Source organism: Lepidochelys kempii, chromosome 2, assembly GCF_965140265.1.
Source record: "Lepidochelys kempii isolate rLepKem1 chromosome 2, rLepKem1.hap2, whole genome shotgun sequence".
Taxonomy (NCBI): Eukaryota; Metazoa; Chordata; order Testudines; family Cheloniidae; genus Lepidochelys; species Lepidochelys kempii.
This window is the reverse complement of record NC_133257.1, coordinates 207814866-207951043: the sequence shown is the minus strand read 5'-3', so window position 1 is coordinate 207951043 and position 136178 is coordinate 207814866. Positions and strand designations below refer to the sequence as shown.

Sequence of the window (136178 nt, the reverse complement as noted above, 5' to 3'; positions counted from 1 at the left end):
CCAACAAAAGCTTATGCCCAAATAAATCTGTTAGTCTTTAAGGTGCCACGGGACTCCATGTTGTTTTTGTGGGTCCTCCTAGTTCCTTGGGGCTTGCAAGTACTGCAAAAGACTGAACTTTGGAGTGAGAAGCTATTAGATAGGAAAGGTAGCTATTAATAAGTAAAGGTCCTAGTTTGTGTTTTATGGTTTTGTTTTATAGTTGTTTTCCAAGCACTCAGACTTGTTTCTATCTGAATGTCTACTCTTTCTTAAATTTCATTTTGTTTTACTATAATTGAACTCAAGTGCTGTGTGGGATACAGGACCTGGGGGCTAAGATGAAACTGTAAACTGGAGGATACTATTCCTTTGGGAACAGAGGATCTGGGACTTCTAAGGGATATCCAGTAATCAGGGGCTTGATACCACAGGGGAACACTTTTAAGGGATTAGGGGGCTAGGGCGCATCTGTTGTCACCCTGCAAGGAAAAGACAGACAGGGCTTGTATAGTCCAGAGGAGAGTGCTTCCTTGAGTGGCTGACAGGCTAATTGTTTTAGGGAGCTAACATCTAGTGGGCACAGGCAAGATTCCCTCCTCACCTGCTGGAGGCAGGTGCCAACAAGGTGACTCTCAGTCCTGGGTGCCCCGAGAAGTGTATACGGGTTCCCAAGGGACAGATTAGTAATTGCACATGCTCATCTGCAGGCTATCCTGGAGGATGTTACCCTGAGGTGTGTCTCCAAGAGGCAGAAAAGGATCCTGTTAAAGAAGGCAGTGGGCAAACCAGGACGTATGCAGCCTTGCTATAACTGACATGAGTTAGCTGTCTCCCTGTAAAATCCTAGTGGAAACAAGACACAGTTGTTATTTTGAGGTAGCTAAGTGAGGTTGACACTGTAACCCTTATCCAGAGTTGACCTCACCTAGCTACATCAAGGTAAAAACTACCTGTGTCTTGTCTCTACTAGGATTTTAACACTGGCTCCAATAAAACAAAACAACCCCAGTAATTCTTCGGGCTGAGAATCCAATAGGTTTTGTCTACTCAAAAAAATTCCCACCAGCGCCCCCTCTGGTTTGGTTGCACTAATATTGGCATTGGTGGTTATCAGATGATTTTAAATGCCCCCAAACTGCCAGAGCCTTTTTATACTAAGGATTTAATTAGTGCTGCCAAATATTTTTTTTCCTAGAAGACCTAACGAAGACATGGCTGTAGAGTTTTGGGATTTGTAATCTGAGATAGGTAAATCAAACCAAATTTTGAAAGTGATGAATCAATGAACTGTCTGAAAGAATGGATAGCTAAGGAATATTTACACACCTAAAATATTCCTTGGCCTGAAAGTCTTTGGCCAGCTAAGACAATATCAAACAAACCTCTAAGCAAGTAATTTAGAGCAGACAAAGCAACAGTCTGTGTTATCGTAGCAATGCAAAGTACACCACCTCCTTTGATGTGACTCTTCATATCAGAGGATATCAGGCAATAGAATTCCTGGCTTTGTAATGATTCATGTGGTGATGAGATATTGCTGCACCTTAGGCAATTCGGCTCAGAAAGTTTAGTCCCATCACTACCAAAAAGAGGCAATAGTCCAGCATCACACATGCCCTAAACTGTTATTGCACTTATAAAATGGCCATGCAAACATTTACGTGAGGAAAAATCCTATTACATATTTTCATAAATGGTGTGTGGCCTTGTGCCATAAAAGCCAGAGGTTAAGTAAAAACTAATTATTAAAATTATTCTTTAAGAACTGTCCTAATTCTCTGCGATAGCCTCTGTGGGACAGGAGAATATGGAGTCATTCTCCTAAGATGTACGTGATACATGGACAGTACTGATAGCGCAGTTTATCTGACAATAGCAGGCTTGTGGCACTGTACTGTTTCTGATGCAGATGACCTGTTATGTAGCCAAGACCTCTGTGAAGGGAACTTGAAACGTGCTGCTGAGAGGATTCTAAAAAGAGGTAGTTCCCAATAACAACTTAGGGCATTTCAGCTTGCCTCCTCCTCCCTGCTAAAACAAGCCAGCTGAATCAGAATGCACTATTTTCAGGTTTCAGAGTAGCAGCCATGTTAGTCTGTATCCGCAAAAAGAACAGGAGTACTTGTGGCACCTATTCCCCTTCATACTTACCCCCTTGAGGTGTTAATATTGTAACTGAGGTGTTAATACCATCATTTAACTACAGCCATTTAAATGTTCATGTTAAATTCAGCAGCCAAAAAGCTTGTCTACATATACAAGTTGTAACACTTTAACTATATCTGTATAGGTAATGTGGTACAACTTCTGACGAAGTGAGCTGTAGCTCACGAAAGCTTATGCTCAAATAAATTTATTAGTCTCTAAGGTGCCACAAGTACTCCTGTTCTTTTTACGGATACAGACTAACACGGCTGCTACTCTGAAACTCCTCTAATGTGGAGGCAATTATATTGGTGTAGAAGGGTCTTATGTTTGTGTATATTCTGTCCATCAGGGAAAGAAAATAAACTGAACCAGTCCAAGGTACCTTTTTCTAGTAAAGCTCCATCCATATCTGGGGTTGTACCAGTGCAACTATTTGGGTAAAAACGTCACACCTGTAACTAAAATAGTTATAGCAGTACAAAAATTGAGTGTAGAAACAAACATGCTCCTCAGAGCAGGTGATCTGTTCTTATTTGTATTATAAATCATTATACACATGTAGGGTAAACACACCTTTACCCTAGTCTAAAGAACAATAGCCTGGACTGTGTGGGGAATATCCACTCTAGCTTTACAAACTTTGTTATGTACTCAAGTTACTTGACAATCCATTAAGTCAAGATAAAAACAATCGTATGGAGCTATGTATCAGTGGTTCTCAAATTTTCGTATTGGTGACCCCTTACACACCGCAAGCCTATGTGTGTGAACCCCCTTATAAATTAAAAACACTTTTTTTATATTTAACACTATTATAAATGCTGGAGGCACAGCAGGGTTTGGTGGTGAAGGCTGACAGCTTGCAACCCACCCCCCCCACGTAATAACCTCGTGACCCCTCCAGTTTGATATAATGAATAAACTAATAATAAAAATCAACATTAAGGGCACATTTAAAGGTGGTTTGCTTTATGCCCTCGCCCTATAATTTTGTTAGAATGGACTCTTCATCCTTGTGTTCCCTAAATCAGAAATGTTCTGTGTGCTGGTGTGGGAAAGGGACAGTTTCCCTGCCAATGCACCCATGGAATTGTTTTCCTTTTTACCAGGAGAACAACTGTACTCTTCTAAGTTGTGATGGATACCAGCCTTTTCCCCAATCCATGTAGTAATGCAGCCATTTTATCTGACAAACTTTGTTGAGGTTCTGCCCAATAGTTCCAGGCTCTGGCCTTCCCCCAAACTCCCCTCCATAACTGACATCTCTGCTTTCCTGGGTGCTCTCCCAGCTCCAGCATTTCCTGTCTCTCTGCCCTAATCACAGCTTCCCAAAGCAACCTGGTCAGTAAGCCTGCATGTTCTTCTCAATTCCACCCCTCCCAGGAAACACGCTCATCCCAGACTCAGTGTATCACTCAGCACCTTCCTCAACAAGTCTTCCTGTTTTCCTTTATCTCTCCTCAGAAAAACATTTTCCCCCTCCGTCTGTTCCCCACTATAGGCTCCCCCTGTGCTCTCTCCATAATAATCCTGTAGACTCTGACACCCAGCTGAGTTTTCTGTCCTGGGACAGTGAAAGCTTGTCTTAGCAACAGTAATTAGATAGGCACTAGTGAGGTGGCTAACATAGGGTGGTTAGAACTGCCATATTGGATGAGATCAGTTGTCCATCTAGCCCAATATCCTGTCTCTGGCAGTGGCCAGTTCCAGAGGAAAGTTCAAGAAACCCTGTAGTGGAAAATCAGAGTAACCTGCCATGTTGAAGAGATCTTCATTTAGAAATGCATCTGTAAAACAGATTTAAAAGCAGCTCTTTTTTGAAGGTTTGTAAGGTACGATTAATCACAAAATTCTGCAGATTGAGGGCAACATCTCAGCAGAAGTTTCTTCAAATTCCATTGGCTCCACTGCCTTAAAGGAAACAAAGGACAAATACATGTGGTAGCCTGGGCCTTTGGGCTCCCTGACAGACCACCAGACTGTTGGTGGCTTGTTCTTATTCTTTCTTACTCTTACTATCTCTGAAGACATCAGGACTGTGGTGTGAGACAAATGATGGACCACTCTGCCATATTATCTTCAAATCCCATGCATGTTTTCCTCTGCTGAGATGCCAGCTTATTGGAATGCCACTTTCAGTTGCTCCATGTGAAACTGTATCCTCAAGAAATCCTGTTGTTCAATGTTTTGTTTAGTAAGGGAATATGGACTGAGATCAGCAGTGGACCATATCTTTCCTAACACTCCCACCAAGAAGATGACCCATGAAGAGCGCAGTAGGGAATAGGCCTAGCTGCCTATTCTTCCTGTCCTTCGACTAGTGGATGTCTACTACACAGAACCAGAGGTAGGAGAACTAGGGAGGAAGGGGGACTGGGAGGTAGAGGAGAAGCCCCTGTCCTTTTTCTTGAACAAAAACAGCCAAAGCATTGATCTAAAGTTCTGCAAAATACAAACACAGAAACTATTTATTTGGGATGTAATAAGAAACTTCTGGATAAATTAAATAGCACCTAAACCACACAAATTTGATTAACAGACATTATTTTATATGATAATAGTCTGATTTGTTATTGTCACAAAAGTGAAAATTGAATTGAAGCATATATATTTTATCATTTTCACTTGCTGTTTGTTTACTTATGTTTGTGACTAATAGATAAGTAAGGCTGTAAGAAAATCACTGGCCACAATCTTGTTGTGGAAACCACAACTTTCAACACACACTGCAACTTTTTTGCAACAGCACTCACTGAAATTTGGCCCGAGTGCGCCTCCATCATAATGGAGAGGCAGCTGGGCCAAATTTTAGTAAGTGGTGTTGTGACCTATGCATGGGATGGGGACAGTGGTGGATGAGGAGGAAGACAGGGCCGGGGACCCATATGGGGTGAGACCTGACTCTCCAGGGAGCTCCTCAGAGGTGGCAGATAGCTAGGGCTAGAAGGGACTCAGTCCCATGCCAATCTGAGTTACCCTACTACCCCCACACACAGGCCAGCTTGGGAGGCAAAGCCCTGCCACTCGCAGCATCAGGGCCTGCTTGGCGCTGAGCCTCCTGGCTGCGCAGCAGCAAGACAAGGGAGAGTTACTAGAGCCTGGTGACCGGCAGCGAGATGAGTCTGCAGCACAATATGGTGCTGTGGACAGAGGCTGTCCTGAGTGAAGACAGCTCCCAGCAAGCCAGCCCTGTCCCTGGTGCAGCGGGCCAGCAATCCGTCCTTCCCAGGTGCTTTCAAGTGAAGTCTGGGGTTGGGGTCAGGGCCATGGAGTGAGTAAATGAGACAGATGGAGGAGAGGAGAGGGGGAATGACTGTGGATGAGGGAGCCAGGCACAGCCATAGCTAGCTGTGGCCACCGGTACCATCACATAGCTCCCTGTGGCTCCCAACCCCTCCACCCTGCTATAAACCCCCAACCCACCCCGTTCCCACAGCCCCACACAACCCCCAGCTCCTGTTTAAACCCATTCAACCCCCTGCTACCCCATCCCCAAATAAACACACCCAGTTGGAATTATTAATATTTGAAATTATTAATATGGGAAACCACCAAACACTAATGTAAAGGACTTATACAATTGTTCTAAATGTGCCTAAAAAGCCTAAACAATAAGCAATTTACTACATCCGAAAAGTAACAAAACATTCATAAGCATTTTATCAAGATACTTACACATGGGCTAATTCCAGGGGTGTTTAGATCCATATTGGCCCCAGTGTGATCAGGCAGATACTAGCAATGAAGCCTTTAAGAGTTTACTTTTTTACCCCCTTCAGCAAACAAGGTATGTCATTCTGACCTCATCTAAAAACCAATTTGAGTTCACCTTTATTTCCAGTCTTAATCCAGATAAGATTTACAACCTCCATTCTTCCCAAGGCCTTTCCTCCCCTCCTTCTTGCTGTTCGTTTTTCCATTGCAGGTGGGTTCACATCAGCTTTAACACTGGTGTGGGGGTTGGGAAGGTCCATGTTAGCACAGGCGCTGATTTTCCAATCAGCCGGGGGTGTGTGTGCACCCCTTCCCACCCCATTCCGCCCCCTCCCCCAAGCACACTACATCCTTGCTCCTCCCCTCTCCCCCCCCAGAGCTTCTTGCATACTGCAAAACAGCTAATCTCGGTGGGCAGGAGGCACGGGGAGGGAGGGGAAGGCACTGATCAGCAGGGCTGCCGGCAGGCGGAAGGCACTGGCTGGGGGGGAGCTGATATGGTGCTTCTAGTGGGTGCTCAGCACCCATCATTTTTTCCCCATAGGTGTTCCAGCCCCGAAGCACCCTCCTAGTTGGCGCCTATGCACGTTGGCTCATTTTGAGACCGGTTCTCTTTGTTTATTTAAAATCATCTGCAGTTACCCCTGTTGGTCAGAGGCCTTCTTTTTAGAAACTTCTCCTTATCTCATTAGTTATTCTTTGAACCAGATATCCTCCCTACTTTATTCCATCTGGCCTTCCACTTATTATTTTCAAGGCCTTCCTTCTACTTGCTAGTCAGGGCCTTTCTTTACAACACATATATATTTCCTTAACCAAACTTAAGCTAACTCTAATTCTTTAATTTCATATTTATCCTACACACCCCAACTCCCTCCCAGGCCTCAGATAAACCCAAACCATGGGCGGTGGGTGAACCATGGGTGCGGGGAGGGCTAGTCCCTGCCCCCGCTCGCCCGTTCCACCTGAGGCCCTGCTCCTCCCACCCCCCTTCCCCTGCCAAAGCCCAGAGAGTTCCCCCCCACGGCCACCAGGCCATCCCCCCCAGCCCTGGGCCACACGAGCGCCTCCAACCCTGGAGTGCCGTGTGGGTGGGTGATGCACCCCACCCCCTGAAAGAGCACGAGGCGGTGTTGCCCCAGTGCTACCCCAACTCCCAGTCTCAGCCCCAGCCCCACCCAGTAGGCTTCCCAGAAGAGGAGGCAGCCTGCCTGGGCTGGGGTGTGGGGCAACTAGTGGCCAGCAGGAGGGGGCCTTGGGGTGGAACATGGTCGGAGCCACGTGGAGCTGTTTGGGGAGGCACAGCCATCCCCAGCCTAAGCTACGTGCCGCCCATGTCCCAAACCCTCCTCCTGCCACAGTCTCCTGTTGCACAACCCTCCCAGTAAATGCCCCCAGTAAAACATCGCCGGGCCAAAACCCTCCCCCACCCCTTTTCTCCACTCCCCAAAGCCCCACATTCCCACCCCCAACCCTCCCCTGCTGCTGCCTACCATTTCTCTAAGCCCCATTCCCCAATAAAGGGAAGGCCACGGTGAATGGGGCTGGGCAGAGGCTGGGGCTTGTGCTTCCTGCTGGATGCAGGACTGGGATAGGGCAGCCCTGACAGTGCTAGAACTGCACAGGGCCTCCAGGGGTCTCTGAGGTGGGGCTGGCTCTAGGGCTTGCGGTCATGCCCCCCCACCCTGGGGACTGAAGGAATAGGGGAGCATCCAGTCCCTGTTGGAGGATTAAGGATGCTGCTGCCAACTCAACAGCCAGTCAGTTACAACATGAGTTTATGTTCTGCATCCTCCAAGCCACCAACACGCCTAAAAGTCCGGTGGAAGGAGGACCTGCACCTCCACACCACCTTTTATGGAACTGAATTGACCACACGGAACCCATCACTTTAACAAACTATGGCCACAACTTTTGAACCAAGAAATCTGTACAATTCAACTCAGTATTTATGTGTGTGGGTTTGTTAAAAGTGATGTGCAAAAACAAACAGAGAGAATATCATTGCTCGTCTTCCCTCTTTGCTGGAGGACTCTGTGGAGTACCTGAGAGCTGGAGTTGGAGCTTTCATAGCTCTCAGGGAAGGAGGTAGGGATGTTGAATCTTTCCTAAAGTGTTAGTCTGCTGTTTGAATTAAATGGGTGATCACAAAATTAAGTTTTCATTAAACAATTTTTCCTCTCTCCATTGCTCAGTTTCTTCTCTTCAGACTAGTGGTGTCATATTTCTACTAGTTATCAAGTCTTCCATGGAGTAATCCAAGAATAATAGGGTACATAAGATTGGAATTCCTAATGTAAAAAAACCAAGCAGATTTTAAAAACCAAAACAACCCCTTTTCATGCTCTTAAAAAAATAAGGCAAACAAAACAGACCACAAACACACAAACTCTTTTATTTCTAATGCAGGGCGCCTTTAAGACTGCAAGTTTGGGGTTACTGTTTAAACATACATGGTGTTTCACTTGAAAAAGTAATTTGAGTCAGGTGCATTTCTGTCATTAGAATTTCTAGTAACTGTGTATCTTAAAAAACTTGTTTGTCCTCTGTCCTATTCAAAACCCTCCCCCAGTCACAAACGCACACAAAGACAAAACAAGGCCAACAGCTTTATGCCTCCAGCAATTTTAGATACAAGATTATCTGTCAAAACAGTTCGATGGAATGAGTTATTTTGTGGTTATATTATCCAACTGCTTTCAGTTCCTTTCTTCTATTTTTGTATATTTCTGAAAATAGGATAAAAATATATATATGAGTCAGACACACGGAATAAACCGAATGTGTCCTGCTTGTTTCGTGCTTGTTTAAATGAAAACAAACAACGTGAATCACTATTCGCCAAATGCAAAGGGCAAAATTGTTGAGGGAAAGCGTTTTCAGCTATTGAACAATAATAAATATAAAGCATTTGACAAGGTTCCCTTTGAATTAAACAAACTGCTACATTCTTTTCTATTCAGATTCTTATACCATGGATGACCATATCTACAGGCCTTCCAGAAATGCATTAAGCAGTGTGACTATTATATTTTTTGAATTACAGTAGTGCCTAGGAGCCACAGTCTCAGACCAAGACCCTATTGTGCTAGGCACTGTACAAAAACAGAACAAAAGATTAATATTTGTCATGTATGATTCCCTCTTTCTCTCTTCAAGGGCAAGAGAGAGAGTTTTTTCATTTTGTTTTTATTTAATATGTATTATGCTGTGTGTGTTTGTTATTGAAGGCAAGGTCAAAGAAGTACAGCTTGCCCATATATGAACTGGTGCATATGAGATGGATCCTGTAAAGTGATCAACCAGGCACCAATGTGGCATTTTTCGGGTGCATGGGATCGACACTGATAGAACACAATTGAAGGGACAATTGGCAGTTCAGGCAAGGTATTAATGAGTCACAGAGTTGAAGGCTAGAAGGGACCACCAGATCATCAAGTCTGACCTCCACCAACACCACTCAGTGCCCACCCATCACACCTGACAACAGTGGCATTTCAACCACTGTGATACTTAGGGCTTTTCTACATGGGGAATATGACCGGCATAGTGATATCTTTGCCAATATTATTTTATTCCTGAATCAAAGTGACCTTTTCCAGAATAACTACTCTGAGTGGATGCAGTATTGGTGTAGCTGTGCTGGTCCCAGTATAGTAGAGACACAAGGTGGGTGAGGTAAAATATTTTATTGAACCAACTTCAGCTAGTGAAAGAGACAAGCTTTTGAGCTTACACAGAGCTCTTCTTCAGGTCACTCTGAGTAGAGTAATTACAATTATTCTGCTATAGTTTTGCTGGTCAGTTTCCCCATGTAGACAAGCCCTTCACACAGTGGGTTGGAAAAGGGGTGGTTAAAAACACCAACAGCTCGTCTACATCATTTCTATGACAGCTGGAGCTGCACTTGTGACAGAACGTCACAAAAATTTTGGTGTAGACACAGTTTTAGGCAGCTGTGTCTATGCAAAATCTGTCAGGTACAAAAAGTCTGACAAAAATAGTGATATCTGAAGAACAGTTGTTTCCTTTTTGCAAACTTTAAATATTGCTGTAAATATTCCCCATGCAAAACTTGTCCACAAACACAGTCGTCTTCTGCTTAACCCCAACTGAATTAATTTTCCCTCCTCCACCACTTCTATCCCTCCCTACAATCCATTAATTCCCCCTCTTCTTCCACTCTATTAGGCCTAAATCCATAAAGATATTTAAGCACCTACCTCACATTAATGGGAGTTAGGTGACTAAATACCATTGAGCATCTGGGCCTTAGTCCTTCCCCAGACCCTCAGTTTTTTTCCTCCAGCCCCCTCAGCCCTTCCCACCATTTCCCCCACGTGAATCCACATGGGCTAGGTGGGGCCCCTTACTTAGCAGCTGCAGGAGCTCCTTCTACTTTTGCAGTTTTGCTCCTGGCTCCCTTCCTTGGTACAGGTCAGTGGTTCCTACTCTGAGTTCTTCCCCGCAACATCCTCTGAGTCTCTCACTGGAGATCATGAAAGAGTTGAAGGCAGCCTGACTGGCTGGCAGGAGAAGGAAGGAATGCAGGTTGAGCCAATGGCCCCAACCCATCCACAGCTAACTAAAAGCCTGAGATGGTGGTGGCTGAAGAACAGAATATAAAGTTGGAGCCACCAGCCAAAAGCTGGAGATAGGCATGTGTGGTCTACACTGGCAAAAACAGGATGCATAATTCACCACCAGTGCAGGATAATAGCAATGGCAAAAGCAGTAGGGTCATGTGTGTTTACTGTAGATCCCTCGGAATCCATGAGGTTTGGAAGCAGAATGCTGTCCAAACCCTACCCTTCCTCCTCTTGTTGAGGAAACTCATCAAGGAGATCCTGGTGCAGTCTTCCACTCCATGAACACTGTACCCTCCATGGACCCTGTATTTTGTAATGAGGGAATGATTTGGCCCAGGTCCTTTTATAGCATAGGAGTATGAAAGAGCAAAATAGTCCTATAGGAAAGTTTGTATAGTTCACAAGTACATTCTGTAGCTCACTTCATACAGTCATCTGAGTCCTGATGTTTTCCAACCTCTGTTCCATCTGGAAAATGTCTGCAATCCCTATCCTTATAGCAAAATGTAGTGCACAGTTCCAATTCAAAATGATGTGCAAGAGAGACAGAATATAAAAATCTGAAACAGGAATAAAATAAATTACATTAAAAACAAGTAAATACTGAAAGTGGTACTTGAAGGACAATTGCTGCAAGTGAAAAATACTTTTCTTTAAGTGTCATAAGTTCTTCCTACGGGCATGGCTACACTTGCGAGTTAGAGTGCATTAAAGCAGCCCTGGGCGCCCTAACTCCCGACGCATCTGCACTGGCAAGGCACGTAGAACGCCCAGACTCCACGGCTGGAGCACTCCTGGTAATCCACCTCAACGAGAAGCATAACACTTGCTGAGCACCAGCTGGAGCGCCGCGGCGCCAGTGTGGACGCCCTAGTCTATTAATGCGCTCTGATCGGCCTCCAGAGGTGTCCCACAATGCCTGTTCTAGCCACTCTGGTCGTCACTTTGAACTCTACTGCCCTGCCCTCATGTGACCAACTGTCAGACCCGCCCTTTAAATTCTCTGGGAATTTTGAAAATCCCCTTCCTGTTTGCTCAGCCAGGCATGGAGTGCTGTCAGCGAATCTTTCCCGGTGACCATGCCTCCACACACCAGGCGATCCCCAGTATGGAGCAATGGCGAGGTGCTGGACCTCATCAGTGTTTGGGGGGAGGAAGCTGTCCAGTCCCAGCTGCGTTCCAGCTGTAGGAATTATGATACCTTCAGGCAGATACCAAGGGACATGATGGAAAGGGCCCATGACTGGGACGCACTGCAGTGCAGGGTTAAAGTGAAGGAGCTGCAGAATGCCTACCACAAAGCCCATGAGGCAAACTGCCGCTCCGGTGCTGCCCCCACGACCTGCCATTTCCACAAAGAGCTGGACGCAATACTTGGGGGCGACACCACCTCCACTCCGAGGACCACCATGGACATGTCAGAGCCCAGTTCAATAAGGCAGGAGGAGGAGGAGGAGGAGGGAGACAGCCCAGCCTCCCTAGATGCATGCAGCCAGGAGCTGTTCTCAAGCCAGGAGGAAGGTAGCCAGTCGCAGCAGATGGTGCGTGGGGAAGGACAAACACCAGAGGAGGTTCCCAGTAAGCGGCTTTTAGTTTGGGAAGGAAGTTGTTCAGTGTGGGCTCTTGGGGTAAGGAGAGTTAGGGCTGCATGTATGCCTAGATGCGGAATAGGGCATTGAGGTGCTCTCTCATATCACGGTAATCGGCTTCAGTGATCTCTTCAAAGGTCTCATGCAGAAGCTGGGAAATGAACTTGTGCAGGTTCCTTTCCAGAGCTACTGTGCTCCTTGTCCCAGTCAGGCTAACATGTCTGCGCCACTGTGTCATGAGGGGCGGGGGGACCACTGCTGCACACAGGCAAGCTGCATATGGGCCAGGGTGGAAGCCACTTTGTAGTAGAAGACCATCCCTTGCTTCCCAGGTCACCCTCAGCAGCGAGATATCTTCCAGGACAAACTCCTGTGGAAAATGTGGGGACAGTGTTCAGTATAGGGGCCCCCTGCAGCTGTTAGTTCTCCCCAAGGCACAGAACCCCAGAGGACAGTACAGCTGTGAAACAATCAGTCCCCCTTGCCCCTGTGCTTACTCACCATTTTGGGGATCCTGTGGGTTATGTGCACTCGCTTTGGGATGGGCAAATTCTGCTATTGTGTAGACTGTGCTTGTCTTTTAAGTAAGGGGGAATCATTGCTCTGGGGGCTGTGAACAATGCTGCCTCTGTTAAGTGTTGCATTTTGGCTTTACAGATGCAACTCTGAGATCTCAGCTGTCCTTGTTATCACCAGCTGAAAAACTCCAAAGAATTAGGAAGCGGCCACGTAGAAGCAAAGAGGACATGCTGCATGAAGTAATGCGGCAGTCCCTTAATGAAAATCAGAAAGCGCAGGAGTGGTGGGAGAGTGGAAAGAGGGTCCGCCAGCAGAATGCGGATCGCCGGCACCAAAGCACGGAGCAGCTGCAAAGCATTATGGAGCGCTGTAGAAATGCAGGCTGAGAACTACCATGCCCGCTGCCCCCCCCCAGCCCTTGTCCCAAAACTCTTTCCCTTGTGTCCCCATGTCACCTCCAACCCACTTTCTTATCGCCACCAGCTGCCTCCAATACCTGTAGTTTCACCACCCAGCCCTGCAAACTATGACCCTTACCCACTGCAACTCCCATCACTATGCATTTTAGCCAGCCTGAAGTGCAGCACTCATTGCACAGCACTCCAGACAGGAAGGCTGAGTATTATACCAGGACATACGCAAATCTGTGATTGAACCGTTCCCCACCCCACCCCCTGGCCCTTTCTGTTTCCCAAGCAGTTGTGTTTCTTTTCAATAAATGGATTTTTGGCTTTGAAAACATTCTTTATTATTGCATTAAGTTAAAGATACCTTAGCCCAGGAAAGCTACAGGCACTGCAAGTCAATGTAGCAAACACCGATTCCTACTAACATTGGAACCACTGCTTTTCACTCTTGTGCAGGGCAACAAACATTTCTGGTGATTTTCAGCCTCAAATTGCTCCCTCGAGGCATCCCTAATCCTTGCAGCCCCGTGCTGGGCCCCTCTAATAGCCCTGCTCTCTGGCTGTTCAAATTCAGCCTCCAGGTGTTGAACCTCCACGTTCCATGCCTAAGTGAACCTTTCACCCTTCCCTTCACAAATGTTATGGAGGGTACAGCACGCGGATATAACTGTGGGGATGTTGTCATTGGCCAGGTCCAGCTTCCCATACAGATAGTGCCAGTGGCCCTTTAAACAGCCAAAAGCACACTCCACAGTCATTTTGCACCGACTCAGCCTGTTGCTGAACCACTCCTTGCTGTTGTCAAGGCTCCCTGTGTAGGGTTTCATGAGCCACGGCATTAAAGGGTAAGCAGGGTCTCCAAGGATCACAATGGGCATTTCGACTTCCCCTATGGTGATCGTCTGGTCTGGGACAAAAATCGCAGCTTGCAGCTTCCTGAACAGGCCAGTGTTCTGAAAGATGCATGTGTCATGCACCTTTCCGGGACAGCCTGCGTTAATGTTAATGAAACGTCCACAGTGATCCACAAGCACCTGGAGAACCATAGAGAAATACCCTTCCAATTAACGTACTCAGAGGCTAAGTGGGCTGGTGCCAGAATTGGAATATGTGTCCCATCTATCGCCTCTCCGCAGTTAGGGAAACCCATTTATGCAAAGACAGCCACAATGTCATTCACGTTACCCAGAGTCATGGTTCTTCTGAGCAGCATGCAATTAATGGTCCTGCAAACTTGCGTCAACACGATTCCAGTGGTCGACTTTCCCACTCCAAACTGGTTAGTGACCGATTGGTAGCTGTCTGGAGTTGCCAGCTTCCAGATTGCAATAGCCACCCACTTCTCCACCATCAGGGCAACTCTCAATCTCATGTCCTTGCGCTGCAGGGTAGGGGCGAGCTCATCACACAGTCCCATGAAAGTGACTTTTCTCATCCGAAAGTTCTGCAGCCAGTGCTCGTCATCCCAGACTTGCACGACGATGTGCTCCCACCACTCATTTTCCGAGCCCAAAAGCAGCGTTCCACGGTGGTGAGCATGTCCATGAATGCCACAAGCAATCTCATGTCATATGCGTTATGCGAGTCGACATTGTCGTCGGACTCCTCACTGTCAGTTTGTAGCTTAAGGAGTAACTCGACTGCCAAACGTGACGTGCTGGCAAGACCCATCAGCATATTCCTCAGCACTTCGGGATCCATTCCTGCAGACTGAAAGGGAAGACAGCACACGCAGTACAAAAAATGTTGAAAGATGGTGCCAAATGTGGATGGAAGCACAGGGACTGCTGGGATGCGAAGTGATGCATCATGGGGCATTGGGACAGGACCCAGAATGTCCCACCGTCCCTGTCCATGACTGTTTTTTCCACCGAATGCATCCGATGAAGTAAGCTGTAGCTCACGAAAGCTTATGCTCAAATAAATTTGTTAGTCTCTAAGGTGCCCCAAGTACTCCTTTTCTTTTTGCGAATAAAGACTAACACGGCTGTTACTCTGAAACCCCTAGTGTGGATAAAGATATAGCAGTATATAGACGCTTTATACCAGTGTAGCTATTCTTGTATGGGAATGGGGGAATAACTATATTGATAAGTTACCTTTATACCAGTATATCTGCGTCCACATTAGTGTGTTTTCCAGTATAACTGTATCAGTTAAAAAAAAAAAATCACGCTGCCAACCAACATAGTTATACTAGTAAAACTTTTAAGTGTAGACCATGCCTTAGGCTATACCAGCAGAACTGCTTAGCAGAGATGCAGCTAATTCCAGGTTCATTTACCAGTATAGCTTTTACCAGTTCTCTGAATGAAATAAGCTAAACTGGCAAAAGACTTTTTTGCCAATATATCTGCATCAACCTCGGGCTTTTGCTGGCACAGCGATGCCGGTTAGGGGTGTGATTTTTTTCATACTTTTAACTGACATAGCTATGCCGACAGAACTTTTTAAGTGTAGACCAGGCCTGAATCACCAAACTGAAACTACCATTGCCAGAATAATCCACTGCAAGGGCAGAAAATGGGACCAAATGACTCACAGGTGGCCAGTGGGGGATTACCGGTCTCAAGGAGATTTCTGGTTTATTTAAGCCATATTCAAAAATTGACTTGAAACCTGAATTGTGCACATAGCTAGTGTACGTAACTCTGTGTCCCTGTCAGTGTTAGGGCTTATCTACACAGTGCTTTAGTCTGTACCAGAGGGGTGTAAATTTTAGTCCACATTAAGGTGTTGTGCACTAACTGACCCAGGTAGACTCTGCTATTGGCCTGCCCTAAAAATTCCCTAGTATGTGGCAAAGTTGGGAGCCTTCATGCAGACAAGGTGCAGATGAACATCAGTGCTTTTACCATCATATCATATAAACCTACACTGAGCAGGGTTACAGGATGCAGTGATTTAAAATCCCAGAAGTCACCTAGAACCCTGCCTAGTGTTCCCATCATTGCTAACACTGCATCAGCTTTAGCAATAACGGCAAATTTTTCAGAAAAAGAGACTGATGTAAACACAAGCTGGGTGTTGCACTGTTTACATCCACTGCAAGTCTTTGGGGCAGGGAGTATCTCTTGTTAGGGCCCAGATTCTCATACCTTTACTCATTCTGGATAGCATGTTGCTTCATAAGTAATCACAATTAAGTCACCTTTGTTCACATTTGTCCCTAAGGGTTTGCACAGTGCCTGACCTAATGGTACCTTGATCTGATTGAAACTTCTGCGTACTACTGTCATTCAAATTAATAATAACCATCTTCTTTCTATTGTCTGAGGCCACACAACATAGTTTCCCCCTAGAACTTGATTCAATTCAATGTCTTACAGGAAAGATCAGATCATATTTGATATAAGCACTAAGTAAGAAAACAAAGGATCCCAGGCCTCCCTATATTCAGAACTAAATTCACAACTCATCTCTTGCCTTCAGTGATGGAGTCTCTGTTGAGTTTGATAGACTTGCACAGAGAGTTGTTTAAAATGATACTAGGTCATGCACAACTAGTCACACTCTCTCATCCTTGTTGGCCATTTTGTCCACTGGAGCAAAAGGTTGTAATGAGTTGGCAGACAAAGATGCAGCACTTTTGTGCATTGCTAGTGAGACAATAAAGGCAATAGCAAGTAGAACGCATTGAAGGCCAAGGTGCCCACACCACATCCCAGTGCCTGGGCTGTGCAGCAGTGCCGAAGCTTGCTTGCTAACGCTACTGCAAACTGAAGCAGAATCACTAACAAGCCCACCAGCTTTTTTTCCCCTCTGTCCCCTGTGACTGGAGAGGTGTTAACGGACCACTTCACCTTGAATGGTCCCATGAGATATGCGCAGGGCCCTTCAATTTCAGTTTTTATTTTATTTAATTTTTCTTGGGAATTTATCGGTGTTTATTACTGCAAAAACAAAAACAGGTGAAAATCAGGGCAAAAAACTATTAATAATTTTCCTGGGTAAATATTGGGATTTATTTTAGTGGATGGAAAGATGGGGGGGGGAAGTGTTCAGTAGATTAATGCTTTGAATTCTGATCATCAATGTGGTTTGCTGCAGAACTAAAACAGAACTCAAAACACAAGGCCAATTCTGAGTTTAAAAAAACAAGATACCTCTAATCCCCAAATAAAACTTTTCATTTGAATAAACAGTTTATTGTGGTAGATTTAGAACTATTAGCCTATAACTATTTACATTTAATTGGGCCACACCATTTGCTGCGCATACACTCAACTTCATCCTTTTCTCCTATTTTTGTTTTTTTTTTAACTTTTGAATACTACCTTATGTTCTGAAATGTATTCTGATACAGATTTTTGTTTTCTTCCCATTTTAGTGTGTCAAATCTTTAAACTGTTATCTGCGAACAGCTTGAAATGTGTACGTGGTGGGTGTGAGATTCATCAGTACATTCAGATGCACACGCACTTCAGAGCTCGCATGCCTGCCTGTTTGTTTATTGTGTGCACCTTCTAGACTAATACATAGCCTTACTTCAACAGGCAGCTTTGCATATACACACAGACTAATGTATTACTGATATAGACGATATCTCATGCAATGTATTGTATTTTCTTAATAAAACAAGTTATTTTTGTATATTTGAATGATACAAAAGTAGGGTGAAAATCAGAAAAAAATGAATAATACCTTTTGTAAAACCCGGGGACTTTTTGGTAAAAATTGGTTTAAGCTGAAAACGAAGGGGCTTAGATATGTGCTAACTCCTTCTGCTAAACAACCTGTTCCACCTTGTATTTAGCTGTGACACTCAATTCAGGTTTCAAGTCAATTTTTTAATATGGCTTAAATAAACCAGAAATCTTAGAGACTCAAAACCTCTCTGATGTTAATAGCAACCCTCTGGGTTCCTCTGACAGCCCTAGCATCTGGCTGTTCAAACTGTGCAGCCAAGCGCTCTGCCTCAGTGCTCCACACCTGAGCAAACATTTCACTCTTAGATTCACACAGATTATGCAAAGTGCAGCATGCAGCTATGACCACGGGAATATTTTTATCCTTGGTAAGGTCTAGCCCGCCATTTAAACACCTCCAGCGAGCTTTCAAACGGCCAAAGGCACATTTGACTACCATGCGGCACCTGCTCAGCCTGTTGTTAAAATGCTCCTTGCTGCTGTCCAGGTGCCCTGTGTAAGGTTTCATGAGCCAGGGCTGTAAGGGGTAAGACCGGTCTCCCAGGATTACCATGGGCATTTCCACATCCCGCACTGTGAACTTGTGAACTGGTAAGAAAGTCCCCGCCTGCAGCTTTCTGTACAGGCCACTGTTCCTGAAGATGCATGCATCATGTGTCTTTCCAGACCAGCCTGCACTGATGTCCGTGAAACACCCCCGGTGATCCACAAGCACCTGCAACACTATGGAGAAGTATCCCTTCCTATTGATGTATTCAGAGGCAAGGTGGTCTGGCGCTAAAATTGGAATGTGTGTGCCATCAATCGCCCCGCCACAGTTAGGGAAACCCATCTCTGCAGAGCCATCCACTATTTCATGCACATTTCCCAGAGTCATGGTCCTATGCAGCAGGATGTGATTTATTGCTCTGCACACTGGGAGTAATACAGCCCCAACAGTGGACTTTCCTACTCCAAACTGATTTGCAACTGACCGGTAGCAGTCTGGATTCACCAGCTTCTACACAGTGATTGCAACATGCTTCTCTACCGGAAGGGCAGCTCTCAATCTGGTGTCCTTGTGCCGCAGGTTGGGGGATAGCTCAGCACGTAACTCTAGGAAACGTAACTCCAGGAAGGTTGCTTTATGCATCCTAAAGTTCTGTACCCATTGATCGTCATCCCACACCTGCATGACAATGTGATCCCACCAATCAGTGCTTGTTTCCCTAGCCCAAAAGCGACGGTCTACCATACTCAGCTGCTCTGTGAATGCACAAAGCACTGATAAGTTGCTGCCGTCCATATCACACTCGGGTGCCTGCGATTCATCTTCTGCTAACTTTGCGAGTAACTGTGCTGCCATGCGCGATGTCCTCACGACAGCTGACAGCTAACAGCACATAGGAGAGAAGTGCGGGATTCATCCTCTCTCACTGCAGATGCTGGCGCACACTACAAAAGAATGACAGTTGGAAAAACAGTGCGAAAGGAATCCAAAGACCTGTGGAGGGCTGGGACACAAAGCGGTGCATGATGGTACATTTTGCACATCCCAGGATGCGCCATGCTCCGTTTCCGCATTCCCACAACACCTAGTGACGGATGGTGCCGCCAGGCATTGTGGGATACATACCCATAGTCCATTGTTCTCACTGTCAACAAAGGTGCCCAGAATGTGGACACAATCTGTCGACAGAGGGAGAAAATGTAGACACACTTTGGTGACTTTGCTTTTGTCGATTTTTCCTTGGTGACATTAGTTTAATCAAAAAAACTTGCCAGTGTAGACAAGTCCCAAGTCCCTGGACTCTACACTATACGTCCCACCCCTTAGCTGATCACTGGCTTATGGGCCCATCTGAATTCCTTGCTTACTGCTCTTCCTTCATTTGCAGAAGTTGCTAGATTACAACATCTAGGGTAACAACTGGGGTAGATTCCTGAAATGTGGTTTTTGTGGCTTGCCTCTGCCTTTCTTCACTGACAGCTACTACTGTTGCCATCCTGAGTTCATAATGGATTCCTCCCCAAAATCTATTTTTAAATTAAAATGAGCTGGAGGTGTCTCTCTTAAATTCACTTTTCTTTTTTCTTAAATAAAAGACTTAAAAAACCCAGCTTTTCTTGAAGAGGGAATAAAGGGAAGTTTGATTTGCTGGACTCCTAGAAGAAAAGATGTTCTGCCTTGATACATTTGAGAGATTCAGAGTGCTAGTATGCCTGAGTGAAATCTCTACGTATGAAGGCATCTGCAGTCTTGGGTCATTTATTTTATATCTAAGATAGAAAGTCTTTTGTTCCTTAATTCTGTTTGTCACAACCTGACCTCGTACAGTCTGGTACACTGTATGGTCCCCAGTCTGTTGTGGTCCCATGTACTTCTAAGCCCCCAAATGGGCCTAACTCACCAGAAATAAAATATGTGACCTCTATCCCAGGGCACGTAACTGGCCATTTCACAACTATGTGCTTAGCAAAAGGCTAGCTGAATGGGATAAGCCTTGCATGCTGCACCTAAGGTGGCAAAACTCAGGCTCTAGAGGTTGTAAATTTCATGGAGGCAATAAATTCCACAGCTGAGAGTACCTGTCCCCAATCTGGGGTTCATCTGCCTTATTGCCCCCTTGAAAACGTTGAAGACAAGAAGCGGGATCCTGAAATGGGTGGTTAGGCAACCAGAGTGGAGTGCAGAATATCAAAGGTTTCAGAGTAACAGCCGTGTTAGTCTGTATTTGCAAAAAGAAAAGGAGGACTTGTGGCACCTTAGAGACTAACCAATTTATTTGAGCATGAGCTTTCGTGAGCTGTAAAGCTCATGCTCAAATAAATTGGTTAGTCTCTAAGGTGCCACAAGTACTCCTTTTCTTTTTGCAGAATATCAAAGGGATGTTTTAAAGAGAAGGTGGGTGAGGTAATATCTGTTAGTGGCCCAACTTCTGTTGGTGAGAGAGACAAGCTTTGGCTTGCAGAGAGCCCTTTAAGTTCCCAGAATATTTTATTACTGAACTTTGCTTTATGCTAAATCAGATCAGGTGACCAGATAGCAAGTGAGAAAAATCAGGACACTTTTTTGTTTTGTTTTTGTTTTTTGTTCAGAGGGAGGGGGGTATAGTTGCATGTCTAAACCAAAGCCCCTAATATCCGGATGTGGTGAGGTCATCCTCAGCCTGATTCACACAGGACACCCAGCCAGAGGCACCTGCTGTCATCCCCCCGCGGAAGCACAGCTGCAGCAGCCGCAGGATGGCGTGACTGACTGTGCAGCCGCAGACGCCGGCGCCCAGCAGACCCCATCCGCCTCCAGCGCGGACGAGTGTCCTCCTTCCCGCCTCCCCCAGCCACCCACGCGCCCTCCCAGCGGGTCCCGCCCGCCCGCCAAGCCGGCCCTGGCGGCAGCCGCAGCTCCTCCCGCGGCGGGACACGTGAGCGCCGAGTCCCCGCCCGTGGCTGGCTCGGACTAGGTGTGCGGCTGTGGCCGGGCTGCCGAGCCTGTGCCGACGCCGCGGCTGGGGAGCGCGGGAGCCGCCGCTGTTGGTGTGAGTAGGGCAGGCGCGGCTGCTGGCCGAGAGCGGGGCCCGGCTGGGGTTCGTTCCCGAGCGGCGGCTAGGAGCGGCCGCTCCGAGTGGACAGGACAAGCGGGGCACGCGGGGGCCCCAGCTGCGCTGTCCGGCGGGCGGGCGGCCGGGCTCCCTGGCCCCGCGGGGGAGGAGGACCGGGGGCGGGAGCGGCGGGGCGTCATGTCGCTCTCTGCTCTGCCCGGGCCGGCGCTTGGCGGCTCTGTCACCCTGCGGCGCTCGGGTGCCCGTGGGGAGGAGGCAGACGCACCGGGTAGCCTGAGTCTGGGGCTCCGCGCCAGCCGGGCATGGGGATGTTGGGGTGTGTGGAGACGGGGGATCCTCGTTCACAACCCTCTGGGTCCAAGGGAGCCGCCTTTGCTTTCGGGTGGCCTAGGAGGGGAGTCATTGGCTCCCCTGCTCAAGCGGGAGGGGCGGCCGGTGAGATTTAGCGCGTCCCCCCTCGACCAGCCCTTACTGTCTTGAGTTGTCTGGGAAGCGCCAAAAGGGATAATGAATTTCTTGATATGTGTTCGAGTGGATGTTAAGGCACCGCTGCCCCAACACTGCCGCTTAATGGGGACGGTCATAGGAGATGCCACGGGCTGTATAGTCTGGTATTCGCTCTTCGAGTCCATGCCTACCGTGGCAATTTTAGGTAGCTCTCCCCCTGTTGCAGTAGCAGTGGTGAGGGAAAACGTGTACCTTGGTTATTTGTATTCATACCACTAAGTCAGGTGAGGGGGGATCCCCTGAGCCCAGCTAGCCACGGGTCTAGGCTAGTACTCTCACCAGCAATACTAGTGCTAGTGTAATGAGTGGGAGATTTTAAGAAAATCTTAGTGCAGACCCAGTCTGGGCTATGGATTGGGGCAAATGATACAATAATTGTACTACAGGTACCATAGTTGCAACAGGATTTGGTCTTGTGCATGCAGGAAAACCAAACCGTACTGTAACACAATCAAGGCACTACTGTATAGTAGTAGTATAGATCAGTACATAGTGGTTATTGCCAGACCCAGTTCCTGCAGAATGGGCCGCTGGTTTGGGCGGGCTTACTGGAGTGAAGGGATGCAGTTTTTAATGAAATTTAGGTGAATGAATTAGATTTGAGCTATTGCCACCTTTGGGGACGCTGGCTATAGCAGTATGTGCCGAAGGGTGTGATTGTTATATGTACACTGGGGACTTTTTCCATTTGAGATCCCACATTTGGTATAAAACTATTACTGATTCCCTTTCAGAATATGCCTTTCTTGCAAATTTGTTAGCTATCACAGGACTTGCTTCTCCAGTATAGTATAAAGTACTAATTGGAGCAACAGAGAAATAATTTCTCCCTGTCCTAGGCTGTTAAGCAAAATTATATCACACAGAACACTGTTACTGTGATTTCATAGGGTTTTTTTCTTTGATAAACTGCTGCTGTTGACTATAAATAAGAAGTCCTGTACTATGCCCAGCATTATCTAATAAGGCTTTAATTCCACTGAGCTTTTCTAAAAACATTGTAAGTGGTATGTTCACGTCACCAAGGCACCAGATGGGTTTATAAAGCTTGAGCCTTATTCTGCTCTCTCATCCTTCAGTGTAAAGCAGTAAATAGTAAACTTAGAGCATAAGTGAGATCAGAATCAGGCCCCTTAAAATATAATAATAATAATTAGTGTAGTATCTGGAATCCCCACTTATGGACCAGAACCATTGTGCTAGGCACTGTACAAACAGAACAAAAAGACAGGTTTCAGAGTAACAGCCGTGTTAGTCTGTATTCGCAAAAAGAAAAGGAGGACTTGTGGCACCTTAGAGACTAACCAATTTATTTGAGCATAAGCTTTCGTGAGCTACAGCTCGCTTCCTCAGATGCATATCGTGGAAACTGCAGCAGGCTTTATATATACACAGATTTCAGAGGAACAGCCGTGTTAGTCTGTATTCGCAAAAAGAAAAGGAGTACTTGTGGCACCTTAGAGACTAACCAATTTATTTGAGCATGAGCTTTCGTGAGCTCATGCTCAAATAAATTGGTTAGTCTCTAAGGTGCCACAAGTACTCCTTTTCTTTTTGTATATACACAGAGAATATGAAACAATACCTCCTCCCACCCCACTGTCCTGCTGGTAATAGCTTATCTAAAGTGATCATCAGGTGGGCCATTTCCAGCACAAATCCAGGTTTTCTCACCTGCGAGAAACTGCTGAATTGGAATTCATTTGCAAATTGGATACTATTAATTTAGGCTTAAATAGAGACTGGGAGTGGCTAAGTCATTATGCAAGGTAGCCTGTTTCCTCTTGTTTTTTCCTAATCCCCCCCCCCCCCCAGATGTTCTGGTTTAACTTGGATTTAAACTTGAAGAGTGGTCAGTTTGGATGAGCTATTACCAGCAGGAGAGTGAGTTTGTGTGTGTATGGGGGTGGGGGGGGATGTGAGAAAACCTGGATTTGTGTAGGAAATAGCCCAACTTGATTGTCATGCACATTGTGTAAAGAGTTGTCACTTTGGATGGGCTATCACCAGCAGGAGAGTGAATTTGTGTGGGGGGGTGGAGGGTGAGAAAACCTGGATTTGTGCTGGAAATGGCCCACCTGATGATCACTTTAGATAAGCTATTACCAGCAGGACAGTGGGGTGGGAGGAGGTATTGTTTCATATTCTCTGTGTATATATAAAGCCTGCTGCAGTTTCCACGATATGCATCTGAGGAAGTGAGCTGTAGCTCACGAAAGCTTATGCTCTAATAAATTGGTTAGTCTCTAAGGTGCCACAAGTACTCCTTTTCTTTTTAGAACAAAAAGACAGTTCCTGGCTCAAAGAGCTCACAATCTAATGTAAGAGACATCTGATGGATAGACAGACAAATATATTCATTACTTACAACGTAACTTTTTAACTTCCCCTATATTTAATTTTGCCTCCACCCACACATTTCTGCTCTCTTCTTTCCCATCTTGATTTTTTTAAAACAGCCATGTTAGTTTTCACAAATTCATACAAAGTTGTTCACTTTTCTATCATTTTCTTATAAATCCAATACTGGACACTAGTATTAGTTTGTTTTAATATGGCATATAGTATATCCACAACTGTTCATAACACTGAAAATTCATTAAGAAATTCTACCAGCATTTTAATACATTTTGAATTTATATACCTAAATAAAAAATACAGCTGTATTACTTGAATGTATTTATACTAATTCTAGGTGAGTTCATAAGGAGAGGTCCAAAGTTCCAGATATGGCAGTTAATCGATAACCACCAGTGAAATTTTGCTTGTGTATTCTAAAATCCCCATTTTCTTCCTATTTGGCTGCAACATGAACTGCTAGAGTTAGAGATTAATGCTTTTATACTACCTGAAAGAAGTAGTTCCCAGCTTTCACATTATAAAGTTACAAGTATTACTTCCTAGATCTAGCTGTTTTGAGATTGTGATGGCTGAAATACTATCTTCTTTAAAGTGCACGTTTGACAAAGATAGTAATTAGAATTATGTGATTTTTAAGGTGCATTTTGCCCACAATCTGTTACCATCCCAATGGAAAAACATCACTTCTTTTTTGTCCTTGTGGTACATAAGCATAATATTTCAAGTCTGATCCCCTATAAACTTTCAGTTTTCTGGTTTCTCCTTGCTCCCGATTTTGTGATGTGGCTGGCTAAATATTATCTTTATCCTTCATGGTCTCTCTCAGGGCTTGTCGACACTTGAAAGTTGTTTCAGATTGTTTGTTTGTGTTAACTGATTAGGAACAAAAAGAAAAGGAGGACTTGTGGCACCTTAGAGACTAACCAATTTATTAGAGCATAAGCTTTCGTGAGCTACAGCTCACTTCTTCAGATGCATATCGTGGAAACTGCAGCAGGCTTTATATATACACAGAGAATATGAAACAATACCTATTCCCACCCCACTGTCCTGCTGGTAATAGCTTATCTAAAGTGATTTCCAGCACAAATCCAGGTTTTCTCACCCTCCACCCCCCCACACAAATTCACTCTCCTGCTGGTGATAGCCCATCCAAAGTGATAACTCTTTACACAATGTGCATGACAATTAAGCTGGGCTATTTCCTGCATAAATCCAGGTTCTCACATCCCCCCCACCCCCATACACACACAAACTCACTCTCCTGCTGGTAATAGCTCATACAAACTGACCACTCTTCAAGTTAAAATCCAAGTTAAACCAGAACATCGGGGGGGGGGGGGGTAGGAGCAGCTTGTCCTCACTGCTTTATGCCCATTAAAGCTGGTTGCTTTTTGAATCATCTTGTCCCTATGGTGCTGTGTTTTACTGAAATATGTGCACAGCATTCAGGGCAGAAATCCCATGGTGCAATGTTCTGCCGCTAGGCTCAATGCATTTGGGGATTTTTCTTGTGGCACGTAATAGGATACCTACTAGAAGCCACTGGAATTCTGGGACTTGGGGGTCAAATGAAAAAATTCCCATGATTCCTCTCCTTTTATCCTATTATTCATCTGGATTTTGGAAGCCAGTGCCATTGTCAGACTGCTGTCAGGCAGCATGCGGGGAGACATGGCTGAGTGCTGTGATCCTGATGGTAGTTAATACAAACTGGCAGATGCACATGTATTGGCAGTCATGCTTTGGGTAACTTGAGAGACAGCCATGGTGGTGCTGTGGCAATATGAGCACAGGAGGAGGATGAAATTGAGCAGTGACCTCTGTACAATCTTTTCTAGGAGCAAGGGCTTCTCTTAGTGAGCTGCCACTTCTGGACTCAGGCAACCAGCACTTCCTAGTGAGCAGGATAGTGCTGCAGACCTGGGAAGACTAGCAATGGTACTGGTACTTAAGGATGAGAAAGCCCACTCTACTAGAAATCTGTGCAGAGCTCACTCAATGCTATAGTAGTGGAACACATACATGACAGCTCCCTTCAGCATGGAGACGCATGTGGCTATTGCTGTCTGGAAGCTTGCCATCACGATTGCGAGTGGTCTTTCGTTAACCAGTTTGGTATTGGTAGATCAACTGTGGAGCTGTTGTCCTGGAGGTATGTGCGGCTATCAAGAAGTACCAGCTCCTTTTTATAACTTGTTTTAATGAAACTCCTCTTAATTCTATCCCTGATGACTTTCGTGTGGGACACCACAAACTCCTACATGTTTGTCATATCTCTTTTGTAATTTCTTGACATTTGGAAGAAAAGAAGGAAACATTTCTCTGGCTGGTTGATTTAAAAACAAAACAAAAAACCGCAACAACTTGTTAGAAGTTGATCAGAGGTGTGGAATGTTTTAAGTAATCCTGGCCCAAATGGAGAAGTTGACAGAGGGCAGGTGACTAATTCAATGTGGCATGTTTCTGCAATATATTGATATCACTTCCTCATATGTGATCTATAGCATGCATAGGCTCTTGGTTTTGGAATCAAGGAAAGGTGCTGCATCTGGATAATTTAAGATCAGGTGATCTTTTTCCTAGTTAAATATTCTGCTAAAACCTATTTAATCACAGGAAAATAACTCTGCAGCTTATTTTTTCTGATACTAAAAGTAAATGGGCCCAGATCCTCAAAGGTATTTAGGCACCTAACTTCCATAAAAACCAGTGGAAGTTAGGAGCCTGTATTTCTTTGAGGATCTGAGCCTAGGAGAAAACTGTAGCTGTATCCTACAGGAATTCCAGGCTCCAGACAAAATAAATCTTGATATTGAGTGTTAAATCCTGCTCATCTTACTCATTCACTCAAAAGGCCCTAATGAAGCCAAAGGGGCTATGTGTAAGAATTTAGCCCCAAATCTATCTGTCTAGGTATTTATATTGTCCAGTCAATATAATATCTAAATTCTGCCCACTATTTAAAAATAGAAACAATTAATCTCTCTTTCTCCTTTCCCAGCCTGTAAAAATAGATTGGTTAATGTATATGGTTTTGAAACATGTATTTGTTTGTGTGGGGGAAGAATTTATTGAAGCTGAGCTATATCAAGGAAATGAGTTTGGCATTTAGCTTTCGGAAATGGGTAGGCCTGTGGCCACTCCTGTCACTGAGTTAGATCTATTAATTAGGTGCATATCTCATATGAAAACCTTCCTCTGCTGGTCATCAGGATGAATGTTCCATTGAAACTAGTGTGGAGAGAGAAAGAGAGGAGGTAATTTGGTCAGCTATGAACAGTCCTAACTGAGGGCTCTGAACATCAAGACAGGATCTTGAACCAAATTCTGTATTCAATGGGAAATCATTGCAGAGAGTGGAGCATTGCAATGACTTATTAACAGTGACTTGTGATGCTAAGGAAACTGGCTGCTGCTTTTTATATGAGCTGGAGCTTTATTCTTATATATGAGATGAAGTGATCAAGCCAAATGGTAATGAATTCATGGATCTCTATGGGCAGCCTACATCCACTGGGATGGGACACAATCTTCTGTCCATTTGCAGATGGAAGCAGACACTGTTTACCCCCATGGCTATTAGGGCACCCATTGGCCCTAAGAATTGCAAAAAGATCCCAAACCCTGAAAACCAGTTTGACAATCCAAGGACAGATCAGGCCCTCATCAGTGAGGAATGTTACAGAAGAAGCAAGTTCTTTGAAGCCTTCTCCTCTTCTTACCAGCATTGTCTGAATCTTACCTGAGCTCAGCTTTAGCCAGTTGCTCTTCATCCAGGTCCTGATTTCTTCCTGACATAAAGATAACTGGAAGATGGCTTTTGTAGCAGGATTCAGTCCCAGAGCGCACCCCCTCAGGGCATGGTAAGGCACTACAGGCACCCTGCCTTCAATTCCCTCAGGTTTTTCCCCAATAATTCATTCGCAGTGTAGAATACTAAAACTACATGTTCCCTCTTGGGACCTAATTTGTTAAGTCCTTACATATTACAGTCCCCTTTGGCCCTTCTGAGCCATTATCCTTCCTTCTCTGGGCTTCCAGTTCACTCTTGTTCCAGGGCTTCAGGTCCCAGTTCCTCTGACCCTGGAGAGCTGACTGTCATGCTCCAGCTCCTGACCTCTCTGGGGAGTCTTTCCCACAGTTTCCTTGTACCCTGGTCTTTAGACTCTCAAACTTCTTACCCCTGGTTCAGGGGCTCCACAGCCCTCCTTCCTGTGGCTGGGCTGTGATTCAGTCAAGCTTCCTCATCCCACCAGCATCTGAGTTCTGATCCTGCTCCAAGAAGCTTCCCTTGGTCTCTGGACTCACGCTCTATTTCTCCTTGGTTCTGGGGCTGTACTGTAACTTATGGCTAGGGCCCTTTGTTTTCAGTTTTCAGTTTTCATTTTAATATTTCCTGGGAATTTATCAGTTCATTACCACAACAATAAAAACAGGTGAAAAGCAGTGCAAAAAAACTATTAATTTTTCTGAGTAAATATTGGGGTTTATCTTGATGAATGGAAAGATGGGGGGTAAAAGTATTCAGTAGCTTTGAATTCCATTCACCAATGTGGTTTGCTGCAGAACTAAAACAGAACTCAAAACACAATACCACCTCTGAGTTTAAGAAAACAATATATCTCTAATTTCCAAATAAAACTTTTCATTTGAATAAACCATTTACTTAGAACTATTAGCCCATAAATATTTAATAATTGGGCCGCACCATTTGCAGCGAATACACTCAACTTTATCCTTTTCTCCTGTTTTTGTTTTTTTAAAGCTTTTGAATACTTTCTTATGTTCTGAAACATATTCTGATACAGATTTTTGTTTTCCCATTTTAGTGTGTCAAATCTTTAAATTGTTATCTGTGAACAGCTTGAAATGTGTACATGTTGGGCATGTGAGTCATCGGCACATTCAGATGCACACACACTTCAGAGCTTGTGTACATACCTGTTTGTTTATAGTGTGTATCTTCTAAACCAATACATAGCCTTACTTCAACAGGCAGCTTTGCATAAAGACACAGACTAATGCGTGTGAGATACATGTATTACGATAATATAAGGTATTTATTTTCCTAATAAAGCAAGTTGGTTTTTTAAATATATTTGAATGATACAAAAGCAGGGTGAAAATCAGAAAAAACTGAATAATACTTTTTGTAAAACCCAGGAATTTTTCTGTAAAAATTGGTTTAAACTGAAAACAAAAGGGCTTACTTATGGCAGATATCCTCAGCCCACCAACATGCAGATGCTGGTTCCCATCCAGGAACCCTTTCCACAGGCCCTAACCCCATGCTTCTGCTTCTCTTCCGCAGCTCAGTACTGGGTTTTATCATGTCAAGAGGCATCTGATTAACACCTGGCCCCATTCCCAGCTTGGCTGCTGATCCCTAGAACACTGGTTTTCATAAAGAGGGCACATCATGGAACAGGGGTTGGCTGGCCCCCAGGCTCCATTGCTCATAAAGTGGACAGACCACCTTGTTACAGAGCTGTTTACATTTGCTGTAAAAGAGGTGCATTGTAGGGTACTGTCTGCATCCTGCTGGCACGTCAGACTCTCTCCCTCAGTAGCTTCAATGACTAGATATTAAATAGTAAGAGCAAGAGGATTGAACTTTGCAGGAGAGGGCTCATAACAACCCTATAGTCTTGGCCTGAAAGAAAGGACTTAAGCCATTTCAAATGAGTTTCTGTTTGCTCCTGCATCATCTTAGAGACAGGATTTATTTGTGTTCAGTGGCATACAATGCCACAGAGAGGTCTAGCAGGATGTGTGCTGGTGTATTTCCATTGTCTAAGAACAAACGAACACTGAAACATAAGGGTTCTGTACCATAAGATCTTCCATAAGATGTCTTGGGGAATTCTGAGTGTGAAATGAAAACATGTCTTGTGAGCATGATGATGATTTTTTCCTTGCTGTTGCCTTGTATCACGTGTCTTGAAGTGTCTGTCCTTTAGTATTTTGGGGGTTTTCTGGCTTAAGAAAATACTTTTTTTTTCCCTACCAGAGTGGACAGATGGAAGAGAAACACCCACTTTACTGGAATGTGAACAGTGTTTCATTTAGGGGAGAAACACTGTGACCTTTCCGTGTATGTGCAGCCAACAAATTATCGGAATCTTAATTCCAGCTTCCTGCTGCTCCTTTCCCTCAAGGTCCTAACTCCTAGCCAATTCTTTGTATACACACAATAATTATAATATAATTGGGTGTCTATTAATAAACTTGTCATTTTTAATCACTTGTGTAGTCGGAATGTAAGTTTTGGATTAGTCATAATTTTGGTATCTGTTGTAATGAGATCTTGGTCACGTTCTGGGAATGGGAATTTTTATTTCACCCAAGATGTTTTACTCAGACCGGGGGAGAAAGAGGTTCTAAAAATCCAGAATTAAAGGGTAAATTCAAAAGCTGAATGGAAGACAGTACTTTACAGGGGGAAGGGCAATAGCTAAGTAACATATGTAGGCATATGCCTTGTTGATAAAAGAGCATTTTGGCAGTGTCAACATGTCTAACGTGCCTATGACATCCCCACTCACAAGAATTTGCAACCGTGCACAAGTGTTCACAACTGCCATTGTGACTGAACTTGCTTTCAGCAAGGCTAAATTCTCTAACTTTGTCCACACTAGTGGTGTAGCTAGGAATGGAAATTTGGGTGGGTCCCAATTTGTGGTGGATAGGCAATGACCAAAGGTCTGATATCACAGCAGCCCGTAGCCTCTAGGGCAGGTAACCAGTCCCAAGCTTCCTCCTTTTTCCACCCAGGGTGACCTGAAGTACTCTCATCTTGGCTGCAGAGTGTCATCTTGCACAGCTCCTTGCACTTCCTTGCCTCCTTCAGATAGGGATGGGTCTAGCCTGCCTTGGTCTCCCTTCCCTGTATTCGCAAAAAGAAAAGGAGTACTTGTGGCACCTTAGAGACTAACAAATTTATTTGAGCATAAGCTTTCGTGAGCTACAGCTCACTGCATCCGATGAAGTGAGCTGTAGCTCACGAAAGCTTATGCTCAAATAAATTTGTTAGTCTCTAAGGTGCCACAAGTACTCCTTTTCTTTTTGCGAAAACAGACTAATACGGCTGCTACTCTGAAACCTTCCCTGTAGTGGCTTTGGGCACAGGCCAAAGCTGACCAGTGCCACCCACTGAGGAGGTACCTGTAGGAGGCTGGCTGGAACAGGTGGTGTTTGAGATTTACTAATTTGGGTTTAGCTTAAAGTTGATGCTTAAAATAAAGTAAAATAAGCCACTCAAACTGAAATAATGTTCACACAGGGGTTTGCACTTGTTTAAATAATTTTTAAAAACTGATTTAAACTAGTGAAGTTTATTGTATAGACGAGGCCCAATTTGCTACCTCTCCCAAACATACAGGAGTAAACTTGAGAACTCTGGAACAACGCAGGTATGAGATGTGCCCCCAGTTTGCAGGGAAGCTACTTGTCTGACGCCTTGGATGCTGTACTTTATTATTGATATTCAGAGGTGCCTAAAAGTATGCTAAGTGCTGTGCTAACAAATATAGGAAGGCATAGTCCAACTCAGTGAGCTTTCAGTCTAAAATGACAGACTGATGAACGGTGTAGGAAAGAGTTGGTACGTACCAGTAAAGTGGTCAAAGTAATGATTAGCCAAGTCTTCACATCTCTCTTTGTTCTTTTTAAAATTATAAGATATTCTCAACTAGCCTTTTACCGCCTCGTATTATTTAACTAATATCTCCTCGGAGGTCAAAGGGTATGTCTCACTGGGATCGGCAGTGTGACTGCCGCTCAGATAGGTATACCCTCAGCAGTTTTAATCTAGCTAGTTCAACTAAAAATAGCAATGAAGATGCAGCAGCATGTACCATATAAGCCTGCCCAGAACCCTGGTATGTCCATGCGTTACTAACCCATGCCAGGATCTGTGGTACTGTATCTTCATTGTTCTTTTAGCTGGGTGAAATTCTAAGGTCTGTGTCATACAGGAGCTCACAGTAGATCATTATAATGGTTCCTTCTGGCCTTAAAGCATAAGAATTGGTAAATTAAGTTTATCCTAGAAGCACAGCGACTTGAAGTAGAGCTGATCAAAATGCACAGAGAGCTGACTTCACTCACTAAACTCTTTTTCTTATCTTTCCTCATACTTTGTGGTGCAATTGTGTAAGCTGTTTGGGATTGGTCAGTCTCAGGGAAGTGTAGTGGATGCTGTCATTCAAGAGATGAGAACCTTTGCATTTATTATGGTTATTTTACTTTACAATATATATACCCTGTCTCCTCAGACCACTGATATTGGGCTGGCAGTTCTAGTTCTGGACTTCAGAGCAGGCGTCTCCTTTTCATTTTACTTCGTTGGTCTCAGGAAACAGACCAGATTGTAGCACACTTCCTACAGGTGACTAGACCCTGCTTCTCAAAAATACCAGTTTTGACACACCATGCAAAACAGAACAAGGAAGGTTGTTTAAAAAAAAAAAAAGATTATGTAACTCTTTGGAAAGGCAATTCAAAGTAGCAGAAATCTTAAATACAGAAAACATAAATTAGATGAGAAGTTTAAGAAATGATTGGAGCTAGGCCCGAGCTGGGACCTCAGATCACAAAGTATGCAAAAGGTTCAGAACGTTAAAAGGAGAAAGTGTGGAGGGGAAGGATGAGATGGTGGCAGCTTTTGCATGTGTGAGTCTATTTGAAAAAGTAGTGTTGCAGTAAGCATGCACTGTGTTCACTAGCTTCTGCTCTGCTCAATTAGCATTAAAAGGACAGCATTTGGTCCTCCCTTACAAGGAGGGTTGTTATTCTAGAGACATACTTTGAGAAAGTAATACTTTTCAGAATAGACTTAATTTACATTTATAATATGTAATAACTCCTTAGACATGCCCATATTGTTTCTGACATAGGTTCAAGATCTTCCTTCTAACCAAGGATTTTGGCCAAGGCTCCAGGATGCTGATAGGTCACGCCCACATCCCCTAATCTATTTGTGTAACTAACTGACTTCCTTTGAGGATCCAGGTCTCAGTCTCTATTTATCTGCATGGGATCCTTGCTGCTGCCTCTCTTTCCAACTATAAGTATAAGTGACAAAGTGTATAAGTGACAAAGCTCCAGTTTAGTTGTTTGTAACTGCATCATACAAAAATGTCTGCCTTAGGGTCTTATACTGCTGCCCATCACCCATAGCATTTGAGCACCTGATCTCTGTGTGTGTGTGTGTGTGTGTGTGTGTATATCTATATCTATATCTATAATTTATTTATGCATATTTGTATTTATAAGTGTATATATGCACATCTATGTATTTGTATTTTGTAACTGAATATAAATAATCAACACACGTTTGACTCCCTACACTAAACTTTTGATTTTACGTGGAAGATGCTCAGATACTGAAGCAATAGGTGCCAGGATAAAGCTGTAAGATAAGATTAAAAACAGCATTTTCTCTCAGGGTACAGAAAAGGGAATCACAAACATTTTCATAAGGCAAGAATACATATTAACAGAGAAATAGTCTTGTGAGCTACCAGCCCTTCTGTTTGTGGAGATCTCTCCTCTCATAGACCATTGTCTAATACCCTTCTGACAACTACAGCAATTGCTTACACAGAAAAGTAACTTTAGGAAATTTATTTAATGTAGTTAGTGGCTGTTGCAAACAAGTAGCAGAGCCCACATTATGTGACAATCCATCTCTCTGTGGACCAGTAGTACGTTCTGCATGGAGCACTGTTGGAGAGCTGGAGCTATAGAAGAAGAATTTTGAAGGCTTCCAGAATGACTGCAACAAACTCACATCCTTCCCCAGTGAATAGCCAGTTGTCATGATGAAAACTGACACACATCACAAAATCAGTCCCACCACCCATGCCTACCATCTCCAATAGTTGCCTAATAATTGGCATAGCTCTGGCCTTTTGAGTGTTCTCTAACCAAGATTAGACTGACGTAATGGGTAAGCAACCAGATGAAATAGCAGAAAGTGTATGAGATCCCTTGATGGAGCTTATGTCTGTTATCTGAGGACTCTACAATGGGAAGATGGGAGAAAAAGAAAATACATTGTAGGCTGTGTATGAATGTCTTGTTTTTTAAATTATGGCCATCTTGAAGCTTCTCAGAGGTTTGGAATGTGAGTCATTCTGCAGCTAGAGAGGGATTATTAGACAGAGTGCAGGTGACACAGTCAGACTTGCTTAATAAATTTCATTTGCAGAGTCATGTAATATCACCTGTCTGTCACTGCCACGTGCTGGTGTGTGTATAATTATTTTTTGGGGGAGGGCTGATGATGATCAAGTTTGATTAGTTAAATTAATGGCTCTTTGATTCCCAGGTTCCTGAGTAATGCATGACATTCTCCTAGATAAATGTTTTTTAGGTGATTTCAATTCATTTTCTGATAGAGCAGTTCTTGATAGCAAGGATGCTTGCCACATAGTAGAATGGTGAGCATGCTTGATTGGAAGTAGGCATCATGACGTTAAAGAGAAATCTTTGTATAAGATGAGCATTTCATCAGCCATTGAGCTGAAGTCCTGCATGAATGTGAGCAGTTTCACCTCGGCCTCTTGGCAGTGGCTGCTCAAAGTCCAGATTTCAGGAGGAACTCTGTAACTTGCTTCAGCATGCTTTACCAAAGGGCTGTTTTTGAAATTGTCCCTCATTGCTGGCTTATGGCCAGTGCTTAAATTGTAATGAAAGAGGTGCCGGGGCTCAAGCAATTTTTTTTACATTCATAACCAATGCAGCAAACCCAGAGGTGCTGGGGCTATGAACTGCCAAGCCTAGAGATGCTGGGGCTGAGCCCCAGCACAAATTAAACACTGGTTGTGGCTGCCGAAATCCTGCTGATAATATGGAGTCCCTTATGGAAAAGTGCCCAGTTTCGTTTGAAACTGTCCTTGTTTCCTTTTAATAGCCACGTCAACGAAGTGCTTTTGCTGCTGGTGTGGAAGACCATGACTGGAATGTGTATTGGCAACCTGAGGCACAAGGACAGCTGGTCCTCATGGATCTTTAATTTGGTTAAATTAATATCTGAATACTGCATAGAATTAAGATACATTTATTTTCCTTTGATTATTTCCTCATATTTTCAATGGGGCAGTGCTCTAGTAACCAAAGCTCCACTGCAGCTTGGCAGCAAAAGAAGGACAAGTTGATGCTGTGAATGCCAAACTGAGGTATGAGAGAGAAGCAGAGATCCTGTTTGGACAAACAGAAATGGACATGTCCATGGCCTAGAGTAATGGACAAAATCCTTTGTCTGTGGGAAGAACGATTCAGACCTAGGCACAAATGCCCCATATGTCTCTGTTAAAAATTTTAATACTAAGTTGTTTCCTTGTTTCAGGAAGTAACTTATTGTATGTTTTATGTAAGTAGTCTTGTGTCTTTTAACATATTAGTGATGGGGTCCATCTGCATCTATCCCAGCTGATTCGCTAAGGCCACGGGAATGATCCAAGATTTGGAAAACATGCCTTATAGTGAAAGTTTCAAGGAGCTCATTCTGTTCACCTTAACAAGGTAAAGAGGTGACTTGATCGTAGTCAATAAGTACCTTCCTATGGAAATTTGATAATAGAGGGCTCTTCAGTCTCGCAGACAAAGCTATAACAAGATCCAGTGGCTGAGAGTTGAAGCTAGACAAGTTCAGAGTAGAAATAAGGCAAAAAAATTTAAGTGAGGGATAATTAACTATTGGAACAACTCAGGAGGTTGTGATGGATTCTCCATCACTAGAAATTTTTAAATCAAGATTGGATGTTTTTCTAAAAGAGATGCTGTAGTTCAAACAGGAATTAATCCAGGGAAATCCTATGGACTATGTTAGGCAGGAGGTCAGACTATATGATTACAGTGGTCGCTTCTGATTTTATACTCTATGAAAGAATAGCTTGACTTCAGCTGGCAGCTTGAAGTGAGTATTTTCACAATCCCACTTGAGTGTCATAGGCTATAGCCAAAAGGGAACTAGCAACCCTACTTATTAATACACTGAGGGTCATATTCATTGCTGGTATAACACTGGTTGAAGTCAATAGCTTACACCAGAGCTGAATTGATTCAAAATTGTCTAGAGAGATCTGCATGTGGAGTAATGGAAGCACATGTGAATGAAACATAAGAGGAAGTGAAATTGAAACAGGAGAGCTTATTGTGATGTGAGGAGTTGCTGGTTAATGCAGTGTATTTCTTGTGTGTGTGTGAATTTTATGTTGAATATAGAGAGGCCAGTGACACTGGATCCCTGCAAGTGTAAGGAAGACTACAGTCCTGGCAGGGCAGGACCTAGCCAGAGGTGGAGGACAAGCCCCCATTTGGGGGAGGCTACCTGGCTGATGAATGACTCCTACCCAGGGACTGAGCCATTCAGCCTCAGAGTGGCCTCCTGCCACCCTAGCGGCGGTGGCTCCTTGCACTACTGGCCAGAGGTCTCTGCCCTGGAAGGAGCATCCTCAGCCTGCCTGGACCTTGTGCCTGCAGGGATCAGGTGTCACTGCAGGGAACTTTCTGCAGCCCTGCTGTCATGGGGGTCTCCGCTGTGCCCCACGACAACCACAACCTTCCTTGTACCTGCCGGCCTGGGTATTGCCAGCCTTGTTGCAGCACAGGGAGCACTCTGCAGCTCCGCACAGCTCCACTCACTCACCTTAGGGCAGCAGGATTGCGGAGGGCTCTCTGCATTGCCACAGGACCGGTGACAACCAATCCCTGAAGGCGTGTGTGTGGGGTGGGGGGTGAGGCTGAACTTGCTTGTTACCAATGGATATTTTTTGTTGTTGATTTCAGTGTGTCAGCTGAAACCCATGTTTGCTAATATCTATTGATTTATATCGAATCCTGCCTAGCCTAAATGTCTAGTACCTGTAAAAGGTGCCAGACTGGTAACATTGGAAACCAAAGCTCTTTAATAAACAGAAATAGTCCTGCTTTGGGCAGTGCCAAGTCATTTCCCACCTCTTCTCTCCATTGTGCTGCAAACTCTGTTATTCTGAAAGGACTACTCTAGGGGTGAGAGGGTAGTCCCAGTGCCACACCCTTTGCCTCTGCTGAAATTAGCAGTGGTGGCTACAGTGACCTGAACAGATACTACCAACTCACTTCACATAGGACAATTAGCTTCCACCTGTAGGTAAGCCTCTGTAAAAAGTGGAACTCATTCTTCCTGAAATGTCTTTTATACCCCTAATGTGGTCCTGAGATGATAGACAATAGTTCTGCAATAGGTACATATCCCAGTTCTATAAAAGATTTAATGGTGGTATGATCCATTTACTCCTTTATAGAAGTTCAAAAGTTTGTCTTTCACCAACAGAAGTTGGTCCAATAAGATATTACCTCACCCACCTTGTCTCACTTTATAGAATGTGCATTTTATAAATCTAATTACATTTAGATGTCTAAATTTTGAAAATACTTGGCCATTGAACAACTGTGTTCAATAACCGGGTAAGATATTGCTTCCCATTTCTTCTGATCTATTAACAGTGAGCTGGAAGAACATCCAGTGCATACCCCTGCCTGACATGTGGTCTTTGAGGATATGTTTATGCTGCAATTAAAAATCCAAGTGTAGACTCTTGGGTTGGAGCACAGGCTCTAGGGCTCTGCAAGGTGGGAGGCTCACAGAGCTCGGGGTGCAGCCCAATACTGAACATCTATACTGCAATTAAACAGCCCCTTAGCCTGAATCCCACGAGCCTGAGTCAGCTGGCATGAGCCAGCTGTGAGTGTTTAATTGCAGTGTCTACATACCCTTAGAAATAGCCCTGAGCCTGGGCCTTAAGCAAAAGCAATAGTCAGTCACTCCCAGAAGGAGGCCCTGGATGTCCTGTGTTCCGTGTATAGGACTTCTGACTCCTCACAAAAAATGTCCCAGTAACACAATCACCTGTGAAATAGCCAGCTCTATTATCCCTTTTTTATTTTAAAATTAAGCTCCTCCCCTCCTGTTTGCTCACTTTTTCTCTCAGTATCTGCATTTTCTTTACAAATCCCCATGGAAGATCCTTCATTCTGGAACATAGTAAATTCAGTGTGCATTTGAGTTTTATAGGTTATTTGGAATGGAATCCACATGAAGATAAAATTTAAACATTAGTTGTTCCCTCATCATGACTACAGTAAAATGGCAAGGATCATTTTATATTTGTAGAGATACTCAAAATAACTTGTCATCCTTGCAATTTTTCAAAGTCAGGGAGAAAGGAGAATACAGTGAGCGTTAAGTATTGTTAGAGATTTAATTATGATCTGTCACAGGGAACCCTAGAAGGAAAATTCTGTGAAATAACTACCAGAAAATGCGTATGAGGGCTTTGGTTGTATGTGGTAGATTTTGGTAGTGAATGGTCAACTGTTACCCAGGTCTGAAAACAAAATTACTCTTCCGTAGCAACAATTGAAGTTGGTTGTTTGGATATCTCTAAAGGAGCCAACATAAGATGGATGGATGTATATTGAATAGGGGATCAGTGTTTCTTGTTTACGGGAAGCATAACAAGAGGATTTGTGGAATGGACTAGAGGTTTGTGAATAATATCAGAACACTTAAAAGAACCAGCAGATGCCACCAAATAACAAAAGGCTGATCATACAATTGCCATATAATCGAATATAAATACAACCTAAGCTGTTGGGAGAGGTGAGAGATTTCTCTCTCCTTTATTCCATATTCTGCTGCCAGTGATTTAGAGGCTGCCAATCCCTGAGTGAGTTGCAGAACTTGAATAGGATGCTGGGGCAGAAAGCAATTGGTTCTTTTGATCATGTTTATTTGCTTTATTTGCTCAGGCCATCCCTGAGTACTCACACTGGCAATTTTTTGTGCCTATATAGTATTGCTTTAAGTTTGGCTATTAGTTAGGTTTGGGAGTGTAGGGAAATTGTTACTGTCAGCCTGTCCTGCAGTGGCTCAAGAGTGTATCAATCTCAGGGGAGACTGTTAAGAAGCAGAGTACAAACACCAAATTGGTTGAGAGTTCTGTGCTTAGATTTCACCAGCCAGTTATCAAGTGTAAACTCTTCAAGCACTGTAACAGCCTAACTCTGAAGTCAGACAGTCCTCTTGGGAACCTGATGTTTCTCACCATCTAAACAAGCTTGCCTTTGTGATAGATGGTCCCTTACACCAAAAATCACAACAGTATACTTCAAAGAGAAACTGCTGAGCTTCAGTTTATTTGCAAATTTGACACCATCAGCTCAGGATTAAACAAAGACTGTGAATGGCTAGCCAACTACAAAAGCAGTTTCTCCTCCCTTGGTGTTCACACCTCAACTGCTAGAAGAGGGCCTCATCCTCCCTGATTCCTTGCATATTTATATCTGCCTCTGGAAATTTCCACTACATGAATCCGACAAAGTGGGTATTCACCCATGAAAGCTTATGCTCCGATACGTCTTAGTATATAAGATGCCACAGGACTCTCTGCCGCTTTTACAGATCCAGACTAACACAGTTACCCTTCTGATACTTAACAATATTTAGGCTACATCCACTCCCAAAGGACCAGTCACTTATCTTAGGTGCAACTGACCTGGGGTCTCACACCAAAGACAACACTTGTAGTCAATCCTACAATAAACTATCTGAAGATGTATTAACTAGGAAAAGGAAATGAGTTATTTGTAGGGTTAAAGCAGGTAAACATACACACAAATGAGTTAGTTTTAAGTTTCAAAAGGTAATAGAAGCTTCTATAATAAGCAAGCTCTATATGTTCCCTGGGGCTAATCCAGACTTAACACTGGGGATCTCTTGTTTATGCCGAGAAAACCTTGCTCTCTGGAGTCCAAGCAGCATAGAGATGCTGTTCCTCCTTTCTAGGACTTTTTATTCCTTTCCCCCTTCTGCTTTGAGTTGCAAACTTAGCTGATGGGAGGAATTCACTTGCATGTCTCCTTTTCATGGAGGGGTGCGATGGGGGCGGAGTGCAATCAACAAAGTCTTTTGTTCTCTGATGTTCCACAGTAATTTATCTGGTGTTGATGGGCTTTCTCTGGCAGGACCTAACACAGGGGTGGGCAAACTTTTTGGCCCGAGGGCCACATCTGGGTATTGGTATGGAAATTGTATGGTGGGCCATCAATGCTCACAAAATTAACAATTCAGAGATAGTCAAACAAACTTTATTAAATAAAGATACATTCTAGTGTGAAAAAAACAAAAACCTTATTATAAATATACCATCGTAACAACGTATTACAATAATTAAACCAAACTTACCCCCTTTCCACGCCCTCTCTCTCTAGCCCGGATTTGTTGGGCATCAGCTTCCAGTCATTGGAACTCATTGAGATTCACCAGCCCCCTGCCCTCAGAAATCTCCTTCTCCTCCACGTAGGTTCTGACAGCCCATAACTTTGAAACAGCCACAGAGCACTCCCTGGCCAACTACTCTTTGTTTTATCCTCAATAATGGAAAATTAACACTACTAAAACATAAGCGTCACCTAAGCCAACAAGTAGCAGGCATGTGGGCTTGCATGTTCCAGGCTCTGACGGTGCATGAGGTGCGTCTGGGTTATGCAGCTGGAGTAACGTGTCCCCTCACGCCCATCATGCAGGTCCTGAACACGCTGGAGCGCTGGGCTCACGCAGCGGGGCAAGCCCCTGACCCCGTTCCCCGGCCGAAGCGAGGCAATGGAGCTTCAGGGCTGAATCCAAAGGTCTGATGGGCCGGAGTTTGCCTGCCCCTGACCTGACACCTTCTTTTGGATGCCAGCATTTCACAGTAGTTAGTATCTGTTTCCTGTCTGGTGATTTACGCAGTTTTAGAGGCTTACAAAGCAAATGCTCACACATTACCTTACAATATATAATACAGAGGTTATAAGTGAGATTAATGCATGCAACAACTTACAAACATTCAGTAAAAGCTAAACATGTTTTTATAATTCTTATACCCATTTTAACAATACTAACACACAGGTGAACCAGACTGATTCCAGCTATGTGTTTGTCAGTATTCAAGTGAGGCATGGGAACCTTGGCATAAGCTGGCACCTGGTTTGCCAGTGTCATAGCTATTCATCTAATAGCAAAACTTAGTTTTCAAGATAGTGATATTCCTGGGAATGTTCTATTGCAGGGGTCAGCAAACTTTTTGGTCCGAGGGCCATGTCTGGGTGGGGAAATTGCATGCAGGGCCATGAATGTAGGGCTGGGGCAAGGGTTTGGGGTGCTGGAGGGAGTGCAGGGTGTGGGAGTGGGTGCGGTGTGCAGAAAGGGGCTCAGGGCAAGGGATTGGGGCAGAGGAGGGTGCAGGGTGTACAAGGGGGCTCAGAAGGGGGTTGGGGTGCAGGAGGGGGTTCACAGTGTGGGAGGGGAGCCTCTGGGAAGGAGAAGATCCTGTGATCCTTGAAACACATGCAGCTGGTAGAGGAAAAAAAAAAGGGACAGTGGTATTTAAAAAGACACATTTTATAGAACAATGGGTACACTCGTTCACGGTAAACCTTGCTGTTAACGTTACATACACAGCACATGTGCTTTCGTTCCAAGGTCGCATTTTGCCTCCCCTCAGCGCGTGGCTAGCCCCTTCCCCCTCCCCGTGGCTAACAGCGGGGAACATTTCTGTTCAGCCACAGGCAAACAGCCCAGCAGGAATGGGCACCTCTGAATGTCCCCTTAAAAAAGCACCCTATTTCAACCAGGTGACCATGAATGATATCACTCTCCTGAGGATAACATAGAGAGATAAAGAATGGATATTGCTTGAATGCCAACAAACATACACTGCAATGCTTTGTTCTACAATGATTCCTGAGTACGTGCTACTGGCCTGGTGTGGTAAAGTGTCCTACCATGGTGGACAGAATAAGGCTGCCCTCCCCAGAAACCTTTTGCAAAGGCTTTGGGAGTACATCCAGGAGAGCCCCAAATGCCAGGGCAAATTAATCATTAAACATGCTTGCTTTTAAACCATGTATACTATTTTAAAAGGTTTCAGAGAAACAGCCGTGTTAGTCTGTATTCGCAAAAAGAAAAGGAGTACTTGTGGCACCTTAGAGACTAACCAATTTATTTGAGCATGAGCTTTCGTGAGCTACAGCTCACTTCATCAGATGCATGCCGTGGAAACTGCAGCAGACTTTATATATACACATATCTACACATACATACACATACATATCTAAGGTGCCACAAGTACTCCTTTTATTTTAAAAGGTACACTCACCAGAGGTCCCTTCTCCACCTGGCAGGTCCGGGAGGCAGCCTTGGGTGGGTTCGGGGGGTACTGGCTCCAGGTCTAGGGTGAGAAACAGTTCCTGGCTGTCAGGAAAACTGGTTTCTCCGCTTGCTTGCTGTGAGCTATCATCTTCCTCGTCCCCAAAACCTGCTTCTGTGTTGCCTCCATCTCCATTGAAGGAGTCAAACAACACGGCTGGGGTAGTGGTGGCTGAACCCCCTAAAATAGCATGCAGCTCATCATAGAAGCGGCATGTTTGGGGCTCTGACCCGGAGCGGCCGTTCGCCTCTCTGGTTTTCTGGTTGGCTTGCCTCAGCTCCTTAAGTTTCATGCGGCACTGCTTCGGGTCCCTGTTATGACCTCTGTCCTTCATGCCCTGGGAGATTTTGACAAATGTTTTGGCATTTTGAAAACTGGAACGGAGTTCTGATAGCACGGATTCCTCTCACCATACAGCGATCAGATCCCGTACCTCCCGTTCGGTCCATGCTGGAGCTCTTTTGTGATTCTGGGACTCCATCATTGTCACCTCTGCTGATGAGCTCTGCATGGTCACCTCTGCTGATGAGCTCTGGCCAGCATGGCAAGCTGCAGGTGACCATGCAAACAGGAAATTGAAATTCAAAAGTTTGCGGGCCTTTTCCTGTCTACCTGGCCAGTGCATCTGAGTTGAGAGTGCTGTCCAGAGCGGTCACAATAGAGCACTCTGGGATACCTTTTGGAGGCCAATACCGTCTAATTGTGTCCACAGTACCCCAAATTCGACCCGGCAAGGCCTATTTAAGCGCTAATCCCCTTGTCGGGGGTGGAGTAAGGAAAATAGATTTTAAGAGCTCTTTAAGTCGAAAAAAAGAGCTTCATCGTGTGGACAGGTGCAGGGTTAAATCGATTTAATGCTGCTAAATTCGACTTCAACTCCTAGTGTAGACCAGAGCTGAGAGAACTAGCAGCTTTCTGCTTTGTTTCTGTAGGCCATATCCGTCACAACTGTGGTTTTTTAAAACAGGATCTTGGCTTAAGCAAACATTTGAACTGTTGACTCCTGCACTCAGTGCTTCAGTGAGTCTTGCACTTGCTAGAAAACTGCAGTATATATCAAATGCCTTTATCGAATTACAGAAGAAGAAAAATCACTATCTTTTTCAAAATGTTTAAAATTTTATGAATGAAATCTTGGCCCCATTTAAGTCAAATCAATGTTGCTGTCTTGCTGGCATGACTATGTAATTTGTGAAATGGGAAATGCAATTTGCTATTTGAATGCAAGAAATTGTTAAAAATTGTTGCAAGTTTTAGTGTTTAAAGTTTCTAATACAAAAGGTCCCGTCATAATACTAGTAGTAATAGTAATTGCATTACAAAAGTTTGGAAGGCTTCTTCCTTTTCTCATGCATTCAAATGCCAAGAGCTTTGGCTGATTTCCAACTTTATAGGATTTTCCTTGTTTCCGACTACTTTTTTGGTTTATGCCAGGGTAGTCAACTATTTTTTGTCAAGGTCTAAATGTTTTGGTCAAGGTACAGTCAAGGTCCAGACTTCGGAGAAAATAATAATAAAAAAAAGTTAGTAAATAAAATGATTTCGGGGACTGTTCAAAAGCATCTGGCAGTCTGGATTTGGCTTGTGGTCCACCTGTAGACTACCTCTATGCTCAATAGATTTAGTGACGTACCAAGCATATATGACATACTTGCTCTTCATACAATTCCTGCTGTTAACTTATCTGAATTTTTCAATTAAAAAAAAATCAGCTGCCCCATAGAAATGGGATCCCACTGTAGCCCACGCTTGCTGGAGTGAGCAAGCAGTAATACCTCTCATTTTCTGCTGAACTTTCAGGTTAGCTTTATGGTAGGCTTACTGTAATAGACAGTAAGAGTCATGGAGTAGATACTTCATCATAAAGCAAATTTTTTTAAAATGGGATACTAGGTCTGATTCTGCACTAATTTATACTAGCGTATATGGAGTAACTCCCCTGAAGTCAAGGCAATTACATTGGTAAAAAACTGATGGAAGGGAAAGCAGAATCAGACCCTGGGTTTTTAAAGGCATTTGAATATTGCAATTATTTTTAATCAGTCTCTCTCTTATCTTTACAATTGCCAATAAAATATTATTGTTGAAAACTGAAATGGGGTCTGAGCTGCTTATCTGGGGATAGCCAGCATCTGACACAGAGTGAACAGTCTCTGGCCTCCCAAAAGGGATGAAGGAAGCAGATAGAATTGCCTGGGTACAAGTCCTGGGGAGGCAGAAAGGTGCAGCTTTTCTCCCCGATATACTGCTACAATAGGGTTGGTGAAGGTGGCAAATGGGCACATAGAGAGCCAGCTGGTTTGAAAGGTACTAGCCACAGATATAGTCAGTGTTAAAGTACAGGTGATGGAGGAGATGGCATTGCAGCTTCCTGGTCTTAGAAACAAATATTTGGCTTCATTCTAGTCCTCTCAGACTATTTATTGAAACCTGAGTTCAAACACTGGCTGCTGAAGACAGAAGTTCTCTCTAGAGATTCAGGTTTGTATGAATTGCTTGTGTAACCCAACTTGCACAAGCTTCTGGTCCCAGACTGTGGAACTGACTGCCACAGGAAGTAAGGCCCAATGCAAACCTTACTACCTTCTGGTCCACTTCCTCATCCTTGCCTTCACTAACGCATTTAACAGCCTGTACATATTTATACATATAAAAACCTAATCAAAATTACCAAAATGCTACATTGTGCACACAGCTTCCCCCATGAGGAGAGGATGAGAGAGAAAAATGAACCACGGATGTTAGTCCTGTTGCTTAATGCACTATTGAAAGTTGTTCAGATGCTGTGGTGATGAGGGTGGTGTCACCGTGCCTCAGTGGGTCACAGCTGAGAATACCAGATTCAGGTTAAACTGCTGAGAAATAAGGCAGACTCACCCGCAAACTGGTGGTTATTCTACCATTAGATATACCAAGCCAGAAACAGAAGTAAGCTTCTGTCTCACCACACTGGTTAACAAGAAGTCAAAAATGGAAAAGAAGCCCTAGAGGGATTTCACTTATGATTTCAACAATTTCCATCCCACCATCAACCTCAGCCTAGATCAATCCACATAAGCAGTCCATTTCCGGGACACTACTGTGCTAATAAGCGATGGTCACACAAACACCACTCTATACCGGAAACCTACTGACCACTATACTTACCTGCATGCCTCCAGCTTCCATCCAGAACACACCACACGATCCATTGTCTACAGCCAAGCTCTAAGATAAAACTGCATTTGCTCCTATCCCTCAGACAGAGACAAACACCTACAAGATCTCTATCAAGCATTCTTAAAACTACAATACCCACCTGCTGAAATGAAAAAACAAATTGACAGAGGCAGAAGAGTACCCAGAAGTCACCTACTACAGGACAGGCCCAACAAAGAAAATAGCAGAATGCCACTCGCCGTCACCTTCAGCCCCCAACTAAAACCTCTCCAGCGCATCATCAAAGATTTACAACTTATCCTGAAAAACGATCTGTCACTCTCACAGATCTTGGGAGACAGACCAGTCCTCGCTTACAGACAGCCCCCCAACCTGAAAAAAATACTCTCCAGCAACCACACGCCACACAACAAAAACACTAACCCAGGAACCTATCCTTGCAACAAAGCCCGATGCCAAATGTGTCCACGTATTTATTCAAGTGACACCATCATAGGACCTGTCAAGGTTCCTCCCCCACTCTGAACTCTAGGGTACAGATGTGGGGACCTGCATGAAAAACCTCCTAAGCTTATCTTTACCAGCTTAGGTCAAAACTTCCCCAAGGTACAAAATATTACCCCCGTTATCCTTGGACTGGCCGCTACCACCACCAAACTAATACTGGTTACTGGGGAAGAGCTGTTTGGACGCGTCCTTCCCCCCAAAATACTTCCCAAAACCTTGCACCCCACTTCCTGGACAAGGTTTGGTAAAAAGCCTCACCAATTTGCATAGGTGACCACAGACCCAAACCCTTGGATCTGAAAACAATGAAAAAGCATTCAGTGTTTTACAAGAAGACTTTTAATAAAAAATAGAAGTAAATAGAAATAAAGAAATCCCCCCTGTAAAATCAGGATGGTAGATATCTTACAGGGTAATTAGATTCAAAAACATAGAGAACCCCTCTAGGCAAAACCTTAAGTTACAAAAAAGATACACAGACAGAAATAGTTATTCTATTCAGCACAATTCTTTTCTCAGCCATTTAAAGAAATCATAATCTAACACATACCTAGCTAGATTACTTACTAAAAGTTCTAAGACTCCATTCCTGTTCTGTCCCCGGCCAAGACGACTACAGACCGACACAGACCCTTTGTTTCTCTCCCTCCTCCCAGCTTTTGAAAGTATCTTGTCTCCTCATTGGTCATTTTGGTCAGGTGCCAGCGAGGTTACCTTTAGCTTCTTAACCCTTTACAGGTGAGAGGAGCTTTCCCCTGGCCAGGAGGGATTTCAAAGGGGTTTACCCTTCCCTTTATATTTATGACAGGACCTAATCACAGCCACGCCATCAGGGGCTCGTTCACCTGCACATCTACCAATATGATATATGCCATCATGTGCCAGCAATGCCCCTCTGCCATGTACATTGGCCAAACTGGACAGTCTCTATGCAAAAGAATAAATGGACACAAATCTGACATCAGGAATCATAACATTCAAAAACCAATAGGAGAACACTTCAACCTCTCTGGCCACTCAGTAAAAGACTTAAGGGTGGCAATTTTGCAACAGAAAAGCTTCAATAACAGACTCGAGCAAGAAACTGCTAAGTTTGAATTAATATGCAAACTAGATACCATTAACTTGGGTTTGAATAGAGACTGGGAGTGGCTGGGTCATTACACATATTGAATCTATATCCCTATGTTAAGTATCCTCACACCTTGTCAACTGTCTAAATGGGTCATCTTGATTATCACTACAAAAGTTTTTTTTCCTCCCGCTGATAATAGCTTATCTTAATAAATTAGTATCTTACAGTTTGTATGGCAACTTCCACCTTATCTGAATGTGTGTGTGTGTGTGTGTATATATATACACACACGCACACTATATGTTCCATTCTATGCATCCGATGAAGTGAGCTGTAGCCCACAAAAGCTTATGTTCTAATAAATTTGTTCGTATCTAAGGTGCCACAAGTACTCCTGTTCTAAAAGCAGTCTCCTTAGGCATTCCAGCACTTATTTCACCACCCAGACACTAGATGATCACTTTAGATAAGCTATTATCAGCAGGACAGTGGGGTGGGAGGAGGTATTGTTTCATATTCTCTGTGTATATATAAAGCCTGCTGCAGTTTCCACGATATGCATCTGAGGAAGTGAGCTGTAGCTCACGAAAGCTTATGCTCTAATAAATTGGTTAGTCTCTAAGGTGCCACAAGTACTCCTTTTCTTTTTTAGACTTTAAATGGTTATTGAAAACCAGTTTAAACCAGTTCTTCTGATCTCAAGAGATCAGCCACATTGCCAAGTCAATATATAACTCAGATCTTACCCAATAATCATGCTGCTTCCAATCCTTTCATAACTAAAATCTAAAGGTTTAAGAGAAAAGAAGAGAGGTTAAAATGGTATACTCACACAATCATTCCTTTGGATCAGGTTTGTAGCAGTGGTGTTACAGACTGTTGGCTTGAAAAGTCTCTGGTAGCTTCCAAAAGATTGGAAGGTCTTCAGTCCATAGTCAGAGTGCTCCTTTTAGTTATATGTCCAGAGTATTAGAACAGGAAAGAGGCAACATGGAGATGTTCCAGGCGTCTTTTATATCCTCTGTCATGTGGATGGAATTTTACTATCTCAAACAAAGCTCATAGCCTAGTTTATGGAAAGATACTGGCACAAGATGGAGTCCAGGGTCACCTGATTATGTCACATGCCCTTACATGGCTTGCTGACTCACAGGTGCAGCCACTGGCCATTTGGAATCTACAGGAAGATCCATCTGGGCAGAATGAGTTTCTTCAATGGCCCATTGTGAGAGTTAATTGCCTTTTGATGGGCCATCAACACAAAGCTGTCTGTCTTCAATGTAGATTTTACCAGGAGGGTGTTAGCTCAGGAACAAACACATTTGGGATATAGATCTATAGCCAATATTTATAACTTCAGATAAAGTGGTGATACATGGATTTAAAGAAGATAATCATCTTTAATGAATCATAACTTTTCCATTGACTCCTTACATGATATACTTTGTACAAGTTTTGTTGTACTTGTCTAACTGGCAATATTAATGACATAAATGGTTATATTTCAATCATACAGCATCACAAGTGGTATAAGAACCTATATAATAGAACCTACTGACTTCACAAATAGAGCAGCTTGAAATACGTATTGTAAACATTTTCACAGAATTCCCCACTGCCACTCTTATTTTTGAAATTATTTTGTTCAACCCTAGTTCTCATCATAAATGATGGGGTCACCTCATCTTAATGATGTAATAAAATAATTTTTCCTCCAAACTGGTTTGGACATGTTGGTAATGGGTGAAACATGTTATCTTATGTCTGCTTTGAAGGACAACTTTCACCTTCAGAGTATCAAAACACAATATGCTAATCAGTTCCGCCCGCAGGCATGTTAATAAAACCTTTATGTTAAACAACATCATCATATACTATGTATATGCCATATGTTGCAGAAAAAGTATTTTTGGAATATTGTAGAGGTTTTTAAAATATATTGGGACTACATTTTTGTATCTCACTGCTGTGAATTCAACTATACGGACTTTCGGGGCAGGGAAAATAAAACTAAGGCCTTATTTACACAGAAATTGGAACTGAAATAACTAAATTTGTTGTAATTCACTTTTGCTATTTCAGTGAAGGCTTGAGTCTGGACACTCTTATTCCAAAATAAGGCCCTGACCCTGAAATGACTTACACTTATACTTAATCTTGCTATTATGAGTGATTGCATTGAAATCAATGGAACTACTCAGTGTAGTAAAGTTAAGTATGTGTGTAAGCAGGATCGGGACCTAAGAATGTCCACATACAGACTTGTACCTAAATAATTAGAGGTGTGAATTAGGTACAATTTAGTTATTTTGGTTCTAGTTTCCATATGGATAAGGTTCAATTTAATAAACGTGTAAGACTCTCTTCTAAAATTACTAGTAGTATATTTTCTAGATATAACGTGCAGTGACTGGAAAGTCTGATAGCTCAGGAGATTCCAGAGTGAGACGCAAGTGCTGTCCATATCCTTTGGAAGGTACCAATGATGTGGTGGTCTACCCTTTCTAATGGTATAAGCTCCTGTTTTTGGTCTTTAAGTATGTGAAATTGAAACTGAAACCTTTCACTGGTGCACAGATAAATATTGTCCATTGTGGGCTGTGGGTAATCCTGAGGGAGAAATAGCACTCTCTCTCAGGTAGATTTGGAAAGAAAAAGTTGTTTTGAAACTACTCAGAGATTTGGAATGTATTCCCGGAAGAGACTAGGTTAGTGGGTAGAGTGTAGGTGCAATGGTCAGAGGTGCATGCAACATTGTAGAGCCATATGCATTATAACTTAATTTTGGACATGGGCACCACTTCCACATAGGGGTTTGTGTGTAGCTATATAAACTGCATACAACCCAGTCTAGCTTTTCAGCGGTATTCATCTATCCTGAACACATTCACTAATTTTAGAGAAGAACTTAACACCCCCCCCACACACACACAACATAACTCTGACTCCATGAAATCTACCCACACCTAAAGCTTGTATTCTGGAAGGTCGCTCATAGTGTGCGAAGATTTTTCTTTACAACCATGTTCTAGACTAGGTTATCTATAGCATGTTTTAAGACATATTTATGAAAAAAATCCCTATATCAATCCTAATGCAGATGTTCTTTGTCTTATTCCCTAATGTATAATATGATTCCAAAAATAGTTCTGCACTCTAATTCATATCGGTGTGCTTCTTTATGATCCATATTGTGCCTATAGGTATGACCTTATGAATCATGAGAATGGATTATGTAATTTATAGCACAGTTTTATAATTTTGTGAGAAGCAGGGAAAGTCCCACATTACTTTTCATACTATCTGTTTTGCACAGTATTTATTAACATTTAATCTGTCTCAAAAAGTTACTCTAGTGATTTTATACTGTGGCTGGGGGGCAGGTGGGGAGGGAAGGACCCCTTTCTACCCTCCTTAGGGAAGCTGTGCTGGAATCCAGATAACAACAACCCTATGTCATGGTTCTTGCTGGCATGGTTCCAGTTTTAGTGTGGACAAGATCTTGGTAATATTCTGGTATAATTGGACTGAGCATATTATGTGATTCACCAAGTAAGGCTGTAGGCAGTTATGAAATAAGATATCACAATACATTTTGCAAAATGCTTTTCCAGTTCCTGTTTCAGAGCAGGGGGAGGGATAGCTCAGTGGTTTGAGCATTGGCCTGCTAAACCCAGGATTGTGAGTTCAATCTCTTAGGGGGGAAAAAAATTGGGAATTGTGCCTGCTTTGAGCAGGGGGTTGGACCAGATGATCTCCTGAGGTCCCTTCCAACTCTGATATTCTATGATTCTATGAATACTTATAAATTATTGTGCAAAGAAAGTTAATGGGTCAGGTAATCTACTTAATCCAGATCATCCTGGACACAGCAGAAGAGAGTGTCAGGAAGCCATTTGCAGCTCCTCGAGTTTCTGCTTGGCCCCAGCTCCAAGGTTGCAGTTTAGACCCCAGTTTTTGCTGTAGTTCCTCAAAGGACCATCTGTAGCTGGATGGAGTGTATCGTGTCCTCCACTCCCCCAACCCAGGCACACAGGACTGTGCAGAGGCTGCAGGGAGAAAGGCATAGGCAGCACCTACTCCATCTCTGTCTACAAAGGACTCCTGCGTGCCAGAGAAATGCCCATGAGGGAACTTGCACTGTGCCTCCACTCCATTTGTTGACGTTTTCCATCTGAAGTGTATAGTTTTAGGTAGGGGTTCAAGCCACTTGTTTATTCTCTCAGAGACCCCCTAGCTATAACCCTAGGCACCATATTATATAGAACCTGATCTGGCCTGTTCTCTTGTGGCAGAAGGATTACATAGCCCTATTTTACAGTAAGTTAAGGGCTAACTAGTTTTCCCATTTTGTTTTACAGGTTGATTTTTAGCTTCTGTTTTGAGGATGACCCCAAAACATGAAAAACAGGTATGTGACTTTAACGATAATAAATAAATGCCAAGTTTGATGGTGAGTATTGATAGAATTTTACTGTACAAAGCCGTGTAGACTGGAGCTTGGAAGATCATAGGGGCAAGCTAACTTGTTGGGTAACCATTAGAGCAGTGGTGTGCAAACTTTTCCAGTTGTGCCCCCACTCCGCCCCACCATCAACGGAATCTGTCTGTGTCCCCCCTCCATTACTACACAACCAAGGCTTCCTCAGCAGTAGAGCCTGGGCTGAAGGCAGAGCTGGGAATGGGGGAGAAGCTGGGCCTAGAGATGGAGTTGGTCTGGGGCAGAGAGGGAATGAAGGCAGAGCTGGGTTGGGGGTGGAATGGGTCAGGGGGTGGATCTGGCCTGAAGGTGAAGCTGGGCCAGAGGGAGAGCAGGACTAGGGGCTGAATGGGGGTGGTGGCAAAGCTGGGTTTGGGGCATGGCGCTCCCTTCCCGGCCCCCATGGGGGCTCTCCTGGGCCTGGAGGCAGAGCAGGACTGGGGGCTGAACGGGGTTGTGGGAGGAGCGAGGCTGGGGTGGAGAAGGGATGGAAGTGTGGTGCTCCCGCCCCACCCCCTGTGAGGGCTGGCCTGGGTCTGGCCACATGGCACCCTGAACATTCCTCTGTGACCCTCTAGGGGGCATGTCCCACAGTTTGGGGACCATTAGAGCTGAGTGACCAATGGAAAACTGACAATAGAAAAGGGGTATATGGTAGTGGAGGAAGAGGGGGATACATCTGTGAAAGTCCAGGCACCTCAAGAATAAAAAACGAAGGTTTAACCCCCCACCCCAAATAAGCAGTTAAACCAACTATTTGCATACTGTGATATTTAATTGTCAGAGTATATTGAGTAAGCTCTTTTATGAAAGCTTGTAATGCACTGAGCTCAATAGTCACGATGAGATGTGAATACAGGTTACGGTGATGAACGTATGTGTGCGTATTTTTATACATATAATATGATGAAGAAAATTGTAATTGCAACTGTGGTGCAACTTCTTCAGCATCACCTTATAACAGGGCAGTGAAGTTATCAGTTGGAGAGGGGCAACCTCCCCAAAAAGATACAACTGGCTTCAAGCACCTAGCTAATGTTAGCCCAGGAAAAAACAATGAGGAACCATCAGAGCAAATGGGAACAGCTTAAAACTGAAAAGAAAACTTCAGTCTTCAAAAATTAAGATAGGATGGAGCTTTCCCCACTTTAAATATCTATAGTGACTGAAGAAAAAATCCCTGCAAACGCTTTTGAAATGGAAGGTGTTTGAACTGAAGGGTATCCAGATCTTGGTGAAAAAGAGGTGGGAGGCTGTCCAGGAACTCTGGATCCCTCTTATAGCTACAGGTACACGGGGAAACTGTTCGACGGCAGTGGTTCTAATAGTTATTTGTTTGCACCCCTCTTCCATGTGTCTGTAATAATTTACACCCCCAGGTGCCCGGCCAGCAGCCACTGCTCTCCAGTTGCCCAGCTCTGAAGGCAGAGTGGAGAGTGGCAGCTGCTGGCCGGGTGCCCAGCTCTGAAGGCAGAGTGGAGAGTGGCAGCTGCTGGCCGGGTGCCCAGCTCTGAAGGCAGAGTGGCAGCTGCTGGCCGGGTGCCCAGCTCTGAAGGCAGAGTGGCAGCTGCTGGCCGGGTGCCCAGCTCTGAAGGCAGAGTGGCAGCTGCTGGCCGGGTGCCCAGCTCTGAAGGCAGAGTGGCAGCTGCTGGCCGGGTGCCCAGCTCTGAAGGCAGTGCCGCTGCCAGTAGCAGCACAGAAGGAAGGGTGGCGTAGTATGGTATTGCCACCTTTCTCTGCTTCTGCTGGCAGTGATGATGCCTTCAGAGCTGGGCACCTGGCCAGCAGCTGCTATGCTCTGAAGGCAGTGTGGAAGTAAGGTTGATAATATTGCAACCCTCACCCCAATAGGCTTGGGGCCCACTTTTGGGTCAGGATCCCCACTTTGAGAAATGCTGTGTACTTCTGTATACTTTTACCCTACTTTTTTTGTGTAAGAGTACACAAAAGGCCAGATTTTACAGTCCGTGACGTGATTCTCATGGTCATGAATTTGATAGACCCCTATGTACGGGTGTTTTTCTTATTTATTATTAGACATTAAAATGAATTCATAGATTAATTCATGCACACAGCTTTAATTTACAATTAAAATATATATCTATGGTTATGGGTTTGAATGACAACTAATCTATTGGCCCAAACTAAATCAACATTTCTGTTTAATGTGACAGAACAAAAACACAAACCATGAGAAAGTTGAGTTGCTATAACTGAAAAATAAACATAGCAGGCAGTTTTGCTGTACGATTCCTTGGAGATTTATATTGCTTCCATTATTGTGGCTCCTGCCATGAAGTACCATGCTGGTATTTTTTTCTGTTGAGTGGCTTGCCTAATGAGTGTATTTTTAGAGGTACATTATTGAAATATTTCCCTTTTAAACTGATGAACGCTGCAAATTGCATGTTCCCGCTAATGGCTAGTGACTTGAACTATAAGCTCACGCAGGGGGGATCAGAGAGTAAGAATCAGGACTACCCAGGTCTTGGATTGAGGCACACAAGAGTAAGCCAGTGCTCATGCCTGCTGCTCCCTGCACTCAGAGCAGGTAGGTGGGGATTGGGTGGAGTCTTGGCTCTATTTCCAATGCTGTGCAGGTGAACTGGTCTGGGGCACTTGTAATTTGCTGCTGGGATGGGTGCACTGGCATTTTGCTTAGACAAGCCAAGACCAAACTGTTTCATCATAATCAGGGGACTTTTGTGTTATAGAAGAATCCCCAAAAATGATAATGTTTGCTGTGTAGGCAGCTCTTATGCTCCACTGCATTGGCCTAGAACAAAATTGGGAAGCTATGTTTGAAGAGCTATAAATCTCATGCCTGGAATATTGATATAAAGGGGTATGGCTTGCTCAGGAAGGACATGTAGGAGAAAAAAGGGAGGAGGTGTTGCTTTGTACATCAAGAATATATACACTTGTTCTGAGGTTCAGAAAGAGGTGAGAGTCAGACCAGTTGAAAGTGTCTGGGTGAAGATATAAGGGGGGGAAAATAGGGGTGATGTAATGGTAGGAGTCTACTATAGATGTAATGGTAGGAGTCTACTATAGACCACCAAACCAGGAGATGGATGAGGGTTTTCTAGAATAACAAATATCGAAAACACAAGACTTGGTGATAATTGGGGAATTTAACTACCAGATATGTGCTGCAAAAGTAATAAAGCAAAACTCAAAATGTCCAATGAGTTCTTGGAATGTGTTGGTGTCATGGGGACCTGTACTCATCACCGGAGTACCTCCTTCTGGCCATGTCTGGGGAGTAGCTCTGCCAGCCTGAGAGTCTCTTCTTGCAGTTGTTAGGCCCGTCATCTCACGCTCTCGCTCTGTGGCCTTTCTCTTGCTCCTCAGGAGCTGCTACACCTCATCTTCGTGCCTTAGCCCTCCAGCCAGGTCACAGCAGTCCTCCCCATCTGGAGTACTGTCAGTCTTCCACACCGCCCCAGGCAGTCCTTAACTCCACTGCCTTAGCTGAGCCACTCCCTCAGTGACTAGAATGAACGGTCCTAGACAGTCGTCAAATTCATTGACCAGATTGTGCCACTCACTCAGTGGCTGGTAGGGGAACCCAGGCTCATCCCCTATACTGGTTTCAGCCCAGGGGCCCTGTCTCCAGCAGCTAAGGTCAATACTACCACAAACCTTCCTGTCATGCCCCAGAACTAGTTCCTATGTTGCCTATCCCAAGCTTGCATTGTCTGCCCGACTAGCTAAACCCCTGTCTCTGAGTCTGCTAGACAAACTCTTCCTTGTCCCAGGGAAAGTGACTACAGCTCTCCTCCCTGCAGCCCCCTTTCTGCTACCTGCAGCGCTGTCCTTAGAGGGGTGCAGGGTCCAGGACAAATCAGCCTGTATGGGCTCCCATTAACATTTTTTATACGGGTTAAATCTGGTGTGGGGCGGGGACACCAGTGCCAGGGGGCGAGGGATGATGGAGAGTTGCAGGGTGGCACATGTGCTAGGGGCGAGGGGGCCCCCTATTCTGGTGGGGGGGGTCCCAGAAAAGGGAGGGATCGGGGTGGAAGGGCAATGGATGGGGTCAGCCTGGCGCTGGTGTGTTCCAGTGGCGCTAGGATGCTGGCGCCTGGTGCAGCGGCGGTTGATGCTGGGAGCCAGCGGGGCTGGGCTGGGGTCACTGCTGGAGACTGAGCCCTGCGATGCCAAGCAAGAAAAAGAAATACAATGTGCTGGAGGGTGCTCCCTGCTGGTGAGTGCAGGCCCGACCCTTGCTTCCAGCGCCAGGCCCCCCGCTGCCAGCCGGCCTGGCCTCCCCAAACTCCTAATCCCACCTCCCAGGCTGGTCTGGCCCCCCAGGCACCCCTAACCTCACCTGACCCAGGCTGACCTAGCGCCCCCACACACACACACTGAAGCGCAGGGCCCGGAGCAGTCGCCCCTATTCGCTGTACCCAAGGGGCGGCTCTGGCTACCAGCTCCGTGGTCTTATAGAAGCCCTGTCTGTTCCCGCACAGGTGAGTGGCCATTAATTAGGGCTCTCCTCTCAAGGTAAATGTCTCACGGTTTGCAGTCTATTAGGTTAATTGCACCCTCTGGCCTATGTTAATCCCTTCAGGGTGAGTGTGGGGAGCACATCTCCATCACAGCTGGGGACAACTTCTTGTTTCAGGTTTCAGAGTGGTAGTCGTGTTAGTCTGTATCAGCAAAAACAACGAGGAGTCCTTGTGGCACCTTAGAGACTAACAAATTTTTTGGGCATAAGCTTTTGTGGGCTAAAACTGACTTCACCTGTGCATCTGATGAAGTGGGTTCTAGCCCACGTAAGCTTATGCCCAGATAAATTTGTTAATCTCTAAGGTGCCACAAGGACTCCTCATTGTTTTTCTTCTTGTTTCAGAAGATGGAGGAAGTAACAAGTGAGGCAGTCATAGATTCTGACCAACAGAGAGGAATTGTTTGCAGATCTGAAGGTGAAAGGCAACATGAGTGAAAGTGATCATGAAATGTCTGAGTTCGAGATTTTAAGGCAAGGAAGAAATGAGAGCATAAGGACATGGGAACCAACTCTGTGGATGCCTTGGGACTGGAGCACCCACAGGGGAAAAATGGTGGGTACTGAGCACTCACCCGTAGCCCCCCATTACCTCACTTTCCCCAGCCCCTCCTATTTGCTGTTGGCCCCCGCTGATCAACAGCTCCCCCTTCCTTCCCAGTGCCTCCTGCCTGCTGCGATCAGCTATTTCGTGGCATGCAGGAGGCGCTTGGAGGGAGTGGGGAGGAACGAGGGCATGGTGTACTTGGGGGAGGGGGCAGAACGGGGCAGGAAGAGATGGGGTGGAAGAGGTAGGGTGGGGGTTGGGACAGAGCTGGTGGGGTCAAGCATGCCCTGGCATATTGGAAATTCGGCGCCTCTGCATAAGGACAATGGACTTCAAAAAAAGCGTACTTTAACAAACTCAGACAACTGGTAGATAAGGTCCCATGGGAAGAAGAACTAAGGGAAAAAGTAGTTCAGGAGAGCTGGCAGTTCCTCAAAGGGACAATATTACAGACAGGACAACAAACTATCCTAATGCGAAGGAAAGATAGGAAGAATAAGAAGAGGCTAATATGGCTTCCACAAGAGCTCTTTAATGACCTCAGAATCAAAAAGGAATCTTACAAAGGGTGGAAACATGAACAAATTGCTAAGGAGGAGTACAAAAGAATAGCACAAGCATGTAAGGACAAATTGAGTTGCACCTAACAAAGGCAGTAAGAAAAGGTTTTATAATTAGGAGTGAGAGAAAGATGTAGGAGAGTGTAGATCCCCTCTTTAGTGGAGCTAATAACAGATGACCGAGAAGGCTGAGGAGTTTAATGCCTATTTTGCTTCAGTCTTCACTAAAAAGGTTAACGGTGACAGATGCTTACACAATTAATACTAACAACAATGTGGAAGGAACACAAGCCAGAATAGGGAAAGAACAGGTTAAAGAATATTTAGATAAGTTAGATGTATTCAGGTGGGCAGGATCTGATGATTTGGGGGTCATGGTGGATAATCAGCTGAACATGAACTCCCAGTGTGAATTTATGGCCAAAAGAGCTAATGTGATCCTAGGATACGTAAATAGGGGAATCTTGAGTAGGAGTAGAGAGATTATTTTACCTCTGTATTTGATACTGGTGCAAGCACTGCTGGAATACTGTGTCCAGTTCTGGTGCCCACAATTCAAGAAGGATGTTGATAAATTGGAGAGGGTTCGGAGAAGAGCCATGAGAATGAGTAAAGGATTAGAAACAATGCCTTATAGTGATAGACTCAGGGAGCTCAGTCTATTTAGCTTAACAGAGAAGGTTAAGGGGTGACTTGATTAGTCTGTAAGTACCTACATGGGGAACAAATGTTTGATAATGGGCTTTTCAGTCTATCAGAGAAAGGTATAACATGATCCAATGGCTGGAAGTTCAAGCTAGACAAATTCAGACTGTGAATAAGGTATACAGTTTTAATGGTAAAAGTAAAAACAAAAACAAAAAAACCACCAATGGAACAATTTACCGAGGATTGTGGTGGATTCTCCATTATTGGAAATTTAAAAATTAAGATTTGAAGTTTTTCTAAAATATATGTTCCAGGAATAATTTTGGGGAAGTTTTATGGACTGTATTATACAGGAGTTCAGTCTAGATGATCACAATGCTTCCTTTTGGCCTTGAAATCTATGAAATTCACTCTAGGGTATTTAAAGACCTAGCTGAAGCAATCTTGGAACCATTAATGATTACCTTCGAGAACTCCTGGAGGATGGTTAAGGTCCCAAGGACTGGAGAAGAACAAACATAGTTGTGACATATCCAGGGTACAATCCAGACTAATGAGTAGCTATGTCCCCCTGCCCTCTAACGTGGGGTGCCCTTTACACTGCTTTGCTGTTGTAGCCTCCAGTCTGGACTGCTCACAAATAGGCCTCCAGCATGTAAGTCACTCCCAGTTTTGTGTGTGTGTGTGTGTGCTGCAGCCAGCCACACATTGACTCTTACCCATTTTGTTTATACTGCAGGGTGACTCCAACACACTCCGAGTCTTAGATTTCCCCACAGAAATGTATGTCCTGTACTGCCCTGCCCTCACCTGAACAGTACAAGCTTATAAAATGTCTGTCATTTAATTAATAGAAATGGAGTTTCCCGGACACTTCAATTCAAACACGCTGGATTAGATAAAACAATAAAACAAGTTCATTAACTACGGAGAGAGAGAGATTTTAAGTGAGTACAAGTAATGAGGCATAAAAGTCAAAAATGGTTACAAGCAAAATAAAGATAAAACACAATTGGTGCCTAACTTAACAAACTATATTAAATTCAAAGCAAGGTTTTCTCACCACATGCTTTAGTAGATTACTGGCCATACTCTTAGGTCAGGACTTCTCTCCCTGTCCAGTGCTGCTTCCTTTGTCCTTCAGGTTCTGTGGGCAGAGAGCGAGAGAGAGGGGGGCACTCTTGGGGTATCTCCCCTTTCTCTCTATAGTCCTCTTCCCCACTTTGAGAAGCCTCTCCAGCTGGGAGCATGGTGACAGGCAGTCTGTGTGGATGGGAACCCTATGCTGTTTCTTTGCTAAGATGTAAATTTTTTTGTGCCCTGTTTCCTATCAAAGAAAGGCCATTTAGCAGGTAATGGCCCATTGGCCTTGTTTACACCTGGCTGAGGTGCCAGCTTGACTTTGTCTCTGAGGAACTGGTTTGGCCACTACCCAGACTTGGAACATGTGTTAGAAACACCATACAGTGGAATTTTATAATTTTACATTAAACAGTGTTGCCACACATATTTTACCAGAACAATAATGACCAGCATTATTGACCATAATGACCAAAACTGTAAATTTTCAAATGATACCTCAGAAGGCATACCTTGCACAAAGACTTACAATAGTGTGCAAGGGGTGAATACAGGGGTACAGTCTGTCACAGTAGATTCTGTCTTTAAAAAGGGAAACAAAAAGGACCAGGGAATTATAGGTCAGGCAGCCTAACTTCTATACCCAGAAAGATACTGCAACAAATTATAACAATACGTTTGTGATCACCTAGAGAATAATAGGCCAACATTGATTTGTCAAGAACAAATCATGCCAAACCAACCTAATTTTCTTCTTTGACAGGGTTACTGGCCTACTTGATGGGGAAGCAGTAAATATGATATATCTTGATTTTTAGTAAGGTTTTTGATACGGTCCCACATCACATTCTCATAAGCAAACTAAGGAAGTATGATCAGATATAATTACTATAAAGTGAGTGCACAACTGGTTGGAAGACCATACTCCTAGAGTAATTATCGGTGGTTCACCCTCTGACTGGGAGGATGTATCCAGAGAGGTCCTACAGAGATCTTTCTTTGGTCTGGTACTATTCAATATTTTCATTAATGATTTAGATAATGGAGTGGAAAGCATACTTATAAAATTTGTGGATGACACCAAGCTAGGAGGGGTGGCAAGCACTTTAGAGGACAGGACTGGAATTCAAAATGATCTTGTTAAGTTGGAGAATTGGTCTGAAACTCAAGATGAACATGAATAAAAACAAGTGAAAAGTACTAGAATCAGGAAAGAAAAAGCAAATGCATAAGTACAAAAATGGGGAATGACTGGCTAGGCAGTAGTATTGCATAAAGGATCTGGGATTTATAGGGGATCCGAAATTGGATATGAGTCTACAATGTGATGCAGTTTCAAAAAAGACTAATATTCTGCTAGGGTCTACTAGCAGGAATGTTGTATGCAAGACTAGAGGTAATTGTTGTGCTCTACTCTGAACTGGTGAGGCCTCAGCTGGAGTATTGTGTCAAGTTTTGTGTACCACACTTTAAGGAAGATATGGACAAACTGCGGAGTCCAGAAGAGAGCAACAAAAATGATAAAAGGTTTAGAAAGGTATGACCTATGAGGAAAGGCTAAAAAAACTGGGCGTGTTTAGTCTTCAGAAAAGAAGAATGAAGATGGACATAATAACAGTCTTCAAATATGTTAAGGGCTGTGATAAAGAGGATAGTAATCAAGTGTTCTCCATGTCCACTGAATGTAGGACAAGATGTAATCAGCCTGATCTGCAGCAAGGGAAATTTAAGTTATTAGGAAAACTTTTCTAACTATGAGGACAGTTAAGTGCTAGAATAGATTACCTAAGGAGGTTGTAGAATCCCCATCACTGGAGGTTTTGAAGAAGAGGTTAGATAGACATCTATTATGGATTGTCTAGGTATACTTAGTCTACCTTAGCATGGGGGTGTGGACTAGATGACCTCTCAAGGTCTCTTCCAGCTCTAAATTTCTGTGATTCTTTGTCCAGGACTTCGGCACAATTTGGAAAACAATTAAAACACAGTTAGGACCTGTATGCAATACAAGACCAAATTCTTTTGGAACCGATCCTCCTTTTTCACCCATTGTTTTGTTGTGTTTGAGGTGGTGAAATAGCAGATTCCACTATGTATGTCAAAGTAGTTCCATTGGCTAATTTGGAGGGCAATATGAGACATTTGAATTTTTAAAGTATGAATTAGATCTGTTAGGTGAGAGACTCACTAAAGAGAATTGAACGTGTAATATAACAATAACAGGAGTGCTGGGATGCATTGGAGAAATGTGATGGCTACGTAGCCATTTTCATCCTTGAAGTTATGTCATTGGTTTGCTAATAATAGGCAGACTGATTGGAAGAACTTTTTTTTTTTTTAAGGGAGCTTCATGGAAAATGACTGGACTGGAGTTAGTGAATAAGTAGATGAGTACCAGTTGTGGTTTCAGACACTCTAAAACATGAGGTTATCACCTGATATTTCCCTCATTACAGTGATTTGACTGAAATCACAACTGAGTAGATGAAGTAAATAGCTAAACAATGAGAGGGTTTCTTTTATCCTTCATAGTAATTTTTACTATTTTAAAGATAGCTATTTCCATGGCAGACATCCTATTTTACAATTAAAAGTATAAAAACCCACCACAATTCTTCATGTTATTTATGCTTTCTCAGAGACCTAGTGCTTTTGCTCTCAAACTTTGTACAGAGCACCTGGTTTGCCAGTTATTGCGAAGCAACATGCTTTATTGTGAACAAATGAAATTGGCAGCAGAAGCAAACCTTAAGAATATTTCTTGCATTTGCTTCAGTTCCTTTTGCAACGTATTCTCCTGTTTATGGCTAATCGTAACAAGAAGACTCCTGATACCTTCAGCTTTCAGTGGTTGTGTCTATATTAGCCTTTTCCCCCTACATATTTCCCACCGTTGCCAACACCAATGCAGCTCCACCATGGGAAGCAGCAGTGAGAGTGCTAGTGTAGAAAAGCCACCTGCACTATCTTGATCGCTGTGTCATGCACATGTATCCCTACATGTCTGGAATGCCCCCATTCCAGACAACATGTTAGTAATAACGTCACTGGTGCCTTGTTTACACTTATCAGTGGAGCTGCACCAATCTTTGCAATGGAGAGAAATATTTGGATGAAAAGGGTGGTATAGACAAAGGCAGAGAGGCATTGAAGTGCATTTATGGTCAGAAGAGAGGGTATGCTGGTACCTGCTTATTAAATAGCTAGGACTTCTTAGTATTCCAAGCCCTGTCTGCTTGCTGTTCTGAAAGATATGTTAGCCCTCTGTAGCTATTTCAGATATAGGAAAGTAAGCTGAGGTTGCATTCTTCCTCATAATCAACAATATTCTTAACTAAGACCTTGTCTACACAGGAAAGTTATACTGGTATAAGGTATCAAGTATCAGAAGGGTAGCCGTGTTAGTCTGGATCTGTAAAAGTGGCAAAGAATCCTGTGGCACCTTATAGACGAACAGACGTATTGGAGCATAAGCTTTCGTGGGATGCATCTGACAAAGTGGGCATTCACCCACGAAAGCTTATGCTCCAATATGTCTGTTAGTCTATAAGGTACCACAGGACTCTTTGCTGGTGTAAGGTATGAATTTATACCTCTATAGTTATACTGGCAGTTCCCTACATTGAATAAGAGTGACTTTTTCTGGGTCAGCTTATGTCACTTTGGAAGTAGCTTAAGCAATACCAGAAAAAGCCATTTTTATGCTGGAATTAGGGAGTTATGCAAGTGTAACTATATCAGTATAGTTGTACCGGTGTAATTTTGCCACTTAATTTCCCTGTGTAGATGAGTCCTAAATTCTAATTGCAGAATTTGTACTGCTGGCCATGGTATCTGAGCCAGAAAACACCAAGCATGACTGTTGGATCCCAGGTGAAGGTTACAGGACTGGCAGTTAGGGGAAAAAAATGTTTTATTTGTTAACTTAGCTATTTGTTATAAAGTTACTCAAAGAGAATAAATGAGAACCTCATGATGCCATTTTTCCCATTGTCTTTTTGTTATGTTTGACCAGTTCCTAGCACGTTGGGGCCTCTCATCCCTGAATATGGCTTTCAGGTGCTACTGCATCACAAATAATTATACTTTTAAGAATATAACAGCACCTTAAGCATATATTCTGTGAAACATTTGTGATGTAATAATCATAAGGCAGCCTCAATTTACAGCACCAATATTTTTTGTTGAAGATTGGCCATTTTTAAGTCTGTTGTTGAGTGTCCAGGGAGGTTAAAGTGTTCTCCTACTCGTTTTTGAATGTTACAATTCTTGATGTCTGGTTTGTGTATATTTATTCTTTTACGTAGAGACTGTCCAGTTTGGCCAATGTACATGGCAGACGGGCATTGCTGGAACATGATGGCATATATCACATTTAAAAGTGGCCATTCTTCAACAAAAAAACTTTAGAAACAGACTTCAGTGAGAAACTGCAGAACTGGAATTAATTTGCAAACTTCACACCATCAGATTAGGCCTAAATAAAGACTGGGAGTGGCTAGGTCACTACAAAAAGTAATTTTCCCTCTGATACTCACACCTTCTTGTTTACTGTTGGGAATGAGCCACACCCACCCTGATTGAATTGGCCTCCTTAGCACTGACCTACCACTTGGTAAGGCTACTCCCATCTTTTCATGTGCTGTATATTTATACCTACCTACTGTATTTTTCACTCAATGCATCTGATGAAGTGGGTTATACCCACGAAAGCTTATGCCCAAATAAATTTGTTAGTTTCTAAGGTGCCACAAGGACCCCTCATTGTTTTTGCTGATACAGACTAACATGGCTACCCCTCTGAAACTTTTAATTAGACTGGTATACATAAATCAGTACAACTTTCTAGTGTAGACAGTGCCTACGAGTTGAGAGGGGTGGGGGCATTCTAAGCATTCAGTTCCTGGCTCAAAGGAGCACTGACTGCAACAATAGCTGTGGTTTGCTCACCGCTTGTTGGAGTCAAGTCACTAATATTGAAAATTTCATAGATCTTGGGAAATGCTGTACATTTTCTTTTCTTCCCATTAGTTAATATTTGTCTTGCTTCCTTCTTTCCTTTTCGCCTTGGTATTTTTGTTGTTGTTGTGTTTTTTTGTTTTTTTTTTTTTTAAAACCCTGCTACATGTTGTTAGCTTGAGATTGTGGTGTTCATAAGTGAAAGTCACACTGTGTTCATTAAAATGATATAATTAGATGAGCTTTGAGTTAGCTCTTTGCCACACTTCCTCATCGGAAAATGGTACAGTTTATGATGAACCCAGTAGCTACTAATGTACATAGTAACTACAGAAGCCAGTTCTTGTTTTGTTAGTTATACAAATAGAATGTGAAAGATGTTAGCTGGCCTATTACTGCCCTACTATGGGATCATAGAGGTTAGGGCTGAATCAAACTTTGGGCATAAAATGTTTGGGGTGTTGGTTTGGGGGTATTTGGAGGTATTTACCCTAAATGGTCAATACTTTGGAATAACAGATTTTGAAAGCAACATTTTACTTACATGGCTTTTTTGATCTGTTGCAAAGGGGCTGGCGGGGGAGTTAAAGTTTATTGGGAAATAATATAATTTAGGGGACCTATGTATAAGGAGGTATAATGGGCAGGTTATACGAAGAATGGTGAAGGGAAAGGAATCAAAGGTCAGATTGCAAGAAGACGTCAACCCACTTTGCCCCCCGGGGTGGAAGCCTTTTGTGGAAGGTAAGAACAGTGACCCAGTTCCTGATGGAGACCTCTTCTTTCAGCTAGCTGAAGCTATGTATTTGGGGGTGGGGAAAGAAAGGGAACAGCATGTAGGAGAAGAGTAAAAGAGTACATGGCACTAAAATGGAGCAGGGAGATAAGGCTGAGGAGCAGAGGAAAAACTCAAACAAGAGAAGACAAAACAAGATTAAGAAACAGAAAATCTAGCAGGAGAAGAGCAAAATGTAAGCATGGGGAGCAAGATATGCAGACAGTAAAATAGGATTAGACTGGGAGAGTGAAAATGCAGTATAGACATTTGAGACTGGGAGATTAACTTTTCTCCTGCCCTGGTTTTTACTTGATAAGTCGAGTTCTTCTGTTTTGGAGAGGGAGTGTTCATTCCCATCCAACTCTCCCATTGCATGTTCCAGCTGTGTGTTTTTCTTTCAGTTTAAACCTGTGGTTACCCTACAGGTGATAGATCTGCAAACTAAGAGCCAGGTCCTCAGCTGGTTGAAATAATCGTCATAGCGCTATTGACTTCAGTGGAGCTGTGCCAGTTTACATTGCTGAGAATCTGGCCCTAAAGGTTATGGTCTCTGATGGCTCTGCACTGTGCCATTGACATGTGTGTAAAATGCCACCAGATCAGAATCCAGATGGCACTAGCGTTAAAAGCTACACAAGGTGCAAGGCAATGGAGAATTAGGTCCTGAATGTTTCTATGGTGCTGAAGAGGAAATGGAATCACCATGAAAACAGTTGTTCAATCTGATGAATTATTTAATCCAGACCACAAATGTCTTTTTGCACATGTGATGCACAAATGTTCTTTCAATCTGAACACACCCTTTCCTGTCACAGATGTCACAATTCTTAAAACATCCACTTGTTTATCTAGTTAGCAGTTTACAGGTGGGAGTATATGGGTTGGATGGGTTGGAGGCAGAGAAGAATTCAGTTGAAGAACTAAGCAGTCTTTTCCGGTATCTGTGGGTTGGTGGTAGAAGTATTCTTGGGAGCGCTCTGTGTCAGTACTTTTGGTTTCTGAAAAGAAAAGTATAAATTAGTCTATAAATAACACTGAGTTCAGAATTCTGGGCCAGACCCATAGCAGATGTCAATCAGGGTGGCTCTCGATTGAAGTAAAAATTACATCAGCTGACAGTCTAGTCTTCTCTATGCAACATTTTTTTTAAATAGATCATTGCATTTTTAACACCATCTTCTTCTAAAATAAGTTAGTTTGTCAGTAACTCTGCCCCTTTTCCCAGAATTGTTTCACTTACCAACAGAGCTGATGCAATTCTCCCCTTCCTGTTCTTCCCCTGCCACTCAAAAAGTATAGCTTAAAGTGATTTTTTTTTGTTTCTATATGTAATTTAGAGCATTTCTAAAGTGTATTATCACCACACATGCAGTCATGGGACATAGTCAGTTCTCCATCTTGGAGGCTTGTCTAACACGGTATTTTCTCTGATTTTACTAAACTGATAGGAAAAAATGATTTAGTTAAATCAGTGCAACCCTTTAGTGTGGATGAAATTACAGTGGTATTTACAGAGATATTTATATCAGTATAGCTTGTTTTGGCTCAAACACTAATATAAACACATTTATACCAGTATAACTATCCATACTAGAGACTAAATCGTTGCAACAACTATGTGTAGACAAGCTCTTAATGTATTCATATGTCTTTGAGCATCCTGTCCAGTTTTTCCTCTCTATTTTGGGCTCTTTTCTGGGGGAATGATTTGGTTCAGTAACTATCCTCCAAAAGCTGAACAGGTTATTAAATTACCATACAAACACATTAGTTAGATACACTGCCAAATATTTATATTTTAAAGGATACTTTAATATTCACATATGAATTTAGGGCTTGCTATGCCAATTTCCTTAACATGATGTAGGATCTTCCAGAGATGTTAGCTGAAAGTGTCTGCATTTCTTCAATCTCATACGGCTGTTATTAGCAGTACATGTTTATAGTGTAGAATTGCCCAAAGGCCTCAGTCCTGACTGGAACTCCATTCTGCTGGGCACTGGATAAATACTGGGCCACATCATGGTCCATTCCACAAGCCAGCCCAGGGACTTGAGGGGGCATGTGTCCCTTATTCCCTTGGACCAATACACTGTACCACCGCTTCCTGTGTGTAGGGAGAAGTGGGCTCTGAAGAGCTGCTACGTTCAGGTAGGTGGGAAAGAGCCTTGACTCGGCTCCCCTCCAGTGTGCCCAATTATGCAGTTTCACTGGTGCATCAGGGAGCATGTGCTGTGACGGGTGTAGGCCTCCCTCCACAGAGCAGCTAGGAGAGAGATTGTGACTTTGCAAGGCAAAATCTCTCCACTTGTGTTGCTCCTGGAGTAGCCTGTGATGTGCTCCCCTTACTCTGGTGTGGATCACAAAGAGATGATCTTCTAGACCATAGGAAAAAGACAATTCCTGCCTCCTTGGGCTGGTGTTAAGCATTTATATAACTTAATTTCAGATATTTTGATTTAAGAAAAATTGTACAGAGTGGTGAGGAAACATAGATTCAGCAGCATGCTAATAAAATGTAGTAGTCATTCTATACCATGGAGTATTTTTTGTAAAGCCTCTTTTATTTAATGAAATGATTGGCATTTGAAAAAACTTCTACACAACTATTTTTAGTCGGTGATTTACAAGTTAGATAATCAGTTTGTCGCCACTCAGATCACTGAGTCCCCATGAATATAGTGTGTTTGACAGTTAAAAAATCTACAATATTATTTAATTTTAAAAATTCCCTTTTTAGCTAGCTGTGTGGCAAGGAGTTTTCCGGACATGTACTGTAGTTCAGATGATTCATTGGTTTTTGCTTCTCCTTTTAAAGGATTGCAACTTTCTATAAAGCAGCAGTTTAGCTTTTAGTCTGAACACAGAAAAGCAAAACAATCAAAGAATCTTTCAGGCTCCGTTCTTATTCTAAAACTAATTGCTTGATTTATTATGCACTTACAGGAATTTGTAACCGTCCTGGTACGGGACCCTAGGATACAGAAGGAAGACTCTTGGCATTCACATATAAACTATGAGATATTCATTCATGTAAGTATGAAAATAACATAGTAAAAATACTTTGCACTTATGTAGCACATCTATTCAAGGCTGTGATCACTTCAGAAATATTAATGATTTAAGCCATACAGCACCACTGGGACATTAGCAGGTATTTTTATGCAGATGGAGAAACAAAGCAATGGATAAAGTGGCTTGGCCAAAGTCATGCAACAAATCAGTGACAGAGCTGGGAATTTAATCATGATACACACTGGCTCACATTTGTGTGCTCTAGTATGCTCTGTTCTCTGGCAGATACTGTTCATGGTTCAAATTCTTAGCAAGACGACCAATGTGGCAGACTTTTCATAGTCACTGGTTTTATCATAGTAAGAAAAACCATTGGATTTCAAGCATCTGTGTTTATACAACTCTCTTTTCAATGAATAATCCAGTTATTTGCTTCATAATCAAAATTCCTGAAGCTGTTTTATCTGTCAAGCTATTTGATTGTCATAACTGTGTAAATGTTCAATGTGGCTAGACATTTATATTGTGCCCAGTTCTGTGGTATCTGGGTACTTCAAGTGTTTTTCTTAATGCTTATAATTTTAGTGTACTGCATTTTAATAAGGATACGTTTGAAATTGTGATTCTATCATATCCTAAATCTGCCATACATTTCATTTAATTAAATATTGCTGATTATTCTTCCATTACCACACTTTGCTGGATGAAACATTGAAGGGATTATAATAATTTCCTCAATCTAGATCCTGAGATTGAAAAATATGATGTATGAAAAATTTCGTTCTTCCCCTCATGTTGGCAGGATTACTGGGTTCAGCCTATTACTGTTTTGAGTGTAAAGTGTCCCCTACAATATTGGCTATCAGACAAACATGGATCACGTTGGAGAAAAGTGAAATTACATCTTTTGTCACACATTGATGCTGTACTTTGGGGAAGCCCATTGTTGGAAAATTGACAAGAAACTGGTAATGTGGACAGAGTGAATGCATAAGAGGATAATTTGGGTCTCTCAGAGGTTCGGTTTCTGCCATTCCAAGCACTCCAACAGCAGTACACCATACCTTGTCCAGCTCTCTGCCATTACCTTCGGCTTAAGCCTCTCTTGAAGGATTTATTTGATCCTGTTATACTGGAAGCACTAGAGACTCCAGAATTGTTGCAGATATGGAGAGTACTCCATAGGTTCACCTGACCAGTTATAGCTTCTTACGACTTTGTGGCCCAAAAACCCCTCCTTAATTTAGATTGCTAGCAACAAGCATTGAACAAAGATTTGTATATATTCTTGAAAACTAGCCAACGGAGAAATACCTTACAAAGCATTAAAAACTGTATGTATCTACAGTTGAGGCTGATTCAACAGAAAATTTATATTTCATTCACACTGGTCACTGCACAGCTTACAATGCTTTGCCAAAACAAACTGCTGTTGGAGATGTGGGTCTCCCAGAGCTCAGATGTTTTGGGACTGTCCCAGGATACAATCCTTTTGGCTAGAAGTGGGCAGGAGGATTAATATGATAATGGATATCTCTTTATAAATTACTTCCCAGAACTGTGTTTTGGGATATATCGCATCATCTTGGAAACTTTCCACCTCATGGAAAACTTGTTCTCTAGAGCAGTGCTGGTAGCCAAATGTCTCATACTGCTTAGGTGGCAGGGCAGACTGCCTTCAGGGCTAGAAGCTTGGCTCAGCAACTGGGCTGACCTAGCAGCTAAAGGGCAGGTAACATTTCTGAGAAGAAGGACCTCAAACAGATTTGAACAGATTTGGTCCGACTTTTTAGAAGTCTTTGATTAACTCATAGTGGATGGAAACTGAGATAATACTCTCCTCTCCTTCCCTGCTCCACTCCCTTCCTTTCTTTTCCCTCCCTTTTTTTCTTTTCTTATTTTTTGGGTGGAAAATATAAATTAAAAAAATCTTGCTTAATTACTCAAATATTGAGGTGAGAGTTTGAGAGCATAAAGTCATATGATTGCTAAATAAAGCCACAAGTCTGTCAGCACTTATTACTTGTGTGTGGGAGGAAAGCATTCATCTTAGTAAGGGCAAACAATCAAGTGACTGGTAACTAAGGGCCCAATCATTACATCTGCTTTTCCCTGTGTAGCAAGTATTCATGCTAGTCCTCTTGATAGAGCCCTGCGCATGCGATCCGCAAAAATTATCTGCGGATGCGGATATCCGCAGATTTGCAGAGCTCTACATTGGGGGCTGAACTGAGGCTCCGAGGCACCCCCCGTCTGGAGCCCGGTCGGGGAGAGATGCGCTGGCAGCTGTGGGGGGCCATGATGGACCGTCCATCTATCCTGGGTAGGGAGCAGTGTTCCCTCAAATTTTTCCCACCCATGTGCGGAATGAATTTTGTTATGTAAAGCAATATGGAGGTGATGTGAGGGGGTGCAGAAGGGTGCTCTGGGGCTATGATGGGGAGAGAGGACTCCCCTGAGCTCTCTCTCCCCACAGCAGCATCTGGGCTGGGGAAGAAGAGGTGCTTCTTCCCTCTGCAGCAGCTTCGGAGCAAGGGCGGCAGTATAGGTGCTCCTTCCCCAGCAGGTCCAGGCTGGGGCTGGGTTCAGGCCATGGGAGGGCTGCTGTGGCAGAGTTGGGGCCGGGGGAAGGGCGTCCCGGCCGCAGCAGGTTGGGTGCCGGGCTAGGTTGTGGCCTTCCCTGGCTGCGGCAGGTCCCTGGGTGGGTTCTCTGAGCGCCTGCGCTGTGCAAAGAAGGCTGCTGGACGGAGACACAGCTTACAGTGAACTTAGCCAGGGGCCCAAGCAGCCCCCCACCCAGGACTTGTGGAGGGACCCAAGGTCTCCACAGCTGCCAGCGCAGCTCTCCCCAGCCGGGCTCCGGCCAGGAAGGGGGGTAGCTCGGAGCTGCAGACCAGCCACAATAACAGCTGGGCAGGCAGCTGTGGGGAGCTGCGGTGGACCCTCCACCTGCATTGGGCATGGGACCCAAGCAGCCCATGAATCCTGTCCCTACTCCCAAGGCAGGTGGAGGATCCGCGCCACATTGCAGATACTGTCAGAGCCTTTCCGCATCTGCAATGGTATCTGCAGATATAGTCCATGGATACAAAGTGGTTACCCATGGATTTGCAGGGCTCTTCCTATTGATTTAACTGGGACTATGCATGCTTGGAAGGAGTAAGTGTTTGCAAGGTAGTGACCAAAGCTATTTTAAAAAAAACACCCTTTTTTAAATGCAAAAATTGGAGTTTTCTGTTGGAAGTCATTTTCTGACAAACTTTTTCACCTGATGTAATTGATGTCTTCATTCTGATCATTCTTTGCTTTTAAAACAAAGTGAAGAAAAATATATTTCCCTGAGAAGTTAGAAACTGATCCTGATCTGGTTCAAGATGCAACTGTTTACATAGCTATTATACTGAACTGAATAGAAGTCAGTCCTTCAGCTTTCAGGGAGAGAATTCTCAGTGCCTTTTTTTAGTATGAAATATCTATGCTGTTTTCTTAAGTCTAAAGGATTTACAGGTAAAGTGAGTCTCATTTCCCAACAGACAAATAGCATGTGCTTTACAAGGAAAACATCTTGTGTTAGACGACGCTTTCGAGAATTTGTATGGCTGCGGCAGAGACTTCAGAAGAATGCTGTGCTACTGTGAGTGACTTTTTTTTTTTTTTTTTAATTTACCTTCTTCCATCAAATACAAATTTAATACTCTGAAGATGACACGCAGGTAGGGTTTTTATCTGTTCGGAACTATTACTAAAGAATCATATAAGTTAGAGTTGGGCAAGACTTTAGCCCATATCCTCTGTACCCTACCAGTGCAAGGTTGTTTTCCACAATATATTTTCTAGTGGTTTGCGGGTACTTCTACACAGTAATAAAAATTTTGTGGCTGACCTGGCCTCTGGGACTGAAAAACTGCTATGTAGCTGTTCGGGCTCAGGCTGTAACCATTGCAAGGTCCCAGAGCTTGGGTTTTAGCCTAAGCCTGAATGTCTACACAGCAGTTTTTCAGCCAAGAACCCAAGCCAGCTGACAGTTTTTTTTATCACTGTGTAGACGTACCCCTGCCTTGCCTGGAGTTAAACATCTCAAGTAGTGGGGCTTCCACTATTACCTTTTGGTAACTATTCCCCAAACTAGTAAGGCTTAACGTATTTAATCTTATATTTTGTTGTATACGAGTTTGAACAGCTAGTGCTCTTGATGAACCATTAAAGATAACAAAAATGTAAATTACACTGTTCTACATTTTCCTGACCCAACTGTTCATCCTTGGAGTCTAGGTGTCTATATACCAAGGTTCTCATATGGTCCTTATCACTGTGGTATCTGAGCACCTCCCAAAATGACAAAATGTGTACACAAAGATACATTTCTCTCTCTCTCTCTCTTCCCTCCATTCATCAGAGACTGGCTTTGCTTTATATTTGTCCAAGATATTTTTTCCTTTGGCCTGATGTTGTAATTTATCCTCCTAAACTTAGATCACTCGCATAAACTATTTTTCTCAGCCACTTCATTTTTGGTTTTAACTCTGTATTTTATTTTTTAAAGCCAATTACCTGAACTTCCATCTAAAACTCCCTTTTTTAATATGAATAATCCCCATCATGTGGACCATCGTCGACAGGGCCTACAAGAATTTCTTGAGAAGTAAGTACTGCATCTTAGTGTGTTTTTATTGAAGTCACTAATTTGCTGTATTAGACAGCTCATCTCTTGTACGGGAGAGCCATCTTGTGGTGAGCATTATATATTGCTCTTTTAGATTTCCTCTGTCTCTCATGGACACATTTTTGTATATACCACTTCAGCTGAACTGTTGCTACCAAATTTCAGCTGAAGTTCTGCACATTTCAGTGTATTGATTAGAAATTGGCATTTTTGTGAAGCATCAGTGTTTAAATTATTTCATGGCCTTATTTTGGTTAAAAATGCTCTTCTGGTAAAATCTGTTATCTTTCAAGAATGAGATAACTATGTTAAAACAAAGAAACAGGTTTACAGTGGTGAGGAAACTAGTGTTAACACCTCTCTAGCAAACTCTGCTTAAACACAATGGGCTTTGGGAAACACTTTGTAATAAGGAATCATTAAAAAAAAATATCCCTCTCATACTACAGCTGGTTTAGCTGAGCTGGGGTTAATACCTATATTTGGGTCCCCTAGTGTAGATAAGGCAATCTCACAATTGGCACCATTTTTACCACTTTGCCAAATAAGTTTTATTCCAGCAAGCATAACTAAAACAGTGATCAAAATAATCTCCCAGCAGCACCAACACTCCTTCACCCGAACTGGTGACACCACCAGTGGAAATTTTTTGGTAAATTTCTCCAGTGTAGACTTGGACAGTAGAACCAGGCCCTGTCTCTTCTTGCAAGGGACATGGTTTATGAAAACATTGTTTAAAGGGATGGAGCAAAAGAATTTTTTAAAATAGTCTCCTAGGCTAGGGTCCAACCTGAGCTAGAAAAAGGTTTTAAGAACGGTTTTAACATGGCATTTAGCTCAACACTCTTGCTGTTTAATAATACCTAGCTCTTATACAACACTTTTCATCTGTAGATCTCAAGCACTTTACAAAGCAGGTTAGTATCATTATCTGTGTTTTGCAGATGGGGAAACTGAGGCACAGAGACCTGTTCAAAATCATCCAGCAGCTAGCTGCAGAGCTGGGACCCAGGTCCCCTGAGTCCAAGCCTAGCATTCTAGCCACTAGATCAGGGTGGGCAAACTTTTTGGCCCGAGGGCCACATCGGGGAATAGAAATTGTATGGCAGGCCATGAATGCTCACAAAATTGGGGTTGCGGTGCGGGAGGGGGTGAGGGCTCTGGTTGGGGGTGCAGGCTCTGGTGTGGGGCGGGGGTGAGGAGTTTGGGGTGTAGCAGGGTGCTCTGGGCTGGGACCGAGGGGTTCGGAGGACAGGAGGGAGATCAGGGGTGTGGGAAGGGGTGCAGGTTCCAGCTGGAGGGTGTGCGTTCTGGGGTGGGGCTGGGGATGAGAGGTTTGGGGTTCAGGAGGGTGCTCCAGGCTGGAATTGAGGGGTTTGGAGAGCAGGACGGGGATCAGGGCTGGGGCAGAGAGTTGGGGCATGGGGAGAGGCTCAGGAGTACAGGCTCCAAGCGGCGCTTACCTCACCTAAAGTGACTCCCGGAAGCAGTGGCATCTCCCTTTTCCGGCTCCTATGCAGAGGGGTGGCCATGTGGCTCTACAAGCTGCCCATCTGCAGGCATGCCAGAGGGGTTATTGGAGCACATAGGAGCCGGAGCGGGGCCATGCTGCGGCTTCCAGAACCTGCGTGGTGTGGCCCATGACCCAGCGCCCCGGCTGGAGCGTCGGAGAAGCCCCTGACCCAGTGCCCTGGCTGGAGCGGGGCTGAGCTGCATAGTGTGGCCCTGACCCTGCACCATGGCCAGAGCGCTGGAGCAGGGCCGAGCCGCGTGATCCGGCTCCTGACCCAGCACCCCGGCTGGAGCGAGGCCAAGCCATGTGGTGCAGCCCTGACCCTGTTCCCCAGTGGGAGCTCACGGGCCAGCTTAAAACGGCTCACGGACCCATAGTTTGCCCACCTCTGCACTAGACCAACCATGTTTGTACCATCTTGTGGCTTTTTCTACCATTTGTAAAATGTCCTACCATTGCTGTCACTGGTGCAGCTCCATTTGTGGCTGCAGTGGTAGGAGCACTAGTAAGTCAGGCTGCTACCAGCCACCAGCTTTTTATCCATTGTTTTGTTTAGAGCTACTCTGAGCATGGGTAGATGACATGAGAGTTACAATGCTAGTCTCCGTAGAACTTACCGGTGTGGACCTCTACTAGTAGTAGCAAAGGCAGGAATTTTTAAGCAAGTTACTATGCTTTTTGGTGCATGCTCTTCCTGGCCAGTGTCACGTAGCTTTAAGCGGAGTCCTTTGCTCCTAGTTTGGGAAAAGCAAGGGAAGATCTGTGTTAGCAGTGTGCTCAATAACTGGCAAGAGGGTGTGTGTCTACTGTGACCCCATTAGTCATTTCAGGAACAGTCTTGTCTGTTCCTGCATAGAGTCATATCTAATCTTTGTTGGCCAGGACTTTAGTCATGACACTGCTTGAGGGTACATGACACTAATACAGAGAGTGGAGGAGGATTTAGGGATTGCCCCTCAATCTCACTGATTAAAAACAACTCAAGAGTTGGGAATACTGATGGTTTGGACAAAGCCTGTGGTTGTTCAGGTATCCATGTGTGAGCTCTCAGCTTTCTCTGTGCCATGATGTGGATAATTGTTATTTTTTAAAAATACTCTAATTTTAAAATGAAACTTGCAGGAATGGTGATCAGCCCAAACTGCTCCAAAGTGACTTTTATTACAGGACACACAGTATTTCCATCCAGTGGCTATGTTTCCAGAAATGACATTAAAACAGAAATGTACTTTCTTTCAGCTTTTTGGATACTTGTAGTTAAACTGAGTACTGGGATAGGAGAATGTTGAGCATTTCAAGCATATTGCTCCATGAACATTAAAATGATTAGTGTTCGGTGCATCAAAGTTTTTAAACCGGGTTTTTCCTCTTATAGTAATGATTTAAATGTTTGTGCTTCAGTGCTGCATGAAAGGTGGCATCGTTCTCCCAGACATTCTCAGCCACAGGGGAAAACTAGACTTGAAAGGAGTTTTTAAAAATATGGATGTGTTAGGATAAATTGGCTTGGCATTGACATCCTGTGGCGCTGCCCTCTGCTGGATGGAATGTCAGACGTCCCAGTTTGCAGAAAAGTTCTCTCCATTAGCTGAACTAGAATGCTGCTCCGGACGCCTCTATTTTGGAGATTGTGAGTTTTTTCTTTTTTTAGAACATAATGTCATGAATTCTTTCCCTGAAGCTGTATTTATGTGACTCGTTGACAAGCATGAGATCTGCATAATTCCAGCACTGGATCACTGCAGATTTTTTTTTTGTATGACACATGCTCCAACAATTTAAAATAGTGGCACTGACATATGGTTAGTCTGAGGCCTTTCAGATTCCTCTGTCTTGATTTTATGTACATTTATGGACTTTTTTTTTTTTTTTTTTGACATTGCTTAGTACTTTAGGTCTAAATTCTGCCCCACAGTGCCTATAGCACAGAGCCCTCAGCAGCTCCCTAGGGCCGCCAGGCTGTGCATCTGTAAACAACCACTTCCTGTGGGAGACGGAACATCCTTTGAGACAGCAAGGTAGCACTTATACAGATGCTCTGTGCTTTTATACACCCCCACACAGCAGTTTGGTGCCTCCAGTGTTCCAGGGGGAGCAATAGGGGAAATCAGTCATGGAGAAACTGAATGGGACCCTACAGGCCAAAACAGCAAAAGTGAGCTATTAGCCAGGGCAAGGAGACAGGTGCCTGTCAGGCAGAATGACACAAAGCGTGCCTCCCCCCCGGGCCTGGCAATTTCTTCTGGGAGCGAGCAGAACAGAGATCACAAGCCACACGTGCTAACCAGCTTGAGGAAGATGGGGCCATGGTAAAATTTTCAAAAACCCTCCTTGAATCTTAGGCTTCTAAGTCTCTTCTGAAAATGTGACCTATGCTCCTAAATCACTTATTTGCTTTTGAAAATGTAATGCACCATCCCTAGCTCTTTTCTTTTTTTTCCTCTCCTCCATCCACCTCTCTGTGTGGGAAGGTTACTGCAGCAGCTCCCAGGGCACCCACGGAAGACAGAGGGGCGAGAATTTATGGAGGGCTGGTGGGGAGAGGAGGCTCATTTGCATGAGGTTCCTACCCTGCACCGTTGAAGCACTCTGTACTACCCAGCTGGAGAGTGGATGTGGATCTTCGTTGTTCCCCACCTCCACACACCATCCTCTGGATTAGTTAACTCTGAACAGCTAGTTACTTAGACATACAGGGTTTCTGCAGCTCTTCCTGATGCATAAATCAGGGCCAGGATTTGACCCTTAGTTTGAAACAGAAGTAAAGCATTATAATTCATGTTGGAAGATGAGGTTGGATGAATCTGGCTTTATCATATATTTCCAGCACTGATCCCATTTGTTTTATAGGGGATTATCATTTTGATTGACAAAAGAACTGTATAACTCAGTCCTTGTTACTGTCAAGTTCAATGTTTGAGAACTCTGCCTCCATTAGCTAGACGTCAGATTGCTAATTTTCAGTCATCAATTGCTTTTTGGGAATGAGGAAAACTACACATTTCCCATTGGAAATATTCCTGAAGACATATTGTGATGCTGATGAATTCTCCTTTAAATTCAAACAAGAAAGCTTATTACTGAATTGAAAAAAAATCAAAAATTATCTTTACTAATACTAAGTTTTGTTAGACCCTCTTCCTTTTCACCCATTTGTTCTGCACAAAATTTAATTTTGGGGCCTAAAATTACCTAAAATGATTATTTGCATTCCTGTTTATAACAACTCCAATATGTATTTACCAAAAGCAATTTATTGTATTTAAGTTGCATTCCATTATTTTGCTTTAATTGAATGAAACTGGAGTTATTTGCTCATTACCAATGTGTGGTTTAGAAAAAAAGGTAAATATCTATTAGTAATCTCTTGAGAGTGGCTATTCCTGGAAATTACAACTGGGAAACATGCTTTAATATTACATCTCCTGACAAGAGATTAATATGGAAATAGATTTAAATAATGTTTTTAAAAGTCCACTTCTGATTCGCCAAACCAGTTCCTAATCCTGCCTCCCTACCTTGCATGCGTAAATATTATGTGTGTAGTCCCAATGGGCCTGGTTCACTTTTGCCCTGTACCTTGTGTAGTCATTTGCATCACTGCAAAGTGGATATTAAACACTAATATTCTGATCTGGTTGTACTTTACTCTCACTTTGCACTGTATAAATGACTACACAAGGTACAGGAAAATAGTGAACCAGGTCCATTGACTACCTGTAAGGTTTACTCAGGCTAATAAGGGATGCAGAATTGGGCCCCATCTTTCTATTAGCATTATTCTTAATAGAATGCTCCAAATATTTCAAATTTGATGAGTTGTGCTGAAATGAGTAACACTTAGTATGGGATCCAGCAGCCCCTCGTAGCTGCTCTATTTAGTTAAATTCTCTTTCATATTCCCAACTAGCACCTGCTGCCTTTCACACTGGCCTATTTTCAGTACTGTTTCCTCTTTTATAAAAAGTATGAAGAAATATAGGACATTTTGCAAATGAGGAAATAGAGCTTTTTTGACTGTGGCCTGTATTTCCCCATTCTCTGTGTTTGAATATGTGTGTGTGTTCAATAGAGGGCACCAGAACACAGGCTGTGATCAGTTGTTTCTGGTAAGTTTTATTTTTCCCCCTCTCGTGATCTGATGTAAGTGGGCAGAGTAAATTTGCTGAAAACGAAATCAGAGTGTTAACCTTCCACACACATTCAAGTGGGCATCTGTCATTGTATTAGGTTACAGTAGATACAGGAAATCTTTAGTTAGGATTAAGTTGTACTGTTCAGCCATATGCTGTTCTCCTCCAGCAGAACAATGTATAATATACCTAATAAAATCACATTGAAGAAAACCAGATTTTGGCCTTTGTCCAAATCAGACACACCACATGTTTTGCCTTTTGTAAATGTTCTCTCTTTAGCTTGGGCGAGGGAACAGTCCCCATGTAGCATACAGCATCTCCTCAAAAGCTATGCGCTTTCTTTTGTGTATCAATTGGAATTTTATTAGAGGTCTGCTCGGGTCTAATTTTAAAGGTCATCTAGACCACAGCTGACCTGAATCCACTCTGAATCTGAGAGTCTCAAGTCATTTTCATAATTGACCTGACCCTTATAGTCAGGCCATGTCAGGTTGCAAGGTCAGGGATGGAGTGGCAGGAACCAGAGCTAGCATAGCAGCATGTCCAGGATGCTGCAAAGAGACCCAGGTGTTTCTGCCATTCAGAAACCTGGCCCACACCCCTTCTCTCCCCTGCAGCTGCGCCAAGAAGCCCAGGGTTGCCCATACCTCAGTGAAGCCTCAGTCCCCCAAACTCCCAGCCAGGGCAGCCACACGGCAGGACAGACCCATTGCCAGGCACAGGGCAGCTCCCCTTCTCTCCTCCACTGCCACCTCCTGCCTGGCCCTACTGCAGGGTGGGTGGGGGCATGGGCCCAGGGGTGATGCAGGGAGGGTACCCATCTGCAGACCCCAATGAAAGCCTTCTGCTGTGCAGGAGGGGTGAGGTGCAGGGCAGGTAGTGCCTGGTGTGGGGTCCCAGCCAGCTTGTTGTTTCTCTCTGTTCACACCTGAACCGCACCCATGTGTGTCCTAAGGCAGCTGATGTGAATACAGCACCACCTCTCCTGGTGGCAGCACCTCCACCAGTCATTGACCCATGTAGACAAAGGACTGTTTACCACCACCCTACCAAGCCATCCCTACGGCTGCCTGTGACCCTGCGCCTGCCCCCAGTCTGCTGTGGCCTAATTTTAAAGCCTGACCCGAACCCAATCTAAGCATGTCAACTCATTTTCGTCTTCAAACTGACCTGAACCCAACACCTATAGTTAGGTCCCATTGGGTTTCGGTCGGGTTGCAAGACTACGTATTTTATGCCCTCTTTCTGTAAAGGTCGAGATATTATAAATTTTTACCAAGACTGCTTACAAACCAAGATCCTTGTGACAACAAATAAAAAAGATTTTATTATCTCTAATTCAAACATAGGGCCTGGTTCCACAAACCCTTACTCATGTAAGGGAGTTCTTATGTGAGAGTAATGACTACTCACATGGGGAAAGGTTTGCAGGATTAGGACATTAATTTCTATCCTAGGTAGGCATAGGAAAAGTTTGACTTTCCTTTAAATCTGCCTACTCAGTTTTTTTCGGGTGATACTAGAATCATCAGTGTGAGCTGTGATTTTTTTTTTTTTTTTTAAATAGACTAACTGTGTGGGCCAGATTTTGATCTCATTACCGTAGATTTATACCAGAGCTGCCGAGGTCAGAATCTGTTCCTGTATTGGTACTTGCAATAATGAACAGGCTGATGTTCATTGAACATTGTGATAATTGCTGATTGGCTAAAAATTGCACACATGGTTAGTCACTGCTGCCGCATCCTAATTGTATGTTACCTCCCCCTGCCTCCTCCACTTCTTCCTGCCTAGTTGTTTGTCTCATCTACATGTCATGTCTTGTCGTTTAGACTGGACGCTCTTTGGGGCAGGGACTGTCATTTTTTATGTGCTTGTACAGCACCTAGCACAATGGGGCCCCAACCTAGTTGGGGCCCCTGAGGGCTACTGTAATAATATTCACCAATACTAACAACAACAGGTGACGAAGCTTGCATGTCCTTGTTTGGAGGTATGAATATTTTGAACATAAAAACAAAAAGTTAGAACTTGGATAGTGTAGACACTTTATTTTTCATTTTGATTGCTTTTTAATTACATCCTTCAAGCAATATAAATGGCTGGTGCAGAAGGAAAAAAAGCAGAAGTTGTCATTTCTCAATTAAAGAGTAGACCAGGCATTCCAAGGGCATACCTAGGTGAAGAGTGCGTATATGACTGCTCACATGTTGGCTTACAGTGGTTGGTAAAGAACTCTAAATGTTTTCCCTTACAGATGTGGTGTGTGTGATTGGTTCAATGAACATCTTTCTCTAATTCTTCCTCTCTGTGTGTCTTCACTCATTTAACCTCCAGATGGCACTATTAAGCAGAAGAGAAAATAACTGTGAAATAATGAGTCCAATGTACAGTAAAATTGGAAATTGAATTATAGCTGCTGAAAAAGGACAGTAGCCTTGAGGTTCTGATCAACCTGTACCCTTATCAGTTTTGTTTGCTGTTGCCATGTGTTAGGTTACCAGCAAGTTAATAATAGTGCTTCAGCAGTTCAAGGCTTAGTAGAATTGCTGTGGACATGAAATAAAGCTAAAATGAATTTGTGTCCAATATCATTGACATTAGTGCTCATTACTTCTGTGGTGTAAAGCCTCAAACCATCTAAAATCAATTTTAAAGATTATCCATTATTTTATAAAGAAAAGAAAATACATTTCAAGCAGCAACAAAGCTGCAAGTATAGCGTAATCTCATGAACAGTTAGTTACTTGCGCTTTAGCCTGGGTGGCAGGAAGCTACTAAAGGTACAATACAGGAAAATCTTTAGGGAGACTAAAGCTTATGCACGTTGAATTTAATGGGCTGGCTTTTTACTATATTACTCTGAATTAGAAATGCAGACATTAGTATTGCAAAAATGTGAATCTCCTCACTGTTATCTGTTTTTAAACCTGGAACATAAATCCCAGTAAGATTTACTTTAAGGAAACAAAAGGAATGAGTTTACGCCTCCAGTGCTTACGCTATGAATCTGTATTAATTGTGTGGTATGGTTGGGTTTTTTTTTTCCTTTTTGTTTCATGATGTTTGTGTCATTTCTTGTTTGGGATTTCACGTTGACCAGGAGTGGCCAATGAATGATGGCTTTTCAAACTGTATTCATGAAGTTGTTGCTGTCGAGGAGGGAGGTGTGTGGGTTTGTAGGTTCTGTGGCTTGATTCATTTTTGTACACTATTAGGTGGTTTCTTTTGGGTTACTGAGAAGATATTTTTAAATGTACTGTGCATTAATACTTTGTAGGCATGGATTTTAAGAAAGACTATATTTGCGATGTCTATTTTTAAGAAAATTATCAGAATAAAAGCTGAGTTTTATCAATGTTTAAAAATGTCCTTATCTTGGACAGTAGCCAAAAGTGATCTCTGTTGCAGCCCCACTCTCTCAGATATATATAATTTCACATGGAATGTGATAGATCATTATGGGCCACTGCAAATATTTTTCATTACTGCAAACTTATCAATTTCAAGTGTGTGTGCAAACACACACAATACCCCAAAAATTAAAGTTTAATATTATAGGTCTATTTTCATTTTGCTTTCCTTTAACAGAAAGACAGAAATCCTTAAGTATATTACCATAATTAAAAATTATTAGTATATTGGTCACAATAGAGAACAATTTTCAGAGTTCATTTATATTTAAAATATTACAGTCCAAACACATGGTTAAAATTGGAAGAACCAGTCTGTTATACCCTTCATGTTAATTAGGGTATTTATAATACAGTTGATTTTTATTTATTTTTGCTTTCACCAGTTCTTATGTTATTGTCTTGTATCCGATTATATTCAGTAATGTTGCCAAATAAATGGAAAAGATATTGATAACTAAAAACTAACTTAAATATTTGTAAGTAGGCGAACATTAATTCTGAATGGTTCTGGCTTGCTTAAATATACTGCAGTAAATTTGCACGCAATGTTAGTTGTTAGTGTCATAGGCCTTATATTGCAAATGCTGAGTATTCCCATTGAGCTCAAAAAGACTACTCCCATGAGTAAAGTTATGCATGCACATCAGCATTTTGTAGATATAGACCCTTATTGTCGTCTGCTGATCATGTTAGAATAGATCTATTGTGTAATTTGTTCCTTATACAAATATTGCAGGAGCGTTGCATTTTCAGAGTAGCAATGCTAATACTCAGATTTCAGTCCTTGTAGAGAAACTCTTAATTTTCCAGTTTTTTTTGAATGCATTGTACTTGGATTACACAGTTCACATGATTAAACAGGTTATGCTAAATGCATTTGAAGGCTTATTTTCACAAACATAAACTACAGTTGAAGACAGACTTTTTCAAAAAACAGCTAAAATGAAGAGTATTGTCAGAACTTACTGAAAACATTTTATAAGCAGATTTAAATCAATGTACATCAATGGCATTTTTACTATCCCTTAAATATATATAAATTTGTAAAAGTGTAAATATGTACTTCTAGTTTTTGTTGGTGCACATGCATTCTATTTCACAAGTATGTCAAAGTCCTGACTTTTCATGCTTCTAAACTCCTTTACCTTCTTCCACTCCCCCAAGAGAAATCAGGCAATTGAAATTTTAAAGTAGTTTAGTATTTTTAAATATAGACAATTCTTGAATGTAGACCAAATTTCCATAAGTGCATGTGCCTTTGCCCCCCCCTTACAATCATTAATTGATCCACATGGTAATAACAGATGGTTAAATGGAAGAAACGCCCTTGAAGTTATTCTTAAAACAGATGTTCTTAACTATTAACTTCATGTTTTTACTCGCCTAAAATTCCAGATAATGTAATAAAAAGGTAACACATGCCTAATCATTTTATTATGTGCAGTGCATTCTGAAGCTAATTTGGGATTCATTTAAAAGCAGGACACCTTTGAGAAATTGTTCTAGTCATTGTGTGTTTTTCTTTTTTTAAAGGATCCTACAAAATGCATTATTGCTTTCGGACAGTAGACTTCACCTCTTCTTACAGACTCAGCTAAGTCCAGAAGATATTGAGGCTTGTGTATCTGGACAGACAAAATATTCCGTTGCTGATGCGATTCATAAGTTTGCCTCTTTGAAACGACGTTTTCCTATTGAAGAGGAAGAGAGAAAAAGAGGAAAAAATGATGCAGATTCTGATTCAGAGAGGTTATTTTCTTCCTTACATTCCGATATACATACATATATACATACACAGACTTCACTTTTTTGTTGATGTAATACTAAGATAATGAAAAAATTAATTGACTGAGATTTTATTGAGCTGTGACAGCTCATCATAGAAGTCTTCACACACACCTCCACACTGAATTAATGAATGCAGTAGAAATTCAATTATCTGCATTCTGATTATGTGAATTTCATTTAGTCAGACTTGAATTATTCGCGTTTAAATTATCTTGCTAAAAAAATATCCAACTGCACTCCAAATGGCTAATTAAAAGTCCAAATTTCCTGTCTCTCTTTGTGACTGGAGATAATTAAAGTTCTCCTCTGTTACTCAGGCTTCGAGTGTGTTGTGAAAACCAATTTCCTTTCTTTATTTTTTATTTTTTTTGTCCCCTTCTCTGTAGTTCATCCTCCGGGCTTGGACACACCAGTGATGACAGCATTTCACATAGATGTAAAGCAAGCACAGTCCCCGAAGAATCCTGAAAAATCATTTGTATATTGCCATCTTAAGACCAGCAAAATAATGTGTTCTCTCTCAATTTTCAAACAGCTTTGAAACTGTTTCTTTGTTTGTTGCTTTTATTAAATTGCACTGATTTATATTTACATGTCGCCTACTGTATTTAGGTTTATGCAGCCATTAAAATCTTGACAAATATTGGGCCATTGTTGCTTTATTGCCAAGTATGGCTGATAAAATATTTCCCTGGGTGACTCTGTATTTTAGATCTTAAAAAAGTAAAGGTATTTTACATTAGTTTAAAAGTTGTGTATTAAATTAAAATATACTCAAAGCAACTTTGTGTACTTTATACCAGAGAAGTTTCATTCTAAACAGTTGTGTAACATTGGTAATGAAGTTATATAGACCACAGTATTAACTTTTTAAAACAGCATGGTGACTTAAGGAAAACAGAATCTGTACTGTATTTGTTGCTGACCATTGAAGATATAGACTTTCTCCAATATTTATGGAAAACTTGCTCTTATCATGCACAAGAGCCAGAGGCCAACATTTTCAAACATAGATGCCTAAAGTTAGGCACATAAATGTGAAATGATTTCCAGGGGTGCTGAAAACCTTCAGCTCTCATGGAAGGTAGCAGGAGTTATGATTGCTCCCTCCCTGTGAAAATCTGGCCCCACTGAAGTCAATGGGGCATTTTGCACTGACTTCAACGGAGCCAACATTTCACTCTCGGTATCAAACTGAGGGACCTATGTCTGAAAATGTTAGCTAAGTTGTTCTAGATTAACATTTTAAAGGAAGTGAAACTGTCTTTCCAAAACAGGGCTGCCCAGCGGGGGGAGGGTGGCAAGTGGGGCAATTTGCCCTGGGTCCCAGAGGGGCCCCCACGAGAGTTTTCAGTGGCACTTTGGCGGCGGGTCCTTCAGTGCCGCCGAACACACGCGGAGTGAAGGACCCGCTGCCGCAGACCTGCCGCTGCTTCTTCCGCTCTGGGTCTTCGGCGGCAATGGTCCTGCCGCTCCATGTCTTTGGCGAAGTGCCCCGAAGACCCCAGGCCCCCTGAATCCTCTGGATGGCCCTGTTCCAAAAGGCTGATAGTCACATAGCTATAACACATTGTTCAAATATAGAACGCTAAGCTGTTGGGTACAAACTGAAATAACTGGAGTTTTTTATTTCACTTTTACTGTAGTCAACACATTGAAATATTGACTTTTTCACAAATGGCAGGCCTGGACACAACTTTTTAACCACAAACATTTGTTATAATCTACTTTGCTCTTTATAGCAGCAACTATGAGTTGGCTTGTCCCAGAGCCTGTCAATACAAGGAAGAAACCATTGAAAAGATGCAAGAATAGAATGGTCTCCTGTGTGTCACCCACTAAATTTGTTAGTCTCTAAGGTGCCGCAAGTAGTCCTGTTCTTTTTGCGGATACAGACTAACACGGCTGCTACTCTGAAACCCATTAAAAGAACTGCTAAAAAAAAAAATTAAAGATGTTTCAATGTTTGTTTATATTTGATGTTTAACTGTTATTAAAAACAACGCAGTGGGTCTGATCCTGTTCCCATTGAAATAATGGCAAAACTCCCCTGGATTTCAGTGCTGCAAGTTCAGGTCCAGTATGGATTTTGTCTCTGACAAAGATGCGGTAGTTAGTATCTTTTAACCTGTGAATTACAGAAACAATATATAATTAATTGGCCAGCTAATAAAAGTGAGTGTGGATGTGTTTTTAAATCATCCAGCTGGGAATCTGTATAGTTTTAGAAAGGTGTATCTTAAGATCTTGAGGATAACATCTCATCTCTTAGGTAGTTACTCTGACCCAGTTTTCTCTTCATGGTAGCACTTTCATAAGATAAATATCTGTTTCTTTTGCTCAGTTTTGTTGAATTGCACAAATATATCTAGTTGCCATCTCTGCTTGTGTGTAGAAGAGTCAACAAAATATTTTCATATCACAGCACTAGCATTAATTAAAGCAACAAGTTATCATGGCAAGATAGCTGCTATTGCAAAGTGCGGACTTCTTTTGGAATATATTGCCTCATTGATAGACTTATTATTTAGCAAAGATGCCCAAAACATCAGTGAAAAAATCTTGAAATGAACAAAAACTGAGAACTGGAATAATTTTTAGAGAAGGAAATTAATTATCACTTTGTTTACCATACTATTGGGGGTTGGGTTTTTTTTTTTTTTTTTAATGTTGAGCTAGATCATTGAATGCACTTTACGCTTTGTGGCCTGCTAACACACATCCTGACTGTCTGTTTGAAAGTAAAACAAATGTAAGAGTTGGAGAATCTTTGTGACTACTTTCTATAATTCAGGGATCTTGTCTTTTGTGTATTAAAGAGATTTTGCAAAGCAGCCTGTTTCAGTGATAAATACTTGGGATTCATAATAATTGTATTATTAACTTTATCACACTCTTCACAAGTTATATCTGTGCTCTAAAATCTATTGCATTACCTTCTTCCTATCCTGCATGGAAATTAATTTAAAATGTTACTCTTTTGAGTTCTCTGTATACCTATTATTAGTGGAAACGTTCATGTTAAATGATAATGAAGAATATTCTGTTCTAGGGTTTGTTATGTAGCAAGAAAAAATTGTAAACATTGTAAATGTTTTAGGATATGTTTATTTTGTGAAATTCAAAAATTTTAAGAAGTTTTATATTTAATTAGTGTGTGTTGTGATTTTAGCACTACATCAAATATTTTTTTTCTACAAGAAACATCTTTTTGAGGTTTTGATTCTTGGTTTTTGTTGTTTTTGACTATAAGTGACATTTCTGTCTAGTTTTTCAGTCAGGGTTTTTAATGTGCCACTCCTGCATCCAAAACCTTACATCACTTTAATTGTTCCTCTTTTGCTGCTTTGCTACACTTACACTTTTATAAGAAAGTTTAGTAGAAACAGAACTTTAAGTAATTAAATGACAAAAATAAATTGCTCTGTTTTAACTTGTAAATGAGATTTATTTTATTTTTAAAATCCATTTCCTAATTTATTTTTGTCATGACTTTTAGTAACTCTCCACAGTTTTCTGTTTCTCACATATTTTTGTGTTTGCTATGTTGTTAAACAAACATAAATAGCTCCAGTCATTTACATTTTTGAATTGTAATGCATATTTAACTTAAGGATATTCTAAATCAGCATTCCAACAACCTGTTACTCATAATGCAACTGAAACATTTCTATAAACAAGGTAACAAAAATCCTCTTTTAAAAGAAAACCATTCAATAACAGACAACTCCGTTTTTATAAACATTAAGAGTAAGAAACTTGACAGTTATTTTCTCAACACACATTTCTAAATTCTGTACCCCCCTTTTCCAAATTCTGTGCATTTTTGTTTCTAGAAATATTTTTGTGATTTGTTGAAGATAGGTTTTCAGAACTATATTAAAAAGTATCCAATTATATTTTTGACATTATCTGTTTGTAATACAAGAAGCGTGTAAAGTTAGCAACCCTTTTAAGGGCTGGGTAAAATAAAACCATACGTTTCTAAGTAGTTATAACAACAGTAGTAGGATCAATAATGATGATCAATGTTTATCCCAAAAAGGTGGGGTTTTTGTTGTTGTTAAACTACTTTTACAATGCTGCACTCTTTCTTTTAAACACAAAAATGTAATTCAGTACTTCCACTGTCAAGACTGATTCTGCTCATGCAAGGCCTTCAATACTTAAAGAAAGATAGACTTTCCCTCTTAAAATTAAAAATATTCCATTGTAGGTTAAACTGCTTTTTTGCCTATTTGAATAAACCATATTTAGAAGATAACTGAATTATCTTTTGTAACAGGAACCAAAAATACTCCTTTTGGTTTGGAACATTTAGAGTTCTTGAATTGTGAGATACCCATAACGTATATGTATATATTTCTAAGTATTCCTAATCCTATCAATTTTCCATGAGCAATTATACAATATTATGTTTTCAGTTTTGCTATTTTATTGTAGGATTGCTGGTGGAAAGTTAAATAATAATACCTGGTTGATACGATAACTCTACAATCTAAGTTTGCAATTACAATATATACTACTTAAAATCATCATCTACAGTTTGGCAAATACAAAACTGTTCCAGTTCCATGAGGAAATCTCTGCAAGTACTAAGGCAAAGCTGAGCACATCTGCTGGAAATCATATTTAAAAACCTGCAAATCAGAAACTTTCCCAACCCAAATATACTTTCCAAAACCTTGCTCTCTCTTGGTAGCTGTATGTTAGTAAGCAGTTCCTCTTGCCTACAGAATGGCAAACCTTTCACTAACTGATCCTGTAACTAAACCTTTTCCTAATTGTTAGGAACACAGTTCCCCCAGTTTTTTTTACATTTGCCACCAATTGATCTAGCAGCACAAACTCTTCCAGCGCCTGCTCCTTTCCTCTCCTTGCCTGTGCTCTCCCGCAAGGCCGCCGTGAAGCTTTCAAGCTACCTTTTCCTGCCATGAATTCCTAACTTTATAAATTCCCCTCACTAGCCATCTGGCTCCATGCTAAGAGGCAAACAGTTCCTCCAACAAGTGCCGAGTCATCAGCAGCCTCCCCCCCCCCGCCCCCCAATCGCCTCCTGCCTTTCCTCCTGGAGGCAGCATTGGCAGCCCTTTCAGTTGAGTTTTGCTAGTTTCTTACCTCAGGGCCTTCATCCTCTCTTCCCCCCCACCCCACTTGCTGTGGCTTTTCCTGCAGCTGCAAGCCCAGACTGACTGTGTGTGCAGGGGGCTCGCGCGGCAGCTCGCTCCCTCCCCGCCCGGGAGTGTGTGTTCCAGGCGCCTCCATGCGCCCGGCCTCTGCCGGGGGCTGTTTGTCAGGTAAAGAAGCTCGCCGGCCTTGATCCGGTAACTCGTAGCAACCGCAACCCATAGCAACAGTGGGGGAAGGAGGGGGGGGGGCCGGGATGGAAAAGGGAGGGGAGGGAGACGCAGCAAGTTGCCGCTTCTCCGCCCCCAGAGCCAGAACCCCGGAGTCTCGTGCGTGAGATCTGGGTCTCCACACCCACCCGCCCCCACTTGCAAAATACAAAAGCACCAGGAGATGCTGCCGCCTGGGGGGGGGGGGGGGATAGAGGGGGGAGCCAGCAGCATCCCCCTCAACACCCAAGGAAGCAGAGTTTGGAGGAGCGTGGTGGGGGGCGGGGGTGGTGCCTGGGGAGCTCTGCAGAGATCGAACATTTTCAGGGCGCTGCTGATTTATTCTTAAATGTATCTTCCTCCCCCCGCCCCGAATGTAAAACAAAAGGCTGGGAGGGGGGCGCGTGCGTGCGAGCCAGGCTGGGAGAATGGGAGGCGGCCTCTAGTGCCAGTCCCTGGGCCGGTGGGATTCTTTGGTAGGCAGAAGCCCAGGGGGCTGGGCTCCTCGGGGCAGGCTGGAGGAGGCTCCGAGCCAGAGGAAACCGTGTTGGTGTTGTTTTTTAGGGGGGGGGTGTGGGTGTGTACAGGAGTGCGGGATCCGAAAGGAGTGTGCCGGTCCCTTCGTTTTGGGGTAGCCCGCTCCTCTCTGCAGTTACATTTCAAATCCCAATCAACGCAATTACCAGAGCGTGGCCAACACTTTCCTGTTTGCTGCCCTCAATATCCCCACCTTCCATCAAATCTTTATGGCTTTATCTAGTTGCAGCGACACTTGTGTCCCCACGAATTCTTTCCCCCGGGACTGGAAGGAACTGATGCTTTGTGAGGTGGGTTTTTTTGTTTTTAGGGACTAGCAAAATAACCTCTGTGCATTGCTCACATGACCACAAGCCAATGCAATTTGGTCAGTCCTTCCTTTACATTAGATTAGAAAACCTAGTGCCTGCAATGGGAGTGCAGAGTCTGAGACTCTGCTGGGAAGAGAGCGTCGCCTCTGTGCATGATGATGGGGAGACTCTATCCTGCCTGGGCATGAGGCAGGCATTGCTTCCCACCACCAAGTTTGCCTGACCCGATTGGGCCGAGGGACCTCTTGGTACCTCTGTGTGTAATGCACCTACCGGCCGGAGGGAGGCGCTGCCAGGCGGAGAGCCCGCCCGGGGAGATTGAAGGGGCTGGGAGCAGAGCTCAAAGCTGAGCCACCGCCACCTGCCCTTCCCTGGGACATTCCACTCCAGCAATCTGTTCCCCAGCCCCTCTTAACAATGCATTAAATCTCTGTGGTGGGTGACAGGGCCCTTCTGGTTTGTATGGGACCCTCCCAAGAGGTGGAGATTAGGAGTATGCACCAGACACAGAGAGCTTAATGAGTTCATTGCATTTAAAACACACAGGCACACACACACAACCCAGCCAGTTCCCAAACCTGGGCATCTCTTTAGCCAAGGAAAAGGATCCATTGCTACAAAATACATATAGATCCACCTTCCCCATGTGCAGTGGCAGTGTGCTGGGGTGTTAGATTGTGTGTGAGCAGAGACAATGGCTTTCTGAGGGGCCCACTCCTTAATCCTCCCCCCCATACACACACAGCAGCTCTAAGCCCTTTAATTAATTTATTTTTTTTAACAAAAGCAATTACAGAAAAGTGAAAATCTAACGCGTGACATTTAACACTTCGCTGTGGCAGGCAGGCTGCCTTTAAATGGGGGCCTTTCTGCAGAACAACAAGAGCCAAAAGGCCCTGTGTCATGGAGTAATGTAAGACACAATCTTGCCTGCAAATGCACAATGAATCGGGAAGGATTTATGTAATTAATTGACCAGTCTTAACCTGTTATCGTGATGTAAGGAATTTGGAACTCATTAATTTGGGCTCTGACAGATTTCATATTAGAGCTGGCAAATATGGATTGAACCTCTTATTCTTGCAGCAGCTGGAGTTTCCATGACAGTGAGGATTAGTGAAGAAGACCTATTGCTGGAGTCAAACTGCCTCTTTTGTAATCAGCAGCCCTGCTCTGCGTTAAAGGGATAATGGGTGATAGGGGAGACAAAAAAAGTGTGTGTGTGCGTGTGTGGGGAGGGAGAGAAGATATTACCCTGGTGGTGTAGGGAAGAGTGGCCCTTTTGCTCACTCTGCTAATATTTATATAGGTCCCAAGCATTTGCAGCTGAATGAAAACCTTAATACCCATCACAACGAGAGTGCAGCTACCCGGAGCTAAAAGGAGAGGACAAGGCCACAGGCTGAAGATGTTCTGGGGGAAGTTTAAGGTTTAAAATGTGAGGAGGCAGGCGTTTCTGCAAAACATTCTCTGCCTGTAGCGCAGAGCCTGAGAGTCAAAGGCTGCAGAAGCCAGGAGATTCTAGGTTTAGGCCAAAAGGGAGTTGGTGCAATGCTTTAATTGTAAGTGAGCACACCAGGGCAACTCATAATGCAGGCTGGCCTTCCCTGGAGCACACTTACTGTCTCCTAGACAGTGGGCTACACACAGTCTTGTGCAAAAATAATGAATCTGTTGAGGTTCCTGTACTTTAATATGTGCCTTAGTCCCTCTGTGCAGAATTTATGAGTCATCTCTTAAGCAGTGTGAAAAGGTAGTTTAATGGTTAAGGGATTGGATCAAGAGATCTAGGTTAAATTTCTGGCGTGTCCACAGACTACTGGTGTGACCTTAGCAAAGCTTTTAATTCGTCTGTGCCTCAGTTTCCTATTTGTAAAACGGAGGATAATAATACTGCCTTTCCCACCCTTTGTCTGTTTTCCCTATTTAGGGACTGTCTCTGACTATGTGTTTGCACAGTGTGTAGCATAAAGAGGCCCCAATCTCCATTGTGGTCTCTGGGCACTAATGTAATAATAAGGTATCCAGACTCCGGTTTATATCTGGAAGAAAACAGTCTTAGACCTTTTATCTTTCCGTGGCAAGTCATAAATTATTGCGCAGAAAACCAATAAAGTTCTTAGAAGGAACACTAAATGCACTGAACCAGATCCCATCTACTTAAAAATCACATTTCTGTCTATAAAGTTTTTACCTACTATTGTTACTAATACAATTTACTGAAAGACGTTAAAGAAAAAACATTTCTCCCTTTTTTCTGATTTCTCTACTTTGTGCATTTGACAGCAAGTTTTGTATCTAGTCACTTTCAGTGTTTCCCCAGCATAGTCAGTGCACTAGGTCTCTCTTTCATTTGTGTGGGTCTTCTGCACAATAGCAAAAGAGAGAGAACAGCATTAAAAATAGGCAAATATGGCTGTGAAACCACAACATTTGACAGGGGGCAAATGTGGTGCCAAAAATACAGTTAGATTTGTGCTCTTTAAGCAGACCTATCATTTATTATGCATTTGGATAGTGCTTAGCACAATGGTGGCCTTTAGCCTGCCCATATAAATGTTAGATAATAATAGTGATAATAGGTTTAACTCATTTTATTTAAAAAAGACCAGATTGCAAGTTGATCATGCCCCTTTAAAGTGTATCTTTTTATTGCTTCCTGATAAATTAATCTTAACATATGCCATGGAGATTTTTATTTATCCACAGGTAAGACAACATTTATCTTTTACAGATTTACATGAATCTGTCCTAATAGTCGCTTAATCGATTCTGTACTTGCTTTTCTTAAGTGATCAAGAACAGCAAACGGCTCAGTTTACACTGTAAGTATACATTTTACCAAATTTTTACTCTCATTAAGTGTTGATCAAGCGTAACTAATTTCCTTGTTAAATTAAATGCGCTGGCATATGGTGAAGCTTAACGTTATTTAAAAACAACAAAACAAAGCATGTTTAAGGCTTTGTTTATTTGTAGGTCCTGTATTTTTAAGTATTTTCATCCTCTTTGATTCTCTCAGGTGACCAAATTCAAAGTATGAATCATTTACATTCTTTTCTTAATATTACCTTATATTTTGGATGCTTGCAAAATGAAAATTAGTGGTTATTATTAGTAATAGTGAAGGTTTTTGCAAGATATATGTTGATTAAAAAAACAAACATCATGTCATAGAAACTTTGAGATCAGATTTTTATTTTGTTTTGAGATGATTAACATACAATGCAAGGCAAAAACTATGTATATTATAATTCAGTATAGTCAAACCTTCCAGACTAATTCGTTTTTGCTTCAGATATTTTGTACCTGAAGAATACAAACATATATGGCTCATTAAAAGTTTAGTTTATTTATAGAGGGTAAATACAAATTTCTGTCTAGACCCAATGAAGGATGAAATGGTGGCCCCATTGAAGTCAATGGCCAAACTTCCATTGATTTCTGTGGGGCCAGGATTTCATTCAAATGGTGGATTTTTACCATTATTAGTACCACCTTGTTTGCTGCTTACGCTCAAATTGAAAAAGTGCCCTTTCCTACATGCAGCTTAGGTTAAAATTATGTCCTCTTTGAACCAACAGGTGGCCTTTTGAATGTAGTTAGTTTTTGCCTGTAAAACCGATGAAAGTCTGATTCGAGTTTAGGTATATTTTCAAATACTATCAGGATGTATTTTTATTTATGCAAAACATGGTAGACAAACTTTTGATTATTTTGTTTTCTAATCTGTATTGTAATGCAATTGATTTCATGCAGTAAACGTTTTTAGATGTCTACTTTTTCTCTTGGTCCTGGTTCTTGAATGTTGAATAATAAATAGTAATGATGATGAGTAAGGCTGTAAACACCATTCTCATTTCTGTTTCTCATATTTCTTCTCTCAAGTTACATCTATCTATGCTCTTCACTGCAGCGTATAGCTACCCATTGTTACCCTAAGATCATGCCAGTGCCAGAGGGCAAGGACCTCACTGGTATCAGGTAATGAGTTTCAGCTGGCCTGACCAATTCAGTGTACCCCAACTCATTATGGTTATAAACTATATCTAAAAGGTATAATGTAATATGTCATTGGAAATCTAATAACTCACTGATCATTAATATTCTTGTGTGGTGTATGTTGTGGTGTGTATTAAGAGTTATGGACATATGCTGAAATTATGACTAAAGTGTGTTTAAACCAGGCATGTCATGGGGAGTTGGTAAACAGGTCTATTCTAGACAAAGGAAAGTGTTTGCTTCTCTGACCAGTCTGGTCTTCAGGCAGACACCATTTACATAAAAGGTAAACAAAACTAACAAGAGGGGAAGGAGACAGCTTGGCAAGATGTCTACACACCAGCAGTAGAGAGAAATTTTATCTGAGCTATCAAGAGAGGGGTCTGAACCTCAAGTGACAAGCAACTGACTCACCTGATTATGTACATATTACTGTACAATAAAAGTTTAACGAGTGAAGTGTTTTCTGAAAGTTTAAAACCCACTGATGATTCATATAATTGTTAATTCTATGTATTAATACTACATAAAGAATTATGAATACTTCTTTCTGTTATGCTTTACACTCTGTGACCAAACAAACATGTCTCTCCCAGACAGAAGGGACCATCACAGCAATCTATATGTCACCAATGAAATTAAGTAAGGTGTGACAACAACAATGGAAGCTTCATTTACATTAAATCAGCAAAGGAATGGGAAGCCCACAGGAAGGGAAGACCAGCATGAGGTCAACCTGCCTCTTGAAACAAGATCACTAAACTGTGAGAGGTTTAAGCAGAGAGAGAAAGCCATTTTGTCATCCATCACTGGACAGACACAAGAGGCCAGAGCTCTTGCAAGCTGAGAAAGATGGGTCCTTCAACTAAGGAGGGATTGCAGTCTCTGAGAACTGAATATAGGTGAGAAACCTGCATTGGCAAAGATTTTTCACCTTGGAAGACAAGGGAACCTAGCACCTTGTGCTTCTGTGGAAGGTCCTGATTGAAGGAAAGTCAGCCATGGCTGGGAAGAAGAATGACTGTCAGGAGGAACCATCTTGAACAAAGCCTGTACTGTGCTAGATTTTAAGTTTTAGACTACGCGTTTTCACTTTTATTTGCTTGTAACTATCTCTATTTTTATTTCTTTCACTTGGCATCACTTAACCATGTCCTATTGTTAACAAATCTGTTTTATTTTTACTATAAACCAACTCTGTGTTTTCTGTGGGAAAAGTGTATTTACCTCAGTCAAGTTAATAAGCTGTAATGTACTTTTGTCACTTGCAGAGCACACGGTTTGGGAAAACTTGGGACTGGAAGTGTGTTGAGGTCACCCTGTAAGAAGTAACTAAGGCTGGTGGTGGCCAGGGTGGGGCTGTTGTGCTATAGACAGGATGCTGGAGCCGGAGTTGCTGATCCAGGGATGTACAGCACACAGACACTTGGGTGTGACCTGCATGTTTTTCTGCTGGCTGCTAGTGTCTAGGCTGTGAGCTACAGTAGCGGGTCATTTCATGGACCCAGGGTTACAGGGCAGGTTGTGACTCAACCCCTCACTGGTTTGGATTGCACCCCATACACTACACACTATGCCAGTAGTGTGCAGTGTAGATGGAGCCCTAATGTGGAATCAGAGTGTTTCCTCCCCCCCCCGCCCAGGGGATAGTATGGAATGGCTATTGCAGTTTTAATGCATACGCTAGCTGTTTCACACTAACTAACCTGTGAATTCCCCATGTAGACAAGCCCTCAGTGTTTTTTGTAGACACAGGACTATATTTTGCTTTTTGTGGTATTTAGCAATATTTGGGACCCATTTCTTCTCCCTGGGGAATTTAGTATAAGTCTAGATGGGTTGTAAAGTAACACAGCATGTAGTACCTTCGCCCGCACTCTCAGAGTGAAATCCTAACTCCATGGAAGACAATGGGAATTTTACTACATTGATTTCACCAAGCATCAAGATACAGCTTCATCCATACTGTGTACCTTATGTATAGCAGCTGGTTGGATAGTTTCATAGTATAGGGCTGGAAAATGCATTAGACACGCTGTTCATGTTAAGCTTCCCAATAATTGCTACTTCTTGGTGATATAAAAGATCGCACTTCAGTGTCCTTTGTTATTGCTGCTTTGTAAAGGCTAAGGAAATGGGGAAAGAAGCAGAATATGACTTCATCTATCCAGATCAGGAAAATCATTCTTGGCCCATAAAATACAGAACTGTTGTTAAAAAAACCTTGACCACTGTATACTATCAGTTGATCTTGGTGATTGAGTTTTGACAGCAGATCTAAAACACCTTTTTGTTTGAGTATCTTCACATCACTGACATGTGATGCTGAAGGAGGGATACAGGGCAATTAATAAAAATACTTTATATTTCCTCTAATGCTTTCCATCCAAAGATCTCAAAGCACTTTGCAAACAATTAATCAAGTCTCAAAACACCTCAGGAGGTAGGTACTATTGTTTTACAGATGGGAAAACTGAGCCATAGAGCAGTTAAGTGACTTGCCCATGGTTGCACAGAAAGTCTGTTGCGATCTTGGAAAGGAATAGCAATTGTCCGTTGCCTATTTCTGTGTTATAAAGGACTTCCCAATGGGAGATGCTAGGTAACAAGCTCTTTTGAGAATCTGGCCACAATTGTGGATGCAGAGTACTTTTAAAAATATGATTTCTGGGGCCTCAATTTTTGAATGCCCAACTCAAGACATCTCAAAAACACCTAATTTTCAGAGGGCAATGAGTACCCATCCACTCAAAATCAGGTCCCTTTTGGTGCATTTCAGGTTGGGCACTCAAACACCAGGGCATCTAAAATCACTAGTCACATTTGATAACATTGGCCAAAGTATTTTTCAGGCTACAGCACCCATAGTAGAGTTCTGTGTTTATTTTGGGGAAGCGAGAAGCAGCGTACGCACCTTGCTGATTACAGAGTCAGAGAAGGGGAGAGAAGACGGAGGTAATTAGTGTATGCTTCTACATATTGGTTAAATGGGCAGCATCAACAGAATTTCCATTTAGGGAAACTAGTAGCAATGTTGTAGTCTTGTTAATATCAATTGGAATTGGTGCCTGAGAAAGCAGGATTGGTGTTGATTAGAAATTGCAGGAAAGATATTGATTTTGGGCCAATCCTGCAGTCATTAGTAGCCCCTAATAACGTTATTGGGACTACTAGCATAAGTAAGGACTACTCATTGAGTAAGTGTCTTAAATATATCTTATAATAAATATGGGCCACACTGGGCTGTTAATTTCAAGCAGAACTCCCCATAAGTGGGAGTTCTGTTGTTCAAATTATGCTATCATATGGCCCTCCATTATTATTTCCTCATGTTATAATAAAATTAGTTCTTGAAAATTGATCTTATTTTACAACTTATCATTTTAGAGATATAAAACTTGGTAGCATATGACAATCAATTTAACCAAATATATTGAAAATGTATTGAGATATATATTTTCTTTTCTGAAAAGGTCTTTTCCCCTTAATGCCATTTGTACAGGTTTCTGGCCAGGAAGAATTATGCAAACAGCTTGTATATAAAAACAAAACAAAATCTTGTTTCTTATTTCACAGGTATGTGTTGCATGTTACCAGAAATCACATGCACTTACAGAGTAAGATTTTTGTCTTCCATTGCTAACAGAGAGGCCATCAAGCAATTACAGAGAAACATATTTTCTTGTTCATACTTAAGACACATTTCTGCAACTTTGACTGACAGAAAGAGTCCTTATGCCTATGACTAAGACACCCTTGAATAGGATTTTACAGGATTGGCCCTGATTTTGTATTCTTCACATAAAACAATACAGCTTCTTTTCATTAGCATTAAACTATGCCGGGGCTGGCATAAAGACAGCCTGAGACTGAAGGAACAATTGACTCCTTTACTCCCGCCCACCCTCTGCTGTGCCCATTGGTGTCAGGGGCTGCATCTGAGGACTTCAGATGCTTTGCCATATGTCTGTCTGTCTCCCTATCTAATCACAGTGGCCTCTGAATGCATTACAATAAATTTAATAAAGGCCGGAATCTTAAATAATTGGACTCTTGTTCTCTCCCTCTATTCCATGAGCCTGTAGTAAGAGGCTCTCTTCTTTCCCTTGAGTAACATCCATTCGCTTAGTATGATTTTCATATTAGTCTTCCCCTCTTTGTTTCCCATCTCCCTGGGTGGGGTTGGTTCTGGTGGGAAAGATATGAGTCTTACATTTCCTTCTGAAGATTCACTTGCTTAAGTGCTTTGCTGGCTCAGGGTCAGAGAGTTCAACATTTGCAGGATTGAAACCATAAAGATCAAGGCCAAAACTTGGAGTTCTATCCAAAATTCTTTGGGAAGTCAGTGCAGTATGCAGAAAGCATTGAGGGGCTGTGTTTGCATTCACCTGTGTTACTTAACAGGGTAGTTGTCATATTGTGCACCAGCTGAAGTTTCTTCAAAGACATTGGATTAATTCCCAGCTACAGTGCATTGCAGTAACAGGCAGGAGGTCACAAATGTGTGGATCATTGTGGCTTGGTCTATGTCTGTTTAGATGAGGTTTAGCCTTTTGGCTAGCAGGAGGAAGATGTTTCTGGTTTAGAATGACCCAGAGACTGTTCATTCTCTGAATGACTGGAGGAGCAACACCCTCAGTTGTTATCATTTTGGCCAGTTCTCTGAACTCTTTCCCTGTTTCACTAAACTCATGTCTGTGTTGCTTTGGTTTAGCTTTCACTGGCTGTTTTTCAACTGCATGCTAATTTTGGGATCCCTGATGGGAGCGATGTCTAAGATCTGGGTGTTGTCTGCATGTTTCTGGCATGTGAGTCCATGATGTTTCACAGTCTCTCCCAGGCTGAAGTCTCAGAGCTCTCCTGTCATGTAGGAAGGTACCAATAGTATATGAATGTAGAAACTTGAAGTACAGAGAGTTCAAGGGTTTGACTTACCTAAGATCACATGGCAAGAGACAAATCCTCCCTTTACTTACAAGATTTAGAAAACCCTAGGGGTCAGTATGACTGTTCAAGTGAGAAAGGCAAGCAGGACTTCCTGAGATGTGCAAAAATTATCTTCTGTTAGAGGTGAAGGTACTCATTTCCTTCCAGGACGCCCTCAGCATCTTTCAGGATTAGGTGTATACATTGTAAGTTCTTCTGGGCACGGACCTTGTCCTTGTCTGTGAAACACACATTTGATGCTATGTATGGTAAATAATAAATAATGACTTTAGACACCTGCTGCACATGGGATTATGAACTGATTCTCCCCCCTGATTAATTTCCCTTTCCAAGATGCCAACTGTGCGGTTTTCCTGGAATATGTCAGTAGCTGGTATGACGGCCTCTGCTACTTTCTTTTACACTATACAGCATTAACTGTTGGGGTACTGTCATCTGCCATATACAACATATTTTACAGCACAGAAGAAGAATTTTAATAAGACCTCCAAGGGGCTTGCTGCCATTTTTTAGTGGAAAGGTTTCCTACAAAGAAAGTGCACTGAAGTTCCCAAGAGACAGCAGGAGAAAACACTCCCACTGAGAAGAGCCTGTGTCATCCCATTTTATTGTCTATATGTCACTACAACACTAACATGATTCTGACAAGCTGTTCTTTTCTGCCTTAGCTAGTGCTGCTTAATGTCATTTTCTTGGTTGAACATCTTCATTTCAGACTTGTTACAAGGCATTAACTAGTTTCTAGGTTTCCGCATGTTGGCTGTATGTTGCTTTGAATAACATTCTCCTTTCTCCTTCATATAAGGTAAACCGCACATTTCCTTGATCCACATTTTTTGTAGCACATCACAGAAGGAAAAGCTCTGTGATGTCTCCATCCAGATTAAGCATTTTAGGATCACATAAATGTGTTTGACGGGCAAACTAGACAACACTATTTCAATGAGTTACAAATAACTGGTAAAAGAACATTGTCCATGCAGTGACGCCAAATACTATACATTTAGGCCATCAGTGTACTACAGTAATATTATTCTCTCTCATTGGTAAACTACCAGCTAGTCCATTTCTTAGTGCAAAATTACTGAGAATATCCTTTGAAAAGCAATGGGCAGCTCATCCAAGTGTTTCTCTTATTTTTGCCTGTGTATACGGTGAGTACATCATGTTTGTATCATTCTAAATGTTGTTTGTTTTGTTTTGGACTTAAAACTGTTACAGGAGAAGTGGATCATTCTGAGAGTTGGTAATCAATAACCTGGACCTTACTCAGAGAAGCAATCCCATTGAGGCCCCTCCTATAAACATGCATGTGGGTGGTCCTTATGGGTCCTAGTCTGATACCTTTACTTGCTCAATAGCACATGATTTCACAAATAATCCTATTGACGTCAAGGGGTCTATATGTGGAGTAAAGTATTGGACATGAATAAAGGTATCAGGACCTGGCTCTGTTTAATTCAGAGAGACTGTTGTGAGTACATGTTTGCAGGATCTGATCCTACCCTAAGTGATGAACCTTGTTTGCAAAACAAATGCAATGAGCTTTTAAAATTAAAGGGCCGAATGCTGCAAGGAGTGGCTTCGTTGAGATGAACGTACCCTCTCCCCCTCCACGGAGATGGAGTGGGGGATGGCGTTCTGCCTTGGCTGGTGCCTAGCAGCTGACTTAGAACTGGTGCACACCCCTGAGTGACATAAGTTATATTCGCAAAAAGAAAAGGAGTACTTGTGGCACCTTAGAGACTAACCAATTTATTTGAGCATGAGCTTTCGTGAGCTACAGCTCACTTCATCAGATGTTTACCGTGGAAACTGCAGCAGACTTTATATACACACAGAAATCATGAAAGTTATATTGACATAAATGGTAGTGTAGACAGTTAGCAGGTGTGCTTCAGCACCTCTTTGGCTTGTACCAAATGTGCACAACAGAGTAGGGTCTCATTTTTGGGGCCTGATCCTTACTTGCCTCAGAGTTATCTTTTGAAGTCAAGGAGATTACTCACATAAGAACTGCGCATGTGAATATGGGTTTGCAGAGTGGGTTTGTGTTCCTGAACTAATATTGCTTCACACCTCAATTATAGTCAGCAGCTATAGGGTTAACCAACAAATTCTCTTCTTTCTCACATTGCAGTGCTCATTCATTCTTCACTAAAATATATATTGTAAGAAACTGAATGCTTTAGAAAGTTTGACCAAAAGCTGATAAATCAACTGTTTTCCAGATTTAACTTTTAATAGGGAACAGTGATATTTTTTGTGCATTCAGATAACAAACTCCTAACTACTAAATTAGGCACATTGAGTTTTTGTTTCATTTTGCTTTTAAATTGAACCTGAGAAGCTGATGTACATGAGTTGCCCTGTTCTGAATCTTTGTCATCTCAGACAGCTCTGCTTATTGCCTGCTCATTTCACAGAGATCTATTTCAAATCAACTCATAAATTATTAATCATACAAGTGTAGGTCAGAGAGACACTAACCCTGACAATCACACCCTAAGATTCTCTCTTTCGCATCAGAAATAAGAAAGGAGATAGGAATAATCAATATTCAACAACCGAGGTATATCTCACACAGATATGGTTATGTGCACTCAGAAAAAAAAAATCGTATCTTTACAAAACCTGTCAGGTTGGCATTAATCTTGCATGATGAATAATGTGGCAATTTATGAATTTTTAACACCTTTAAAATGATGAAATTGTGGGAGGTGATATCCAAAAGTAAATTTGATCAAATCCGAGAATATTTCTGATCAAATGGAGAGATTGAATAATGTGTAGAAAAATATTTAAACATCAATTTAGCTCACACAGCAAGCAAGAGAGTTCAGACAGGTTTGTTACTGGGAAGAAGTTCTGGTCACAAATAATTCACTTGAATATTTAATTATAATGTAAAGCTAAAGCAGTAAAAGGTAACAAACTAAATCCTGTAAGGTGTTGAGTGCCTCCCGTGACTGGGAGTTAAGGGCGCTAGCAATTCACAGGAGGCAGGCTGTACCATATAGGCTGTTGGGCCAGACGGTGCTACCTTGACTCCCACTATGTAGTACCTTACTTCACGGAAAGCCCCACTGGTTTCAGTGGAACTCCTTGCAGAGTAAGATACTAATCAGAGTGAATAAGGGGACGGAGGGAGAATCTGGCCCTTTATTAATACTGGGGTATGAACCTGAGAGGTGCTAAGCACCTGTGACTCCTATTGACTTCACTGCGAGTTGTGGGCATTCAGCACAGAATCAGGTCTTTGTTCTGATGAAAGAAAACACCAGATCATTTGCCTACACATTTATTTATTCATTTTTGAGAGAGGCACAAATTATTGCTATTGGCTAATAATGAAAACTATGGGACCAATCCTGTGCCAGCTGAGGAGTTTGCCATCGACTTTAATGGGAGTAGGGTCAGACCTTATCTTTTAAATTCCCTAACTTTGAAATTGCCTGACAAATACCAAACCAAAATGTTTAATTTATTAGCTGTCAGGAAGGAATTACTAACATTTTATGATTATTAAAAATAGTTACAAGTTTTCCAGGAACCATGGAACAGTTGTACATTTTAAGTTTTCATTGTAAGTAAAATAAAAATGAAAATCAAGAATTTTATTTAGTAACAAAAAGCATCAACCCTTCAAAATGCAAACATTTTATTCAGTATTTGTTGAACAGAAAATAAAATGTGTTTGTTTCCACAGATTTGAGGAGAATTAACATGTGTCTGATTGTTAATATTTGATCCTTCTTTAATTATTTATGATGCCAAGGAATGAATCTGTCAAGTAAATAATGAAATGCGTACATGCAGCATATGTAATTAGGTTAGGTGCATAAATCCAAAGTGTTCACTTTGTAGTTGTCAGTGCAAAATTTATTAATAATGAGAAATGCTAAATGAAGAAAATCTCTAAGTCTACTCATTAGCGTAGGTTTGAGAAGTTGCTGAAAAAGAAAGTGACCATTGGTCCTCTTTAGCTGCAGTTCATAGTTTAAAAACGTTGGTAAACTGCTGTCCATTTTGATTTTCCCTGCTTTGAACTTGTAACAGGAGCATCCTCTAAGAAGGGTGTTGAGAATGCATATTTTAATTTCACTTTGTAAATAAATGTACTGCTATCTGACTATAGTAATGTATAGGTAGAGATTTTCTGCATCCACCCAGCACTTAAAATTCAATAGACTACTGCATGTTTTATTTCTTACGAGACTGAAGTTCCAATAAACACTAAAATAAAGCAAACCAACATTTGGGTGTTAGAATGTTAGGATCAGAAATGTGCAATAAATTCTCATATTTCAAAAACAACAACAGGAACAATACTGCACACAGACTCATGAGTGGAGTGATGCTTGCCATGTTATGTACTTGCTTGCATTGTGTTCTGTGCACTAGACAGAATACGTCACACATAGGAGTGTGTGTCTGTGTGACCTGTGTAGTTCATTTAAAATACCTCTTAATTGTGGAGCAATGAAAATCCTCCTTTAGCTCACAGTCCGAGTCTGTAGCCAGTTATAACCTGACTCCACAAGCTATGTTTAGCTGAATGAAGACTAGAGCATCTGGATATAAGTATTAGGCCATTGGGTAGTTGTGTCCACATAATCAAAAAATTTAATGTATCACTTTATTAGCATGCTTTCAACTTGATGTCTAGCTGCCTCTACCTTTTGTGTGGGAAAACAAAAAATGGTTCTATTTAACAATAACAAAAAAAAGCTATGAGTTCATGTATATTGGGGTACCACAAAAAGTGAGAGAAATACCTTTTGGAGACAAACACCTGTAATTGTGGGACTCAGAATGAACATTTGTCAATCCCCAAATAATATTCTGAGCTTAACTGCTAAATTTATGTTTAAAACATCTTTCAATATGATGTCTGAAGCACATAATTAGCACAGGCAAATAATAAGACAATTATCTACACATGAGATGCTAACACATCAGTGGCATTCTGTTGTATTTTAATACACAATATATCATATGAACCTCATTGTTGAACCAAGTCATATTTTGGGATCCAGAATGAAAATCATCTCAGGATGGCCATAAGAGATAAATATTTCAGCCTATCTAAATGACCCTAGCTAAGAGCATATGCTTTCTTTTTCAAGGCATCAAAATATCACGACCACCAAAAGAAAACTGGTAGCCACACATTCAACTCTGTAGCAAAAAGTTAGTTTGCAACTCCAACTTTATGCTTCAGAATCACAAATCCTGTTATCTGTCATCAGGGCTACTTCCAGGACTAATGTTTCTTTGTCTCACATCAGATACTACAATATTGATGTCCGCTAACCAAACCTAGAAGTTCATTGACTTGTCCATCCATAAAATCAGGAACAGGCATTTAGTGATACAAAATGGTCGTGCTAAGACCTAATACCTGAGGGGCAGATCACTCATATCAGACTCCCAGTTCTGCCTGAAAAAGACCAATTAGGTTATCCTGTCTCTATTCCACTACCAGTCCAGGACTGCTCCCAACAGAATATTCCCTAGTGCTTTACGCAATCTAATTTTAAATTACTCAAGTGCAAGGGCTTCTATCACCTCCCTTGGGGGACTATTACAGTCTCAGGTCTCACTGGTAGGAAATCTTTCCTGTTATTCTGCCAACATTTTCCTGTGCTCTTTCATCCCATCACTCCTAGTTACACCTTCTTGGACAACCTTAAATTCCCCTTTTTCCTTGGTAGTTTCACCATTCCAAAATGTAATGACAGTTACCCTAATCCCTTGCAGCATTAATTGGCAAAGCTCTTTAAGTTCTCCTTAGTTGTTTTAAACTTTCAGCAGGAGCGGCAGAACCAGAATGCCTAAGCTAAACCCTCCCTAGTTTGTTCTGTGCCCCCTCTGCCGCCTTGGGCTGGATTTTTGTTCCCCCCCCCCCGTGTCCTGTTGTCACTACCCTTCCCCTGTGTTATCAGACAGGCAGAAGTGGGAGCCTGAGAGCCAACCGAGGAGCCATAGCCTGACATTTCTGTCTGCAATAAGTAACCTATTGATGGGGGTGCCCATCCCTTATGCAGCGGTTCAAGGTGATAAATCCTAGCTGCAGAATGATATGCTGCTGACATTTCTAGGATATTAATTAGATCCACCTTGTCAGGCTGGAGGGAATTTGCTTAACATTCATTAGGAATTTCTTACAGCGAGAGATAGGCATCTCCCCCGCTTTCCTCCCCTGTCTTTCGGCTTTGATTGACAGATGAGGTCAGGCCCGAGCCAGGTCTCCCCCCCGAGCCGGGCCGGAAGAGCCGGGCCCCGGGGGGGTGTGTGTGTGGGGGGGGGTGTGTGTGTGTGGGGGGGAGGCGTATGAGCTCATTACACGGGACAAAAGCTCGGCTGCCTCGGGGTCCCTGCCGCAGCCCGCGCGCACCGGGCAAGCAGGCGAGGGCGCAGGCGAGGGCGCGGCGCAAAAGCCATTTGCGTCCCCGGCAGTCCGTTTTCCACGCGAGTCGAGTTGACCCTGCCGGCGTCCCCTCCCACCGCCGCCGCCACCGCGGCTCTGCCGCCGAGCCCCGCCGCCCGGGCTCCTGCTGCGCGCGCACTCTTGGGCAGGGGGCCGCGGGCGCGCGGGCGGCTCCCTTTGGCGGCGGGCGCTGCTGCCGGCCGGGCCGGGCCGGGCCGGGCCGGGCCGGGGCTGTCGTTGGGGAGCCCGCTGAGTGCGCCGGGCTCGGTGGGAGCGGGGCAGCGGGTGTCAGTGGGGCAACCCGTGAGCGCCGGGCAGAAACTGGGCGGCGTTTTATGACGGGCCCGGGGCGAGGCGGTTTTACTCGGGGCAGTGGGCGGAGCCGTCGGGTTCCCGCCGGAGCCGGTGCTGGGCGCAGCCGCGCTCTCCGGGGGGTTTGGCCGCTCGACTGCGCGCGTGCTCCCGCCGGCTCCCACAAACCGCCGGCCGCGGGAAGGCAGCAGCCACGTGACGCCCGGCGGGGGCAGCCGGCTGTCGTGTTGAGGGTGGTAAAAGGGTGGGTGTTTTGGCTGCTCCCCTACGCGCAGCCAGTGCCATGTGAGGGGCTGAGACGTGATGCCAAGGCAGATCAGACTGGGCGCTGGTGGGTTTTTTTTTTTTTTTAAGATCATATTTGGAAAAACTCCCTCCTGATCAGATGGCCCTGGAATTCTATATATTGACATCCGCATGAAGGGGGTGGCAGCCCTGCTAGCATTGGAAACCCGTTACTCCAAATCTGAAGCCAGATCTTCAGCTGGTGTCGGTGGCATAGCTCCCTTGAAGTCAATGGAATGACGCTGATTGACACCAGATGAGGATCAGGTGCTTGATTTTGAGGCCACTGAGGGACACAGTTTTAAAGGGAGCTCAGTCTCTCTTCCAGTTTTGTAGTTGGCATCTGTTGTGATTACAAAATTGCAGGTGCAAATGATCACATTTAGACAACAAACTGATTGGTTTGCAGATTCAGTCAGGGTGTTAGAAATCTACATTCTTTACTTTGGGCCTGTAATTGATAGAGGGTGCAAAATTAGGGCTAATAAAAACTGAACCCACTGATAAGTATTTATCTGCCATCATATTCTCATCTTTGGATCACCAATTTATTCATTATTTTCAGGAAAGAGTATTTTCTGTGCCCTTATGAAAATGATCAATGATCCTTTAGCACAGAAGACTCATGGGAGTAATTTATTTTGTAAGCAGTATTTTTAAAACAATGGTTTCAAGCATTTTAAAAGGTACAGAAGGCTAAAAAAAATTCAGTTAGCTGCTGTTTTGTTCTGCCTTTGTTCTTACAATGAGATTTTGGAGATCCCTAGAAATTTGGGAGGTCCATGGATTTACAGTGCATGATACATAGTAGTGAAACTAGCAGTGTTTATGCCTTTAGGATTTTCTTTTTTCACAACTTAAATTCATTGGAAATGTATATACACTAAAACAAGTTTCAGAGTAGCAGCCGTGTTAGTCTGTATCCGTAAAAAGAAAAGGAGGATTTGTAGCACCTTAGAGACTAACAAATTTATTAGCGCATAAGCTTTCGTGAGCTACAGTTCACTTCATCGGATGCATCCGATGAAGTGAGCTTATACACTAAAACAACTATTCCATCTGTATTTTTAGGATACAGAGTTACTCTGTATGCACAGACCTGTCGGTTAAAGGCTCCGCAAATATACTTTGACATGATGCACTGTAAATGATCCACAAATGGTGGAGTCCCTAAGTGTGCATTGACTCGCTACACCATAGCAGCTCCTACTGAGATTTTACAGTATAGCATGCCAATGATCCATGGACTGAGGACTCCCTAAGTACACACTGACATGATAGACCAAAACAACTCCAGTCTATCGTATCAATTATTCAGGGATAATGACAGTGTCTTGCGCATATCTATTGAGACTGGAGTGGTTATGGAAGAAACAAAATTGTTCAACTCTAGTCATATTGCCCTTCTTGGGTGCCCTAGAAGCTTGGTGTATGTTCCCATACTTCATAACACATCCAAGGTGCGTATACAACACTGTTACTGGCCTGCCTGCCTTCTACGCTTGGGTATATGTTTAGAGTAATGCTACTGAGATGCATATAGCTTTCTTCAGCTAGATTACCACAGAATATCAATGTTTTTATACAGAAAGTCTATCGTAATTTAAAGAGGAGAGTTGGGTTTTTAGGGAAAATTTAGTGAGGAAATGACATTCAAAGTGAATGTCAAGCAGATGAGTAGCACTAGCATCAGAGAAAACTCCCCTCCATCCCTGGTGCAGAGAATAATGGGAAGGTGAATGAGTTAAGATAAATAACAATAATATTTTACAGTTATACAGTGCTGTTCATCTTCAAACTGCTTCCTCAACAATAACTAACTAATCCTTACAACACCCTAAGAAGGTGCTAAGTAAACATTCTTATTCCCATTTTACTGATGGGGAAACTAAAATGTAGAGAGGTTAAATGGCTTGTCAAGGCCAGTGGCACATCCGAAGCTTGAATGCAGAAATTACTGGCCTTCACCTCTAGACCAAGCTTAAACAGGCTGGGAAGTAGATTATATGAGCCAAGGTTGACATGTGCATAGAGCGTTTTGAAAACTAGCAGGACAACACGGAACTGGATTTGGAGATGGAAAAGAAGTCAATGGTCAATAGTGTTCTTCCTCCAGCAAGAAAGTAGTCTGCTGTTGTCAGGATCTAGATACCTCCTGAAGTTTAGTCAATAGGGATTTAAAAGCCCAGAAAATAAAGAAATTTAGTAGTCAGGGTGGATCAGAAGAGATAAAGGTATAAATAGGATTTCAGCAGAGGCAGAGTCAAAGTGAGGATGATTTCTAACAATGTCCTGGAAGTAGAGATAAGGAAGTTTAGGGTCAGATTATCTATTAGCCTGATAGGATCGGTGTCCAGAGCCCTAAGGTTTCTTCCAAGCATTGGGACTCCTGAAGAATTTGGTGACCCCATTTTTAAACCAGCCTCTGTGTTCGGAGTCTGTCTTTTGATGCTGCTCAATTAGAAGGTTACGAGGAAAATGAGATTCCTGTGTTGAAAGCAGACTTTCAGTTGTATACATTTTTCTTTTTCTTCAAAAGAAAGAAAGTAGTAAACTGCTCACATTGTTCATTAAAGACAGGGATGGAAGAAAAAGTGTATGTGTTGGGGGGGAAGGGTAGAAATGGGCAGGAAGCAAGGGCTGGAAATCAGGAGCTGGCACAGACACTGTAGTCATCTTTACCTTCACTGGTGATTGCGGAGAGAACCTGGCTTTTCCCACTAAAAAAGCAGCTTCTGCAGTCCTAGTGCTCTGGTTTGTACCATCATCTCACTGTCTCTGACTCTAGACTCCAGTATGTGAAACCTGAGCTGATTTATATAGCAGAGTGATGTGCGGGATACAGTGCAAAATTGCATGGAATTAAGTTGGCACAGGGTAGAATGATAGGTTTCAGAGTAACAGCCATGTTAGTCTGTATTCGCAAAAAGAAAAGGAGTACTTGTGGCACCTTAGAGACTAACCAATTTATTTGAGCATAAGCTTTCGTGAGCTACAGCTCACTTCATCGGATGCATACTGTGGAAAGTACAGAAGATCTTTTATACACACAAAGCATGAAAAAATACCTCCCCCCACCCTACTCTCCTGCTGGTAATAGCTTATCTAAAGTGATCACTCTCCTTAGAATGTGTATGATAATCAAGTTGGGCCATTTCCAGCACAAATCCAGGGTTTAACAAGAATGTCTGAGGGGGGAGGGGGGTAAGGAAAAAACAAGGGGAAATAGGTTACCTTGTATAATGACTTAGCCACTCCCAGTCTCTATTCAAGCCTAAGTTAATTGTATCCAATTTGCAAATGAATTCCAATTCAACAGTCTCTCGCTGGAGTCTGGTTTTGAAGTTTTTTTGTTGTAATATCGCAAGTTTCATGTCTGTAATCGCGTGACCAGAGAGATTGAAGTATTCTTGAATATCATACACATTGTAAGGAGAGTGATCACTTTAGATAAGCTATTACCAGCAGGAGAGTGGGGTGGGGGGAGAGAAAACCTTTTATAGTGGTAAACACCCATTTTTTCATGCTTTGTGTTTATAAAAGATCTTCTATACTTTCCACAGTATGCATCAGGTAGAATTATAGATATCAGTGTTTCAAGGAATAGAATCAGATGAGTGATTAGGGTGATTTGTTGAGAAAGAGTCAATGTATCTAGGTGCTTTATGGAATAATGAGTGTAACATGTAACTGTTATGAAAAATGCATCTTGTTTCTCCTGAGTAATGAAAATTCATTTGATCTTCAAACAAACATTCACTGGATTCCCATCCATTTCTGAATGCAGCTTTTAGATTAAGCCATTCACATGTTAGAAGTCCTGGCCACAACGCCATCTGAAGTCAATGGGAGCTCCTACTGTTCAGCATCTCTAAAATTGGGCCCTAAATGCCTGCTATCAAAGCTGGTAGGTCAAAAGTGTGAGTCACCCATTGTGTTTTGGACTGTAGATGTTGACACACGCTTGCTCAGCTCCCTGTGCCTGATGACTTTGTTTTTGTGAGAGTAGGAGGGGCCTCGGACAGTTTGAGTGTACTGGTGACTGCTAAGAGTGGAGCAGTCAGACCCTTAAGAATAAGTGGCATGAGCACGTGCATACCTCTGTCATACTAATACACATTTAGTGAACCACGGGATGTTTTGAATTTTGTAGGGTCACTCAGAAGTGCTGGAATTGTTCTTCTGAGTTCAAAAATGCACTAAAGTGCTCAGTTATTTTGAATAAAAAAACTATATTGCAGGTTTCAGAAGGTCAACAGGAAAGGAAATGTAACATTTTAAATGTAGAAATACAATCTGAGGCTTACCAACCTCCACAGAGCTCATAATAATTTGAATTCATTTAATTGAAAAAGAGAGAACCTCTTTGACTCTGATTATGATTTAAACGAATACATTATACATTGACTACCAGGCCCTTTGGTGAAAGGCTGCTTAGCTGCAATATATTGGTTTTTCAGGTCCAATGAAGTTCATCATAAACGTTCCCATTATAATATACTCTTCTTTGTAATGCTTAAATTCCTTGACTTCCAACAGTCCAAGAAAAAAGGTGTTGTGTGCATATTAAATGTGTTTTTAGGGCTATTTTCAATTTTATTTTCAATTTTACATTAATGGAAACCTAAACCCTACCTAACTCTGTCTTCTGAGGGAAAATGTACACTATTGAGACCTAAAGAAAACTGAATAAGGTCCAGATTTCATTAATAATGTTCATGTGCCTAAATGCTGATCAATTTTTCAGTTTACAACCTTGCAATGGCAAAGCTCTGATATATGCAACTTCACTGGAAAATGTTACTGTATTTGTAGCAGGCGTGATCTTACTCCCATCAAATTCAAAAGGGTTCAGATACAGTATTTCTTAATGCAACACATAAGAGTTTATTAGTCAGTGTTCATTCTCAAGAATTATCATTTAATTGTGGGCAGGAAATAAAAATCCCTGAAATTTTTGGGTGACAAATGTTGGGATTTGAAATTTAACAGTTGAGGAACACCACTAAAAGATTTTTTGGGAAAAATTATCTCAATGTGTTAAGTTTTTTTTAAAGCTGCTCTACTTCCAGCTATTACAGTTATTCAGATTCTGGATGGCATTCAGCTCTTATATAAACTCCAGTTGCTGAACTGCCAATGAAGCCTCCAGCCACAATGGGAGGAAATATAATGGAGGACCTGGCCCAGCTGCAGGCAGCTAACACAAGTTGGGGAGAACAGAATAGAGGAATCTTCCCACAAACACCCTTGCTAGCAACAACAGCTCTTCTGACACAAAGCGGAAGTAACATGGTGAGAATGAAGGGAGACCCAAGGGACACCCGTGTACCCCGAATCTCAACAGTAGCAAAAGTTGGCTTTATTAAGGTAGGCATATTTGGGAGTTGAATAGAATAGAAACCCCATAAAGAAGCAAAGATTAAATGAGGCACGATGGGAGGGGGCGCAGAAGAGAGAACGGAGTCTGACCTCTGGAGGGAAAGAGATGGGATTGTGTGGAGGAGCAGGGAGAGGCAGTGGATTTAAGAGATGGAAGGAAACAGAGAAGGGAATGCAGGGAGCAAAGGGAGTAAAGAACAGAAAAAGGGGAATGTATGTAATGGGATCTACACTGGCCCTCTAAGAAAACTATTGCTCAAGCATGGCCTAAAAAAAAGTATTCTGGGGAATGTAGTCTGGATGGGAAGTGTAGTCCAGGAACCGTGTTAACTGTGGGTTGGGGCTGTATAAGTCAAACTTCTTTCTTAATTTAGGGTGATCAGGGATGAAGAATATTTTACAGCTGAGAAAGCAGCCTGGGGAGGGGGCTGTGAGAAAATTCCTGGAGAGAAGCATAGATAGGACTCTTGGGTGGAATGAAATAAACGAAAGAAGGGCATATGGGCAAAGGAGTATAGATGGCTCGGGATAGGAACTGAGCATTGGCTTGCAGCTTTAGGCTCACGGCTGGGGCTTCCGGAGAGGATATGAGGAAGTTCCACTTGTCTTACACCAACTGGGGGAAGCTGAGCCCTGGGAAGGGACAAAGAAGAAGCTGTTTAGTCCAGAAAAGGCCAAACTCCTCTTTGAATGGAGAAACTGTGTCATGGACAGGTGACCTGATTTCAGAAGGGTAAGGGAACCTGCCATAGGGAGCCTTGAGAAAATAGACTTTTGATCTAGCCTCATCGTCCACCCCTCACCACTTTGAATCCTTACACCGACTTCCCCTTTCTATTTATGTTCAAGCTACCTTGTCATTGCTTCAAAGATCTGTATAGCTCTGCTCTTACCTTGCTTATTGCAATGCCACTCCTGCTGCCAATACAGCCGTTCCTGAGTGCTCATTTGTCCACTTCTGCAGACCTCTTTTGATGCTGATCTTCGTGAATGGAACAGTAGGACAACTATCAAAATCCTTCATGACTCACCTCTATCCTGATGCCTGCAAGAAATCAGTCAACTAATAAGGGCAGGATTGAGGAGACTATGGGCTATATGAATTACAAATGTTGGCAGTCTTTGGAAAGGACCACAAATTTTCTGTGGTATTTAGCAGAAAATCACTGAGACAAATTTTCAGCCCGGAGATAGGTTTATGTACGTATTTTGCATACTAATACAAACATCCGAAGATAAATCTGCTTGAATATTTGCTCCAAATAACTGAACATAGAATTTTATGTGCCCGACTGCTTCATCCCCACTAACATTAGTTCTGTCTAGCCAAAACCCACAGCATTATAGTAGGACACTAGAAAAAAATGTAAAAACTTCAGAAAGTCCTTGCAGTCATCCATTATGGTCAAATGTGAAGAAAATATACTGATATTCATAGATTTCATAGAGTTTAAGGCCAGAAGGGCCTATTAGATCACCTAATGTGACCTATCACAGGCCATTTAATTTCACCTAGTTACCCTTGTTTAACTTGAATTTGACTTTAGCATAATGTGTGCTTGGCTAACGTGTATCTTCCAAAAAGGCATCCAGTCTTGATTTGAAGACATCAAGAGATGGGAAAATCTACTACTTCCCTTGGTAGTTTGTTCCAGTGGTAAATCACCCTCACGGTTAAAAAATTGTGCCAAATTTCTATTTTGAATTTGTTTGGCTTCAGCTTCTAGCCATTGATTCTTGTTATACCTTTCTTTGCTACAATAAAAAGCCCCTTAATACCCGGTATCTTCTTCCCCTGAAGGTACTTATACATTGTAATCAAGTCACCTCTCAATCTTAAATGAAACTGAGCTCTTTAAGACTGTCACTGATAGGTATTTTCTCCCAGCCTTCAATGTGCAAGAAGATGTACTAAGGAGATGACCCAAACCCAATGAAATCAAAGTAAACATTCCTATTGACTTCAATGGGCTTTGGGTAAGGCCCTAAAATTGTACCAATTCCCATTGAGAATGACTAAGCTCTCAAAGATATGATGAATAAGATGAGGCTGTCCTGAATATCTATCTGCTCCCCAGATATATTAAGCTAATATCTTTTTCTAAAAATTAGTGTTCTCCTTGAATTTGAGCCCTGGTTTGGTGGTGTCATTTTAGTATAGTGAATATTTGTGCATCTCTTAGCACAGTTCTCTGTCTTGGCTCAAAAGAATTCCAGGACCAGCTGAGCAGTAGTATTGCAAGTCAAGATGTATGGTGCACCAACAGGACTTTGTGGAGGGAAGCTTGCACAGCACCTACCTGCATTGCTCTTTGACGTAACCAGTGCCATCAAACCCCTTCATAGCCCCATTTATACCCATAGAATTTACTTCCATATTTTTTATAGTGTAACCCTTCTGCCCGTCAGAGTTGGCAGCAACAAGGGCTGGGTTCAATATCTAGGGGATCCATTCGAATAACACAATGCAAACCAGCTCGAGCCCCCACCCAGTGACCTGGGACAAATATATACCACCCCCTTGGGCGCCTCCAAGAGGCAATACTTCCCCTCTCGCAAGCACATAGTCTGAGTGTAGCAAAAGCCTTTTAATAACAGAGAGAAACAATATGGCATTATGTTGGGGAAACACCACCAACAGGATTCATAACACAACCCATGAGCAAAAAAAAACCCACCCCAAGCAAATTGGGGCATGCCCTTTTCCCTTTGGTTCTTGAGTCCAGCAACCCCAAATCACCCAAAGTCCCAAAAGTCCAATGCCCCAAAAGTCTCTGTCCCTGGTCAGGGCAGCCCCAGAGTTCAAAAGTTTATCTGCGGAGCTTTACCTCCCAACCTGGGTGGAAATGGGACAGGGGTAAGAGGCACCTTACATGATCTGAAGCTGACCGCCCCATAGCTCCATAGCAGTGCTCCGCTCCGCCAGCCGCCCCACAAACTCCTTCGCTCAGCTGCTCTCCGCTCTGCCAGCCGCCCCACGAACTCCTTCACTCAGCTCCACGGCCCACAAGCAGCTCCTGCCATCCACAAACTGCTCCACGTCGAACTGCTTCACCAGCCGGTCCGCAAGGCACTCCAGCCGTCCCGCAAACTGCTCCACAATATATCTTCAGGCTCCCCCACTACTTAACACAACACTCAGTGATTTCAGCTCTTAGGTGAATTCAGCTTGTAGTAGGGGAGCCCCAGTGCTGGTACACTGTCAGCCCAAAATGAGCTCAGCAGCCTATAACTAGACTTCTAATGAAATCAAAATTAGCTCTGATATTCCACAGTGAAGAGAGGAGGAAGTGCAATTAGCATGTAAGGCCCTCACCAAGGGCATTAATACTTGTCCCCAGCCTCTCTCTATTCACACAGTTTTGGAACCCATGACCCTTGCCTAGCGAGTGCTACTTAGTTGATGGTGAATCCCTCCATCATAACAAAAGGCCACATACAGTTCCAAGCACAGTTCCCATAATCAGGGTAATAACAATTTATTCTTCCTGCCCCAATAACAGAGACACTGGGGATCCCACAGCAGCCAAAGTGACCATTTGGGCAGCTATGGTCTCATTCTAGGTGTGGTGGGTGTGCCTATGCAAATGAGATCAGCCCCTGAAGTTCTTTTCCACAACTTGCCACACCTCACCACCAGATGTCAGGGTGGAGCTCATCCTGACTCTGCTTACAATAGTAAACTCCCATGTAAGCTAAGAAACTATCTGTTGAAGACAAACTCTTTCTTCACCCTGAAGTCTGTTTGATAGGCGTTTTGTAGTGGTGCTGAAAGTGTGGATGGGTGAAAACCATTAATATCATTGGTTCTAGGTGACACACTGATGACCACCATTGTCAGCAATGAGTCAGTGTTGTTATGTTGATAGTGTAATGGGTCGAAAGGACATTCATCCAACTTTAGTAGGCCCGAAACTCTGCCCTATTCTTCTTTATTATACCTGTTTGCAAAATCCACATAGAAATTTTTAAAAACCAAATGGTTCAATTCTTGTATTTCTAAAAGTAAGCAAAAGTAAGCAGTCTAGTGTTCCTGAGTAACCCTGCAATAACCAATCAGTGTGTTTCATACAGTAGAAGAAGACAATATAGTTAAGGAAATATATTGCATTTTCAAGCTTTGTACAACTATTACCAACAACTGTGAACTTGTTTTAAAAAGGTTAACGATTAGGAAAAACACGCTGGTCATAGTATTTGACTCTTACAAATAGAATGTCTATAACAGGGGCAACATGTACATTTTTGGGGACAGGGACTGTCTCTGTTCTGTGTTCCTATTATGGACTATGACTGGGTGGTACAGTAATACAAATAAATAATAATAATCACATGTTTAATCCCTCAAAATTGTCTTAAAGGACGATACATCCCATGTGAAATGCCTGGTGGATATGGGCTGACACTTTTGTGCATTTGCTATCTGGGACAAACTCATTCATTACAAAGTCATGACATTACTGCACTCTCAAACCTCACCAGGATGGGGCTGAATCAAAATATCTTCAGGATGATATTTCTCCGGCATAATGATGTTTTTCAGATCCTGAAATTTGTTTATGGACTTGTGATCCCATGTGGCAATGGCCCAACAACAGTATGGTTCATCCTAGAAACTAAGGGCCGGGATAACTCTATTGAAAGATGCCATTTGATATTTTTAAAAAGAGTCTAAGAGTTTATGAAAGCATTGTTTTAAATCTTAGCAACCGAAACAGTGTGTGAGTGTGAAATGCATGTGTGTGCAACCCAAACAATGTGTGTATGAGTACAGTTTTCTGTTCAAAACATTTTCTAGGGATGCTAAGTTTGCTTTTCTTTTACACATACATTTTCTCCAAACTTTTGGAGAAACTATTTAGTACTTGCACAACTAATACTTGCACAGAGCCTGATCCAAATTGAAGTCCGGGTTTTTTTTCATTGACTTGAATGGGCAGTGTGTCAGACTGAGGCAATTAATGTGTGAGGCTCCAATCTTACAATATGATGCATATAGGCAGCCCCCAGGTCCTGCACAAAGCTTGGGCAATAGGAGTCTGTGTGGGCACATGCACTTGCTTGTATGCATCACTTTGGTAGATTGGGGCTTTAACACATGTAGGTTATAACTGTGGTAATGAGCCCCCATTATTTCAATACACATAACTGAGATGAATATACGTAGTAAAATTCCCCTGTTCTTTAATTTAGAGGTAAAAGGAACCTGGCTTTTTACACCGAGAAAAGGTATGTCCAACTTTTCGCAGGTGAAGGATCTTTCAAACATTGGTTGAATGATTTTTGTCCATTTGGCCATTCAGCTAATTGCTTTAGTACATCTTCCCCCTGCATTTCTTCACAAGTAGTCAGACCTTTGTAGTAAAATATTACGGTCAAAATATATTTTGGAGGAAAGGTATAATAATCCTGTTAATGGATTTCTTTAAATTTTCTATGTATTTTTCTATGAAATAAGCATATCTATAGCATTTTTTTTAAAGTTGTGCTTAAGGATTTATATACTCTCAATGGATAGAGATTATTTCTCTGGATAATATAAATATCCTAAAGATTTAATGAAGCCATAAAGACATTAATAAGACTTCTGTAATTTAGAATGATGGTTACAAAAGCTTCAGAGTGCTAAATACACTGGTAATATTTCATTTTTTCAAGTTTTTAGTAAACAAGCTTAGTGTGAGAGACCTATACAGGAGCTGGAGAGATGTAATTGCCCTCCCAGCCTGGTGGTGGGGCACACAGCACCAGTGTACACATTAGGGTGGGTTATCACCAGAGAAGCTAGTGGCCATACCCCAGCCACTCTCCCAGATCATGCCCGACTCGTCCACAGCCTCCCTTTGTACACTGCTGCAGCATATGCCACAGTGGAATACTGCTAAACAGGGACATGGATTCTCCATCTTTGACTTCTCCATGTTCTGTCTCCAGCACATAGTAGCCGAACCACAGTTTCACTGTTGTTGAGATCTTGTGCAGCCATGCAAATGTGGGGACACAATCTGACCCTGAGCTCCCATGGCCATCTCTCTCTCTCTCTCTCTCTATTTAATGAGTGTTACTACTCAAACAATTTCTGCTGTGTTGATCCATTGGATATTTTGATTGTATGCAAATGTTTTGTCTGTTTGCTATGCAAAGAACAACAATGACACAGAATCCAATGATGATGGCACAGAATCCAATCAGAAAACCGGCATAAAGATTAAAGGTCTTCCCAATGAGAAGTGAACTTGCTAAACTACACCTTTCAATGAATTTGGACAAAACTGAAAAATGTTGTTGGTATCAGATCCTTAGGCTGATTACTGAAGCGTTCGATTTTTCAGTGTGTCAATTCATCACTGTCTACCTGGTTATATTTAACATTTTCTCCTGTTTCCATTGTGTCTGCAGAGATAGGCAATCTCTGTCACATGATATCTGCTTCACAAGAAGGTCAATAGACCATTGTGGAGGCCCATGATTCCTGCTCTCAAGCTGGCTTGATTCTTTCCATGATACTGCTGAAAGCGGATGGAACCTCCATGTCTTGCAGCTTCTAAAATATTAATAATATTAGAGCTTTTATCCCTCAGACAGTTGAGCATTTCCTTTTTGGTGCTCTGCAAATAGCCAGCCTGTCAATGTAAAGCAAGGGCTCTATAACAATATTTGGTAACTCTGACTGGTAATACCAAAATGCTATACTGTACCCACCAGTAAATTTCCTGTTTATCTAGTTAAAATGATACTCCATATTTTAAAACATCCTTAGAAAGAGTTAAGTTTATGTTGAAGATGCTAAGCTTAGTGTAATTCTGTCTGAAGTTGAGAGGTTATGGATGCAATTTGGTAAGTATTTTGGTCCAGATCTACACATATGGCCAAAATGCACAAAGTGTGAGGCATGGGATGGGTGGTGTGCAAAGGTGGCTTAAAGCACCCCGTTCACTGAGCTGCTTATGGTGCTGTGTTAGAGCAACCTAAAGGTTGCTCTAAACTTACACCCTGCCTGTAATTTCCACAGGGAGCCAAAATGAAGTGCAGGATTGACATGGCATAGAAATGTCCTGATCACACCCTTTCCCTCTGCCATCCTCAGGGCATAGAATCCATTTACATTGCATCTTTGATCCTGCAGGATCAGTCTTGCACTATGTACCACTGTCTCTGAGCTGGATAAGACAGAGTTTATAGCTAGAGTATATTGATAGTTTAGTACAAAGCTGTTGCATTTCATCCAAAGAGCTAGATCATTATCTAGGTGTGGACCTGAACCAAAACTCTGGATCTGACCACGTCTGAATTTTAGGGGATTTGGAATCTGAACTCAGACCTTTTTTGCCTCAGTTTCCCCATCAGTGATGCTTACCCACCTTTGTAAAGTGCTTTGAGATCTACAGATGGAAAGCACTATAGGAGTTTTTTCCTTAAAGGGCCTATCCTTAAATGCTTGTTGAAGAATCAGTATTTATAAATATGCATAGCCCTCTGGTGTAGAATTTTGCCTGTTCTTTTCCGAATACATAAGCCCAGCTGTCATTCACTCTTCCCTTTTTAGAATCAACAATTAAATTGCACAGCACTGCTGTGTTTTACCAATTAAAATAACTACTGTCTATTTGGCAGTCCTTTAATGGGAAATGAAATTCCCGTTTAGGCATATATCATGCCAATGCATATATCATATGGTATACAATTTAGATAATTTTCGAGGACAGTAACTGTATTAGTTTACACTCCCCCTACCCAGTCCTGCTGATGAGCATCAATTTTGTTAATTAAGAATTTTAAGCTGTAAATTTATTGTACAATTATGTTTTACTTCACACGTAGAAGGTCTTTACCCCCCTTACCACTATTAACAAAATATCCACTTACATTATTTGCTGACGGTTTCAAAGGCTGGTGAATTTTATATGAAGATTTACCATTTATTTCTCAGCCTTGCTCACTGAGTATCAGCTGTTTGTCAGCAAAACGTAACAGTGAAGACTTTTGACTTAAATCTTTTTTTTTTTTTTAAAAGAAAAGGCCATTCATCAGGTAGGAAAAGACTGCTGCTCACAGTCTCAAGTTCTGCCAGAGACAAATGGCTGTAAAAATTTAAAATCAATCATTAACAGATTAGCTGTTGGTCCAAAGTAAATAGCAATCAGCTTATTAGGCATCAGGCAGAGTGAGATAAAGGGGAAGAGTTATTGAAAATGAGGATGTTTGCTGGAGCTGTGCTGATGGAGCAGAACAGGAAAAGGCTGTTTCTTTGTTGCTCTAATTACAAATGGAAAAGAACCTACAGTGCTGAACAAGTTGAGCTCCCTAGTTGAATTGAATGGAGCATGGTGCTTATGTTCTACGTCATGGCTTGATTTATCTTGATTAGCATAGAAGTTTGCTTCACTTTTTTCCCCCCTCCTCACAAGGCCCAATTCTGTATTCCCTCTGCGCCTAAAACTACCACTGAAGTCAATGGAATTTTTGTACTGAAGGGGTTGGCGCAACATGTGCTAACTGGTTTGAGCTCCAAACCGACGTCAATGGTGCACAGCCTGTTGCCACACTAAAACATTGGTGACGTTTGCAAATCTAGTTCTTGCACCAGGGATTCCCCGCAGGAAGAGGTGGAATTTTTCTCCCAACAGGGTTTAATTCTGGCTAGCTGACAAGCTGTTGAGGACTAAGCCGTAGACAGCATTGTGTCAGCTAACTTGACAGCTACGTTGGAACATGGCAAAATTGTGTAATGTAGACAATTCAGAAAGGAAGGTAGGTTGTAAGACATAGAGAAGAGAAAAGAACGAATGGGAAAGAAGAAGAGCAGAGGAACAATGAAAGTTAAAAAAGAGTTGAGAGGAAGGAGGGAGGAGAAACAGTAGGAGAAATGTCCAGGAGGAGAGAAGGGGAAATCTGGAGGAAATGAAATAAACAGAGAAGTGAAAATCCTGACTCAATTGAAGTCAATGGCAAAGCTCTCCTTGACTTCAGTGGAGCCAGAATTTCAGCCACAGTGTCTTTTTTATGATGTGTTCAGCTGATCCAATTGGATGCCTCAGCATATGTAAGTACCTGAGTGTACTTTATTTTCTGCCCCCTTGGGTTAGGAAGAATGAACTGAGTGAACATAGTGACTTACTATGTTAATTCAGTTCATTTTGATATTTGGAGTTGGGGTTTTTCTTTTAAGCGACTGAATGTGATGCTTATGAAAATGAGGGATGATTAATACTGGCTAGATTTAAGTATAATGAAGGCCTTGTGTAAACTTCCACACTTTCCTTTTCTAATGCTTACTGGTTCCAACTTGCAGCATTCGCTGGTTTTCTAGTTCTACATCTCTGTTTTTATCAATTTAATTTGGTTCTTGCTAGATTCATCACATCAGCTGCCCTGCAAACGAAAGTGCATTAGTTCAGTCTCCCTGTCCACTCATATTCCTTGTGTCGCTGCTGAGAATGCCAACAAAGGTGCCAGCTTGGTAGGTTTTGTGATTGTAATGAAATGTCCACTGGGCCCTAGGCAAAGCCCACAAGTTCACTCCCACTGGAGATCTAGCAAGATGTCAGTACAAGTTGGGTTTATGCTGTACGGTCAGCTGTAGAACTGTGCCAAATATTTGCTGGAAAAGTGAAAGCATTTGAAATTTGACCTTTAGAGTTCACAGAGTCTCAAAAATACAGCAGTGCATGTGGACTTTTCTGTGAAAGCAAACATTTTGTAGAAATTGAGCACAACATCTTTTATCATCCATCTGGCGACCTGGGAAAATTTCACTCCAGCTTTTGTGGAGCACTTTTAACTTATGAAGTAAGTTAATTGGGAGCAATGAGAAAAATATGGTATGTGTGGTTTATTGATTGTTACCAGTGCCAGGGCGCTGCACGTGTCCAGAAGTCTGTTTGAGAACTGCACAATGCAGAATCTGGGTCAGGTAGAGCTTGGTGGGAAGTTGTGATGAAAATGGAATTTAAACAAAGTAGAAATTATCTTTTTTTGTAAAATTTTAGTGACTTCTTTCTGATTTTTCTGCAGCCTTACTGGTTATTAGGATACTCCCTGTTCAAGGGTTTGAGCATCTAGTCTCCCATTTATTTTTTTTATTTCTAGTGGATAAATTTGGAAACAGTTTTTGTCTCTGAAATTATTCTACTCTTTATATTTCTGCTTTGCCTTATAATATACTATCATGGCCTAGGGGCATCCTACTTACATATAACTCTTATGATGTGCTCATTAATGGCTGAAGCAACCACATGAGCTTATTGTTGTAACTCTCCCTCCTTCTGCTAATCAACATTTGATCACATCCCTCATCAGGTCATATCTTAGCTTCTAAGCTCTCTGTGCAGGGACTTGTCTGTTAAATGGTATTTGTTGTGCTGTGTAAAATAGCTATAATAATAACTACCCCTGAGAGTGTGTTTTGTTCTGTCTGTGGTGTTATTACAGGCCTGGAGGAATCTTGTTCCTGTTCTTAGGCCTCTGTGCAGTAGGACAGCAGACAGAACCTTCAACTATCTCATTGAGTACAAGGGCCAGGGACAATCACTGCCCCTGCACTTGGGGAAACCCAAGGTCTGCATAACTGTACCCCTTACCTCCATTCCACACAGACCCAATTTCCCTAGTAGCTCCAGGAAGGATTATGCCCCCTATTTAGGCATGTGGTTAAATGCCTCAATCTTGCCCCTAGCATCCGTGTTATATGATTGAGGTCTAACTAATGAATAACATACATTTATACCATTACCTTGTTTAATCCCCCTTGATTACGTAGCCTGGAACCTGACTGGATTTGGATCTGTTTGATTTGAGTTTGAGCACCTGTGCCAGCTGAAATATAGGACATTAAAAGGTTAAAATGCTACATCATACTAGTGCTTTCCATAGAGTATATGGACATTATAAATTGCACTGTCTTGTTTACATAAAGACTATATCAGGGTTGGGAAATTAAATGACAATATGAATAAATGTGGGACAATGAACATGACCAGAATGGGAGACAATGGTATCACTGTGACCCTAGAACTGGGAAGCATATTTAATTTTTGTTATTTCTATTGCAGTAGCACATAAGGACCCTAGTCAGGGACCATGGTCCCTTTTTTAGTATGCACTATATATACGAGCACATTTCACAAAGACAGTCACTGCCCCAAAGAGCTTTCAGTCAAGGGTTTTCACTATATGTAACAGGTAAATAAATGGAGTCTATGCCCTTCTTAAGGATAAGCATTTCTTTTTAAAGACCGAATGGGAGTTCTCAGGAAAAACATGGTGTACTTTGAAATTAATTTCTTAGCAGACAGAGAGAGTAACACTCAGACATCAAGAGGCACATCATGAGTCTACAGGGCATCAGAAGGGCACTGTCAAACCATTCAGTTCCTGGACAGGATGGATGGGAAGGTGAGCAGGGCACAGGAGAGCATCACAATATGCCAGGCCACTTATTCAAATCAGTATGCCTGTTAGAATTCTAAATAAGTTTTAAAAATCATCAGGCCAAGGTGGTATTGAAAAGTTGGTGTAAAATTGAACACTGTGGCCCAATTTTCAGAGATGATGAGCACTTGCAGTTCCATTGTCTTCAATAACAAATGTGGTGGACTGAGTTTCGTTCTGTTTAGGCTTTCTTTGGCCCAAATTTGCTCTTGGTTATGCCAGTAAATCGAAACTCCCTTGAAACTAAAGAGCAGAATTTGGCCTAGGATCTTCAGATTTCAGTGTTCTGAGAAAGTCACAACATCTAGGAGCAAAAGTGTCCATTCTGCATCGAGATACATTTGAGGAGAAATGCAAATTTGGGGCCTGAACTTGTGCATGCTACCAAGAACAGTGCTTGCTACCATGAGTAGACCCATTACTTCTCAAAAGCTAGATTGTGGCTGGGTGTCTGTGGGCTGCGCTGAAGATCAAGGGGGAGTAAGACCCCCAATCCCACCTCCCTGGATGACCATGTCAGAACTTTCATGGGCACAAAAGGGGCTTCATAGCTACGTACATGTGGGTGTCCACCTGAAAACCAGGCCCAAAGTCTGTAGGGCTGTGCACCCCAAAACTGAAGGCCTCCAAAATCAGTGCCTAAATCTGAAAAGTTGATTGCATAGGGTTCTTTGGAGAGATGGAAAGTATCATCTTGTTCTGATTTAGACTCTGGATTTAAATCATTGACTTAGGGAGGAAGATTGTCTTTTTTCTCAATAACCATGTCCCAGTGTTGTGGAGTTTCCATTGTTAATAAACTGGCCACATCATTTCCTACCATTATTTGAGGGTAAACTGAGTGTAGACTAAACCATACTCTTCCTAGATCCTTTCCTCTCATCTTTCCCGTCCCTCTCCCTATTTTCCCCTCTCTTTTCCTTTCTGTTTCCATTCCTCTGTGTTCCTTGCTAGCCACATCTCCCTACTTCTCCATTTGCTCTCTCATCCATTATCTTCTTTCTTTACTCCATTTCCACACAGATCACTCTTTGCCCTTTGTTCCCCATCTTTTCTTATGCTCTTTCCCTTTCCTCTTGTGTTTCTATCCCTTCTTTCCTTCTCCTTTCCTCTCCCTCTGGTTTCCTTATGCTCTTTCCCTCTCCCACATCCTTTCCATTTCCATTCTCTTCTGTCCATATCTCTTTTTCTTTGTTTGGTTTGCTTATTATAGCTGAATGTTTGCACTGATTTAAATAGCCTGTTTCAGGAGTAGCCACAGCTGCCAGGATGAACAATCCTCTACTCTGCTGAGCTGGGGGAAGGCAGGGGATTGACAGGAGGCAGAGCCTCTGGCATAGTCTAATCTGGATTGGTGTGAACTCCTGCAACAGCAATGACAGTAGCAAAGATGTAAAGGGCAATGATGGTACCATTTCACTGACAGTTTTCCCCGGAAGCTCTCTTCTTCAGAAATGTAATAAGCCCTGCCCATCTGCTATGATGGCTGAGAAGCCCCAATTCCCAGTAGGGCTCTCCTTTGCTGCTGCCATGGGGCAGGTGGGCGTAGGTAGCATGATTGCTGAAGCTTCAAGGAAGGGAGAACCACTCCAGGATCAGATGGCACGTGTGTGTGGAAAGGGTAAAGCATCCTCACCTCCTGAATCATACCTCGGCGGAGAGGGATGAGACATACTACAATCACACCCCACATCCCAGTGATAATGGGAAAGGATCGGGCATCGTTAGACACAGGTGCATGGGGTAGGGAGCCTCTGAAGCACATCTGCCTGTTTGGAGGGCACTAAGTAGAAACACCTGTCCCCTGAATGCTACAGCTGACTTGGAGGCTCAGAGGAAGGCTCTGTAGACACAGAAGCTCTTTGAATTGTCTGCCCAGCCCTGCTCAGCTGCCTTCCCCTTTCAGGGGGGTGGGAAAAGAATCCCCTAACTGAAGTGGGGATGAAGGATTGTGGAGGTACGGCTGCATGATCTTGTCCTTCCAACCTTTGGCCAGTTTCCAGGGCCCCTGGAGTGGATTCTCTTGCCCCACAGCTTCAGCACCCACCTGTTGTTGCTACCATGAGGAAGCCATCCACTCAACTGTCACAGTAGGGCCAGAGCCTATTCCTCCAGTGAATGGCTACCAGGCACTCCAACTCACTCTGCCCATTTTTATTATCACCTCATGCTGCGCAATTACTAGGTCAGTGAAAACCTGACAATAACTGCCCATGAAAGATAGTATCACGAACCTTGACCACTAATGGAGTTAAACTTCAATGGAAACAGCCTTTTTATTCAAATCGCATTTTACTTTAGGCATTGTCGTCAGCTCCAAATAACAGGCCAAATAAAAGCAAAAGTATTATCATTCCTATAATTTTCAGTAAAATCTAAATATCTCCTGTTTCCATGGTCTAACCTACTACTGCTAAGCATATGGATGGCCATACCAGGAATCTATCAGAACAATGGTTGCTCTAGTCCTGCCTGGCTGCATCAGAGGCCAGTTGCAAGTGCTTCACAGTAAGCTTGAAACTCTCCCATAATGGAAAATTATGAAATAAACAATCATGGGGAGAGTTCCTTTCTGAGCCCTAGTTGTCTTATGCCCTGAAAGTGAATTTAATCAAGAGTAGATAATAGGAATATATCTACTATAATGAACTCCAAGACATTGTGAGCAGGCATTGTCAGGAGCGGAATTCCTGATCTATGCTGGGTGTAATTGGAAATCTTTACATTTTAGTTCCACATGTCATTTTTCCAGTCCCATTCTAAGGGTATCAATTAAAATAATACTCTCTCTATATGACAATTACATTTGAGCCCCCCACCCCACCCCATCTAGTCCTTTTGACTGAAAAAAAAATTGCTTTGCTACAATTCAGAATGGATGTTAGGATATTCGGGGCCACGTTTTAAAATATGACTGTATCAGGTCAACCTGCATTTGTATGCATAGATTGAGTAATTGTGTGCCCATTTGTTTGTGGTGTTGTTGCCCCATTTATGTGTACAAATAAAGGCTCCTTTCCACTTGCTATCGAAGGAGACTTAGCCATCCAGCCAGAGTTCCAGGTACACGATGCAGGTCTCAGGGTTTGGTGGCAGGGTAAGTTTAATGTATCATTTTCTTTGCTAGAGTTTTAATAGCGAAATTACATTTGAAAACAATTAAGCCCAAACCAAAGGATACTGATGGTAATGCAGACCTGACTAAATAACACTGGCTGTTTCATTTTCATTCACTTATCAGATATATTTACTTCTCAGATATTTCCTTAACCAGAATTGACTGTACTATAATTGCCTATTTCTTTGGTCCATTGGCTGTTAACCTTGAAGTGACTAGGGTAAAACTGGCGAGGCCTTCTCTGTCAGGCCTGACCTCTCACTATGCTGGAGAGGGTGCTGCCATGACAACCGCGACAGATGTCAGCTAAGCAATGTGCGCCCTGGAAAGACTCCTGTATTGAGAAAATCGATCTTGTAATGGTACTACCGAGCACATTCACTGAACTGCCAAGTGTTCTAGGCTTAATCATTTATTTCATCCAGCAGAGAGAAGAAAACATAAAAGAAATGAAATGAATTTGACCTCTGTCTTGTGAGTGACTTTAGTGCTATGCTGAATTCAAGCAAGTGCCTCTTATGAATTTAAAAAAATTACATTAGGAATAACATTTTGAAGTGAAATGACTCTTGTAATGCCAACCCTCCAGAAACATGTTATTTCAAATGTCAGACACATAATAGTCATTTGCTATTTTCCGTGTGTGTCCAGAGGTTATCTCCACCTAGGATGCATTTCAGGTAACTTATTATAAAGAAACTGCATATAAAGTATACAGAAATATCGCCTGGTTTAGTTTTATTTTTTTATACTCCTTTGGTAAGGAAACCTCCTCCTTGACTACATTATAATACAGCTGTGCTGAGAAAACAATAAACAATGTTTCATATTGATGGCTTCTCTTCTTTTTCTATGTCTCATAACTTTCCAGTAGTAGGAACACCAGTATAAAACATCCCCCCCCACTCCCCCAATCCCGAGTGAAGTTTTTCTGGATGACAACTAATCCCCCAATGGAATAGAATGGATTCCAGACACTAAGAGAGACTAGTCAGTCATTCCTTTCAATTACATTTGGATTTTGCTTGCTGTGTATGCAAATGATTTTATGACCAAACCCTGTAACTCCATGGTAACATTCGCCAATATATCAATGTCATGCTGGAAACATTCTGTATGTCTTTGACAAATAGCAAAAAACGAAAACCCACAGGATTTGATGTGTGCCTTCTCTTGGATGGGCCTGATGCTAGATTTCAGGGGAAAACCCCCAAACCTAAAGAGAATGGAAAAATCTCTATGTCCTTAAAAAAAAAAAAATCACGGAGGGTGATTATAATGAAAAGGATCTCTTAAGACTGTCAATGCAATATGTCTGTCTCTGTGCTGTGGGATATTTTATTGCATTTTTGCCCTCAAGTGAAGCTGACGGGAGCCAGGCTTGTAATTTAAATCAATAAGAACCCTTTACCATGGCCATAAAATACTTCGCTAAACCTTTGAAGTGGCCACAGTTGAATGCACAGTGAACACAGTATAAATGTTCCTTAAGATGTATTGTATTAGACCACTACTAAAACAGCATTCAAAGGAACCAGCGCCTAAGCACCTTTTGTGAATGATGGGAGAGCCTCCCAGCCTCTTTTGATCATTTACATTCACCGTTCACATTGCCATGTGAAGTTGCTATAAACAAGCTCTCTTAATTGGCATATCACCCCTGCTGCAGATGTCACGCTTCCTTGTCAGGCGTTCTCGATATCTGCTTGACAGGTTTCCTGGGATCTGGATTAGGTTCTAAACCAATAATCCACATCTGATATGTTGTTATGTCAATTGCTTTTTTACATTTCAATGATGGCTGGGGAAATTTAAGGCAAACGCAGTGTTCAGAACCATTCCATAAGGATGACGGGTGGTGCTGAGTTACAAAGCTAATTTTATACCAGGTGATAGAGATTTTAAAATCATCTAAATGAACTATAATGTTTCCCTGTTTATTGAGAGCTGATTTAGCCGGAATGTATTTTCAATGCATTTCGAGCCCGTTCCTCAGCTGGCATAGATCATTTATACCAGCTGAGGATCAGGTACTTGCAGTCTTTAAAATGTATCTTGTATGAATATATATTTATAACTTTTTTCTCTGTAAACAACTAAATGCAAAAAACTCCCACAAAACCAGCCCCATTTTAAATAACGCCAAGCACTTGAGTTTTTCAAAACAAAGAAAGCCAGGAAATTCAAAGTTACGGCTGACACTTCACCCTCACTACAAATAGCAGGGGGAAAAGAAGTACAGTTTAAATGAATTTCCTGGATTTTTGTTCCTTGGAATTACTTAAACATAGCTCTGTGTATTTAACTTACTTTTGTAATGTAGTTTTTTTTTGAATAAATAAATGCGTGGTCAAATGTGTACTTACCCATAATTTAGCTTGTGGGTATCAGAACCAGTGTCAGGGGGGCATGTGGGGTGGAGTGGGGGTGTAGCATTCTAGTGGCAGTGTCACAAGTCATAAGCCTGCATAATGGCTCCAGAGGCACTGGAGGACCAGTGCCAGGAGCAGCATTTAATACTCATTTTAAAAAAGGAGTAATATGTGCTCTCCTTCCCAGGGGAAGCCTCCAGGCCATAAAAGAACCCTGGTGGTTAGACCCCCATCCCCTACCTGCCTAACCATGCCCAATTTGGAGCATGCAGTTCCGCTGGCTGTGCTAGATGTCCCTCTTTGTGCTAAGATGGCCTGATCCTGTATCCATTGAAGCCAATAGGAGCCTTTTCATTGAGTTCAGTAGGTGTTGGATCCAGCCCAAAGTGTTCACACTCCTGAATGAATGTTCTAAGAAGGGAAAGGACTTCTTTCCTGCCTCTCTAGCACATACTCACAGGGGCAGTCACAGTCTGGCCTCATAGTATCCATAATATGCCTTATTATTAGGTAACTGTTTTAGTAGGTGTGTTATATCCCCACTAGATTGTAATAGTTTGAGTTAACAACAACTATACTAGTTTTGGACTGTTACAAGCTAGCCTATTGTATACAGCCACTGGGACTAGAGCCAGGTAAAACTTTTGTTGTGAAACCCCAGTCCAGAGGACATTTATCTGATCTGTGATTTTGTTATAAACTGTTCGCTGGGGTTTGCTCCTAGATAAGTTTTGAGGTGACCTATTTAGAAAGAACATGTGTATCATAAACACAGAGAGCATGTAGTCATTTTTATATATGTAACCCTTCTGCCCGTCAGAGTTGGCAGCAACAAGGGCCGGGTTCAATATCTAGGGGATTCATTCCAATAACACAATGCAAACCGGCTTGAGCCCCCACCCAGTGACCTGGGACAAATATATACCACCCCCGCTGGGCGCCTCCAAGAGGCAATACTTCCCCTCTCGCAAGCACATAGTCTGAGTGTAGCAAAAAGCCTTTTAATAACAGAGAGAAACAATGTGGCATTATGTTGGGGAAACACCACCAACAGGATTCGTAACACAACCCATGAGCAAAAAAACCCACCCCAAGCAAATTGGGGCATGCCCTTTCCCTTTGGTTCTTGAGTCCAACAACCCGAAATCACCCAAAGTCCCAAAAGTCCAATGACCCAAAAGTCTCTGTCCCTGGTCAGGGCAGCCCCAGAGTTTGAAAGTTTATCTGCAGAGCTTTACCTCCCAACCTGGGTGGAGATGGGGGAGGAAGAGAGGTAAGGGGCACCTTACATGATCTGAAGCTGACCGCCCCACAGCTCCATAGGCCTTCACTCCGCTCCGCCAGCTGCCCCACGAACTGCTTTGCTCCGCTCCCCACAAGCAGCTCCCGCCGTCCTATGAACTGCTCCACCAGCCTGTCCACAAGGCACTCCAGCCATCCCACAAACTGCTCTACAATGTATCTTCAGGCTCCCCCACTACTTAACACTCAGTGATTTCAGCTCCTAGTCAGTTTTTAGCTCTTTTGTGATTTCAGCTTGTAGTAGGGGAGCCTCAGTGCTGGTGCACCATTAGCCCAAAGTGAATTCAGCTCAGCAGCCTATAACTAGATTCCTAATGGAATCAAAATTAGCTCTGATATTCCACAGTGGAGAGAGGAGGAAGTGCAATTAGCATGTAAGGGGCCCATGCCACTAAGTATTAATACTTGTCCCCAGCCTTTCTTAATTCACAGAGTTTTGGAACCCTTGACCCTTGCCTCGCGAGTGCTACTTAGTTGATGGTGAGTCCCTCCATCATAACAAAAGGCCAAGTACAGTTCCAAGAACAGTTCCCATAATCAGGGTGATAACAATTTATTCTTTCTGCCCCAATAACAGAGACACTGGGGATCCCACAGCAGCCAAAGTGACCATTTGGGCAGCTATGGCCTCATTCTAGGCGGGGTGGGTGTGCCTATGCAAATGAGATCGGCCCCTGAAGTTCTTTTCCACAACTTGCCACACCTCACCACCAGATGGCAGAGTGGAGCTCATCCTGACACTGCTTACATCTATGCTACACATGTGTATGGACTGTCATCTGAACCTTTCACGTTAGTTCATAAATGAGTGACTCTCACATGTCAATGTCAATGTCAGACATAGGCCACTAATATAGAATTCATGCCGGTTACATCTATTTTGTTCTCCATTGAAAACCAAAGCACAGTCAGTGGCTTCATGTAATTTTTTTTACCTGAAATTAGGAAAAACTTGGTGACTTCAGATAAGTTCCACTGTGAGTCTTTTGGTTTTGTTCGTATGTGACATGCAGCAAAGCAGAAACTGGGGAAAAGTTGCTTTGCGTGAATGGCTGCAAACTCATCACTGCATTTACATACACCCTTCCTTGCTCTTAGTCTTTTTGCTTATGGTGTCTAGTTTGCTCTAGTGGACTTTCTCTGGGTTCCCTTAAATTGAACCCTAGCTCACCCTGCCCCTCCACTCCTTATAGCTTAAATAACTGTCCTGACTACAAGAAGAGGTGGACCATGCCTCTTTCTCTCTCCAGCCCTGTTCAGTGTAAGTTCAGGTACAATCTGCTTTGGAGTGGGGACATAACTGATCCAAACCTCAGATTACTTAGATAGATTCTGATTCTAGAAAAAATAGGGCCAAATTGTTCTCCCCGGAGTAATAGAAGGCACAATTTGGCCTAGAGTCTTAAATTCAGAGCTACACAAGGCTAACCAATACAACAGTCAGCTAAAATAGAATAAAAAGTGATTTGTTTTACTGAAATACATATGAAGTTCATAGTTTGTTCTATTTGAAATCTTGCTTACTAAAAAGAGAATTTTAGTTACAGAGTATGATTGTGGATTACAGAACAAATCTATCTATCTCATGTTTATCACTGAGGATTTCATGCACCTCTTATACCATTAATCTAGGAAAACATTAAAAATATTCATCCAAAATTGTATGCATTTTTATCTTTCCCCATTTGTCTCTGTCTTATTCTGTTTCCTCCTTGGGTTGGGATGGCAAAGGAAGGCATTTCCTCCTTTGTTGTGGTTATGTATTTTGGATAGTAGGACAGAGACACAGATCTCAGGTTGTGGCCCTGTGAATCCCTCTGTGCAATTTCACAAATGAATTGTCCTGGTGATGCCTGTTCAGAGAGAGAGTTTATATAGAGCTAGATTCTGCCACCCCCCAATATTGATATGCTGGCGCTTTAAGATTGAGGAGGGATGTTTCCATGTCATGCTATCCCATTCCAGGTCTTTCTCTGCCAATGCAGACCCATCAAACAAATAGAATAACCACTGAGCAAGAAGAGAACCTAAGCTGCTAACTGTTTAGACCCCAGAACCAGAACATTGAAGTGTGGGTGGGGCAAGGCTACCTTCTCTTTCAAACAGAAGGTAACCTGGGATATAGTCCTAGGCCTGTTAGGATTTGTAGGCCTCCCAAGTGAGTCACAGTTGGGAGCCGCAGGGCTGTATCCTTCTTTCATAACAGGGAGACTGTGGAGGGAGTTGGACTCTGAATCTGCCTGAGACAAGGAAATGCTCTCTGTCTAATCAGAACTCTAACTCCCTATCAGTCTGGACTCCTAGCAGGAACACTGGAGACCAGGAAGCCCCCTGGAAGGGGGCTGTTTCTCTTTATTTGAAGACTAATACAAGACCTTTTTTCAGATTGCTTTTTTCTTTTCTTTTTTTTTACTTTTCCCCTAGACCTCAGGGGGAGAATCTTGGAGGACCATCTGGCAGAAAGAAATCCCTAAGGCAGGGGTTATACTGGTTGTTCTAATCTGAAAAGTTCATGGCAAGGCTGTCAAAGAATGTCTATGAGTAGTAACTTCCAGTGCAAATAGTCTCACTGGAGTAGATTGTGACCTTGTTTTACCTGATTGTACAGGGAATAAGGATCCTCTCCTGTTGCTTGGGTGAGTGAGATCTAATTGGTTCATGGCTCTGCAGGGGGGCATAACCTCTGCTCCCCAGGTGTTCTCTTCTGTCCCAGTACAGCGGTGAGCAAGGAGGTATAAGCAGTGGGCAGAACATTGGCTTTGTACCCTGTAACAATCCTATGGGCTTCTAAACGCCGCGCCCCCACCCCCCCCCTGGTCTGGGCAGAGGCTGGTCACTTGTTCTAGCTGTGGGTCTCTTGGGCACACTCCCAGGTGCAGACCCCATATCTGAGACCCTTCTTGGGCTGTAGGATCCCATAGTCCAGCTGCCTTAGACCCTGGAACCAGTGCCCCAGCCCTACCACCCTCCAGTTGCTTAGACATGTTTCCCCAGTGTCCGCTTGGTTAAGGTAAAGCCTTTAGAGACAAAGTGGCATAAAACAAAGAATAGAGAATTTCTTAACCATGGACATTTTACTCTTAACAAAGCACACTAGAGTGCTCTTTGAAAAATAACAAATAGTCCTGAACATCCCCTCAAGTCTGATATCAACACTCCTCCTCCCCAACAAGTCCGGGTTTTGGTCAGCATCCTTCCTGCCTTCCTTAGCCTGGTTTTCTTGCATATATGCTAGTGGTCTGGCCTCTTGATTCGAGAAACAGCCACCTTTTAAAACAGTCTCTCTCACCTTTTTGCTCATGTGCCTAAATTGGTGGAGTTCTGGGCTCCTTAGCTAGTCCCCTGCCCCCATTAGCTTCTCTGCAAAATCGTTCAAAGTCATTGGCCCTACCCGTAAAAAAGCCATTGTTCTAAGAGGGAAAAGTCCTTCAGTTTTGATCGCCCTTGGTGGCTCTGCCATCGCTACTCAGACAAAGGCTATGTACACACTACCACTTACTGTGGTATAATTACTTCACTCAGGGATGTGAATAAGCCACCCTCCGAGTGACATAAGTTACATCGACCTAAGCACTGGTGTGGACAGAAGTTGTCCTGCTGACAAAGCTACCTCCGCTCGCGGGGGCTGGAATAATTAAGTCGATGGGAGAGCTCTCTGCCGTCGGCTTAGAGCGTCTGCAATAGCAGTGCTGTATGGGTGCAGCTATGCCACTGTAAACTCTGTAGTGTAACCATAGCCACAGTCTGTCCACTCGGTGTCAAGACCCTGCTACAAAATGGCTGCTCTAATCCACAAAGGAGGTTGCAATACACCATGGAGATCGCACTCTCAAATGAAGGTTACAGTACAAAGTAGAGTCCCTGAAGCAAAATGGGATTCACAAAACAAAATGGAGTTCGTAATCTGACACAGATGCCTCCCCAATCTATCGGGCCCCCACTACTTGCAGGCCAGGGCTTCTGGCCAGGTGTGTGCGGAGAAGTAAATTGGACCTTTTCAAGAGCTGCAGTAATTTCCTTCTCCCTTCCACCTTCCCTTCCCCATGAGGGTGACAGCAAAGTCAGTCTTTCTTATGACCTTCTAATTGATGGAGTGACAAGTTATTTCTTTCTCAAGTGAGTCCTAATCCCTCTTATGCCACATGTATGCAGGCTACTGTGATAAAAGCATACATCCTATGACACCTGGTCAGAACAATTCTTAAGGTTGTTATCCTCTAAGTAGGGATTTCATCTATGTCATGTGGGGCAACTAAGCAATTCTGGATCCCTGGAGGAGTAGGATTCCTAAAATGCAATATGATTTAAGGGAATCATGTGGTGTTCTGGAATTATGTGCATGTTTCTGGCATTAGGAAGCTCTGGGTTTAGTACCTTTTTCATATGTACAGCCTGTGGAAAGGATTCCTTGGGCCACATTTTGAGACGTCAGTGGTTTTTTCAGCACCTCTCAGGATTTGCCCCATGGAAATTAGAGATCAGTTTCCTAGTCCATCCTGTTGGCATTGAAGGATTGTTCCCTATGTGTGTTCTCTACTGCTGTGTCCAGTCCAGTTTGAGATGATAGGGTGTTCACCACTAGTCTTGTGAGAGTACTCCATACTAGGCTGAATCTCAAGCAGCACATCCTAGCTATATGTGCATAGCCCCTATCAATCCTATAAAGTATGGAAAGACTATATCATTATTTTGCACAGGGAGTACTTGGGAACAGAGAGACATCCTCAGAGATGTTTAGGCACCTAATTTCCATTGATTTCAATAGGAGTTAGGTCCTAAATACATCTGAGAATCTGGGTCTAAGTGACTTGCCCAAGATCACACAGGAAATTTGTGGCAGAGTAAGGAATTGAAACCCAGGTCTCTTGTAATCCAGACAAGTATCCTAACCACTGAACTCTCCTTCTTTTCTCCTCCCTTTCCTATTACTCCTCGTTATACCCCCTTGGAACTCCACCAAAGAATTTCTCTCCTTGCTTGTATGTTTCAAGTGCTAGTAGACAATGATCACTGGTGATGAAATCACTAAAGGTTCAGGCCCTGATTCTTTATTACATTCAAGCACAGCTGAGGTACTGCAGAGAGTGGTGGCTGCTGGGAGCTGACTGTGGGTGCTTGATTCAGGACCTCCTGGTCCTGGTGCAAGTTAGGGCTCCACAGAGGCAGTGAAGGATTGGACATAGTGGAGCTCTGCTGTACCATGTCTCCTCCCTGCCCATGCCTCACCCCAGGACATGTCCCTTCCTTCTCTTTGGTGGGGATTGGAGGGGCAGCTGATGCAGGAAGTGGCTAGCCTGTCTCAGATGGATGTATGCCAGTAGGGGGAGTGGCTGCACAGGGGGAATTCTCCACTGTCTAGAATGCTTTAAGGCCACTTTGCGCTATTTATGCAATGTGGCCTTAGCAGACAGGAGAATCTTGTTTGGGTTTAGCTGGCAGGCTTGGTTGCACTGCTGTGTAAATAGATATATGGTGAGTGAACCGATTGCTTCTGTGGACTGTGGGGTCAGCCATTCCATTAGGATGTATCATTCTGGCTGCAGATCCAGGAGACACTGGACTGTGCAGGAACATTGGTCTGAGGTCTGGATGATCTGCCAGGGATAGTTTTAGATCAGGTAGAGTAAGCAGTGCACAGAGTAGTATTCCTATTTGCACTGCCAAAGATCCTGTGTTTCATGTGCAAAGCTCAACCTGCTATTCTCCCCCCTCCCACCGCCCACCCCTCCCGACCCACTCTGCTGTCTCACAACAGACATCAACTCTTTCTAAATAGGTGGTAGGTTTTCTTAGTGGGCAGAGTCTCTGCAGCCTGCTCCAGTGTCCTATTGCCTTTTCAGTGTCAAGTCTCTCTTTCAGGTGGTGACTGGCTGATCTTCACGGAGCTATTCAGAGGACCCCTTCCCCACCATCTTCAGGAAGCCAGTCTGCAGGTTCATATTCCTGTAACCTACCTTCTTCTGGTGACTGGCTGGTCTGTTTCCTTCTCTGAGACTTTAGACCATCTCTAGGTATCTCCTCTTTATTTGTCCTCTGTTCAAGTAATATGGGCCTGATTCTTATCTCTTTTACAAGGGGTCTAAACTAGTGAAGCTCCACTGACTTCAGTGAAGTTACTCCCAATTCACCCTGGTGTGACTGAGGGTAAGGTCAAGCCCTATTTATTTGATTATCTTGATCTTTTCTTATACATCGGTCCCTCTTGTCCCTTGTTTTGTTACTTCTTTCTGGACACATTCCAATATGTTGGCATTTTTCTGATACACCCATCACCATCCACCTTAATATTTAAATGGAGGGGATGCATAAATGGTTATGCCTGTACAGTTGGAAAGCATAAACCTGATTGACAGCAAGTAAAAGGAGAAAAAAGAAGACAAGGGTTAAAATATGGAGCAGGCTATCGCTTTCTTTTTCAGTTTGAGCACACGTGAGCATTATTCTTGGTGCAGTCTCATAAATGCCATCCCAGAAAGGGATTATTGCTTCCCTGATTCATGACTTGAGGATTCTGAGTATGCAACCCAAAATAGTACTGGCTTTTTTGTTTCCATATATTTTTGCTGGGGAGGGAGTGGCTTGGAGGTTTGGCTATTTATAGGGATAGTCTTATTTTTTCTACCTCTCAGTGAGAGAAAGAGTCTTTACTTATTTTATTTTATTTTGGCAACTGTATACATGCCCCCTTTGTTTTGTGGAAGGTGCATTTAATAAAGTTAAAAAATATTGCATTACAAACTCATGTTTTGCTCTCCACAGCTGCTTATAGGTACTACATCTCCCTTTAAGTTTGGTGGAATATATATTTCATCTATAATTTCACTTACAGGCAATTTTTTCACCTTATAACATTCAAGGTGCAAATGTTCTTGTATAATTTGTTATTTTGCACCTCCTAAATATGCTAAAAGTGTAAGGGGTAAACCAGGATAATCTCTGGGGATGCTGTTAGATGGTGCATCACAGAATCATTTGAAAAATCAGTTGCTTGTGTCCATAAAAAAAAAAGTTGACATTATCTCATCTCAGCCATTCTTAGCAGTTGCCCTACAATGTTATAGATCCTGACTGTTCATCGCATGAGCAAACCATACAGTGCAGCAGGAGTGGCTTTCAGTTTTATTTATAAGTGCTGCAACTGGTATTTTAAAAAGTTAATATACTATTTATTGGCATTTTTATAACACTTTATTAAATGTGTTAGTAGTGTTAAGGAATTGAAGATCAGGAGGTTTTAGTACCGTTATACAAGGCACTGGTGAGACCTCACCTGGAATACTGTGTGCAGTTCTGGTCTCCCATGTTTAAGAAGGATGAATTCAAAC

At 42.6% G+C, this 136178-nt stretch overlaps 2 protein-coding genes and 1 long non-coding RNA gene across 8 annotated transcripts; all 3 read left to right on the top strand.

The window, feature by feature from the left end:
• Nucleotides 1-11429: 11429 nt before the first annotated feature.
• LOC140907518 (uncharacterized) lies at nt 11430-13280 on the top strand. Its single transcript, XM_073333662.1, has 2 exons — nt 11430-12011; nt 12680-13280. Exons 1-2 carry the CDS (start codon nt 11513-11515, stop codon nt 12925-12927), a joined length of 747 nt encoding a protein of 248 aa, XP_073189763.1. The 5' UTR covers nt 11430-11512; the 3' UTR covers nt 12928-13280.
• A 7641-nt stretch (nt 13281-20921) lies between these two features.
• Nucleotides 20922-87350, top strand: SNX10 (sorting nexin 10). 4 transcript variants are annotated; one of them, XM_073333652.1, is made up of 8 exons: nt 20928-21115; nt 51352-51401; nt 56329-56539; nt 67502-67588; nt 71104-71204; nt 72114-72212; nt 82832-83047; nt 83473-87350. In XM_073333652.1, the coding sequence occupies exons 3-8, from the start codon at nt 56414-56416 to the stop codon at nt 83552-83554; spliced, it is 711 nt and encodes a 236-aa protein (XP_073189753.1). In that variant the 5' UTR covers nt 20928-21115; nt 51352-51401; nt 56329-56413; the 3' UTR covers nt 83555-87350. The 4 variants fall into 4 exon arrangements, with proteins under 4 accessions (XP_073189754.1, XP_073189753.1, XP_073189755.1 ...); XM_073333653.1 differs by lacking the exon at nt 72114-72212 and having other exon boundaries at nt 20922-21115; XM_073333654.1 differs by lacking the exon at nt 56329-56539 and having other exon boundaries at nt 20932-21115.
• An 858-nt stretch (nt 87351-88208) lies between these two features.
• Nucleotides 88209-96211, top strand: LOC140907515 (uncharacterized). Of its 3 annotated transcripts, none has more exons than XR_012157512.1 (5): nt 88209-88383; nt 89183-89249; nt 92063-92095; nt 93159-93254; nt 93869-96211. It is a non-coding gene; the product is annotated as an uncharacterized lncRNA (long non-coding RNA). The 3 variants fall into 3 exon arrangements; XR_012157510.1 differs by having other exon boundaries at nt 92005-92095; XR_012157511.1 differs by lacking the exon at nt 89183-89249 and having other exon boundaries at nt 92005-92095.
• Nucleotides 96212-136178: the final 39967 nt, after the last annotated feature.

Excerpts from the sequence above, each read along its gene's own strand:
- LOC140907518 (XM_073333662.1), top strand. The coding sequence starts at position 11,513 with ATGCCTCCACACACCAGGCGATCCCCAGTATGGAGCAATGGCGAGGTG. Across the intron at positions 12,012-12,679 it reads AACACCAGAGGAGGTTCCCA|ATGCAACTCTGAGATCTCAG; the intron begins GTAAGCGGCTTT and ends TTGGCTTTACAG.
- SNX10 (XM_073333652.1), top strand. The coding sequence starts at position 56,414 with ATGAGTGAAAGTGATCATGAAATGTCTGAGTTCGAGATTTTAAGGCAA. Across the intron at positions 71,205-72,113 it reads CAGAAGAATGCTGTGCTACT|CCAATTACCTGAACTTCCAT; the intron begins GTGAGTGACTTT and ends TATTTTTTAAAG. Across the intron at positions 83,048-83,472 it reads GCAGATTCTGATTCAGAGAG|TTCATCCTCCGGGCTTGGAC; the intron begins GTTATTTTCTTC and ends CCTTCTCTGTAG.